General features: G+C 35.3%; 5 protein-coding genes and 1 non-coding gene across 18 annotated transcripts; 4 read left to right on the top strand and 2 right to left on the bottom strand.

The window, feature by feature from the left end:
• Window positions 1–16,565: 16,565 nt before the first annotated feature.
• TRNAP-UGG (transfer RNA proline (anticodon UGG)) lies at window positions 16,566–16,637 on the bottom strand. Its single transcript has one exon. It is a non-coding gene; the product is annotated as a tRNA-Pro (tRNA).
• An 18,554-nt stretch (window positions 16,638–35,191) lies between these two features.
• LOC143226374 (uncharacterized) lies at window positions 35,192–81,025 on the top strand. 2 transcript variants are annotated; one of them, XM_076457254.1, is made up of 3 exons: window positions 35,192–35,346; window positions 72,972–73,098; window positions 80,848–81,025. In XM_076457254.1, the coding sequence occupies exons 1-3, from the start codon at window positions 35,301–35,303 to the stop codon at window positions 81,008–81,010; spliced, it is 336 nt and encodes a 111-aa protein (XP_076313369.1). In that variant the 5' UTR covers window positions 35,192–35,300; the 3' UTR covers window positions 81,011–81,025. The 2 variants fall into 2 exon arrangements, with proteins under 2 accessions (XP_076313369.1, XP_076313370.1); XM_076457255.1 differs by lacking the exon at window positions 35,192–35,346 and adding an exon at window positions 35,431–35,907.
• Window positions 81,026–83,534: 2,509 nt separating this feature from the next.
• Window positions 83,535–96,395, top strand: LOC143226375 (uncharacterized). The gene is made up of 5 exons (XM_076457256.1): window positions 83,535–83,662; window positions 88,515–88,632; window positions 90,471–90,646; window positions 90,973–91,126; window positions 92,638–96,395. Exons 1-5 carry the CDS (start codon window positions 83,536–83,538, stop codon window positions 92,840–92,842), a joined length of 780 nt encoding a protein of 259 aa, XP_076313371.1. The 5' UTR covers window position 83,535; the 3' UTR covers window positions 92,843–96,395.
• A 4,914-nt stretch (window positions 96,396–101,309) lies between these two features.
• Window positions 101,310–139,145, top strand: LOC143226376 (uncharacterized). 12 transcript variants are annotated; one of them, XM_076457264.1, is made up of 6 exons: window positions 101,310–101,621; window positions 101,890–102,060; window positions 104,374–104,445; window positions 108,604–108,640; window positions 127,759–127,875; window positions 137,685–139,145. In XM_076457264.1, the coding sequence occupies exons 1-5, from the start codon at window positions 101,619–101,621 to the stop codon at window positions 127,776–127,778; spliced, it is 303 nt and encodes a 100-aa protein (XP_076313379.1). In that variant the 5' UTR covers window positions 101,310–101,618; the 3' UTR covers window positions 127,779–127,875; window positions 137,685–139,145. The 12 variants fall into 12 exon arrangements, 9 of the variants coding, with proteins under 9 accessions (XP_076313379.1, XP_076313381.1, XP_076313380.1 ...); XM_076457266.1 differs by having other exon boundaries at window positions 137,725–139,145; XM_076457265.1 differs by lacking the exon at window positions 137,685–139,145 and adding an exon at window positions 128,224–128,350.
• On the bottom strand, window positions 111,346–122,916 carry LOC143226377 (uncharacterized). Its single transcript, XM_076457268.1, has 2 exons — window positions 122,759–122,916; window positions 111,346–112,418 (listed from the first exon to the last, which is right to left on the bottom strand). The coding sequence occupies exons 1-2, from the start codon at window positions 122,886–122,888 to the stop codon at window positions 112,153–112,155; spliced, it is 396 nt and encodes a 131-aa protein (XP_076313383.1). The 5' UTR covers window positions 122,889–122,916; the 3' UTR covers window positions 111,346–112,152.
• On the top strand, window positions 130,387–131,534 carry LOC143227252 (sodium/potassium-transporting ATPase subunit beta-like). The gene has a single exon (XM_076458721.1). It carries the CDS (start codon window positions 130,884–130,886, stop codon window positions 131,448–131,450), a length of 567 nt encoding a protein of 188 aa, XP_076314836.1. The 5' UTR covers window positions 130,387–130,883; the 3' UTR covers window positions 131,451–131,534.
• Window positions 139,146–144,179: the final 5,034 nt, after the last annotated feature.

Genomic DNA, 144,179 nt, shown 5'->3' on the forward strand with positions numbered 1-144,179 from the left:
ATTTTAGCACCCCCCTCTGTGCTTAACTGAAGATGTGCAGTATTCTCTCCTAATTATCATCTAGTCTTCTTCCTTTTTTCTGTGTTAAATTCAGGTTTCATCATGACAAAATTTCATTTGATTATCATCACAGCTGTCCAAATAATTTTATCGGGTTTTTTACTAATATGCTATGATGACTCTCTACAACGCAGGTTCGAGTCATGCTTAAATTTGTAAATATTATTCTCAGAAAGTTTATCTTTATAGAAGAAACAAACTTGTCTAAACGTAGTTTGATCCGTTATAAAACTTCTATACACGTATATACATATGTATGTTAAAGACTTCTTTACTTTTCGCTAGAAATGAAATTGAAAAGAGAATCTGTGACGTAGAGGCCTCGTGCATCCTTTCATTGGCTGTCCTCTCTGCTGTAGCCTCCAATTTCGCTTATTCAAGGCTCATCAGCGCAGTCTGAGTCAGCAAATGTATGGTGAAGTAGAGAGGACTCAAACTCCCATGGATAAACATTTTTAATTGTTTTTTTTTCTGCTGACTTGAGTGCATGAAACTGTTTTTTATGTGTTGACCATAACTTATGGATGTCTTTCTAAATTCTTTCTTAAAACCAGTCTTCGTGACTTCTCATAAGTTGTACTGTTATACATATCAGTACGTCTTGTTTTCAAACTTCACTGAAGATAGAATAAGTGTTTTCCAAAACGTTCGTTATTTGTTTGTTTGTTTGTTTTGGAATTTCGCACAAAGCTACTCGAGGGCTATCTGTGCTAGCCGTCCCTAATTTAGGAGTGTAAGACTAGAGGGAAGGCAGCTAGTCATCACCACCCACCGCCAACTCTTGAGCTTGGCCATGCCGGGCCACGTTCGTTATTAATTGAATATATATATAGCATCTTATTGTTTTGCTTATAGTACATACATATATGAGCGGGCCCGGCATGGTAGGTGGGTTAAGGCGTTCGACTCGTAATCCGAGGGTCGCGGGTTCGAGCCCGCGTCGCGCTAAACATGCCCTCCCAGCCGTGGGGGCGTATAATGTGACGGTCAATCCCACTATTCGTTGGTAAAAGAGTAGCCCAAGAGTTGGCGGTGGGTGGTGATGACTAGCTGCCTTCCCTCTAGTCTTACACTGCTAAATTAGGGACGGCTAGCACAGATAGCCCTCGAGTAGCTTTGTGCGAAATTCCAAAAACAAACAAACAAACAAACAAACAAAGCTTATAGTACATACATATATGAGCGGGCCCGGCATGGTAGGTGGGTTAAGGCGTTCGACTCGTAATCTGAGGATTGCGGGTTCGAATCCCCGTCACACCAAACATGCTCGCCCTTTCAGCCTTGGGGCGTTATAGTATGATGGTCAATCCCACTATTCGTTGGTAAAAGAGTAGCCCAAGAGTTGGCGGTGGGTGTGCAGATAGCCCTCGAGTAGCTTTGCGCGAAATTCAAAACAAACATATATAAGTCACCCCTTCCCCCTTAAAGCTACTGAGGATATTAATTCGGTTGTATTCTTGTGAGCACCTTTATGCCACACATATTGACAAGGGCGATAGACATATTGAACATATTTGAACCTGTTTTCGTGTTAAGCCTGTAACAGTTTTCTTTGTCATCCATCAAATACGACTCTAAACTTTATTACTTGGAACATATAATCTTAGACTAGTTCAGCAATCACACAATTAGAATTTAATCACAAATAGAGAGTTATTGTAATACTTGTTTCGCTTTTCCTTGTTTGTCACACATCCCTTGTATCCTTGTATAAAGAAAATTCAAGTTATAACATAGCATCTCTTTACCTTTAAAGATGCCTTAAAAGTATGTTTGCAGACAACAAGAAAAAATAAAACGTATCGGACTCAAATAAAACAGAAACATAAAGCTAGAGTGAAACGTGATATGAATGTTTATCCTTTTCTTATAAAACACTTTCCAACAGCCTCGCCTAGTGGCTTAATTAGAAACATTTATGTTTTCCACAGACATTGTACTAAGGCATTGAACTACATTAAAGTCTTCCATTCAGTGTTCATAAAATCATAAACTGAGTGTTACTTCTGCCAAGACCATAATTGATTGGTTATTATTTATACCCGATAAACCCGCTATTTTTATATTACTGCTTCAGATCTAATCTACTATGTAATGCAGAGACTAGTGTTAATAAGATTTTGATAATTATATTAAAATATATTTTATGTTATTCTTTCCCTCTTACCTGTCATCTATATATAACAATACTAATAACCGAACATCCATTTCATTCATTACACCTTGTTTCTTTCTATAGGCTTTAATGTGTCTTTAAGGTGTCTTTCTTCAATTATCTGATCCGAGTGGCAGATTTCTGTATAGGAGAAAAGAACTGTTACACTTTGGGTTCGCCTTACAACATTTCCACCACCTTTTTACCATTATAGTGTATAAGCTTACAGTATATATCACGAGTCTGGTGAAGGTTTATCCATATTGTTTTCCATCCATTTCCAGTTTCTAAACACCTTACTGCAGGACTTGGGATCATTTTTGTAATAACTGTCCTCATATAAGGTGAACCATGTAGCCTGCCTGCACGGTGTGGTCTTTTCAGCATGTGTTTGTGTTGGTGGAATATTCTCCAAAGCTTGTGGTCTTTGGTGAAACAACTGCTGCCTAGTCGCATTGGCATTACTCAACGCATTCATTCACAATGTTTTCTATAAGTTTCATATGTATTCTGTGGAAGGATTACAACCAGTATAAGAAAGCCATCTGTAACCTCAGGAAAAACACTCCATATGTCCAAATCTGCCTTCCTGCCTTCCTTAGGTATGTCATAGCTGTGAACATTGATAAGGTCATTTGTTCCTTTAGGTCCAACTGGGCTGCAGTTTCACATGTTGCAAAGTACCTAAAGTATTTGCATACGCAAAAGGCTATTCATACACCAGAAACGGAATTTTCTTGAATGTAGAAAACTAAAATTACACCTACATCGGTGACTATTGTTCTGATCGTATTACTTTGTTTCTCGCACTTTTCCCACAGTCTAGTTGCTGATTTTGTTCCCACATGATTTATGCCATGTAGCATGTTGTTGTAACTCGTTGTAACTTCAGTTCCAGATCCTTCATCTAATTAGTCTGTATTAACTAGAGAATGTTTTTAGATACGTATTTGTATCCAGCATGTGTATTCTTCCTCTTGGACTTTGCACTACATTTGAAATAACTCTTGTATTTTATTTTAGTAAAGGATACAAGGTTTCCAATTAATAGGTGGGCGTTCAGTGTGCGTAGAGAAAACTGGTTCAGTGTTATCTGGCAACTTGTACTGCTTCGAATTATCTGCAAAATGCTTCCACCACGAATTTTACAGATGAATACTGGTACCAGTCTTCGGTATGAGTCTATTTATGTGCCCTGAAAGTCACTTTTCCAGAGAAAACTTATCGAAAAATAAACAACAGCAAGCGATTAATGGTAGCTGTGTGAAATCTAGGTTTTGTGGAGACTTATGCTTGAAAACTTTGAAATATATGTTAACGTTAATACAGAGACAATATTCCAGAGAAGGAAAAGTATTCTCATGACATTAACTATACGTCGATGAAACTTCAAGAGAGATACAGATCCAGCTTACCTCTTAAAGAGATGAAAAACAACAACAAAAGCAATCTCTTCTAAACTGATACATTTACTAGCAACTTTATCCTTTTTAAACATTGAAACAGAGTTATAAGGTATTAGCAGCTATATTCTCTGTTGGACGAAAGTAAGAATACACAGGTGTTACCAGTTTGGCCATGTATTGTAGGGACACCAAAATACTCTCTTAACTTAATTTATCTCAGGACGGCCGGTAAAGGTATTAACACTTTCACTAGTAAAGCAGGAAACAACGCTGTTCTCTGCTTTATTAGTAAAAGTGTTAATACCCAACCAGCCGTTATGAAACACATTTTTACTTCAAGTGGATTTCTCGTCTCCACGGACCCTATAACTTATCCACTATTGTACAAACCTCCATTGTCAGTACGCACCGTTTTAATTGGACAGTTTTGGTTATCAACACAATGAAAACGCTTGTTGCATCCAATTGCAAATACATTTATAACACAGGTATAACATAATTTTTTACAAATAAAATGCTTAGAAATTTCAAATTAATTCAACGAGATCTGTAACCAACGTGTAAATGTTTGATTCTGTAATACGAAAGTGAAAAATACCTTAGTTTTCCCTCAAACCAACAGCGCTCACTTTGGAGTGAGTTCCATGTTTATTTATTTGAACTTAAGCACAAAGCTACAAGATGCGCCTGTTATGCTATGCTCTCCACGAGTATCAAAACCCTGTTTATAATGCTGTAAGTCCGCAGACATGCCGCTGAGCCATCGAGGGCGTACGAGTTTCATCTCCAGAAATGTTTAGTATTACACAGTACGTATTGGGACCAAGTTTCGCACCATTAACCTAAAGTGCAATATTTTGATCTCTTTTTATTGGCATTTCCTTTCAGATATAACTGAGTTTTCTGGCCTTTCTAACTCTACTTAAACTACGTTTTACGAACAGTGTTCGCCCTCTTCAAATGTTAACATTTATTGATAGAAATTAATAACTTTTACTTTGTTCTTGGTTTGAGCTTTTGTATTTTATAAAATTCATTTCAAAATGATTTATAATCTTTAAACTAAGGTCAGATTCACACTATTAAAAAAACGTGAAGTGATAAAATATAAAAAAATGAATGAAGTTTGAGCTCGTTACGTAATCGTACAAATTAGTACTACAAGATGTACTTTACAAATTAGTGCTACTAGATGTACTTCATAAATTAGTACTACTAGATGTACTTCATAAATTAGTACTACTAGATGTACTTCACAAATTAGTACTGCTAGATGTACTTCACAAATTAGTACTACTAGATGTACTTCACAAATTAGTACAGCTAGATGTACTTCGCAAATTAGTACTGCTAGATGTACTTCACAAATTAGTACTGCTAGATGTACTTCACAAATTAGTACTACTAGATGTACTTCACAAATTAGTACTGCTAGATGTACTTCACAAATTAGTGCTACTAGATGTACTTCACAAATTAGTACTACTAGATGTACTTCACAAATTAGTACTGCTAGATGTACTTTACAAATTAGTAGTACTAGATGTACTTCACAAATTAGTAATCGTACACAAATTAGTACTGCAAGATGTACTTTACAAATTAGTGCTACTAGATGTACTTCATAAATTAGTGCTACTAGATGTACTTCATAAATTAGTACTGCTAGATGTACTTCACAAATTAGTACTGCTAGATGTACTTCACAAATTAGTACTACTAGATGTACTTCTCAAATTAGTACTGCTAGATGTACTTCACAAATTAGTACTGCTAGATGTACTTCACAAATTAGTACTACTAGATGTACTTCTCAAATTAGTACTGCTAGATGTACTTCACAAATTAGTACTGCTAGATGTACTTCACAAATTAGTACTACTAGATGTACTTCACAAATTAGTACTGCTAGATGTACTTCACAAATTAGTACTACTAGATGTACTTCACAAATTAGTACTGCTAGATGTACTTCACAAATTAGTACTGCTAGATGTACTTCACAAATTAGTACTGCTAGATGTACTTTACAAATTAGTAGTACTAGATGTACTTCACAAATTAGTACTACTAGATGTACTTCACAAATTAGTACTACTAGATGTACTTCACAAATTAGTACTACAAGATGTACTTTACAAATTAGTGCTACTAGACGTACTTCATAAATTAGTGCTACTAGATGTACTTCATAAATTAGTACTGCTAGATGTACTTCACAAATTAGTATTGCTAGATGTACTTCACAAATTAGTACTACTAGATGTACTTCACAAATTAGTACTGCTAGATGTACTTCACAAATTAGTACTGCTAGATGTACTTCACAAATTAGTACTGCTAGATGTACTTCACAAATTAGTACTACTAGATGTACTTCACAAATTAGTACTACAATATGTACTTTACAAATTAGTGCTACTAGATGTACTTCATAAATTAGTACTACTAGATGTACTTCACAAATTAGTACTGCTAGATGTACTTCACAAATTAGTACTGCTAGATGTACTTCATAAATTAGTACTGCTAGATGTACTTCACAAATTAGTACTGCTAGATGTACTTCACAAATTAGTACTGCTAGATGTACTTCGCAAATTAGTACTGCTAGATGTACTTCACAAATTAGTACTACTAGATGTACTTCCGTAGGGTCCTCCAAAATGTTCTGTTCAATAATAAATAAAACAGAAATTAAGAGCAACAAATATTTTTATCTCTTGCTTTTGAAGTTCACATGTAATGCTGTGTTGTAGCCTACAGAGTGCATAATTCTTCTCGTGATTCATGGTATGCACACATTTCTCTGACGTCGTGGTAGTACAAATTGCAACGTTAGGCGTTCTTTAGTATATACTGACTGACTGACAGACAGACAACACACTACTGTATAGTGGTGGGAGGGGTTAATACAGGAAGGGAGTCGAAGAGTGGTTAAATAGAATATAAAAGATCTGCGCTCGCGGTAAGTTTATGGACTTAAAACGCTAAAATCCGAGGTTCGATTATCGTGGTGAACAAACCACATATATCTTTTTTGTAACCTTGTGCTAAGGAAACCACAGCTGTGGAAGTATGAACACTATATTATAGTACACGATACTGCTGTACTTTTAAAAGACTTACTGTGATGAAACAAAACAACTTAATTAAAGCAGTTTGATACTTTTGTGGATGAAGAGTCGCATATCAAAAATCACAACTTGCTGTCAGCTAATCACACGTAAATTAAGAGTCGTTTTTATTTCACGGTTCTGCTTTGCTTGTGTTTGTAATCCATTTGTTCAACCTACACACTGTGCGTCACAGATTGTGTTCTTTGCAGCTTACGTGAAAAGTTTTTCGTTTTGTTTTTTCTAACCCATCCTGTAACAGTGTTTTACTTCTGCAGTGTTTTACTTCATAAGTCGTGAGACAAACAAGATTACAGACTTTGATTTTTATTTTATAAGCCCTAGCTGTGGCGCATTACTCAAAAGCCTCATAATGAAGTCAGCTGACAACAGAAAAAAACCAAAAAACATTGAGTGACGTCATTAAGCCGGACCTGTTGGTGCTGAGATCTGGGCTAACAGCAAGGTCGCCCGGTCGCTTTACGTAGATTGTATCGATCTATCATTCCTTCTTCCTTTAATGCATTTTTCCTTCGGTTTCTAGATGCTCAAAAATTAGTTTATGGTATGATGCCTTATAACGTCGTATTATTTAAGCGTTTTGATTATGCAAAATAAATGCTATCACAGTTATTCTTTAACTAAAAAAGGAGAGGTGTTTATCAAGACATACGTCTGACTACAAAATGTTTACATCCTGCTATAATCTGCTCTTAAAGTGTGCTGTTATATATTATTTTTTTTTACCTTCAAGTTTACAGAGATGTTTTAAAAATATAAGCAACATATATCGTTATTTGCTACTCCACTTTTTAAAACAAATCCAACATATTTACCATAAAAAATGATTACCTTGAAAGACCTTCTAACCTAATACTGGTTGGTGTACAATTTTGGAATGTGTTGAAACTAATATAAATAAAGTTAAAACGCTCGAAATGTTTCAATCAACAGTTTAAAAAAATATTATGCAATTTTAGGGGATATAACTGTAGTTTCTCTAAAGTAGAAAATATGGCCGTCTTTTATTTAAACACTAAAATAGGAGAAGTGTAGGTATGTGTTTACCATACCAATTGGAAATTAGTTATGCTTGTAGATAAATCTCTCGCATAGCTTTAGACACTAACATTTCAATATCACTGCACAACAATTTTTTTGAAAAGTTTTGCTGATTGTGACAGGCACCTGGTGGGTATGTACAAATATAGTTTTGGTTTTGCTTCATCACGTAGGAACTCTGAGAAATAGACAGTTAACTGTTTACCGGCAATAACGTATTTAATTGCGTTTATGTTTCTAATACGCTATTAAGTTCAACATAATTAAAAGTGTTTTGTTCCTGATTTTCGTTTGTATTCAATGTCCGGTGCACCACATTGCAGTGTCCAACAGTAGTCAGCAAGCATTGACGGATTCCAGTTGCTCTGATATCGTCTTTCCATTGTAGCAAAACTGAAGATTTCGATGAAACGGTACGTGATGGGCAAATCTGGATGTGATTTTCGTGATCAGCAGCCAAAATTCTATAAGGAACACCCAACAGTGTTCAAGAAGCAAAAACTTTATTGTGCAGTGATTTGATACTGTATTTTGTGTGAATTTAATAAGCAGGAAGGTATACAATTTTTTCTAATGCTGTTGTTTTCTGTATATATCATATACAGTATCATATGTATAAATTGTATTTACGATACGTTTATAAAATGAGCTACTACAGAAAACTAAATAACTGGTTTAAATTATTGTGATGAATTGAAATAAGCACGCATTTTAAACTAAGACGTTTACTTGAAATTCTTATCTATTTCAAAAAATTCTACCGTTACGTCCTAAACATTTTGAAATTATTACGGGTAAATACCATTTATAATAGCTATTTCTTATTAGTTTAAGCAGTTCCGTATCTATGTCCTTGTGGTGTTCAGGTACACTGATGTCATATAGGTAAGATCAAAATATATAGAAAATTCATCTAACTTTTTTTTGTCAGAAATAAACTAGACATTAATAAAACGCGAGAACAAATTTGTGCTCAGCAAAAACGAAAACCCATGTTCCATACAAACATTGTGCTGAATACTTTCTTCAACTGCCAGGCAGCTTCTAAGTAAGTACACGTCATCGAATGTCTCTAACTGGTGCAGCTGGAGGGGGGGACTGTCTTCATTATCCAAATACTGGGGTAAGAATGATGATATATCACTGTTAAACAGAACACAAACTTGTAGTATGGTATTCCGTGATCCTAGTACTATGAACGAGCTTCAGTGATTAATCTCCTTAGGTATACTTCAAAGGTAAATAAACCCTCCAACTCGTAAAAGTCCCGTCAACAGCCTTTATAATTAAATAAGATATTTGGTTTTTAATCAGTTAATCTTCTAGGTAATAAGACAACAGATGTTGTACGTAAGGAAAATCAAGTCATTGAAAAATCACACTAACAAATACGTAAGTTTGTCTTTAAGGATTACGTTTTTTCGACTGTCCTACTGCTAATGTACTGCTAGCGTCATCTAGTAAGAACAAATAGTACAATTTGGAATAGTGCAGCACTTTAGATCGTATTATGTATGCAAAAACGGCTCGTTTGGGTTGAGAAAATAATTTACGTAGAAGAGCAAACAACTTTTCGACCTTCTTCGGTCATCGTCAGGTTCACAAAGAAAGAAATAGGTAACTGACCGGAAGCTGACCACATGTTTGGAAGGAGTTGTGTGACTGAGTTATTAATACAATAAAATAAAATTATATATTCAAACATCGAATACCGCCCTCTACATTCCGACACTCAGTTACACAACCCCTTCCAAACATGTGGTCAGCTTCCGGTCAGTTACCTATTTCTTTCTTTGTGAACCTGACGATGACCGAAGAAGGTCGAAAAGTTGTTTGCTCTTCTACGTAAATTATTTTTTCAACCCAAACGAGCCGTTTTTGCATATATATTTCTCTACAAGTGGGTTTTTCTCGACATCACTGATTTAGATCGTATTGTAATGCTGAACAACACAACCGTGGAAGTGACAAATAGCAAACAACGTATTTAATGAACGTTTCATAGTATGTTTCCTTATGTGCGTTTTACATCTCCATGATTTGTTTCATTAATTATAATAATACCAGTTTTGTTGAGTAACTGTTGTATTTTTGTTAATATTGATACACAATTACAAAGTAAAAAACAAAATAACACTGTATGTTTAACTGCTACAAAATAGATTATTTGTCTTTTGTTTCGGAAACTAAAAAAGTGTGGGTTCGGATTTATTCGTTCCTTCGTTAGCCATTGTTCGTAGATATATTAAACAATGTGTTTTTTTTTAAATTATTATTTGAATGTCTATTGGTTTTATACGTTAATATGCCAACCTTTCTTATTTAACAAATAGTTTTCTTGTTTGTCATATTCTGAAATTATATATTTATATACTGTATATATATTTTGCATGATTCGAGTTTCTTCTTTCGTGGTCAATTTTGCAAACCATTTAGAATAATATCATAGTAACCTTTTTGTTAACAGAAGAAAATATATATATACATTTTATTTCTTGAAAAAACGTTGAAAAACGAATGTTTTATGAAACTTTCCATGCAGGTCAATGATCAGTGAACGTTTTATCAGTTTCATTTCAATCATACTAAAATGCATACATTGTAATTGGCATTATCTTATCTTTGAAAACCAACTTCTCTGTACCCCAGGGAAATATGAAAATATGTTTAATATCCATTAATTATTTTGGCACATTTATAGCTCGTGTAAATTGTCATCTTTTCTTCTGACGTTTATTTATCTCGAATTGTTTGTAGTAGAGGTTGTTTTTTGCTTCTAGTGCAAGGCTACGTAATAAGGCCATCTGCGCTCTGTATATCACAGGAAATCAGCTTTTGATTTTTGGCGCTGTAAGTTCGTAAACTTACCGCTGACCCACTGAGGAATCTCGAATTGCTGAAATTATTTTCATAATTGTACACATTTTTTTTTTAGAAGGTCAAGTGACTAACACTTAGAGATAGATGTTCGAACCTTTCAAGAGTTAACACAAAACTAAAATATAATCTGTGATCACAAACATTAAACTATAACTATCGATAAACCTTGTAATTTACCATCGATAAACATTTACTGTAATAATATAAGTGTGAGAAGTAGTTGTAGTAATGACGTAACATTTTCAAAATAAATATTTTCCCCTCTCAAGTTTTTTTTTTTTTTTAGTTTGAGAAAAATTAGTTTTTAGAAAGCATAACAACATACCTCATAGGCTTTACAACGCTCGATAGGGTGAAAACAGTCCAATAATGATGCAACCATAAAAACAAGAAAAAAAAGAGAAGGGGGTGAGAGGGGCGTTGATTGGCGCCATCTCGATGCTAGAGGTTAAAGGTCAGTCTAGTAAGATCTGGAGAATGGTACACGATAGTGGCAGGAATGGAATAGAGGATATTACAGGAAAAAAAAAGCGAAATAAAGATTGGTGACATTCCGTTTATACCAGCAGATACATTGATACAACAGTTTTCTGTTACTCTAGAAACATTAGTATCGAAGAGGTAGTTTAGCTAGAAGCACTTCGTTTTCTTATTATGCCTTTTCTTCGCAATTATTTAATCTGAGTTCCGTTGTTCATTATTAGTTTGTTACGTAGTTAATAGGATATTCGGACTTTGATAATCTCTAACTGCTTTGTCATTTAGTAGAGGTGATATTTTTTTCCCGTGGTTATCAATATATTATGATAATGTAAAGACTTGATATGATTTTTAGGTTCACTAACAGACCCATGATATAGCACAGTAATGATAAATTTTGGCGGTCAGCAATGTGCTTATTTTACAGTAAATATGATAAGAAGCTTTCAGTACTTACCAGAAGGATAAATATTCACTTATAAGGTAACCCTGTAAACCATTCATTATATTCCACCCCTAACTCGTAGGAATTTGAGTCGGTAGGACAGTGGTCAGGTTTTTTTTTTTTCATGTTTATTTGTTGGGTTTTATGCAAAAGTAGTCGAGAAATATCCGCAACTGCTGCTGCTAATTACGAAATGCTAGGGTAGAGGGAAGGTAGCTAGTCAACACAATCTACTACCAACTGTTTGGATACTCTTTAGGAAAAAAAACAACAACAATAATATGGTTGACCGTCACGTTATATTGCACCCAGAGCTCAAAGAGTGAGCATATTCGGTATAGGGGATTCGAACCCACGAATTGCGATTTGGGCACTTTAACCACCCTGCTACTGATAGGAGAGTGGTCAATTTCTTTACTTCTCATTTATAAAATTATGATTTAGAAGGAGAATTGTCAGTTACTTGTACCTCACTCGTGGCCAGCCTTTACTTTCATTGGTAAATATACTCCTGAGAAACACTTCATGTGATTGAAGTCTCAGATGATGCTAATTTTAAGTCTCGCTTCAAATCTTACATAACATTTCAGTAATCATCAACAGTTGAAGGGAATGATGATGGGAACATCACGAAGAGAATCTAAAAGTTGAGGTCTAAACTGATTGATTGGTCTCAATACCCTGGTGGCTCAATGAATGGGCAGTGTATGCTAGCTATGTAATTTATGGACTCAGTGTGAAAAGAAAAGAAATAAGCAAGACAACTGACACGGAAGAAAACAGCTTTAATGTTGTTGTTGTTTTTATATGTGGGTGTTCTGTGGTCGTATTAGGTGGGCTGCACGAGAGCCAGTAATAAGTTCTTGTCGGTTCCCATCATAGGCAGGGAATTAAACTGACTGGAGGAAACCCAAACAAGGAAACTAATTCACTACAGAAGGAATCAGACCCGCTAGACAATAATGTAAAGTGACTGGTCAGAACATTCCTTCTGTAGTGGACAGAGAGACTTCACCGATATTTATTTATACTTGCTACTAGAGATCCATCTGTGTCTTATTAGTTAACTTGGAACAATTATTACGAATATAATAAAAACAATGTATAAACGGTATCTCATTTCAATGTCGTAAAAAGTGTATTGGAAAAAAACAACAACAACTCCCGTTCTTATGAAATTAGACGCAGAGAACACCAAGGTTATCGAATATTATCTAATATATTTATTCTAAGAAATCACAGATTCGAATCTGGCTGTAGGATAATTTGGGACAAAATCTTTTTGCTAGATTGGACCTCAAAATAAAAAAGAAAATTACTGTGTAAAAACTATTGAATTTTTAAAAGCAGGTGATTTAGAGATTTTGTATCCGATTTCAAAAAATTGTGCTTGCAGTTCTCTATAGAAAAGTAACTTAAGTTTTGTAACTTCAAGAGTGAATTCTAAATGAAGTAGTTTAAATGTGCACATGTTGTTAATCGAAGTAGATTTATATTACGAAACCGTGTTTTACATTTTTTGAGAATAAAACTTCTCAGACATGAAAATCATCCATAATAATACTCAAGTGAAGTAGATTTTCACTTTTTTTATTACACCAACAAAGCTTGTTTAAGAGCAAAGCCACATTGCACTATCTTCTGTGTCTACCACAGGGAATCTAACCCTGAATATCACCCGTTGTAATTCAGTAAACTCACCACTGTCCTACCCGAGGACTACCAGATTGAAAAATATTTAAAAAAACTAAATACGACAAACATCTTAATTTTTAGGTTAAATGTAAGAGATCTTTAACTTGATGCTATCATACTATTGCTGATAAGGCATAAGTTATTTTTATTTAGTAGTAAAAAATGTCGACAATAAGGTATAAGTTATTTCTATTGAATATTAAAAAATAAAATTATAAACGTATAGCGAAGACGAGAAACAAGCGGCATCTGGTGGCGTTCCTAAGAAATTGTTTGTTTGAAAAAATAAAATTTAGTTGAAGTATGACACGAAAAATCTTATCTAACTGCTAATGAGATTATACAGTTTATTATTTTCTTGTTGCTGTTATTCAATTTGTTGCGATGTAAGGAAGATGTTTAGTCGAATTCGTATAAAAATAATATAAAAATGTAATAAAAGTCCCAACATAAAAAGTACGGTAAAAGTTTGTAAAGATAACCGTAATACACGATAAAAGGTAATCACGTAATATTTATGAGTTCTACTATTTTTCTAATATGGAAACTGTTTATCCGGTTTCATGTATGTGTTTCCAGTTTTCAATAGAAAATTGACTTAAGATTTAACTTGAAAACTGAGTTTTCAATAATACAGTTTAAAAGTGCACATTTTTTCTTGTCGAAGAAATGATCTGCTCACTGAATTGAATTATTTAACGACTGTAGTGCCATCTAGAGTTTTTGACCCTAATAGCATAAATGAAACTTCATTTCAAGACAATAAAACATTCAACAATAATTGCAGTCTTACTCTGTCCAAACAAAAAGCGACAAATTCCTTTAAAAAATTCGTCTGTAATAGCTTAGTCATTAGGTAACTTTAAAAATGGTGTAAAAATATTTAAAACTCATTAGTTAAGTTCAAACAAATTAGCCTGGCATGGCCTGCTAGTTAAGACGCTTGACTCGCAATTAGGCCTGGCATAGCCGGATGGTTAGGGTAATTGACTCACAGTCTGAAGGTCGCGAGCTCGAATCCCTGTTTCATTAAATATGATCGCCACTTCAGTCGTGTGGGCGTTATAATATGACGATCAATCCCACTATTCGTTGATAAAAGAGTAGCTCAAAAGTGTTGGTGGTGATGACTAGCTGCTTTCCCTCTAGTTTTACACTGCTAAATTAGGGATGGCTAGCTTCGATAGCTCTCGTGTAGCTTTGCGCGAAATTCAAAACAAAGAATCATAATTTGCAGGTAGCGGGTTCATATCCCCGTCCCCAAACATGCTTTATGGTTGTTGTCGGGGCCAGACACCGGAGCCTAACAATTCTTGACTAATATAAAATACTCTAGTAGCCAACTCCAAGCACTAGAGATAGAGGAACACAAAATGTGTACAATATCTTATGTGAATGTGGTAAGAGATATAATGAAGAAACTTCTCGTTCTTTTGAAATTAGACGCATAGAACACCATGAGTAGGTGCATAAGAGAACTTCAGAAATTTGCTACAATACGTCATGAATTCAAATCGGGTCGTAGAATACTTTGGGACGAAATGTCTCTTCTGCATCAACTCCAAAATAATAATAATAATAATAAAGAACGTTATTGTTTAGAAATTATACAGTAAGTTAATTTCACTCTAAAGCCGTGCAGTGGCCTAAGATTGGCAAATTTAGCTGGTATGTTTTCTTAGTCTTTCGTTCCCACGCTTGGCCAGCCTTGACAATTTCAAGTTAAAACCTTGCTTGTAAAATCTGAAAGCTCCCACGTGACTACATTACTTGTATTCATTCCCACAAGTTTTTGTATATAAATCTTGCATGTTGCTGTTTCTATTGTTCGGTTCTTGATACTTACTAGTATTAAAGTCAAATTAATAAACTGGACTAAAGCGGTATGATCACGGTTTAAGCAAGATAAAAATAAATATTTTTACTAAATAATCTAATGGAAAAAATCTGACCTTTTTGTATCCAATGCATTTTAATATTAGAGTTTAAAGAACAGAACGAATAACCAGACAAAAATATTAGTTTATTTGTTCATAATAATTAGAGGCACGCCGGAGTTAGTCCCGTGCAGTTATTAGAAAAAAGTCTGGAGTCACAGTACTGTCTGTCGCTGTGTGCACAGGATTGTCAACAAACTGGAGTCTTCACACAACTCTCCTAATACTGGAATACCACTATACTTATGTTTCTAAAAACATATTGAATATTGACATATTCATATGTCCCATATTCCGTGCGGTAATTAAACCTCGGGTTTTATTGTTGTAGGTTTGTAAATTTATCACTGACCCACCGGCAGGAAAATAGATAAACTAGGTTTTAAGGGTCATTGGAAAATTCAACACATTTTAAATATGTAGAAACAGAGAAGTTAGGATAAACGGGTCAGTCACATAAAGATGTGGTATATATATATATATATATGTATGTATGTGTGTGTAAAAGAGTAAGTTGTAAAGATGTAACTAAAAGTTAATCAAGAGGGAAACTGGGAAAAATTAGCCTATTTCATATTCATGTTATTGCTTGTGCCAGTTACCCAGTTATTTCCCAATTTTTATGTGTTCAGTTTACCCACTTTTGAATTATGTCTTTAGAGGGTTTGCTTATTTTTAAATATTATATATTTATCTCCTATTTTCAGCATCACATATTTATATAGGCAGCCCCATTTATTGTAACTTGGCTACTTTCCTACCTGTAAAATGTTACGATACAATATTTTTCGTTTCATTACACAGAGGAAATATTATGATAATAACTCTTATTTCCGAAGTAATTTCACATAAATGTTCAACTGACCAAATAATATATTTTTCCTTTATATCAACCCGCACAACTAATTTATAGGTTTGTCTTGATTTTACTTCAGCTTTTATTTTGCTATTTGTTTTTTATTATAAATTAAAGAAGACAAAAAGGTGTGCTGACTGCACCTAACGGTTGATAAAAACAAGTTGTTTTTTCAGATATGAATTCATCAGTTAATTAATAAAAATGTCCTTTTTTTACCGAACAGTAAATTTACTGCTGTTTTTATTTTCAAACATAACGAGATTTGTAAATTTAAAAATATCTGTATTGCTTAGAAAAAAAATAGATGTGGTGAACGGTATAAAATTTTATACTTCAAATTATATTTGTTGGCTCGTATTTAATCAGAAAGTATTACAATGGGATATTTATCTCAGTTTTCAAACATACAAGCCTCGAAATTACAGGTAAAATATTACCTGTATTTTTAGCATAAAAACAAACTCTTATCAGGGCCCGTCCGGGATTTGAACCCGGGACCTCTCGCACCCAAAGCGAGAATCATACCCCTAGACCAACGGGCCAACGATTTGAATATGTCTGTATGTTTATATATACATTATTTCTTTGATTCTTTTTTTTTTTTTTTCTTAACGATAATATTTTTGCCTTTAGATGTAGGAAGCTGATTTAAAATAGGATGCTGCACATTCTCGTAAATAAACTCGATGGTATGGTGTGATGTCTTTACTCATACTACGACCGGAGCTGAGTGTGCACGGACAAACGTGTTTGCTAGAAAGTACAAAGTTACAAGATGGGCTATCTACGTTTAACCCACCGCTAATAACGAATCTCTCGATAAGGGTGCCCTTCCAATATTCAATTTACCAACAGAAATCCCTTTTTTGTATTAATTTTGTTAACAAAACTACCGCACCTATCATCACTGGGTAAACATTTTATAGCTCAGCAGTATTTTTATAGCTGAACAATAAATAAAACAATTGGAATTTCCATAAAAAGTATATGTTTCAGATTTAACCAGTAAATATAACAAACTAGCAACAAAAACAAACTTAAAAATTATGTTTTTCTTTACTGAAAATCTCATGAGTGTTGCAACATAAATACAAGAAGATAATTTAGGTTAGATTTATTTAACATTGAGCCAAATATTCACATTTGATTTGCAAAGACTTAATGGAAAAAGTGACTACTCGTGATTAAACTTTGGGCTAAAATTTTTATTCCTGGAATAAAAAAACTGGGAAGTACAACTACGTGTTTACTAATTTATTTTTTAAATAAAAGATATAGTTTACTTATGCGTGGTTAATTATTAAAACAAAAAAGAACATGGACGATTTTTCTGTGTAATTTGTTGTATGTTATTTTTAGCAATATTTGTTTGCGATTAATAACATTGTTTATGCAGGATTCAAAATAGTTTCTCTAATGTTAAAATGTGAAATTAATTTTGGTCAGCAAAACTGACCATAATAGCCGTATTCAAAATAACTCCCAACTTTTATATTGGCCCGGCATGGCCAGGTGGTTAAGACACTCAACTCTTTATCCGAGGGTCACGGGTTCGAGTCCCCGTCATACCAAACATGCTCGTCCTTTCAGCTGTGGGGTGTTATAATGTGAACGGTCAATCCCACTAATCGTTGGTAAAGGAGTAACCCAAGAGTTGGCGGTGGGTGGTGATGACTTACTGCCGTCCCTCTAATCTCACTGCTGAATTAGGGACGGCTAGCACAGATGGCCCTCGAGTAGCTTTGTGCGAAATTCAAAAAACAAACAAACTTTTCTATTATCTGTAATTAAATGTTTAAAGTATGAAAATTATTGATGTGTGTGTGTTTTCTTATAGCAAAGCCACATTGGGCTATCTGCTGAGTCCACCCAAGCAAAATATTTGTTGAATCTGAAATATTACGAACAGTAAGTTATGCTGAACTTTATTTATTGTTAATTTGTTTTATAAATCCTTTATTGGGTTATTTACATTAAGAATATAAAAATAAATTAAATGGAAATTACCTCTCGCGTGAGGGCTTAGTACCTTGTGCTGTAAGAGGTCTCAGTATAATTACATACAAACGTAGGTATTTAATGCATACAATATAATAAACTCAATATAATTGGGCTTGCCTCTTAAATAAATACTAAACAATAAATAGGTTCTATTTAAAGTTAATTTGTATAACTGTATAACTATTTATAAAAACGCTTCTTGTTCTAAATTACTATAATATTTTAAAGTACACTCTCTACAATTTACCATAATCATTTATGCACTTACTTACAATTACATATATATATATATATATATATATACCTCTCGTTTTTAATTTAAATCAGTAATATGTTATTTGAAATTATTTTTAAAGGTTTTGATTTATGAATTACACGTATTTGTTCCGGACGTGTAATGAAAGTTTCGCACAGATAAAATGTTAGTGTATAATCTCTATTGTTGTTATTCTCCAAGGCAACTCCTACAGACACAAAGATCTAGTCGCTTTGCCGTATGTCTTTTACCATTCTATCTAATCAATGCACTTGAAATTAAAAAACAACATTTATTTAATACTGACAATCGCTCAAACAGAGGTCTAGACGATTTTATTGATTTCTTTATTAACATTACCCCAATTATATTTTTTTGCAGTATAGTTTGTTTGTAATTAAGCACAAAGCTATACAATTGGCTCTCTGTGCTCTGTCCACCACGGGTATTGAAACCCGGATTCTAGCGTTGTAAGTCCGCAGACATGCCGCTAACTACATTTGTATAGAATTAGCGGTCGCTCCCGAAACCATGATTTCATAGATCAATTAATCCACAATATAATATGTTTAACTTATCTATCGGCAAAAATCATCTGACTGTTACAAATATGTATATTCTAACTTTAAAGTTAAATCTCATACACAAGGCTTCCAATTTAAGTAGGTACCTATAGTGACTCTAAAGTATTTATATATTCTATTCTTTGAAGCAGTTATATTGTTGGTGGGTAGGATTAGGTATAGCTCTTTTCACGAATTCTGAGAACTGCAGAAGCTAGCTGGCCTGTATTATAACGTCATATAATTTGTTTATTTTTCTAACGTTAAGTGATGATGTGCTTATATATATATAACCAGCATTCAACATTGTAAACTTCTCGCTCTTTAGTACTGAAGGTTTCATCACAATTAGCGCCCGCACAAAGCAAGGCTGTATCGTCGATAAACATTTGTTTGTTTTTGAATTTCGCACAAAGCGATACGAGGGCTATCTGTGCTAGCCGTCCCTAATTTAGTAGTGTAAGACTAGAGGGAAGGCAGCTAGTCATCACCACCCACCGCCAACTCTTGGGCTACTCTTTTATCAACGAATAGTGGGATTGACCGTCACATTATAACGCCCCCCACGTCTGAAAGGGCGAGCATGTTTGGCGCGACGGGGATGCGAACCCGCGACCCTCAGATTACGAGTCGCACGCCTTAACACGCTTAATGTAGAGTAACTCGTATTATTGAACTTAACTGTCAATTTCGGGTGCGACACCTTATCTAAGGATTTGGCCAGGTCAAGTAACGCGGCCGCCAGCTTCCTATTCTTGTCCAGCTGGTCAGTAGTGTATGTAATTACTTCCAATATCTTATTTTAAGTATCCAAACCCTTTCGAAATCCATAATTTTCTATTATTCTTCAAGAATTAGACTAAATTTGTAAACAGTTTTCTCCAAGACTTTAACAAGACTTAACAGTACTGAAATTGGCCTATAGTTTGACAGTAGTTTTAGATGGTCACTTTTGTACATTGGAGTATTAATAGACGTTTTATATATATCAGGGAATACACCATTATTTATGCTTAATTCACTATATGTTTCATGGGTTTAATTATACTATCAATGTTATATTTAAGTATTTTGACAGTGATGTCGTCGTGTCCTGGGCCTGAGCTCCCCCTTAGTTCATTTATGTCCCAGTGTGTATTTCTATCTGTTACCATATATCCCTCAAGTACCAGGATAACTCCCTCCTCATTCATTCCTACCTTCTTACCTATTTTGATTTTGCCATCTGTTTTATATAGTTGTAAAACATTCCATGAATGTATTTGTTCCATGTTTTCGATTATCTGCAAACTTACTTTCACTCCTGTTTATTTTTCCTGTTTATTAATTTGGTTATTGTTTTATTGGTGCAGCAGTTCACTTGTTAATTGCTAATGTTATTATTTCCCACATTATATAAATATTGGCATTATTTTACAATGTTTCACTACCATAATATCATTTTTTTTTACTTGTTCTAATAAACTATTTAGTGTATTTGAATATTGTTAAAAAATAATTTGTAGGTGTAAGTTAAACGACCGTGCGGGCTATTTTACTTATTGTTTCCCTCCTTCTAATCAAAACCGGTAAATCATGGGTTATCCACTGCTAGCTTACTAACTTACAAGAGCGAAAGAGCTATATGTATTTCAGTCCGGATAGCAGTTTTTAGGACTCGTTCGACATGTAAAGTTGAAATTCTTTTTTCTTCTTCAATGCATTACGTTTTAACCGTTTATCAAATCTATCATCCACGCAGGATTTAGCTTGGTAACTCTGTTTAGTTCATTAATAACATTTCGGAGGAGATAGTTAATCTGTACTTTTTTGTTTTAAATTCCAGTCACATTACGCACTCTTGTGTGTAACTGTTCTAACCAGCAGCAGTATTTGCACGAGCTACATTTTCATCAATTTAATCCAGTTTGCTTTCTTATCATAATATATTAATCAGCTAAAGTTATCTCTTTTCCTATCTTTGAGCCAAATAATAACAGTGTTGCCAGGTTGGATAAAATGTATCGCAATAAAACTCCAGAATTCTCTCAGTATTTCCGGTGCATTGATATCCATCAGTCCAGTTATTCAATAATTTTCGCAACCGAATTTCCCATTCCTTGAATAACTATTTTTATTAACTATACAGGTTCCTAAATAAATGCTTCGAGGATAAGCTTCTGGATTGTTGTATCATAATTATTTTTATTTTCTTTAGACATTTTGTTGTACAGGTAACTGTGAAAACAGACTTTTAACAAATTGATCTGTTTGTTAGCATTCAGCTTCAGTCACCAATATTCCAAACATCTACACTGTTTTCAGAAACGTTTACTAATAGGGTAGCTTAGAACTTTTGTCATTAGATGGCAGCATAAAGACATTTTTGAAGTAGGCACAAACGCCATTACAGTTCTAGCATGTAAAAAATTACACAATATATGTGAATTTGTAAATTATTGCTTGAAAAACTTAGCTAAGAAGAAATATCTACTAATATTTTATAATATTAAATACAATTAATAATAAATGTTTTTCTGTTTGTTCTCTAACTCCTCCTGGGCTTTTGAATTTGAGCCTGTCAAATGTGGTTTAATTATCTAGAAATGAGTAAGAATGTGTTAAGAAGTTATGTTTCTTTTAAGATACGTAGATTTCATACTTAAATTGTAGATGAACAAGGGGAGGAAGTCACTAGTGGTACTGATGGGATTTATCCAGTTTCCTCTTTCAATGTATTAAGTCAGGTGGTCAGGGCATTCGACTCTTAATCTGATGGTTGTGGGTTCAAATCCCCGTTACCTCAAACATGCTCGCCCTTTCAGCGGTGAGAGCGTCATAATCTCACGGTTAATCCCATTATTCGTTGGTGAAAGAGTAGCTCAAGAGTTGGCGGTGATGACTAGATGCCTTCCTTCTAGACTTACACACTAAATTAAGGAAGGATAGCGCAGACAGTGAAAGACTAGGAGGAAGGCAGCTAGTCATCACCACCCACCGCCAGCTCTTGGGCTACTGTTTTCCCCTTTGGTGAGATTGACCGTCACTTATAACGCCCCCACGGCTGAAGGGGCGAGCATGTTTAGTGTGACGGAAATGTAAGACAGAGATCGTAAGTTTATGCCACAAAATCAGTTCCATCTTTAACTTTCTTTTACACTGCATGCCATTTTAAATATAACTTCATAATATCCCAGTTAACGTAATTTGTCTTATAATAATTTGGATTACCAACACCAACTAAAATGATATAGATATAAAGAGAGTTTGTGTGTTTCTTTAAAGTTAAGCACAATGTAACACGATGGACTATCTATTCTCTGCTTCCCACGAATACAGAAACCCGGTTTCAAGCGTTGTAAGTCCGCAGACAGACATGTGTCTCACTGGTGAACATATAAAGAGAGAAAGGTTAGATTAATACAATTAGAAACCAAACTTAAGATTTATATAAGTGTACTATTGATGTGAATCAAAGAATTTTGAGAAACATATTAGAATTTTTTTTCTGTCACTATTGCCTGGATTTGACATATATGATCCTATTTATCAAAATGAGCGTAGCGGACCGCACTTGTATTTTGTTGTTTTTCAGTCCTCCAGGTCCTTTGCTGTTAAAGATCTTCAAACTGCACGTTTCTTTTAGTTATTGGAAATGAATACCAGTCAGTGCAAATGAATACCAGTCAGTGCGATGTATTCTGGTAAAAAAAACCAACAACTCTGTTATGATTAGACACTTTGTTTTTTGTCTCTTAATCAGAGATATTCAAAAGCGGCATGTAGCGCAATATAAACAAAATACTGTGAAACATTTTCCAGTTCGATTGCTAAACGAGTTTTTGCTGTCATCTAGCGGCGAACATAGGATATTTGTTTCCTGGCGTATCACTTGCTTGTTGTTTTATTTTTGTCTATCATGAAAATTTAATCTTTCTATTCATCTTTTCCTGCCCCCCTCAGTGGCTCAACGGTATGTCTGAGGACTTACATCGCTAAAATCCGGGTTTCGATACCTGTGGTGGGCGAAGCTCAGATAGCCCATTGTGTAGCTTTGTGCTTAATACAAAACAACAACATCTTTTCCTGATTTATATTTTTCTAAACACTCATCTAGTCTCTTGTTCAGCCTCTATTCTTTTACTCTCACTACAAGTTGAAACTCTATCGGAAGTTTTAAAACTTCCTCATTACTAGTCTAGTTTATTAAGTCATTAATAATACCTTTCCCAATATTTAAGACAATTTCTGAGTCACTCGGGTGATATATAGTCGCATTAGCATTTGTCAAAATATTAATAGCGCCCGAAAATAAGTTCGTGATGTATTTCTTCTTTCGGAGGTACGTTCTAGTAAGGCCAACTGGTTTTATTTTTCACTCTTGCTGTAGGTTCTGTGCTAGATCTTTTTCTGGCGCGTCACATCCGTTGTGTTTATCTTAAGTCATACAGAAATTCCACTCGTCTCATTTGCCTTCTGTACCATTGCTTCCATCTCTACGACGGACGTCTCTGTGGCTTTATTTCGCTTTTTTTTTCTAGTAGCGTTCTCTTATATGTAGACTATTGCTTCTCACCCAGGCTAGATGGGTTAAGGTATTCGAGTCGTAATCCGAGGGTCGCGGGTTCGAACCCCTGTCGCACCAAACTTGCTCGCCCTTTCAGCCGTGGGGGCGTTATAAGGTGACGGTCAATACCACTATTCGTTGGTAAAAGAGTAGCTCAAGAGTTGGCGGTGGGTGGTAATGATTAGCTGCCTTTTCTCTAGTCTAACACTGCTAAACTAGGGACGGCTAGCGCAGATAGCCCTCGTGTAGGTTTGCGCGAAATGCAGAAACAAATACTTCTCACCCACGTAAGCAAAATATTCTGCTTATATACTCGCGTTGAGCAGAACATTGATAGCCTGTTATGTACCTTTGCGCTTAATAAAACAAAGAAAGAAGAATTCTTCTTAGAAACTCAGGCCCGGCATGGCCAAGCGTGTGACGGTCAATCCCACTATTCGTTGGTAAAAGAGTAGCCCAAGAGTTGGCGGTGGGTGGTGATGACTAGCTGCCTTCCCTCTAGTCTTACGCTGCTAAATTAGGGACGGCTAGCACAGATAGCCCTCGAGTAGCTTTGTGCGAAATTCAAAACAAACAAACAATCTTAGAAACTCAGTAGATCGTATGTTTAAACATATACTGTATATTATAGAAAAAAATACCGTCATCAGTTTTGATTACAACGGCAGTGATACGACCTTGGACCACACTTTGTAATAAGGAAACGGTTCGTTACTTCAAGATCCACTTTATTGTGGATAGTTAGTTGCAGTTTCGGTCTTGTCTGGTGAAGACCAGTTTTCGCTTTCAACATACGATTCTCACTTTTGTTTCTTCACAGATTGTTCAATCATCCTGACAATACTTAAAGCTCTCCATGGACACTTGTTGGAAATAGGTCGGAGCGGAAGAGCGATGAGGAGACACGATCACTTTAACCACTGCTCAGTTGTATTTTTACAACCCAGGACTTAAATAGAAGTAATAGTCTACGAGTGTCAGAGTTCACCCCACCAAAACAACAACAGCAAACAAACAAAACAAAACAGAAATAAATCAGCAAAGGGGCTAACGTAGAGAGGAGAAACATCGACAGGGTAAGGAAGAGAAGAGAAAGGGCTCGCTATACTATATGACATAGCTATGCTATGTTATGTGTTAAATTAGGGACGGTCAGGGACGCAGATAACCCTCGTGTAACTTTGCGCGAAATTCAAAACAAACAAACAAAAGCTCGGATTCTTTACTAGTATCCTTCTATGACCATGTGTAATTATTATAACCGACAATAGCGAAACGCAGCATAGCAAAAATAAACTCCATTTGCGATAAATGAATAAATATTTATTCCTGCACATTTATTTGCAATTATACATTCGTGCCTAAATATATACTGATTAGAGTGCGCAATGTACACTTACGCATCAAAACGTAAGCCTGCATACACGTTGAGTCCGTCGGTTTGATTTATCAGCAATGTTATATACACTATTACCATTGTTTTACAAAACGATTACACACTAAATAATTCAACTTGTTCATAGTTTTGGTCACATTAGGCCTTAATCTGCTGAGCTTAATTGTAACATCTACTTCTTTGGCTTATTGGTGTTGTTTTATTTACAACTAGTGATGAATCTTCGTGGATCAGTTGTTTATGTTACTGTGAGGTTTTACTGGTATGTTTTTTTACCATATGCTCATCGTAGTCACTGTTTTTTTACTGTTATTCTTTTTTTTTTTTTTACATTTACAAGAAACTTTCGTAGTATGCTGCTATTTTTAGTACTCACTTCACATTAAATCTATGCCCCCACCCACATTGGGTCAGCAGTTTTGTGGATTTATAATACTAAAAATCGGGTTTCGACACCTATAGTGGGCAGAGCACAGATAGCTCATTGCGTAGCTTTGTGTTTAACTACAAAAACACAGTCAAATCTACCTTTTTGTGTAAGATTTATCTCCTAGACCCTTGGGCCTAGCATGGTCTGGTGTTTAGGGCACTCGACCCGCAATCTACGGATTCGAATCCCCGTCATAAAATATGCTCACCATTTCAGCCATGGGAGCGTTATAATGTGACAGTCAATTCCATATTCATTGGAATATTACTAGCCAAAGACTTGGCAGTGAGTGATCTTAACTAGCTGCCTTTCCAGTAGTCAATTACTTCTAAATTAGGAGCGGCTAGTGCAGACGTAGTTAGCTCTCGAGTAGCTTTGCACAAAATCCAAAACACATCAAAAACTCCATGGATGCAACTTCTAATGTGCAAAGTTTCTTTCCTGGACTAGAAGTACATCTTATAATGTGTTAAGTTTTCTCTTAGACCAGGGATCCAACTTATAATGAATTACCAGATTATACTAAAAAGTTTAATTTCACATTCCAAATTATTCTCTTAACAACGAATTATTCCTGTTATTACCAATTACGGGTGGCTAGGCTCGAAGTTTTGGAATCTAATTATATGGAAGTTTTCACCGATAAAATAATTTTGCTAGCTGAAGATGGCATATTTCTCTATTATAAATTCTCGATTTTAGCAGTGAAACGGATAAATAGGTTTAAATTGTTTGGAAATTCTTGGTGAATGTGGCGTATTTAAGAGGTGGCTTCCATTTCGCTGATGGAATTAATAATAACACGAATCCTAACTTTTTTTTTTTTTTTAAATCCGTTTGATTAACTCATTAGCAACTTTAGACAGTGAGGAACCAATCAAACGTTAGCCATCTTGTGTAGCAGTTTTTTGCTAAATTAAATGGATTATAAACAAAGCTCAAGAAATCGAACGATGTTGCCAATAATTAGTGAGACACAGAGGTGAACATGTTGTCGTTGTCTAAAAACGCAGTTATAGCTTCCATTTTAAGAATGCTAGAAGGAGACAACATCGAAGCTGACCACATGTTTCACCATGAAATTTGGTCATAATACATTAAAAAATCTGTTGAATTATTGATGATTTATTCTAATTATTCTGCCATAGTATTTAAGATGTTTGAAAGAAATTCATCTGTATTATAAGAATAGCTGAAGAGGATGTGCTATTCTTGTGAATTTTTGAGTAGCAATAAAACTGTAAATTCGTGCAATGATGGTTGGATAAGTGTTTATGTTCGTCCGTCTTGATATCTTCTTGGAATGATGGGTGGATATAGTGTTTATGTTCGTCCATCTTGATCTCTTCTTGGAATGATGGGTGGATAAGGGTTTATGTTCGTCCATCTTGATTTCTTCTAGGAATGATGGGTAGATAAGGGTTTATGTTTGTCTTGATCTCTTGTTGGAATAATGGGTAGATAAGGGTTTATGTTCGTCCATCTTGATTTCTTCTTGGAATGATGGGTGAATAAGAGTTTATGTTCGTCCATCTTAATCTCTCGTTGGAATGGTGGACGGATAGGGGTTTATGTTTGTCCATCTTGATCTATTCTTGGAATGATGGATGGATACGTGTTCATATTCGTCTCTCTTGGTCTCTTCCTGATTCTTTGGTCCCATAACAATTTTTTGTGCGTGTTGTGTGATTTGAAAGAGTATAAAATGGTTTTACTGGGTCCATCAAATGGTCTTTGATCTGCTAATCTTATCAGTTCGTTAATACAGCGCTGTACCCATTGTTTGCTGAAAGCATCATAATGGATTTTCTTCCCACACAGTCTGGATTTCATCTTATTATTACTAGCAGTAATTCAATAATCTAAGTGCGCATGTCTGAACTGAGAGAAAAATAAAATATTAGTTTCTGAATATTTACTTTGTATTATAATAAAATTAAGTCTCACACTTAGAAATTAGTCTTGTGACGATAATTCTTACTAATACTTACTCCAGGGGACAAGAGGCGTTTGGCAAGTCCTTGAAAATAACTCACAAATGTCAGCCCCTTGAGTGGCGATTATTGTTCAGGTCATTTTTTTTTTGGTGATGCTTGGACCATATCTGTAGCAGGAAATAGCGAGCAGACAGAGATATAATAGTATCTATTAAAATAAGACTAAATACAGTGGAGAGCCATTAAGCCGCGAACCAGTAAACCGCGAAATCGCTTAAGCCGATGTAGTAAGTCTTGTGAGCGATGTGAGCGATGATTATCGCGGCTCACCGCTAATTTAAGAACGTGTAAAAACGTGGCTTACGAATTTAATTCTGGCTTTATAACTTTAAGGGGATATTTAAAAAGGAGTTGCTTTAATTTGGGAAATAAATAAAATATATTACAATAGAAATCGACCGTTAATCTACCTTATCCGCTCTCTATGTTAGCTTTATGGAGGCCGCCATTGTTACCGAATCACACCTCTCTATACATTAAAGTTAATCCGCGGTAAATCCGTGAAAAAAGTGATCAATAATTAAAGTATTATTTTTAATTCGATAATTCGATATAATGATCACGCAATGGCCCGGATGAGGCTCCTCGGCGGAGCTGTTGGCGACTTCGGCTTTTCAGTCACAAAGGTTTAAGCCGCGGTTAAGCAGGTTGACCCCCAAAATACCGTGGCTAAACGGCGGTCCACTGTGCATTGTAACTTGGTAACAATTCCTTAGCACTGTCCTCACGATTTGGTCATTGTATGAGCGAACGATTAAGAAACACAGATGCTAGTGAACGTATGAGACCACCTGAACAAGATACACATAGAATAAGCTTTATACACCAGGATTCACGGCTAACTCACAGTTAGAATAAAGTTTATACTCCAGTATTCACGGATAAACTCACAGTCAGAATAAGCTTTATACACCAGGATTCACAGATAAACTCACAGAATGAATAACTTTTATATACTAGGATTCACAGACAAACTAAGTTTCTCAAACTTGTAGTCCCTCGGTGGGACAACAGCAAGTCTATGGATTTACAACGCTAAAATAAAAGGCTCGATCCTTCTCGGTGAACACAGCAGATATCGCGATGCGGCTTTGATATAATAGAAATAAACAAACTAACTTATAGTTTTCGTGTTTAGAAGAACACGTTCAGAAGAGGTATCTTCAAAATGTCAATAGCAACGAACGATTTAATTGAAAGACAGTGTTCTATGTTAAGACAGTGTTCTACGTTAAGAGTTAAGACAATGTTCTATGTTAAGATGTGTGGTGACTGTCCCTTGAATGAATAATGTAGAGTAGTTGGACCTGTTGACTGGCACAAAAATTCACGAAAAAAAAACCCATAACAACACTTAACATCTTATATTCACTGATTGCTTTGCGCTGACATAGAACACACTGTATTTGTGATATAGTGTATTTAGGGCTATACTTTACCCTTCTCTTTATAGACTTGCCCTAAATTGTGCGACGAATGATAATAGTTTGAACACGTGGAAAAGGCCGAAACATAACCTGACAGGAGAGAAACAAACAAAAAGTTGTTATCCTAGTTTCAACCACTCAGATCGAAGTAATCACAATAAACAGTGATGTCGAGAAAACCCACTTGTAGAAAAAAATATGTATGTAAAAACGGCTCGTTTGGGTTGAGAAAAATTTTTTACGTAGAGGAGCGAACAACGTTTCAACCTTCTTCGATGACCGAAATTTTCTCAACCCAAACGAGCCTTTTTTACATACATATAAATCACAATAAAGACCATTTGTAATCCCTTGGGAACGTCAGGCAAACATCCTAATTAGGTTAACTTTCAAGTTGCAACAGCGGTCAACAGAAAAACCACACAGCGCTTAATTAAAGCGTAAATTTAAAATATAACTATTACTATTTGCAGCAGCGGAAGGACAAGGTTTTCTCGTTGTGAGTAAACTAGCGTTTCTAAACTCGTTAGGTGCTATACCTACGCCAAACCTCATAGGTTTGGTTCACCTCATAGGCAGGGAACGAGAACGAAAAATTCTCGTCAGAAGCAGCATATAACAGAAAACATGCGGTTGAAATGTGATAATTCATTATCATCACAGTAAACAGCAGGTCCGTTGAAGAATGGGTACATTATAATTATAAACAGTTCTAATGTGATATAGTATTATATATTATACCTTTTGTCCATGAGCCCTAGAATTTATCAATGTGCGAGGCAGAGGCGTATCCAGGGGGTTCACCCCCTGAAAAACTAAACATATTGATGAGATATTATTTTTCGGCCTTTATGTGTAATAAACTCATTTTGTATCGTATAATAAGTGATGATCAAAACTGTCAAGTTTGATTTGATTTAATGACAATTTTATTAGAAATTTTGATCAGTTTCAGATTTTTAACTTATTGTCCTTTACAATTTTCTGTCCCCCCACCGAGTGATAAACCTGGCTACTCCGCTGGTGCGAGGTTCCCGCTGAAGTTTTTAACATTTTTCTTTCCTAAATTAATTATGCACCACATTGATTGTAGGTTTAGGAGTTTGTTGGTTGCACAGCTTTTAATTACATACGAAAACACACAAAAATATGTATAAAAAACACCAACAATACTGCAGTTAATCCCATCAATCACTGCTTGAGTTTCGACATCAAAACTGAGTGCCTTTATTCAATGTTTTTTATCCGTTTTAACACTTATTGTTGAAATTGATATAAACATAGAATTACTCAGTGTGACGTACTATGTTAATCGCGGTGTTTATACCCAGTCCTCATATCTCTGTAACGCAAGTAAAAAATATCACATTACTCCCAACTTTTACCTTAGGCGACCGATGTTCGGTGTATATCGTGACTTGCACGTGTTATCAGCGACTCTGTAATGCAAGTTTAAATTTTTGAATTACTGGAGCGATGTTCAGTGTACATCTCAGTTTCCATATATTATCAATGACTACAATGGAAGAACGAAAACGTCACATTACTTGACAGACGCTCTGTGTAATTTATTATATCAAAGGTAACGTAGTTACTAGAGTAACGTGGGTCAGTGTCTCACTGCTCTAAAACGTGTCAAGAAGTGTTACATTATTCAATCGATGTCCAGTGTATGTATATTGTAGTTTACTCGAATCATCAGTAATTCTGTACTATAACTGGATAATGTAATCACATTACCTAACCCTATGTTTAAACCATTTGTTTTTTGGGGCACACTAAAAACAATATTCACATTTCATTGTAGTTGAATTTACCGCTAAGTTAATCCCTAAACGTTTTTTAAAACTTACCTAAGAACCCGAAACTTTTATTCTAAATATTTTTACACTATTATTCAAAACCTTAAGTATTTTAAGTTTACAGGAGCTAAACAGAAAAAAAAAATGGACTTAACTGCACACTTTAAGTTTTTTTTATAGTTCCACCAGCTAAGAAAGGTCACTCAGTTTGGTCACTTGCTCAGGATAATGAATAAATAGTTTTATCATTCAACTACGAGTTCAAATCTCTATAGTTACTAATAGAAGTAACGTCAGTTGCTTAAAACTGAAAATACCACCGAGTTTAAAGATGTACCCCATGCAAGTCTATGGAAATAATGAAAATAACAAAAATAGTAGTTTAATAAAATGCAATGTACCCACATAAAATCACGCTACTGTTATTTTCTTGTCTTTGAGCATACTATGCTAATATAATAGTCCCTCGGTGGGACTTAAAATGATAAAATCTGGAGGTTTATCCCCACACTCACCCGGTTGACAAAGGGTGTAATCCAAAGTAGCTTTGTTCTAAAATAAACTAATATAACAGTAAACTAAGAAACAACGATTTATAAGTATAATGAAGAACTTTATTTTTTGGGAACATACCACATATTAAGTAGCAAGTTTCCCACAAAATAAACCATGCCATTATGCTTATAAATCGTTGTTTTTAGTTTACTATTATTCCTTATGCTTGCTTAAATATATAACCAAAAGTGTAACTTAATTTTCATTACACGGCCTGTTACACGAGATTATTAAAAAAATCATTGCTTTCTGCGTTCGCTATTTATACCTGATGACAACAGACTGGAAACTAAAACACAACTTCAACTTAGAGAAGGCCTGTGCCATGTTCGACTGAAAACTTCTCATAAGCCAAGTGAAACTTTTTGTTGTTTCTGTAGTGGAAAATAGTATGATGTAGTTTTCAGTTGCTTATATATTTTAATACCATTTCACTATTCTACGGCCCGGCATAGCCAGGTGGTTAAGACATTCAACTCGTAATCCGAGGGTCGCGGGTTCGAATTCCCGTCATACCAAACATGCTCACCCTTTCAGCCGTAGGGACGTTATAATGTGACGGTCAATCCCACTAAATGTTGGTAAAAGCGTAGCCTAAGAGTTGGTGGTGGGTGGTGATTACTAGCTGCCTTCCGTCTGGTCTTACACCACTAAATTAGGAATGGCTAGCGCAGATGGCCCTCTCGTAGTTTTATGCGAAATTCAAAATAAACCAAACCACTATTCCAGTTCACAATACCTAGAGTTGAAGAAACCTCACCGCTAAATTTAGTTGACAGTTTGAATAGCGTAAACTCCCTTCGAAATGAGTGTAGACTAGACTTAAACGTAGTTACCTCGTTTCAAGCGCAGACAGTTTACTTGTTTTATATTAAAGGCATTGTCTCGATTTTCATGTGAATGACAGCACTGACATTAACATAAACTTAAGATTATAGACTGGAACTTACCAAAACTATGACCACAGAGTTAACCAGTTTAGCACGACTTGTGTTGCAATATTTTTATGCATTTGAACAAAAACAACAAAACCTAATTATTTGTATTGCTAATGAGTTAGATAAATTTGTGTGCCAAAAGCTCATTGAACGTTTCTTTTTTTGTACAGTTTTGTAGTATGAAATATATATATATATAATTCAAGTTTTTGGCACCGAAAGAAAAGTCAAACTTGTGCAGATTACAGTAAAATAAATTAGTAGTAAATTGTCTAATGGAAGTAAAAATAGCTCGTTAACATAATACGTGTTGATTTATTCTTGGCATAATATTAAAAATGAGTAATATCTATTGTCAAATATTAAATTCAGTTCAAAACATCAATTTTATTTTTCTATAAAACAACGAACTATCTTCCTACTTTTATTTCCACTAACGAAAAATATTTGAAATTTGTTGGATTTTGAAATGTAGAGAAATGTAAAGTATTTCATGGTCCGCTGATTCGAAAGCTAAAGGCAGAGAGGTGGGAACTGGGAAGTGAATATCCGTCCACCAAGAGTCCCAACACGTCTTTCCGGCAATTTGACTCATCTAACGCTGTTCAGGCAATATATACCAGGTCATCCGTGAAATTTATAGGGGGCGCATAAGGAATGCGTCCAGAATATCCATTACTGTGTAAAATGAGGTTATTTCACTGTCCACGTGTGATCAAAATAGAACACAATAGCTTTTACATGATTTGAACTTCATTTAAAGGTTTTTTATTTGTTTTTTTAAGCAAGAGACATTTTCAGAACTTAATTAACACTTGGCCCGGCATGGCCAAGTGTGTTAAGGCGTGCGACTCGTAATCTGAGGGTCGCGGGTTCGCATCCCGGTCGCACCAAACATGCTCGCCCTCCCAGCCGTGGGGGCGTTATAATGTTACGGTCAATCCCACAATTCGTTGGTAAAAGAGTAGCCCAAGAGTTGGCGGTGGGTGGTGATGACTAGCTGCCTTCCTTCTAGTCTTACACTGCTAAATTAAGGACGGCTAGCACAGATAGCCCTCGAGTAGCTTTGTGCAAAATTCCAAAACAAACAAAATTAACACTCACTGTAAGTTATTCTCACTACCCTCCAGGATTAACACCGGATATTTGTTTGTTTGAGAATTTTGCGAAGATCTATACAACGGCCTGTTTATGCATAACCGTGTTTAATTTTTATCTGTTATAGTGAAATGGGGGTAACTAGTCAGAAACCTCTAACTCTTTGGCTCTTTTAATGTGACCGAATAATGATATTTCACTCTCACTCTTACAATGCATCCACGATCCTAAAATGCCGAGCACATTTGTGCGGTAACGGGTCGCGAATCAGCCGCGAACTTTCGTATTCGCAATCTAAGCACATTAACTTTTGGGCCATGCCCAGACTGAAGATTTTGGTTAACGCACCTCGTTGTTCTCTGCTACACCCACGAGATGTTGGAGAAGAAACCTTTTGAAATTTACCGATGTTGGTTTTATTAAAAATGAAAATTTCTTATTTTACTTAACATTGTTGCTAAACATCACATTCGCCAGTGTTGTCTGGTAGAAAGAGAAAATGTTGCACTTTAATTCACGCTAATTATTGCTTAATGTTACATCTAACAACTGTTGCACAGTGCAACGTACATAACAAGTGTGTTTTTCTTATGGCAAAGTCATATCGGGCTATCTGCTGAGCACTTCGAGGGGAATCGAACCTCTGACTATAGCGTTGTAAATCCGTAGACTGATTGCTGTACAAGCGGAGGGCCCTACGTAACAAACTATTAAGTTAAAAATCTTACGACATAAATTTTATTTGTTTCTTCTGATTAAAATAATATAACAATATAAGAAGTTATTTCTCGTATTTTACAATTTAAAGTCATTTACAAAAGAAAAGTGAGCATGCTATTTATTTTTAAGCACAAAACTACACAAAGGCTATCTACATTTTGTCCACCACGGGAATTGAATGCCAGTTTCTAGTTGTAGAATCCCAAAGACGTACTACTGTACCACTGGAATGTTTGTTTGAGATAGAAAACAAGAAAAAAACATAATATTATGTATTATGTTGGCCTTATATTAGAGTTTAGTCTTGAGTGAAGTCTGTAAAACATAAGGTAAGAGAAGGCGTGTTTAAGATGTAAAATATGGCTGATAAAATCGAACTGACTGAACTGAATATTGTGCAGATATTTATATAACACATGTTTTTAAGAGTTACATTCTTAGTTGTAGTAAATGAGAGTCTAATATTGAGCGTAACATGAGGTAAGAGAAAAGGTGTTTTGAATTTAAAATAAGGTTGATGTTGTTTGGTATTAAGCACAAAGCTACACAATGGGCTATATGTGCTTTGCCCACCAAGGGTATCCAAACCCGGTTTTTAGCAGTATAAGTCCGCAGACCTACCGCTATGCCACTGGAAGGCATATGTTTAATAAAATCAAACTAACTAAACTCCGTATTGTACATGTATTTATACCACACACGTTTTCTTAAATTATATTCGTAGTTCTAAAATGCTGTCACAGAAAATAATATGTCAAAACATTGAAATAGATGCATTTTTATTGATGACGTAACCACTTTTCTGTATCGTAACACATTCCACTTGACTGGACTGTAAGGATGTTGGTATTGGATAAAGCTGGTTAGAGTACGTGTACACACATTATTGGTTGTCAAGAAATGGAACCAGAAACGATTCTGTTGTCAAAAGCGACAACGAATAAACGTTCTTTTTGTCAAAATTTTGAAATTCAAACAAACAAAACAGCTTTAAATTCTAATGCTTATGCTCGTTGATAGGTCTCCAGAATTTACCGTTGTAGGTGTTTATTTTAATCAGTTGTAAGTCGCTAGCATGTGTCTACGCAAGTGAAGGCGTTAGCGATTGTTTCAGAATCACAAATAAATGGCGTTTATTTTGTTTGTTTCTTGTTGTTGTTTTGACATGTGAATACCTTTTATCGTTCGTTTAGGTAGGTTCCACTTTTTTCCCATTGCGTATACAATGGTTACAATGCAATTTTCTGTGCACCTCCTGAAGGTACACTAGCACAATGTAAGCTTTGTGTGGTGATGCTATGACGTCATTATTCTTTCAGCCAATCAGAAGTTGACGGTGTGAAGCAAGTAGGGGTACATGTTGGCTGTTCACGATTTGCGTTTAAACAGGTTGGTCCACACATGCGCTCGGTGATTTTTATTCTTTAGTGAATTATATCAAAATTCATTTGCTTTCATCGAAAACAACGAAGTTCGATGAACATCATGAGGTGGATTAGTTTATCTTTCATCCTGTTTACAAGTAAGAAAATTTTGTAATGTATTTCTTTTTTATAGGGGTCCCTACCAATTTCATTTATAACGTCCTAGTTAAGGTGTTCTTGTCTTAACCACACCACGCTTGACGTTAAACGTACTGGAGTGGAAAACAAGTACGGATGAGTTAGGCTCACTTGTATAGAAGCCAAGTTGCCCATCTTCTGTGGCAGCACGGCTCGTCTTATAACTGTTGTTTTTTTTTCACAGATATTTACTGATATATCGACTTTTATCTTTTTTTTTTTTCCTCTCTTCTTCTTCAAATGTATTTGGTAGAAGCAGGGGCTTAGGTAATTTATCTTAAGTATTTTTCTCTATCTTACTTTAAATATATCAAAAGCCGTTATGAATGTGTCTTTATTTCAAATCACCAACTCCGATGGTACATTTAAACACGAGAGATCATACCAGAGAATGGACCTCTAGGGGTGATCGAAGTTTTCAAAAGGAGAAAAAAAAAAAGTGATAAAAACCGTGCGACCCCGTAGCCAGGAAGTTCGAGAAGTGCGCATGATTGCCCCCCTCGCTGAAACTACGCTTGCCTGTTAGTATTTACTTTTTTCTTTCTTCGATTATGGCCTCTTATTATATGATTATATTTGTAACACTGTATATACATGTGTATATAGTATTTTCATACTTATCAGAGGAAATCTAATAGAAATGTTTATTTGTAGTGATAATAATGAAACCATTACTTACTTTAGAAATTTTTTCTTGTCCATTGGTTAGTACCAATACTAACGTTACTCACAAAACGAGTTTCACTTCGGATCAAAAACACTTTTATACACAGCAACCTGCTTAAACCCGTGGACACTTTAGGGTTCCCTCTCTCTAAAATGTGATTTCACATTCAGATTGTTATTCAGGACTTATTCTGTATTTAAATCCGTATCGTTTCGTTTCGAACATGTCAGTGATGTATTGTAATAAGTTAACAGGTAAGCAAGGATGCCTACTCGCTAGAGGAACTATGGGGTGAAGGCTTCTTTTGAAACTTAATAACTTTTCGTTTGGAGTTTTTTTTTTAATTTGTTATTTTCACCACTTTTTATCCACGCAACCCACTGTCATTTAGCACACGGGGAAGCCTTATGATCACGTATTACGAAAAATTACAAAAAGAACCTCTGGCGAATCAAACACTTCTTCATGAACTCACCAAATAAAACAAATTCACAAGTTTAGATGCAGATGTAGTTCACACTATTCTATGGAGCTCAGCTGAAGTTTGGCACGGCATGGACAAGTGGTTAAGACACTCGACTCGTAATCTTAGGGTCGCGGATTCGAATCCCGATCACACCAAACGTGCTCGCCCTATCAGCCGTGAGGGCATAATAATGTTACGACCAATCCCACAATTCGTTGGTAAAAGAGTAGCCCAAGAGTTGGCGGTGGGTGGTGATGACTAGTTGTCCTTCCCTTTTGTCTTACACTGTTAAATTAAGGAAGGCTACCGCAGATAGCCCTCGTGTAGCTTTGCGTGAAATTCAAAACAAACCAAACAAAAGCAGCTGGAGTTTAATGATAGTTATATATTTTGCATTTCAAATATTGCAAGGGCAATTTACCCCAGTGAATGGATGCATATGTAGATCGGAAGAAAATGGATACGTTGGATATGTGCACTCGCATAAGCTGAGAAAGTAGGAAAGAGAGAAGAAGAAAAACGTTATTAATGTCTTTGTGGATTTTATAATTGAAAGATAGTTTGTTTGTTCTTTTAATTTCCCGCAAAGCTACACGAGGGCTAACTGCGCTAGCCGTCCCTAATTTAGTAGTGTAAGACTAGAGGGAAGGCAGCTAGTCATCACCACCCACCGCCTTCTCTTGGGTTACTCTTTTACCAACGAATAGTGGGATTGACTGAACATTATAACGCCCCCAGGGCTGAAAGGGCGAGCATGTTTGGTGCGACGGGGATTCGCACCCGCGACCCTCAGATTACGAGTTGAACGCCTTAACTCACCTGGCCATGCCGAGCAATTTGAAAGATAGAATGATTGAAAAATTCAAAAACTGAACTATAATATAAAGATCTATTACGTCAGTTTTGAATTTTTAATAAATAATTTTTTTAGTTATTTTAAGGGCCAGAATCGATTTTTTGTCTTTTTTTATAGATTGCGTTTTCTATTAACGCTATAATTTCGTAGGCATTATTTGGTTTCGACCCTAAGTTCTGAAGTTGTGTAATACAAGACAAATCTAAGCATGACCTCAATGAAAGTTTAGCTTGCCATCCGTCCTGCCTTTTTTTTTTTTTTGCTAATGTATGAATACGGCCTTTTATTTATCCTCAGAAAGCCAGAAAAAGTATATTAAAGATGAAAAAAAATTAAAGAGAGTTAACGGGAACAAATTTGTGTGTGTGTGTCTCGTTTTTTTCTTTTTGTCTTCTTTACTTTGGAGAGCAGTCACCTTCCCACCACTGTCTGCAGTCAGTGAAGGGTGATTTTGATGTGGGACGCTGTGGGCTTGAGCACCCACATCTCGCTCTCCTAATTTCTATTTCTGTACTTGTTGCTACTCCTTTATTTTATTTCTTTATGTGAGACTGACGAATGGAGGTTAAGACTGATAGACGGTGTATACCCACCGCAATGTGGGTCCTACTTTCTCAGTCACCTCCAAAACCTAGGGTACATTTTATATCCCACATTATACCTTGTACGCTAGGATATTTTTAATTAGTGCAGCGTTTATTGTTTATTTTAATTTATTTGTGTTTCGGCTTGTTTTTAGGTTATAACAAATTAATATAATTAGTCAGAAGTTTGGAGTTGCTGTTTTTAATGCAGTCCTTCCTTATGATTTCACTTACTTTATCAGTATTAATGTTCTCTAATAGTTATATATAAAACTGTTTCTTTGTCATTTTCACTGGTGCATTTATATTCATCACTTGTGACCTTATGTATAATAAGATTTTTTATAGTAAGAATTGTTCTTCCTATCCTGAAAGTACATATGAAACTAGTTCTATGATCTTTATATAGTTTTCTTTACAAATAGCAAATATGATGACGCCAACATCTACAGTCGTAGTGTGCACTGGCTTCTGACGTATAAACGAAACGGGCAATACCATACCTGTAAGCGTTGTTTGTTTTCAAGGCCATACTGTTAACAGAATTATATACCATGTGCTTTATACAACGTTTTTAACCTCTCTCGTGCTGCCCCACCCCAGAAAACGGTCGGATCTCCAAAATACATTCCTATATTTCATGAGAAATGACATACAAATTTTGCACTGAAGCACCTTGACTACCTGGATGACTCAACCTGCCATTGTTGAGTGTTATAGCCATGAGTTATTTATTGAGTCTATTCACTTGTCCGTTGGCCATAATAGAAAAGAGTAGAAAAACTAATAACCGGAATCTGTTCGCAAAATTCAACTGATTTTTCGGGTCCCAACCTAGATTTAAAAACTTGTCTTTCAAATATCAACTCACTTGTTTACATAACTCCGTGATTGTGTATCAGATTACGTGGGATCGACAACCAGGCGATAAAAGAACGAACCAACGAACATCTAAACTTCCGATATATAAGCCCCAGACGTGTACTGTAGCAAAACACACATTGAACATTTCGAATCTAGGGCTTTTAATTATTTCTTCCTGGAGAGCAACAAAAAGCAGTACTCGATTTCTGAAGTTTCACTACAAGTATTGGATGTTACAGTGCTTAAATAATGTGTAACTACACATTTTATGTAGATGTGATTGCACTGTTGAGTCGCCCTCGTTAGAACCGCCGAAAAAACTGATTTTTTTCAGAGTGCATTAAATTTTTTCCATGAAGTGCAACTTTCGTAATTACACCCCCGTGGGCTCCGAATAACTCTGTCCACCGGGTAATAAAGACTAGCTTAGAGATATTCGTGTCTCCAAAAGTACTTGAATTAAAGCACAAACACTAAAATACGGTATGTCACAAACTTCTGTATTATAACTAGGAAGCATTTCTTGATTTGTTGAGTAAACATGAGTTAGTGATTCGATGTACTTGTGCGTCATCATCATGTACAGGGTGGCCCGTGAGTCCCTACCCATCCATATGTTATTATGTTATATTCAATTATGATGATGATGAATTGAAGGCAGCTGTTACCGCGGCATTTGAAACAATAACCTCTGCTATGTTGAGGAAAATGTCTCACAGAACATGGCGTCGCATAATATTACGCAGCGAGAATGAGGGACAGCACACAGATACACTGGACACATAAGACATATGGATGGGTAGGGACTTATGGGCTACCCTGTAGGTCTATGGAATACAGGCTGCTAGCAAAGACTGTTATGTGTATTATTAAACGTCTGTTGTTTTGGCGTTGATTTGGTGGTGTAAGAATTGAAATGACTGTAAAACTTGCAATTTTCGTTCGATTACTTATTTATTTAAACCTGATTTCTTCCTCTTTCTTTTTGGCAGGGGGGGGGGGTAATAGACGACTGCCTCAGTTACTCTACAAAGTTTTATCACACTTCTTTCAGGTAGTTTCTCACAACAATTTGTGACGTCAGAGCACCATGAGTACATACGGACAACTGTATTTTAAATAGATAGAAGACAGGTTTAATACGCATGCGTAGCGAGAGGCAGAGTTGTTGTACATACTTTTGAACAAGTGAAGGTTTGAAGACAACTTACCGAAGTCACCTCAAACGTTGCCGCCCACATACTCTCGTATTCAGAGGATTTAGTTCTTCCAAAGCTTTGAGTACATAGTTAATATTTTCTCATCATAAAGTGTGGGTCATGCCTTAAAGACCGTTTCTTGTCATATAACTATTTAATAACTTTATCATTATTTATGGATCTGATTGCACTGTTAAATTATTCCTTCCATCTTTGATAGGACACTTGCTGGTTTGTATCATTTATTTCGGCATTTTACATTCCACGTGTTAGTTCTCTAGCAGTATCTGGATGATGACGTCACACCATCTGTTTTATTGCTGTAAGATGCCTCCTGGCTAGACTTTTTTTTTTAACCATGTGTTCCAGTTTCCCACTTGTCAAAAACTAACGTATTTCTGTTGTGAGCAACTACATATGTTTAGTGAGTAACAGCTAGTAGTCGGTCACCAGAGTCGCCATCGTAGGTCGAACAAACCACTCCCTGGACTCCAAGTAAAACGTCCTGTTTGCTGAGTGTGCCATTGATTTTCAAAAAAAATGATTATGTCAGAAAGTCCCCTTCTTCATCAGTTTACCAACAGTTAGCCGGACAGCTTATAACGTTAAATTGTAGGATTTGATACCGTAGACAGCCCGTCATGACCAGGTGGTTAAGGCACTCGACTCATAATCCGAGGGTCGCGGGTTCGAATTCCCGTCACACCAAACATGCTCGCCCTTTCAGCCGTGAGAGCATTATAATATGACATCAATCCCACTATACGTTGGTAAAAGAGTCGCCCAAAAGTTGGCGGTGGGTGGTGATGACTAGCTGCCTTCTCTCTAGCCTTACACTGCTAAATTAGGAACGGCTAGCGCAGATAGCCCCCCTGTAGCTTTGCGTTAAATTCAAAAACAAACAAACAAACATTACGGATAACCCATTGTGTAGCTATGTACTTAAGAACAAACACCCGCAAGTTCCTATAATCTGGTGATCATAACTAACCTTTGACGAGCTACAGATCCCAACTACAGTTTTATTGCTTTAATCGTCAGTGACTTCAACCCCAAAAAGGGACTACTATCACTTGCCTGCACTGTTATGACAAAATTCTGTTCCTCTGCAAGATATTTAACTGAAAGTTTCCTTCATTATATATCATCTACGTATCATCTTATCTACTTAAAAATGTAAGTTTTCCCGTAATATACTTATTAATTTCGAGAAGTAAAAATGTGTGTTGTTGTCTAAGTCATCTTTAAGACAAAGCTGTTAATGCTATCTTGTCCCTTATTTTGAACTACTGACCAGACTAAAGGCAGCCAGTCAGCATCACCCACCACCCGCGAAAATTGATTTTACTACAACTTTCATAATGAACCCAAATTTCTACAGTCTTCATTAATTATGAATAAGAAACAAAAGGAAAAGTTTGGTTCGATAAAATGATGTAGAGCTTTCGAAAAATATCAACCACTAGGTTCTCATGTGTATTCAAACGTGTTTTTGATCTGTAGAAGTGTGAAATAACCTTGGCAGCTTCCGATGTAGTGTTTCGACAGTACTCGGTAACTACGGAAAAATACACGTGTTGAAGGTACGTAGCTATGTCTATTTCATTTTGCATACAGTTGTATAAAATACGTATAATTATATAGATTATGCTTACACCAGTAAGTTATATCTGTTTGAATAACTACCATTTGCAGGATGTAGTCTCCAGATAGATTTTTCTAAGTTATTTTTATCTTTGCAGTTTTCGGGGTTTGGTCAACGAGGTGAACAAAAAGGTATTTTGATAAACAGAACTAACGAGTTAACCCCTTAGCTATTACAGACAACTGAAGCTGTAACAACACTTCAGCTACCACACTTGATGCAGGTTTTTCTGACTGAACACGGTGCCCGAATTCCCAGCCATGATTTTCACACTTTAGTAAAGATCTGGCCCGGCATGGCCAGGTGGGTTAAGGCGTTCGACTCGTAGTCTGAGGGTCGCGGATTCGAATCCCCGCCGCACCAAACATGCTTGCCCTTTCAGCCGTGGGGGCGTTATAATATGACGGTTAATCCCACTATTCGTTGGTAAAAGAGTAGCCCAAGAGTTGGCGGTGGGTGGTGATGACCTTCTCTCTAGTCTTACACTACTAAATTAGGGGCGGCTAGCGTAGATAGTTCTAGTGTAGCTTTGTGAGAAATTCAAAAACAAACAAACAAAGATCAACTATATTTTAACCACACTGACTATCCTGTTACCATAGATTTTATGTTTAATGTTACACCGAGGATTATACAAACATTAAAAACAAATTATTGTATTGTTTGAATATTCGCAAAAAGCTACTGAAAGGCTACCTGTGATAACCATTAATAATTTTGAGCTGATAGACTACAGGGAATGCAACTAGTCAAAAACAACCACCGTTATCTATTGGGTCACTTTTGTTTCACAGTTTTCTATGCCAAACGCAGATAGTGGGATTTGACTGCCATCTTTCTAACACACCCACGATCCAAAGTGTGGAGCGCTATTATGTATATATATTATATATACAGTACTGTGTAAACGTATCGGAACAAGAGAATATATTATCATTCATTCTATTTTAAGGGGATATTTTTCTCTATGCTATTACAGAATGTTGATTTCAACACTATGGTAATGTTCACTGATATCTGTTGATATTTAAATGAGCCAGGATGAAAATACTTACCATACTTTAGAATTCCCATATATTTTTTGCCAAGAATGCAATGTAAGAGATCTCACTGAATTAACATATTGATTAAATTTGGGTGTGAAATAACTGTCACGGTTCCCCTTGTAGTGTCTTAACTATATAGAATAAAGATAGCATATGGTGTCGGTATATTCCAGAAGAAATCAATTTAACAGCATTCCACAAAAATGTATTGAATTTTGTTGTTATGACACAGCCAAAAAAAAAACAAAAAAAAAAACACAACAACAACAAACAACTTAAATAATTGTCAATAGAGCAGAGAGTTCACCAAAACCTTTAGATGATGCTGGTCGGACTCTTGCAAATTGCTGCCGACTTGAAATGCTCCCCAAATATAGTCATGCACATCCTAGATCGTGGGACCGAAGATAGGTAAATTTGAAAATAGGAAAGAAAGAGGCAGAACACCTAAACACAATGATACTGATGTTAAATGTCTTATTTTATGCAGTTTTTGGAACGGAAGGAAAATCGCCACTGATCTCAAACATGAGATAAATGTCCAGATCTACAGTATAAAAAAGACTCAACGACATTGGAATATTTGGTCGTGTATCGATAAAAAAATCCTTTAATTCGATCTCCAAATATTATCAAGAGACTGAAATTTGCTAAAAAGTACAAAAACTGAAATACTGATTATTGGAAAAGGATTTTACGTACAGATTAATTAGTCCAAGTTTGAGATATTTGATTCAAAGCGTGGGTTGTACTTCCGGCGGAAGAGAGTTGAAAGATACTTCGCTGCATAACTCCTGCTAAGAAGCATGAGCGATATAATGTAATGGTTTGGGGTATTTTTATGCTGATGCGACAGAAGACATTTGCAAAACAGATGGAGTAATGGACAAGTACCATCAGATATTGATCCGTCATGGTATACATAGAGATCTGCGTATTATTGGTAAATGATTCTACTAGGAAGAAGATAATGACCTCAAACACTCACCCAAATTATGCAGAAATTATTTAGGAAAGAAAAAAAAATGCTGGAATCATTAAACTGATCCAACGACTCCCACAGAGTTCTGATCTCAACCCAGTTGAGCAGAATGACTCCCACAGAGTTCTGATCTCAACCAAATTGAGCGGAATGACTCCCAAAGAGTTCTGATTTCGATCCAATTGAGCGGAATGACTCCCACAGAGTTCTGATCTCAACCCACTTGAGCGAAATGACTACCACAGAGTTCTGATCTCAACCCAATTGAGCGGATTTGGGATTTGATAGATCGAAGAACTTTACAAATCAAAACTAACTTTCAAGAATCTTTATGGGGGTATATTAGAGACATTTGGAGTAAAATAACAAAGGATTATTTCATTAAATATGTTGCAGCGATGTCTGAAAGACAGTTTTCAGTTCATAAATAAAAATGGACACGCACACACATATTGACAGTTTTCTAAACTCAATCACTTCCACTTAGTTTCTGTTGTACAAATTTTTGATGTTTTACCTGTGATTTACTTTCCATTGTTCTTTTAAAGTACTCTGAAACTAATTTTTGTTGTGACACACTGGATCACACTCGGCAGGCACACAAAACAAGAAATACAATTACTGTTGAAGACCTGTAATGAGTTATACGTAGTAACCTTTTTAAAAGAATCTTCATTCCTAGTACTTATAGTGTTTATAGTGTTCCTAACACAAATCCAAGGGTTTACAGTTTGCTACCCATTTCAACACGTTTGAGTTGTCTGAGCACTGTGAGAATAACAGTACAATTTTAGTAATCTGTGAATCAGAAGTAGCCTGAAGAGTTGGCGGTTAGTGATATGTACGAGTTCAAAATTAGGGAGGGCTATATGAAAATAGCCCTTGAGTAGCTTTACGCACAATTCTAGAACAAACTGGGCAGCAGCAGCATATATATCAGCAGCTAGGTTAATCTCAGTTGTCAAATCAAGATTAAAAACACAACGATATAATTACCGGAAAGCAAACAAATTCATGATCTTGTGCAGAATATCCACACAAACAAATATGTGTGGATACATGTTTTACATCACACGTTTGCCTATATTACTTAAACAATTGTATTTAAATTGTGTATATTTTATGTATTACACACACACACACACACACACACACACACACACACATATATACACGTGTGGGTGTGTGTATGCTCCTCAGTGGCACAGCGGTATGTCTATGGACTCACACCGCTAGAAACTGGGTTTCGATACCAGTGGTTGGTAGAGCACAGATACCCCACTGTGTACTTTTGTGCTCAATTCTAAAACAAATGTTCCTCGCTGGGACAGCGGTAAGTCTTCGGGTTTACAACGCTAAAATCAGGGATTCGATTCCCCTCGGGGAACACAACAGATAGCTTTGCTATGAGAAAAACACATACTAAAACGGACTGACAACAACAAAGACAAAAACCGAAAATGCAAATTGGCTTCAACAAGTATCAGTAGAAGTACAGCTCGGTAAAAACAACAGATGGCGCAGATTATAAATATTCACGCCGTTCGAAAGGATTCCGGGAAATATCCATATTCGTTAGATTTGGTTTGAATTTCGCGCAAAGCTTCACGAGGGCTAACTGCGCTACCTGTCCCTAATTTAGCGGTGTAAGAAGGAAGACAACTAGTCATCACCACCAGCCGCCAACTCTTGGGCTACTCTTTTACCTACGAATAGTGGGATTGACCTTAACTTTATAACGCCTCCACGGCTGAAAGGGCGAGCATGTTTGGTGTGATGGGGATTTGAACCCGCCACCCTCGGATTACGAGTCGAGTGCCTTATTCATCTGGTCATGCCATGACGACCTATTCGCTAGGTCTTGTTGTTGCATGACAGGAGGACAGTCAAAGTCGGCGAGAAATTGTCAGGTCGTCACTTGTAGCACCGCTTCACATGGTAAACAGGCTAGACAATGCAGTTTGAGTCATCTTGTGTGTTCATTCCCAGTTTTTGTCACGATATAATCCTGTAAACCTACTGATGGAAATTTGTTCGTTTGTCTTCTAACTTCTCCTGTACGTTTGCATTTGGACTTCTCAGATATGGTATAAACTACAAGGAATGATTCGTGTCAAGAAGCTTTTTTTTTTTTTTTTTTGAAATGCGAATATATTATAGTTCCAGTGCTGACTGAATATGGATCAGTTAGTGGGGTGGTCTGTGGTACTGATGGGATTTCTCCATTTTCCTCTATTCCTACGTACTACGTCTGTGTACTTTCAGTTATTAAAAATACCCGTGTGCAGAATGATCGAAAAAGGGATCTAATTTATGAGATCAATAACCAACACATATTGTGCAAAACACACCCCCTAGAATATTTGTAGAATCTGTAAATCTGGAAGCAATTTTGCGTTAAATTTAGTTTAAAGAACTGCATAGCTGTCGTAAAAATCGCAAACATCCAATGAAAAGTCAACAAGTAATTTTGTTGTAACACTGCATTACTTAACACAGTATAAGGACCGGTATGGCCTGATGGTTAAGGCACTCAACTCGTAATCTGAGGGTCGCGGATTTGAATCCCCTTCATACCAAACATGCTCGCCCTTTCGTCTGTGGCGCGTTATATTGTGACGTTCAATCCCAATATTCGTTGGTAAAAGAGTAGCCCAAGAGTTGGCAGTGGGTGGTGATGACTAGCTGCCTTCCCTCTAGTCTTACACTACTAAATTAGGGACGGCTAGCACAGATAGCCCTCGAGTAACTTTGTGTGAAATTCAAAAACAAACAAACACATTGAGACATTTTAAATAAAAATCAAATGTTACTTACTGCTTTTCGATACACACACACACACACACACATTAAAATGGAAAATAAAATGCCATTTAAATAATGAAGCCAATATAAATTTTATTTCTATGTGCCTTTAATATTTATATTGACACTGGCATACTTCAAAGGGGGGATTAAACATATCGCTGCACGTCACATGGGTACATCAGCTAGTACAGTAAAACAACAGGTTTTGCATATCTCGTGGTTCCAAAACCAACAGAACGAACTCTTCGTGCGGTGAATAAACATGTCAAGAATCACCCACGTCAGACAGCCACGACGACAGGGTGCAAGTGTGTCTCAGTATCCTTAGTTATCTTCGTGGCTTCAGTATAAAAGTAATGATATACATTCACGATATTTTAACTAAATATTTACACTGTTTTGAGATTATTACCAAAATACTCAAGTTTTGACTTTCTGTTCCCCTAAGATGGTAAACCGGGCGTAGTTTTGTGGTCAGCATGCTAAGTTATGGATCGGAGTCACTGACCTTGCCATTTAGCCGACTTGTCTTCAGGTTAAATATACCAAAATGACACAAATAAAGGTTCTACGATATTGTGTATTATGTTTTTCTATGCTTGGAGTTATCTGTTACTTCAGTGGTTTGTTCATCTCGGATAACAAACAACTGCAGCAGTTAAAATAACTGTAAGTTGACAGTTTTTCCTTCTTGATAGCAGTTGTAATAATTTACTTACTTTCAGTTCCTCGTTGTTGTCTTTATTTTTTTTTCTTATTTTACTCCTTGACCATTGATAATACGCAGAATTACATGTGTAATTACTATTTCCACACTGATGTAAGTTTTGACATCATTATTTTTGGAGCTTTTCTTTGTTGATCATTCTGTCATATCATGCCTCGTAGATGTAAGGTATGAAAAAACATTCTTAGTTTTGAAAGAACATGGTTGACAGTCATGACTGTGATGTAACTTTATTGCGCCACTATATATTCGCAATATTCGTACAGTTGCCATTTCAAACCTCCTGTTTGTTTGCTTCAAAGAAAAATATCCAAACTCGTTTTAAGTACAAATATTGTTCTCACACGTTCGTTATGTTCGTTTAATTTGTCAAAGACAATTCGAATTATTTCTGTTTAAAACAATAACTACAAGCTAAGAATCTGTTTCATACACATACTATAAATAAGTTCTGTTTGTTGTTAAGCACAAAACTGCACACGTCAGTGCTGTGCCCACTGCATGGATTGAACTCTGAATTTTACCACTAAACTATTAAGGTGCCAATATAAAATTTAAATCAGAAAAAAGATCACATCTTTTCCTGCAATCATCTGATTCAGCCCAGAGAAATAAAATGTTTTATTTTCTGTCAATGTCTGAAGAAAGAGATGACCTTTTGATTTTATAATATTTTATGTATATTTTGAAGTAATTTTAAATACAGTGGATGAAATAAACTTTAAGGTAGTTTCAGTTAATATTTGCAGCTTAAATCTTTCATTAATTAGAAGCTGATTTTTTCTCACTATTTGTGCAATTTTTATTATTATTAAGGAATGTGAGATTCTATCATTATAAGGTGTTATCTACTTAATCAGTGTTTCTTAAACGAGTGATGTCCGAAAATTGATAAAATATTATTTATTGGATAACTAATATATTTTTTTTGTAATTTACATAAATTAAAACGTTTCATTCAGGAATATAGCTTTTAATGTACACGATTTTTTTTTTCAAAACTAAATCATTGACACACTGAGGAGTCAACAAAAAAAATTAAATAGAAAGGGATTTTCGAGTAACTAAAGTTTGAGAATTGCTATTCTAAATCGTTATTTATTAAAATGATCTGTAGTGATTGACACCAAAGCTGACATATTATTTGGGTCAACCAATAACTGATTGTTTGTTTGTTTTGAATTTCGCGCAAAGCTACTCGAGGGCTATCTGCGCTAGCCTTCCCTAATTTAGCAGTGTAAGACTAGAGGGAAGGCAACTAGTCATCACCACCCACCGCCAACTCTTGGGCTACTCTTTTAGCAACGAATAGTGGGATTGACCGTTACATTATAACGCCCCCACGGCTGAAAGGGCGAGCATGTTTGATGCGATCGGGATTCGAACCCTCGACTTTCGGATTACGAGTCGAACGCCTTAACACGCTTGGGCATGCCGGGCCATTAAGAAGTAACAAAGGGGGCGACATTCGTATCATTTCTAGAGTTAATTGTTCTGTTATGATTTTTTTGATACAAAGTTTCTAGAGACTTCAAACAGTCACATTATTCAATCTTTTTTAATATCGCATATTACGAAAAATTATCATTGTAAACTGATAAAAAACGTTGTGTACTTGTTTGCTATTAAATGCATTTAATTAATTAGCAGTTACGATCTTCTGTTTGTTTAGTATGACTGCAACGTTGTATATTGTAACAACACTGTTTTACAAAATATTCCAGGTTGTGTTGTATGTGGCTCTCGGCCCGGCATGGCCAAGCGTGTTAAGGCGTTCGACTCGTAATCCGAGGGTCGCGGGTTCGAATCCCGGTCACACCAAACATGCTCGCCCCTTTCAGCCGTGGGAGCGTTATAATGTGACGGTCAATCCCACTATTCGTTGCTAAAAGAGTAGCCCAAGAGTTGGCGATGGGTGGTGACGACTAGCTGCCTTCCCTCTGATCTTAAACTGTTAAATTAGGGACGGCTAGTAGCACAGATAGCCCTCGAGTAGCTTTGCGAGAAATTAAAAAAAAAGTGGTTCTTGGAAGTTTCGTTTCATGTTTGTATTTTAATTCTAACATTAAACTGAGGTTACGTATTATGACGTAATTATTATGAGGGAATATCACAAAAGTTATGTGTTAACTTGTATATAAAAAAAGAAAAGAAGGAAAGTGTTTTAAAACCCGTATCATTCATTTGCTGTCTGGTGCTGATGCTTGTAGTCGTGTGATCAAACATAAAAGAAAAGACTGGTTTAGATGTGTACTTTGAAGTATATGGTTACACAATACTAGTAACTGGTAACCAATAGAAGCGTGTATTTAGTGCATAGGTAACGAACGTGAGGGTCGTCATGTTTCAAATGTAACATCAGCAAATCGCCTATTACACAAACAAATTCAAATTACATTTTCACGTATCAGATATCAAATTACGAATTTTTAGTGCTAAGCAGTTGAATTTACATCATCAATTTATATCGCCATAAGTTATTAACACACACCTCCTATAATAGCAAGCTACATACTTAAAGCCAAAAACAAAACAATCTAGTAACGAGTAACTCTCATTAATATATTTTTATTAAGTGTTCTTACACATAAAGATGGGCCCGGCATGACCATGTGGGTTAAGGAGTTCAACTAATAATCTCAGGATCGCGGGTTCGAATCCCCGTCACACCAAACATGCTCGCCCTCTCGGCCGTGGGGGTGTTATAATGTCACGTTCAATTCCCCTATTCGTTGATAAAAGAGTAGCCCAAGAGTTGTCATTAGGTAGTAATGACTAGCTGCCTTCCCTCTAGTCTTACACTGCTATATTAGGGACGGCTAGAACAGATAGCCCTCGTGTAGCTTTGCGCGAAATTCCAAAACACACAAGCATATAAAGATTAGAATGTATTGTTTCATCATTTGGTGCTATTGATATTTTCGGCCGTAATCTCAATATTTCACAAGGTTCGGCCAACTTGAGAGCTATAGGCTAGTTAGATTCATATATTAAACTAACGATACAAAATCTCTCAATAAAGGAAAAAAATAATTATATAAATAAAAACTACTAAAATTAAATATTATTATAGCCATTACTGTTAATTAAATTAACAATCAAGAAATAATACGCTATATTTTGCTTGCGGTACACATAAACAGTAACTGTTGGTTTCAAGTATTGTCACTGATTTATTGTTCGTTGAACAGTAATATATTGATATTACCGTGTTAAAACAGTAGTTTCCACAATTCTTCCTAAACACGTCTTGTGACCGAACTTTATGATATGATGTCTCTCTGTAACATCCAGATTTGAGTGGTTTTTATTTTTTGTTTGTTTCTGAATTTCGCGCAAAGCAACACGAGGGCTAATTTAGCAGTGTAAGACTAAAGGGAAAGCAGCTAGTCATCACCACCCACCGCCAACTCTTGGGCTACTATTTTACCAACGAATTGTGGGATTGGTCGTACATTATTATGCCCTCACGGCTGATAGGGCGAGCACGTTTGGTGTGATTGGGATTCGAATCCGCGACCCTCAGATTACAAGTCGAACGCCTTAGCCCACCTGGCCATCTTGGATAGCGATAATTTTTGTTTGTAATTAAGTGCAAAGCTACACAATGAGCCATCTGTGGTCTGCACACCACGGGTATCAAAACCAAGTTTCTAGCTATGCAAGTCTGCAGACATACCGCTGTGTCATGGTTGGGGCACATAGCGAGAAGGATGTTTTGTCCTGTTCAGATAGAGATACAAGTTTCGCGTTTTGATTTCTGTTTTTTGGCCTCATTTAATACACTGTTTTTCTTTGCGAGTGAAAACCTGAGGATTCGGAAGATTACAAGTCGGATTATTTCATTCTTATTCTCTGCTTAGTTTTTTAAATTAAAAACTTTATATATGCCTATATGTTTGTAGTTTGAAGACAAAGTAAAAGACTATGGAGTTTATAGTAGTTCCCATAGTGAGAACTTGAAACACTAAACGTTACGTAACCTACTTTACCATAGATTTTTGTTTGATTTTATTCACACTTGCAACGAGACAACTCAAAACATATTATTGTATTAGATCGTCTGCTTTTCTTAGTTGTTATACTTGTATATATGCATTTTAAAAGTACAACGAATAAATAAAAAAACAACAACAGTGAGAGACAAATGAAAAGCTGTGAATAAAAATAGACTCACTCGTTTAATAGATCGATGCATTTGGAAGGCTTCTCAGTACAGTAGAACAGATTTCAGATGGTTCATTGGTTGGGGTATTCGTTTGGAGAGTTGAAGTTTTAGGGTTTCAAGTATCCTATACATACAAATTGAGATAACGTGCAATTGCAATGTTTCACTTAAGGCAAAATACGATAAAGTTTGGAGATTTTCGGGTTCTTTTAGACATGTCAAAACAGTTGATTTAACCTTTGAAACACGTTCGCTGCTTAACTGCATTATTATGCTAATTTTTTCACGTGCAACAAAAGATGCTGTTACTACTTTTAATTGCAATTAAATAATAATTTTCTTCTTGAAAGTATCTGGTATAAGGCCTACTAAATATTTGTTTTAGCTTTTAGATTTAATGTCATACATTTATATTTTTGTACTCTGAAAGACAGTTTGACGATAGCATGAGAACTAGACAGAACTGTCTTGTATACAAAGTCCAAATGGGTTATAAATCTGTACCATGAATTTTAGTTTGACTCGTAAGAATTGGTACTGCTCTGAATTTTACCTCTCAACTGGTAAATATTTTGTGTTTTTTTTCCCTAATGAGACATTATATAACTAAAACTTCAAACTTTTTTTTGTAGGTACAGAGCTACACAATGGGCTATCTGTGCTGTGTTCACCACAGATATTGATACCTGAATTTTAGTGTTACAACCCTTCAGATTTACCACAGAGCCATTGGGGGGCTTCAAACTTCTGTCATTTAAAATTTGTTTATCTTCAAAAAACGTCGATTCAAAGGAGTGATTGATAGTGTAGATGTTAAGAAAAATAAATACACAGAATTTTTTACGAAGGTATCATTTGTCCAGATAACTAACATATTAGATTAAACATTAGATAGAACCAGCGGATGTATATGGGAAATACAGGACTATTTGCGTTATATTAAAACGGTTTCGAATATGAAAATCAATAAGTTATGTAAAGACCATAGCCAATAAAAAAAAAAAAAGTTGCGGGAGAACGGATTGTGTTATTTTGATACTATTTGTCATTTCATGGATGATGTGATGAGCTCGGAAAGTTAATCACTTTTAGAAAGGTCATGTAACAGCCCCTTTTCAACGCAAAATATTCATACACGCAGATCATAAATGTGTATTCACACTGGGTATGTAGAATTTCCAAGATGGAGATATCTCTCGTACATTGCCACTCGTTGGTTCAGCAGTAACTCTATAGGCTCATAACACTACAAATCAACTTTCGATACCTGTGTAGTTTAAGCAACAGTACGTTCTCCATCTGAAAAGGCAATACACGTCACATGTTCACAAGCTACTTTCACAATATGTCCGGTGCACTGTTGTATACCTGAAACAGACGAAGGATAAAATTGGTATTCATTCTATTCCAGTGGAAAACATACAGGTTAAGTCACCAAACTCTTTATGGATTTTTATGCAATCGGACTGTTGAAATAGACTTTGGGAACTGCTGTCCTCTTACATTAGATGGATTATGAAAAGCCTGCAGAAAATAGGAATGTGGTTTGAACACATCAATCTGTTGTCGGAGTCTGTTACAATGGAAACAACTTGCAGAATAGAATTACTACCAAGATGCACGATCATTTTGATATAATGTATCCAACTTTTGTATTAGTCAATCTACAATATCACAGTTGTAAGTGTTGGATAAGAAAAAATGCTTTTTTCACGTATGTATATGTGCAAGAACAGTTTAAAACAAGCCTGAACGGAGTATAATTGTGATTAAACAGATATTACTCCTGGAAAAATATTATAACTACAACATATTGTGTCCTAATTTGTCCTGAAGCGGCCCAGCATGGCCAGGTGGGTTTAGGCGTGCGACTCGTAATCGCATCCCCATCGCATCAAACATGCTCACCTTTTCAGCCGTGGCGGTGTTATAATGCTACGGTCAATCCCACTATTCGTTGGTAAAAGAGTTGCCCAAGAGTTGGCAGTGGGTGGTGATGACTAGCTGCTTTCCCTCTAGTCTTACACTACTAAATTAGGGACAGCTAGCGCAGATAGCCCTCACGTAGCTTTGCGCCAAATTCAAAACAAGCAGATAATCAGAGCAGGTAGTGTAGCATTGTTAAGAATGCTACAGTATATATATGTCCTCACTATGATAGCACCTCCACCGCTCTTCCAAAGCATTCTTTTACTTGTCTATTTTAAGTAATACTGTTCAATTCTCTAATAAACCCCTGGTATGGATTCCTGTACTTGGTGAGGGGACCTCCCAGGGAAGGTTCTGTTCTTTCAGTTTACCTCCTCTTGGATCTAAACATCTACCCACATTTTTGCCATGAGTGGTGATCCGTGAAGGTCGACCTGGTGGTTGAGGGATCAAACCCTGACACACCACTTTGGCCATGAATTCTTGTAGACGGACGGCCTTGGGTGCCCCCCTAGGGTCAATCGGTTGGTCCACTTGGGCTAGGGTCAACCAAGTACCAGTGTTGGATGTTCTCAACAGGTGTTGTGGACATTGTATCTGATGCTGGTGTTTGGGTATACTGGCCACAAAACTCTGGCGTTGCTGCAGTCTCCTCGTAGGGATCTATGGTGAGTGGGGTCAGTGGGAACTGAAATGTAGCTTTTTTGTAATGGATGCCCCTCTTTCCAATAAAATAAATAAAAATGAAAGAATTGAAAAAAGCAGATCATTGGAAAATGACCACGCATGGACAACTCTGTTTTACACTCAATATTACAGCCAGATTCTACATTTCGATTTCTGATTCTTTTTTCCTCATCTGAGAACTCCATGGAGCAGATGTCTCTATTTTTCATTCAAAAAGGATCAAAGGGGCTTGCTGTTTCTTCAAAGTCAGTAAAGATGTTGTGTTCTGGAGGCATTTTGGTGGAAACTGAAAACATCTTCACCACAGCATACCAAACTCCTGTTGAAATCAAAAGCCATTGGAGATATATCCATTGAGGTTACTTTCCATGCGACTTTGAACTCTTCCAGAGGGGTTATAGTTGAGAGGGAATTAAAGAACATTCTCGAGTCGGAAATCCTCACTGGTTTTTTCAGCCAAGGCGTCACTACGATAGGCCGAATCTTCACCCGTAAAGACGGAATTATGGACCGTACCAATGTTCTGATACTAACGTTTACATCATCTCTTCTTCCTACCACAGTCAAAGCAGGTTATCTGAACTGCAAGGTACGACCTTACATTTGTAACCCTCTCAGATGTTTCCAGCGTCAGCAGTTTGGTCATTCAAAAACATCATGTCGTGGTTCTTTGGTATGTGCTCATTGTGGTGGTAAAGGTCACGACGCTTACAGGTGCAACCTGTAATAACACCGAGTTAACTGTAGTGGCCCACACCTTTCTTACCATATTTTTTGCTGTAAATGGGTAGAAGAGAAAGAGATGCAACGCTTAAAGATTGTTAATAATATCACCTACTCAGAGGCTCGGAAATTATTGTCCCTAACTCTATCTCGTACATAGGCTGCTGCACTCCATTTCATTGCCGTAGTGGGAGTGAAGACAGATCTTTCCGTGCCTCCAACAGAATCGTTTGCAAAACATCTTAAGAATCTTGTGTCCTTCATAATTAAAAAAAGTTATTGCATCTCTGTCTACTTCTATCTCTGTCCCTATAACTCCTTCCAGTGACTGCCCAGTTTCACTTCCTTCAGGTTCAAATGTTTCCTTAGGTCCATCCTCTTCTGCATCCCCGAAAAGTAAATCGACCATTCATTCACGCCCTCAGTCATTGGAATTTTTGTCCACAGACCGAGACCTGCTTACCCGACCCAGGGCAGGATCCATGGAAGTTGATAGATCTTCGTCCAATAAAGAAAATAAACGTGGTCACAAACAGAAGATCTCCTCGCCACATTTTTCTCCACATAATTAACTACAGCCACTCTGATCCAGTTGAACTGTCGAGGTTTTCGATTAAATTTAGATGACATTAAGGATTTGATTGATTCTTACCATCCCCTGTGCCTCTCCTTACAGGAAACGTTTCTGAAATCTGCTAATACAGTTACCATTCAGCAATTTTCCTTGTGTAGAAGCGACAGGTCATGTGACAGACGAGTGCATGGTGGGGTGGTATTGCCTACCCTGTCCTTGTCACTTGATACACCCTTGGAGGCTGTAACCATCCATGTTTCCTTGGATCGTACCACCACTATTTGTTCTTTCTACCTGCCTCCTGAAGAGATCTGTAATCAGTCAGTTCTTGATGCCCTCACTGAGCAGTTACTATCCCTCCTTTTACTATTGGGGGATTTTAATGGACATAATCCCCTCTGGGGTAGTACTAGTATTAATTGGAGGGGTCGTGCAATAGAGCATCTGCTCTTGGAACCACAACCTGTCTCTCTTCAATACTGGTTTTTATACTTATTTTAATGCACCTAGTAAGTCTTTTACTGTTATACATCTTTTTATCTGCTACCTTTCACTTTTTATTTACTTTTCTTGGAGGATCTACTGTAATCCACGGGGCAGTGATCATTTTGAGAGAGACTGGCTGCAGTAAATACCATTCATCTGCATGCCTCAATGGAGGTTGTACCAGACAAACTGGCCTTCTTTCACCACTCACTCAGAACGTGATCCTGCCATCACGTGTAAGCCATCAATAGATGACTATGTGGCAGCAGTAACTCATCAGGAAAGCCTTTTTCAAGCAACATCTTGTTTCTGTACTTTTTAACCTTGAGAAAGTTGACGATACATTGTGGATGTATGGCATTTTGAAAGACTTCCACTCATAAGGGTTGCATGGTAATTTACCAATTTTTATTAAACATTTTTAATGAAACGGTGATCCTAGGTCTGTATGGTTTCGACACTTTTCCACAGGAACTTGGAGTCCCTCAGAGCTGTCTTGAGTGTCACACTTTTCGTTATAAAGATTAATGCCATCAGTGGACCCCCTACAGTTGTAAATGGTTTCTTTGTCAATTACTTCCATATCTCTTGTCAGTCGTTGAACAAGAGGTTTATTGAGTGACAGCTACAGACTGCTCTCAATCATTTACTAAAGTGGACCACAGCAAATAGTTTTAACCTTTCTCTCTCCAAAACTGTTTCCATGCACTTTTGCTGTCAATGGGGTATTCACCTTGATCCTGAACTCCCTATTAGTAAAGTTTTGCTTCCTGTAGTCCTTGAATCAAAGTTTATGGGGCTCATCTTTGACCATAAGCTGATCTTTATTCCACACATCAAGCAGCTACGTGCCATGTGTACAAGGGTACTGAACATCCTTCATGTCTTGTCTTACACCACTTAGAGAGCAGATCAATATTTCATGCTAAAAAATCTTTTGTGCCCTTGTTTGATCAAAATTAGGTTATGGGTCTCTGGTCTATGGCTCTGCCAGGACCTCGGTCTTGAAAATGTTGGAGCCTGTTCACCATCAGGGACTTCGGCTCTGTATCGGGGCTTTCCATACTTGCCCAGTTCAGAGCTTATACACAGAGTCTCATGAACCTCCTCTACACCTCTGCCCTTTGCATCTGTCTTCAATTTATCCTTCCAAACTTTGATCTTTATCACAGCATCCCATGTGGGGTTGCGTTTTCCTTCCTCAGTGGACCATACTTTTTCATAGTAGATGGTCTGCATTGTTCCTTTTAGCCTTTGTATCCAGGTGTAGTTGGATGAATTGGGTCTGTTTTTGGATAATATAGCGGCATCCACCGATCAGCCCATCACATCATGGCTAATTACTATCCCCAAATGTAACCTTCCTTTGAGTCATCTGAAGAAGGCAGATACCCCTGTTTGGAAGTATCGTTTTCTATTTGCCGAACATCTTTTGAATTATCATTCCATTCTCATTTATGCAGATGGTTGTTGCACACAGAATCTCCGCTACAGTTTCTGTGTGCCGAATTGTACGCCATTTCTCTTGCCCTGGATCACATAGAAGCTATGTAGTATACGAACTATTTGTAGTGATTCACTTAACTCTCTGTTAGCCATAGAACTGCTTCACGTCAGTTCTCACCATATTCTCGCTGATATTCAAAACCGGCTGGCCCATTTTTCTTTAACATCTACTTCTGTCCAGTTCTTCTGGATACCAAGCCATGTTGGTATTCGCGGGAATGAGCTCGCCGACACCGCACCTAAGTCTTCTCCTCTGGCATTATCGCTGCTGTGCCTGTTCCACACATGGACTATGGTCCTGTATTCAAGGCTCGGCTCCATGCCAGTTGGCAGTCGACTTGGAGTGAGCAATGTGAAAACAGACTTTTCCAAATAAAAACCTTTATTGGACTTTGGGCGTCTTGTTTCCATAATAATCGGAAAGAGGAAGTTGTCCTCCCTTGACTATACATTGGTCACAGTTATTTAACTCATCGTTTTCCTTTATCTGGGACTGATGCACCAATGTGTGGTCTGTGTGACACTCAGGTCACTATAAGCCACATTTTACTGTCTTGCCGTCATTGAGAGTCGAAACCATTTTAAACATATTTTGTCCCAAGATTTATCTCTCACGTTAAACAGTGTCATTGGTGAGGGTAGTACTGTCCACCTTACAAATGTTTTCAGTTTTTTATAGTCCATTAATCATTTTAATGCTATTTAACTTTTTAATTTATAAATTAGAACTTTTTACCGTGATTCCTTTTTAAGAATTAATGAACATCTAGTTCGATTTGAAATTAGAAAACGGCCGTGACGTCACATAACTGGAAACCAGGACTGGAATGGGTAACTTCAGGTGACTAACTTACCTGTTACTCATCCTGGCGAGTTATGTCCATTCAACTTATGCTACGGAATGTCCTTTAAAACTAGTATTACTGTAGTTTCTCTTTTACTACTGTACACTAGATATAGAAATTGCATTTCATGCTGTTTAAGTTTTAATTCAAAAATCTAACTTTGTCTTGTTTTACCTTGATTCATTTGTATGAATTTTAATACTTTTATTTTCATCTTTTCACCGAATGTTTGGCGTAAATAGCCTGGTTGTTTTGTACCAAACCCACCCTCCCACTCTCTAATAGATTGTTTTCGTTGTTCTTTTGACCAGTTTTGATGCTCAAGCGATTATAGGAACCAATGCTTTGAATCCACTACTGTAAGAACCACATTAAGAACAATATTTTGTCCACGAATAACTTTCGTCCTTGGTTTGATAAACCCACTATTATTAACAGACTAGTTTAAAATTATATACAAATAATACAAGTGGTGCTGGAATCAGCGAACGCCATTTTGTTTCTAAAACTATCTTCTTAAATGAATATTTGTAATGTGTTTATTTTCTCATATTTTATAAAATAATTTTGTTTGCTGTTTCAGCGAGAGTTGTCCATGTTTTTGACTCTTTGATTCTCTTCTGTTAAAAAATATATTTTTTTATTTTACATTTAACCAGTATTTGTAAATGACCCCAGTTGAATCTGGGTGGATATATGTAAAAATATCATGACCATTCACTTTTTTTTACCTCACAGTAGAGGTTGAAAACGTGATCGGTCATGCTGATACAGAAGTGTGTACATTTCAGCACCATCTTCTTGGTAGATGTTTCAACGTTCCTGCTGTTTACTTGCATTCTCGGCGAGCCTCTGTAGCAGTGGAAATTTTGCTTGAGTCCATTGATTCTTATGTGTGTAAAATAATAAGTAAACCGTTGGATTTAAAATGCCTGAAAACAAAGAATAGCAAAACAACAACAACACAAAAACAGCAACAACTTAAAATCCTGCTGAAAAAAAACACAAACTGGTTGTTATTCTATAACAAGAAAAAACTATTTGCACTCGATCGTATTTCATACCTGATGTACATTATGCCACGTTTGGGCTCCTCACCTCCAGAGATTTTGGAAAGATACTCTTTTAATTTTGAATGTAAAACTTTAGTGACTTTGCAATTTAGGGCGCGGCCTGGTGGTTAGATCACTCGACTCGCTACTTAGGTTGCGTGTTCAAATCCCGTCACAAAACATACTCACCCTTTCAGCCATGGGATGTCATATGTAACGATGAATGCCGTTGTTCGTTTGTAAAAAATAGTTCAAGAGTTAGTGGTGGATGGCGTTAACTAGCTGCTTTACCTTTAATCTATTGCTTCTAAATTAAGAACTGCTACCACGGTTAACCATTGAGTTGCCTTGCACATAATTCAGCAAACAAGTTTTAGGAATTTTCAACTGGACACCGGTAGGTGGTACACAAGGGATAAAACTGAGCAGAAAATTAAAGGCAAAAAAAGAAAACGGTAACAATGTAAACTCAGTTTGTGGCTAATATATCGACATATATGGTAAATACAGCCACCAAGCACTTACCAACATTAAATGTGCTGTAATTATGGTGAAAATGTTTTGTCTGTGCGTTGCTCCAGAGAACTTCTTTGTTATAACACATTTCTTACGAAATTTGTTCAATATACTAACTTTACCTAACATTTATTATGTTGCTTAAAATGTGCTGAGTTAAGTTCTGACCCGCTTATACCTAACGTTTTTTCCAATCAGGGCCACTTGAAAAAAAACAACAACAAAAAACATGTATACGTAGATACATTTTTCCGAATGGTCCATAAACTTGTATTAATTGAATAATTTTGGTAACTCGATTATTTTCACATATGCTTAATCTTATTGCTCAGTGCTCTACCTTTCTAAAGGTTTTAAACATGAATATACACTTTTCATAGTTACTTCTACACCAGTCTGTTTGCTTGTTTTCGGATATTCCTGCAAGGTTATTTCAAAGGCTGTTCGTACTAACCGTTATTACATTTGAACTTCTGGACTAAAAACAACCACCTCTGTTTTGCTTCTTCTTTTCTTTTTTTTTGTTAACGGCACGCAAATGTCGGACCATAATTCTGCACTCTCGCTCACAACTGGACCACGCTCTGCCGTGTTTATATTAATCTTCTATTTAGTAATAACAAAAGATAAAACGGCCCGGCATGGCCAGGTGGTTAAGGCACTCGACTCGTAATCCGAGGGTCGTGGGTTCGAATCCCCGTCGCACTAAACACGCTCAACCTCTTAGCCGTGGGGGCGTTATAAAGTTACGGTCAATCCCACTATTCGTTGGTAAAAGAGTAGCCCAAGAGTTGGCGGTGGGTGGTGATGACTAGCTGCCTTCCCTCTAGTCTTACACTGCTAAATTAGGACGACTGATTCAGATAGCTCTCGTGTAGCTTTGCGCGAAATTAAAAAACAACAACAAAAGATAAAACATTTTATTTAAATTAATATTTTTCTCCGAGTAACACCGGTTGGATATTTTCGTCTGAATTTTTACAAAATATCCAGAAAGAAGCTATTTATGGCGAATTTGTGATGCGTTTCCACAAGAAATGAGTCGAACCGTAACATGTACGAACATGTCATAACCAGTGCTCGTTTTATAAAAATATGGTCAAACCTAAAATAGATTTCTTTATGCTTAGTTTCGGACGTAATAAGACCTATATAATTTTTTTTTTTTGAATTGCCCGGAATCTAACGCTGAAAACTGAAAGATTCGAACGTAAAAACTCGATCCGAACTCAGCTATAGTTGCTTACCTTAAATTATGTATTTTTTATCCTTGTTTATTTATTCACGGTTTCGTACTTCTATTTCGGAACATGGCCAAGTAGTAAGAACGCTCGACTCGCAGTCTGCAAGTGGGGAGGAGGGCGTTATAATCGTACGGCCAATCCCATTATTCTTTGGTAGAAGACCAGTCCAAGAATTGGCAGTGGGTGGTGATGACTAGTTGCCTTCCTTCTAGTCTTTCACTGCTGAATTAGGGACGGCTAAAGCAGGTAGCCCTCGTGTAGCATCGTGCGAACTTCCAAACAAATCAAATTAAACCGATTTGAGAAAGCTCCGATTAGTTCCTTTTTATTCAGTGTTGCTGTGACCCTTTCATTTGACCATTTAGTATGCATACAAGAAAAGATAGGAAGATTCTTTGGCCATATGGTTCTTCCATCACTTAGTGGCTATGAGGAATTACCTACAGGTTTCAAATTTCGAAATCATTTGGGGGAGTGGGTCTTTAATTGTAGTTTCGGATTTTCTAGGTCATTGTAACAGTCTTTACATCCAGAAAAAAACTATTACTTTGGACTTCGCTGCCATGAAAACCTCAGATTCTCCAACATGATTTTGCTATTATTGGTTTCGGTAGTTTTTAAACAAGCGCTTTTATTTTACAGTTTTTTTTTCAAATTTGAAAATAGAACTCGATACTCTTAATTTTTTCTTATTTTAAAACCTGTTAGCTCTCGTTACGGCATCTTAAATTCACTAAGATTTTTATATTGTTTTAATTGTAAAGTGGAAAACATTCCTATACCATGTAATAATCTTTATTAGAAGTTATATTTCTCAAGTGCTCGTATAAAAAACAGGCTTTATAAATTAAATTTTAAACTACAACAGTTTATTTTGATTTTAGTAACTAAGTTTTTCGTATTGTTATTTCTTAAATTATGAAATCATAGTTTTTCAATAAATTATCTGCGCTATAGTTTACGACAGAATTTCCTCTTATAACGTCGCTCAAATTTGTTTTATGCGTTTTATCTGAGAACGCGTTACACAGATTGGGATACGACTCACGGGATAGCCTGGTCTTTGCACCGTCGTTATGTTGTAAAATTTGTTCTTCCAACTTGACCTTCAATGAGTCCAGTTGTAATCTAGTTTCAGCAGGTTACAAGAACTTTTCAAACACGAGACATTCTCACAGGTACACGAAGCTTACATTAGCTCCATTTGTATAGCGGTAGTTCGTGATTGGTCACCAACCGAGACTCATGTTTATCTTTTCACTGTTTCAGCTAAATAAAGTTCTGTATTTTTCTTCTTCTCTATTCAGAGTTGTGAAAAGACAAATGATTTTTGTTAGAAGTAAACCAGTACTTACTTTTATCCCCATTTTATTTTATAACTATCAAACCTTTTGATTTCATGAACAGCATCAGAAATGTTTTGACTCGCAAAACTCATTGGACAGAAATCCTACATAATATCAAAAACTCGGCAGCTTACAAACGCCGATAAAGTTCCTAAGTAGTCTCAGAAATTTGGCGGCTCATAAACTTCGCAGTTGGAATCAGATATACCGTGGGGGCGTTATAATGTGACGGTCAATCCCACTATTCGTTGGTAAAAGAGTAGCCCAAGAGTTGGCGGTGGGTGGTGATGACTAGCTGCCTTCCCTCTAGTCTTACACTGCTAAATTAGGGACGGCTAGCGCAGATAGCCTTCGTGTAGCTTTGCGCGAAATTCAAAAAATAAACAAAAATAACGTCTCACAAAAATGTGTCCCCTGCCGACAATGCTTAGCAATAAAATGACTTTTAAAAACATCGTTTTATATAGCTTAGATCCATTTGTTTTTGTTGTGTACGAAATCCAGAAGTTTAATATTATAAAATGAAATTCCATATCAATCTTAACAAATTTCATATGCCTGAAGAAAACCTCAACAGATTGTTTAGAAAAATGTTCTGAAGGAAATGTAAATAACCCTTGTGATTTCCTCATTCCTTTATCTTCACGTGCCATTTGAAAACTTTTGATCAACCAACATAATTTCACAATATTGATATCCAAATGGTGCTTATTTCAACCCTGTTGCAACGCGAACTACATTTACACCAGAGAAGATTGGATTGTTTGTTTGTTTGTTTTTGGAATTTCGCACAAAGCTACTCGAGGGCTATCTGTGCTAGCCCAACTCTTGGGCTACTCTTTTACCAACGAATAGTGGAATTATTCGTCACATTATAGCGCCTCCACGGCTGAAAGGGCGAGCATGTTTGATGTGACGGGGATTCGAACTGCGACCCTCGAATTACGAGTCGAGTGCCTTAACCACCAGGCCATGCCGGGCCTATGAGACATTAACAGTCACTATTGGACAACGATTTACAAAAATATTTCCAGAACACTAAAGTGTACCTTTTCACAAAAAGCTGCAATGAAGGATACTGCACATTTAAGTGATAGAAAAATAGTAGTTATGTTGCATGTTCAGAAATATGTACAATATAAACATGAAAAGAAAGAGCGGAGTACAAGCTAATTCTGTAATTTCTTATTTGAATTAAATGCGTCTATTTTTTTGGTTTTTGTTTTAATGTCGTGAAATCTCGATGGCGAACGAAATATTTCAGGTTTGCCAAGAAAGAAAGTACGAAAAGTAAGCTAAAAGTTAAATTTGGGTGAGCGCCAGCTCATAAACGTTTGGAACAGATACTTCGGTTAAAAATCATAACTAACCATTGGAACTGTTGGTTTGATATTTTTTCGTTATTATTTTTCAATAAATCCCAGGCACAGTTTTTCAAAAACAATAGCAAAGCAGTATCACGTGATCAAATCGGGCAGAATTGGCACTTTTACAGTACTGAGGGGGTTAAAGTTTGTTTTTTTGAATTTCGCACAAAGCTACTCGAAGGCTATCTGTGCTAGCTGTTCCTAAGCAGTGTAAGATTAGAGGGAAGGCAGCTAGTCATTACCACCCACCGCCAACTCTTGGGCTACTCTTTTACCAACGAATAGTGGGATTGACCGCAAATTATAACGACCCCACGGCTGAAAGGGCGAGCATGTCTGGTGCGACCGCGATTCGAACCCGCGACCCTCGGATTACGAGTCGAACGCCTTAACATACTTGGCCATACCTGGGCTGGGGGTTAAAGAGGGAAGTCTACATGATTGATGAGTTCCGACTTCAGTTTTTGAATATGTTGATACACACAATTTTCTTTCTTAATATAGATATATTTTAATATACAAACAACAATACCATTTATAATAACGGTTATTTTAAATAGTTATTACAAATAATGATTTATATACAAAAAATTTACAAACTATACTGAGTCTTCTATCTAGTCTGGAACTGAACATTTTATTGACGGTTCAATATGTTGATATTGTTATACTTCGCCTAAAGACTAGCCTCATGCCGTTTACAAGCTGACTTTTCTCCAACGAAGGTATCTAATATCCTCGTAGAAATACTAACTCCCGAAATTAATTCAGTGAAGTTAAGCAGTTTGTAATGTTCGAAATCTATAAATGTTCCTGGTCAAATATCTGTAGTTTTCCGATTAATAAGCGTTTATCACAATTATAGCTTCCGAGGTTCATAGTATATTAATTGTAGCGAACCAATAAGATTATTGTTGTTTTGGAATTTCGCACAAAGCTACTCGAGGGCTATCTGTGCTAGCCGTCCCTAATTTAGCAGTGTAAGACTAGAGGGAAGGCAGCTAGTCATCACCACCCACCGCCAACTCTTGGGCTACTCTTTTACCAACGAATAGTGGGATTTACCTACATTATAACGCCCCCACGGCTGGGAGGGCGAGCATGTTTGGCACGACTCGGGCGCGAACCCGCGACCCTCAGATTACGAAGCGCACGCCTTAACCCGCTAGGCCATGCCAGGCCCGTTAGGATTATTAAACTGCCTTCCCGTGTGTTGCAGTAGCTACTCTTTGTACCCATTAGGCGAGATTCTCGAAAGTTCATTTGGCTTGACAATACTGGTATTTACGTACCATATATACACTGTTGATTCTTAGGCTCGAGAATTTTCTACAAAATTAGAGAACAGACGAGACTTTCGCAATACACATTTGACAATATATGTCACATTCATTTCTAAATATATGTTAATCTGAAACAAACAAACACATTGAAATAAATATATAATAGAAAAGCTGTTACATTTGACATGCACTAATTACACTACAAAATATAATTAAAACATTAAAATATATATGCAACCCCCAACACACAGGTCTTTAATTTTGTCGAGTTTGGTTGTTTTTTTCTTAATTTCTCAGAGAAAATGTATGTTTTCGAGCTTAAATTCTCTCTTTTCATGAACTTTTCTTTAAAATACACTCATTGTATTTAGACTGATTCGTTTAATTTCGAGCAGACTTTGAAAACCAAGAATGCAGAAGTTTAGTTGGATATCATGGAAAAAAGCTTGTCGACATGCAGTAAACTGCCCAATTTAGTTAGTTTAACTGAGTGACAAGTATTAATAATTACAATCAGAGTTCTATGGATTCTGTTATTCTTCTGGTGTGTCTGTCTTCTGGAGGCTGAGTGGTAAGTCTGAGAGCTTATAACACTAAAATAGCTTCCTCTATTTACTATATAGGGTCTCGTTAACTTTGGGCCCAGCACGACCCGGTGTTTAAGGTACTTAACTCGGAATATGAGAGTCGTGTTCTCAGGGTGGATTTCTGTATGTGGTGAGGGGACCTCCTCTGGGATCTAAACATCCACCTACGTGCTTGCTGTGCGTGGTGACCCGTGAAGGTAAGGAGAGAATCCTGGTGATTGAGGGGTCCAACCATAACACACCCCTTTGGCCTTGAATTCCTGTAGATGGACGGCCTTGGGGTGGTTCCCTAGCGTCAATCGGCTGATCCACTTGGGCTAGGGGTAACCAAGTACCAGTGTTGAATGTTCTCAACAGGTGTTGTGGACATTGGATCTGATGCTGGTGTTTGGGTATAGTGCTCACAAAACCCTGGGATTCCTGCAGCGTTCCCTCGTTGGGCTCCATGGTGGATGGGTTCATGTGGCGCCGAAACATTTATAATTATGAATCCCCAAATAGAAACTTAAATAAAATAGTGAAAAACAGTCCATAGGTAAACGATCATGCCTTGAAGATTCTGAACAGTAATCTTCAACATCTGTAACACCTGTACCTCATTTTCTTATATTGCATTCTCTTTCAGACAAAACTTTAGGGCACATGTCTCCCTTTTTATTCAGAAGGGACTAGAGGGTCTTTCTGGCTCTTCAAAGTCAGTCGGAAAGCTTTGCTCTGGTGACATATTGGTGGAAACATCCACATCTCAACACAGTGAACACCTCTTACATTTACAGGCGATTGGGGATATACCCATTGAGGTCACCCTATGCTACTTTGAATTATTCATAAGGAGTTATTGTTGAGATGGATTTGAAGAACATCCCCGAATCGGAGATTATCGCTTGTTTCTCCACCCAAGATATTTTTGCAGTGAAGCGTATCTCCATTTACAAAGATGGAATTATGATGTTGACCAATGTCCTAATTTTGACGTTTATAACACCACGTTCACCTGCCACCATCAAGGCAGATTACCTTAATTGCAAGGTATAGCTATGTATTCCGAATCCACGTGGATATTTCCAATGTCAGCGGTTTAGTCACTCAAAGACGGCACGTTGTAATTCCTCGACATATGGTTGTTGCTGTGGCAATGACCATGATGCCTGTGAGTGTGAACTAGACCCTCATTGCGTTAATTGCAATGGCTGTCACACATTCTACTTTTATACTTGCTCTAAGAAGTTGGAAGAAAAAGAGGTGCAGCATTTTAAGACAATTCAAAACATTACTTATAGTGGAAGTACAGATGGATATCTCTATGCCTCCAAAAGAATCATTGTCAAACCATATGAAAAGTTTTTTGACCTCCATGGTTAAAAAAACTGATGAATCAACGTCAACACCCATCTCTGTTCCTAACCTTCATTCCAAGACCACTTCCTTTGGTTCTGCGTACGGACATTTCTTTAGGTACATATTCTTCTCCTGTCCCAAGATCCAAAACAATAATTCGTTTACGTCTTTAGTCGCTTGAATCCTTTACCAACAACAAAGACTTGCCCAATCGACCCAGGGCAGGATTCATGTAGATCTACAGATCTCCCTCCTGTACCTGTTCCATACATGGAATATGGTCCTGTATTCAAGGACAGGCTTCGTGCCAGTTGGCAGTCGACTTGGAGTGAGCAACGTGAAAACAAGCTTTTCCAATTAAAACCCTCTGTTGGACTTTGGCCGTCTTGCTTCCGTAAGGATCGGAAAGTGGAACTTGTCCTCACTGGACTAAGCATTGGTCAGTTTTTTAACTCATCATTTTCTTTTATTTGGGACTGATGCACCAGTGTGTTGTCTGTGTGACACTAAGGTCATAATAAGCCACATTTTACTGTCTTGCCGTCATTACGACACTCGACGACGGCACAATTTTAAATATGTTTTGTCCCAAGGTTTATCCCTAACGTTAGATTGTGTGATTGGTGATGGTAACACTGTCCACCTTTCAAATGTTTTTAGTTTTTTTAAAGTCCATTAATCATTTTAATGCTATTTAACTTTTTAATTTATAAATTAGAACTTTTTAACGTGATTCTTTTTCAAGAAATAATGTATATCTAGTTCGATTTGAAATTAGAAAACGGCCGTGACGTCACATAACTCGAAACCAGGACTGGAGAGGCCAACTTCAGGTGTCAAACGCTGATACTTGTACTAACCCGTTAGTCATCCTGACGAGTTATAATAATTAAATTTATGCTACAGAAAGTCTTTCAAAACTTGTATAACTTTAATTTTTGAAAACGGCCGTGACATCACATAACTCAAAACCAGGACTGGAAAGTACTTCAGGTGACTAACAGTAGTTGTTTTTTTTAACTTACCTGTTAATCTTCCTGGTGAGTTATGATAATTTCAACTATGCTACAAAAAGTCCTTTACAACTAGTATTGCTGTATTTTTTCTTTTACTGCTGTAAACTAGATGTAAAAATTGGATTTAATGTTATTTATGTTTTTAATTTAAAAATTATACTTTGTTTTGTTTTACATTAATTTATTTTTATCAATTTTAATAATTTTACTTTACTTTTAACTGTTTACCGGATGTTAGGCGTAGATAGCCAAGTTGCTTTGTGCCATAAAACGCCACCTAACCAACCAACCAACTGAGGGTCACGGGTTCGAATCCCCGTCACACCAAACATGCTCGCCATTTCATCCGTGATGGCGTTATAATGTGACGGTCAATTCAACTATTCGTTAGTTACACTGCAAACTTATGGACGGATAGCGCAGACAGCTCTCGTGTAAATTTGCGCGAAAATTTAAAAACAAACATTAATTTTGGAAGGTTATTATAGATATAGATAGAATATTTATTAACAGTTATTGTTTTAATTGTGTGCATTAAGCACAGTGTTTATCGTATTTCTTAACTTCATTATATGTATTTATTAATTCCCATTATTTTGAAGCCAATAGGACCAAACTTGATAGATATACTTTTCTACTTGGCATAATTTCTCTTCCAGAAAGGACTAAAACGGGCCAGACATAGTGTGGCCTAAGTTAAGTTTTCAGGTTCGCTAATTTCAAATCTAGCGTCAAACTTATGCTTCTAAGCATCCTGATCCCCTAAGGCCGCTATGTTTTAAACTGTTCTTACCTCCCTCCTCCAAGGCCAGGTGGTTAATGCACTCGATTCGTAATCTAAGGGTCGCGGGTTCGAGTCCCCGTCACACTAAACATGCTCGTCCTCTCAGCCTCACACCAAACATGCTCGCCATTTTAGCTGTGATGGCGTTATAATGTAACGCTCAATCCCACTATTCGTTGGTAAAAGAGTAGCCAAGAGTTGGCGGTGGGTGGTGATGACTAGCTGCCTTCCTTCTTGTCTTACACTGCTAAATTAGGAATGTCTAGCGCAGATAGCCATCGTGTAGCTTTGCGCGAAATTCTAAAACAAACAAAACAAAGAAGTTTCATTCATTTTAATATACAAAGGACGTTCGCTATGTTTCACATTAACCTTTTATTCACAAGTTTTCACTATCCAACATGTCGCATGCTTTGGTTTGACGAACATTAGTGCCTTTATTTTGTTTACAGTCCTTGGTTAGCTGTGAATAGAACACGCGTTACTTTTCGTCGTGTTTATTTAATTATAGCTATAGTGTGAAACATTTATGTCCTCTAAACTACGTCGCGCTATTTCAGACTTTGGACTTTTTATAAAACTTGTTCGTGTAGTTAGATCGAGCTGTCGAGAGTGACGAAACGTGTGCTTCCTTTTATTAAAATGATAATAACTTTCAAACTGGACGACTCCCCACTGTACAAAAAAAGGGGGGAGGGAATACGAAAACTTCTATAGAAACTTATATGCTACAAGCTTTGTGCATGAAGGTAACAGCAGAGACGCGTATTACAACCGTGAGCTGGATCGTTCGCCATAATAGTAGACAATTTGTTCGACACGCCCTCTTGTGTCAATAATTAAGAAAAGTTTCAACTTAAACAATTCATAATGTCAGTAATATATTGGTTAGCACGGGTAGAAAAATCCTGAAATTGTTTTCTAATAGAAATGACCATGCATTTAGTCCTATCTAGGGATTAATGCTAGTGTGGAGAGGAGCCATTAAAATTTCACGTGGCGATAGTTGCTTTAAAGCCGCTACTCTCTCAACTTTTATCCAATTTTCTCACATGACACATACTGATTTATGAAACGAACACTTTTCTTGTCAGTTTTTCTGGAAGATTACCAACACAGCAGAGACTACAAGTTTCGGTGCAGTATTTTAACCTCTTCTGTAGTTCATGTAATCACACCACAAACTTGTAACTTTTATTACAAGAGAAAGAAAATATGGTTTTTAGATGTTAAGCCTAAAGAGTGAGGAAATTAGCATTTCTAAATTTGGTTGAAAATCTGTAATTTGTCACAAATAAACGTTGAAACACATTTTAAAGCTAAACAAAATATGGATTATATGAGAACTAAATGTGTATTTTCTTAGTCTAAAATTAATAATGCGAGTTGAATTGTTATGCATTAATTTCAAACACTTTAAAATTCTCTAACAGGTACATACATATATTTGTTTGATTGTTTAGAATCAAGCACAAAGCTACACAATGAGCTATCTGTGTTCTGCCCACCACGGGTATCAAAACTCGGTTTATATCGGTAGGGGCCACAAATATGCAATTAGTCTCAAAGAAAATGGAAGTGTGTTTCACAACTTTTAAAGTAAGTTCGGTCTATTTTAGTGAACCAAATACAGACATCTAGTTTGCCTCACATTACTGATGTGTAAAGCACATTTAAAGAAACCTTTGAACATGTTGAACATGTGGAAATGTAGTTTGTCTTTAATTAATGATGTATTTGGGTGACTTTTAAAACTTCTGAATACGTACATATAATTAGTCTCTCTTAGTATACATATAAACATATGTATACAACAACTTTGAGGACTATTTGCAACCGATATTTTGAAATATATTCCATTTTAAAATATACTCTCACAGCATAAGAACACTTAAATAAGGAAACCAAGACAAAAATCTGTAATTGAGTTTTACATACGAAGAAAACTTCTTATGAAAAAATAGCAGTTATGGTGTATTTATTTCATAACCAAAATTATGCTTAAATTAAGAGGAACTATATTTTGGCAATCTTCCTCTTGGCAGAAAACATGAGAGTTTATGTCCCTAAATATCTGTTTAGGCGCCCCCTGGTGAAATATTCAAATGCGTAGCTTTGAAGTTAAGAACAAAACAAACAAGCAGAACTACTATTTAAATGATACGTGATGATGCCGTGCTTAGTCAGCTCAGAGAAAAAGTTATATCGTACGTCAGATGTGTTAAACTTAACATCAGTAGGAACGGACTCCGGCAATTGTAATTCTTCGTATCAAGGTTTTTATTATTTTCAATGGAACTTATCACTGCAGAATGAAATTATTAATAACACCGTTTTCACACTAGGATCTTTTGGTTTCGGCTTTTGTAGTTATGAGTCATTATAGTGCTGAAATTTAAATTTTCACAGAAGTCGTGATATTCTTTGAATATGGACGTTTTTAGTTTTAGCTTTGTTAAATCTTGTCCAACTAGTTTCAAACGTGAGTTAAGCTGCTTTCTATTTTAGCGTTTTTTATCTTTTTGGAAAACTCCAAGGTTGTTCGAACGTGATTTCAATTGAAGAAACTGTAAAAATAATCGGCATGTTATAAATATGTGTTTTTCAAACTGTTTTGTTTCTTACCAAATAAGTGTTTTATTATCTAGCGGACCACAATGACAATCTATACACAAAGGCACTGTTCCATTTCTATAATTACGTATCCATTCCAAGAACCATTTCAAGGGAGAACGGTTAATAATATACTAACATGTACCAATTGTAAGGTATCTAACGCCATTTTAAAGTGTTTTTAAATGAAGCAGAAACACGTTGTGGTTTAACCTTCCATAAAACCTAAAACTAACCCTACTAGAATGAACACTTAAGTTCACTTTATGAGGGCCTGGCATGGCCAGGTGGTTAAGGCACTCAACTCGTAATCTGAGGGCCGCGGGTTCAAATCCCCGTCACATTAAATATGCTCGTCCTCTCAGCCGTGGGGGCGTTATAATATGACGGTCAATCACACTATTCGTTGGTAAGAGAGTAGCCCAAGAGTTGGCAGTGGATGGTGATGACTAGCTATCTTCCCTCTAGTCTTACACTGCTAAATTAGGGACAGCGAGCGGAGATAGCCCTAGAGTAGCTTTGCGCGAAATTCAAACCAAACCACTTTATGAGACATTTTTTGTGGTTTGCAAAAAACTCCTGGTTTTCACGTCATAAACAGTAGGAAAATGTGAAACTGTGCAAAATAAAAGGTTTTTGGAATCGGGAATTATGCAGATGACGTTGACATACAAATCACAAAGAATAGAGTTAGATGCGAGATGTATGTGTTAAAATAAAACATCAACAACAAATAGACAGCAGTGAGGACGGGAAACAAGTCTGCAACATTAGCGTCAGGGTACCTCACTTGTTTAGCCTTTGTCGATTCGATCCAACTACTATTCGTATCACTTCCCATGGATCAACTCGGGAAGTAGTTTTACAGGAAGTTATTTATGGTAGACCTCAATGAATAGCGCCACAAAAAACAAAACATAACATGAAGCGATATATGGTAATACTTTTGTTAGTATGAAGATCTGCTTCTATACAAATACCATACATGTAGATGCAAGATGAAAACAAATATATTTATGTATTCGTTTTGGTAACGAAGCAAGTTATTTGTTTCACAAAAAAGAAACGTCTCTAAATTCGTGTACATGTCCGAGAAGAATAATGGCTCAAAAACACTTTAATTTATTGCATTTATTTATTTAATTTATAATTTATATAATTATTGCAATGCATTATATAATAATTCTTTATTGAGTAAATGCGTCAGCGCACTGGTTCGATAAAAATCCCATTGTACCATTTTGAAGTTTATTCTGCCATCTTCAGTCACAACTCCAAACATTTTTTGGTCTTTTCGTTAAATGATTAAATCATCAGAATATTATACTCCCACCAGATGACGTCAGTATTAAGGTTTTGCTATTTGATAACCAAAAAATGCACCGAGACTTTAAATCATGATGTATGTGTATGTTTGTGTGTGTGTGAGAGAGTTGTCATCAAAAAACAATTCCACATTGAAAGTATATCTGGAAGTCGATTATTGTAAGTGATTGATGTCGGTCAAAATCACAAACGGATATTTACGACATACAAAAAAAAAACGTTTTCGATAATGGCAATCTACCGTTGCAGGTATTTAATGTTTTAAAAATGACAGATGCTTCTGAATTTTCACTTTAATATATAGTCTTAAAATAGATGGCGTTTTATAAATTTATGTTGTTATTTTTTTAGGTTTCTCTACCGGTTATGCCATTACGTGTTCAAATAACCAGTTACAAACATGTGAAACTACCATCGCTTATGAAAGAACAAAGGACGAAACATCTCTATCGCAACTGGACCTCATGAAGTTATGCAGGTATAGCACTGTCTCTGAAACTTTTAATGTACTAATAGCGCATGTTTTTGTTTCACATTACTGCATGATAGACCTATGCTTTGAAAGGATCTTTGAAAATTACGTAAAGAAAAACGGAACATAAGTGTGTGTGTTTTCTTACAGCAAAGCCACATCGGACTATCTGCTGAGTCCACCGAAGGGAATCGAACTCCTGATTTTAGCGTTGTAAATCCGTAGACTTACCGTTGTACTAGAGGGGAACCGGCACATAAGACTACATCACTTTTATACAGATTTTAGTATTTATTTTTAGGTTTTCTCTAGTAAAGTAATGGAATTATTAGATTAATAACATTTCATTTTCACTAATTTTACCGAGTTTCAATTATTGTTAGTACCCTGTTTTACTTATAAATACCCATTATTGTTAGTGAAGTAGATTCCTTTACAATATGGAAATATAGAAGAAATGAAGTCGAGGAATATATTACGACACCTATCAGTACATTTTATCATAAGCGTTTCACTTGAACATTTAGATTTTAAATTTGAAACTAACTGAACCGATATGCTGAAAATTGTATTTCCATGGAAGCCATATGAAAATAATCCTTTTACAATTCTTGTGCCAATTAAATAAACTTATACGTTATTTAAAAAAAAAGAAAAAATAAAGCTTAGTGGTATTGTTCTATTGTAACTCATATTGAAATATTGACTGTTAAAATTGAATTAATTCTTACCGGTTTTTAGTCGTGTATGTAAATTAACTGCTTTATGATGCAAACAGTTTTTTTTATACGAAGCTCGGGTAGCAGGTACACAGTTCTAGCTTCGTACCGTAGCGTCTTTCAAATTGGTGATCCAAAATTGACTTCTCTGGTGCTGGCTAATAGATAAACCTGGCCAGAACACTTCATTCGGTAGTATAACGGTATGCAAAGATTTTGTTTCGTCTAACCTGCCAATAAATGACATTTCTGGATTTATGGAGTTAGATTTTTATGTCTGATGGCGAGACGGTTCACAATCTTTAACGTTTACGCTCTTGTTTCTTATAGTGCAATAATGTGAAAAATTATGTTTGCTCATAGATATAAGTACGACTTTATTACTGCATTTATTGTTATAGCGCCCTCTTTTGACAGCTCGAAGGCATTTTTAGTGTTTGAATACTTCTCTCGTTACGAACGAGGTCCTCACCTTCATACATCAAGATTGGAAGAACGGATTGATGGAAATATCCTGACACATCAAGACCCAATAACACTAATAATCGAAGTGGTGATATTGTCGAAGATCTATTAATTAGAATATTATTTTCAGTTGATGGTTAATTTAAGTCTCATTTTCAGTAGTACTGAAATATGTAGGTCTGAAATACGACACTGTTACATAACTGAAGAGAATGTAACCCTAATAATAACAAATAATCCAAATGTTTTCTTGATTATTGCCAGTTATGAGCAAGTAATTTCACAATGAACTCCAATGTGTCTGTGTAAACTTTTAAATCTAACCAGGCTGTCATAGTAGTTTTAAGTTTAGAGACACTATACGCATTTTTTGCTGTAAATCGACAGTGAATCACTTATGAGTCGCAGGTTTGAATCCCCGTCACACCAAACATGCTCGCCCTTTAAGCCGTAGGAGCGTTATAATGTGACGGTCAATCCCACTATTCGTTGGTGAAAGAGTAGCCCAAGAGTTAGCGGTGGGTGGTGATGACTTGCTGCCTTCCCTCTAGTCTTACACTGCAAAATTAGGGAAGGATAGCTCAGACAGCCCTCGTGTAGCTTTGCGTGAAATTCAAAAACAAAACAAACAAATCACTTATGAGTGAATTACTGTACTTTACGCTATTGTTACGTTACTCAACATCCGCTAAAAAAAAACATAATTTAGTTCCGGCATCCTCATCTTACACGATTTTCCATAATAAAAATTTAAAATGAAGTATGTCTGAATTTCTAAGACAATGTATTTAGAATTAGACAAATTGTGCTACGATAAATGTTAACTTAGAACGTTTATAAATACACATACTCAGTTTTCAACCAACAGACTTTTTATAATTCGTAAAACATTTCACTGACCTCTATATTTTCCTTTGTTTAATATTTCAAACATGCCACAAAATTTTCCTTGAAGCGGATTTATTTATGATTTAATTATGTTTATAATATGAATATTTCTCATGCTAGTTTTTCCTACTGGAAAATATTTTATGTTTTCAGTAATATAGATACTTGCAGAATTTATTGTTATTATTTTACTTTATAATTAAGGAAATATAAGTTTGGTCCATAGACGTCAGTGCTATACTATTTTTGATGGACAAGAAAGGTGCCGCAAAACTACTCTAACAGGATATCGTTATAATCGACATCTATACTTGACCATCTATTCGAATCATATCTGTTTTTCTGGACGGTATTATGGACTCTCCCGTAACAACAGATCATACAGATATTAAATGTTTAAATATGTAAGTATTGACTTATAGCGACAGAAGAGATAGCAGGTTGTTTTAACATGGACATTTTATCTTTTTTTATTTATTAGTACCAGATATAACATACACTATAAAATATTCGTTGTACACTGGGAATGTCTCACACTTAGTAATGTCGATACCATGTAAAAGGTCATGTTTCTATATTCCTATATCCAATCATATTTTGTATGACAATCGTGAATCTTGACAACAATACTGCAACGTAGTTGCTATTTCAAAAGGTTCCATTATAGCGTTACGATGTCTAAACCACACCTTTCTCAGATACATGCTTTCCATAATCTACTTAGTGTTGGAGGATGACGTTATCCTCGGGCCTGTTTCTACAATCTGATCGTACAGACATCCTTAAGCGCTGTTGTCCGGCGACTCGATTGGAGCGAAGTTGTGTGGCATACAATGAATACCTTTTTTCATTATATAGATGTTCGAGGTATGCAACATTTAAAGGAACATGTTGCGATGGTAAATTGTATACATGGGATTTGTACCTTTTTCTAGACGGAGGTTCTATTATTATTATACAGTGTGTTTTCTGTAGGAAACATGAATGGATTTTGTCACCAATCTTTGTGTGAATAAATTGCGGTATTTTGTCGAGCTCGGTAGGGGAACGACTTAATGCAGGTCACCAATTGAGTGGTTCTAGTGCCGTAAGTTGATCCATATTTCTAGTCATTCAGTACAAAGAAGATCCCTGTCTTGAAAATTCTTAATCCACAATCTTAACACATATTTGTGATTATGAGTGCGTGAATATTTTACGACGGTAGAATCATTGAATACCTTCCCCTCCTCCCAGGCTGACCAATTTGCGATGGTATCACATTATATGACCGATTTCCAACGGTATCACACTACATGACCAATTTGCGATGGTATCACATTATATGACCGATTTCCGACGGTATCACACTACATGACCAATTTGCGATGGTATCACATTATATGACCGATTTCCGACGGTATCACACTACATGACCAATTTGCGATGGTATCACACTATATGACCGATTTCCGACGGTATCACACTATATGACCAATTTGCGATGGTATCACACTATATGACCGATTTCCGACGGTATCACACTACATGACCAATTTGCGATGGTATCACACTACATGACCAATTTGCGATGGTATCACACTACCTCCGTAACGTTGAACAATCTGAAAATGTAATTCTGACACATACTGTTCCACCGCAATATTATATGGCTATCACGTGAACTGCTTATTTGCATATTCAAAACCGTTGTAATATAAATTACTCAGCCAAATGTTTACACTAAAACCGGGTTCATTGGAGTTTAGTAACAAATCTTACTTGGCAATAAGCAGTTCAATGCAATCCTGTAAATAAAACTTCACGGTTCCTGCTTGTCCGAGCTTTAGATTGATATGAACGTCATTCGAGCGAAAATTGTCATGAAACAGAAATGCTATCCTAACAGTATATGTTTGTCCTTATTAGCTTCTAAAGCTGTCAACCGTTGTTTGTACTTTTGAACTACTAAATAGAGCGAAAGCAAAGAATAAGCAGCATCCTATCATCCATGCTAACGGATTGACTGTCACTATTATAACACACAAAGTGCGGAGAGCATTTTGGGGTATCACACGGATTCGAATTCAGTCACCAGCTCCAAAAATAAGGATCTGCCACAAACAATCAGTATTCACTACACAAACATACGACTCGATCAATATTCACTATACAAACATACGACTTGCTGGGTTAAAAGGTTGAATCAGAATAAAGACTAGGCTAGTGTGTGAATCCAGTCGGTGTCAGCGAAGTCAAAGTAAGAAAGTAGTAAATCCAAGTTTTAACGTTCAGATAACAAGTTGAAGTATGTTTTTTTGGAGCATGACTCTTAAGAGATTGTGCAGCATTCAGTTTACGTAAAGGAAGCAACAAGGGGTCCTGTAAAACTGGAACAGTTTTAGTGTACATAGCCTGTTTATAATATTTCAAAATACGAATAAATTAGCAAGTAATTTTGTACATTAATACTTCTTTTATCGACAATTAATGAGCCGCCCCTGGTGGGTTTACTTTGGATTTAAGGGCTAATAATGCTAAAATTTATAATTCGAGCCTTATATTTGGCATCAGCAGATAGCCCGATGTGGCTTTGCTCTAAGAAAACACAAACACACACGTATTCGGCACACCGCAAATACTTCACTCTAAATTTTTACGTTTAAAAAGCAAGAAGAAATTATTAACTTATCATTTCTGTTTAAGCTTGCAGAAAAACAACGAGATCAGTATAGCCCTTGTTTCAATTTTTTTTAGTCTCCCACTGGAACAGCGGTAAGTCTACGGATTTACAACACTAAAATCAGGGGTTCGATTCCTCTCGGTGAACTCAACAGAGAGCTCGATGTAGCTTTGCTTTAAGAAAACACACACGCTCAACTTTTTTATTAGTATTATTACGTTTAAAACATTTTATTAAATCTCTGCACAAGAATGGTTCGGTTTGTTTTGAATTTCGCGCAAAGCTACACAAGGGCTATGTGCGCTAGCCGTTTCTAATTTAGTAGTGTAAGAATAGAGGGAAGACAGCTAGTAATCATCACCTACAGCCAATTCTTGGGCTATTCTTTTACTAACGAATAGTGGGATTGACCATCACATTATAACTCCCCCACGACTGAAAGGGCGAGTATGTTTTGTGCGTCGGGGATTCGAACCTGCGACCCTCAGATTACAAGTCAAACGCCTTAACCAACCTGGCCATGCCGGGCCCACAGGAATGGTCATAGAATATAGTGGAAAGATATATGTATCTTTTCTTCATGAACGTAAGACGTGGCATGCTACTGCGTATGGCTCAGCGGAAAGTATGAAGGATTATAACGCTAAATTTCGGGCTCGATACTCTCGGTAACCACAGCATAGATACCCCATTGTATAGTTCTGTGCTTCACCTCAAAGAGACAATACTAACGTTAACAAACGTACTCTCGTACTAGGTATTATGGCCTACAGAATCATAGGGAATAAAATCCAACATAGCTGGTTAGATGTATCCAGGTTCTAGAGGTTAAGATGAACTTATCACTTGTTTGTTTTATTTATGGAAAAGCTGTTTATGTTGTATGCCACTGTCCATAAATTTGACTACAGAGAAGGTAAGTGACAGGCAGCGCCTACCGTCAACTCTTAGATCGTGAGTTTATAACGCCCCAATGGCTGAAAGAGTGAGCATATACGGTGACGGTATTCGAACCCTATATTGCGAGATGAGCGCCCTAACCACTAGGCCATGACAGGCTCTAGGAACTATCTACCGATGTGGTAATTATGAAGACAAGTAAGTGTTTTGTAGCCTCGATGTACGCAAGAAATAAAGCAATGTGGCTGGTAATGTGCACCATGACCCTAGCCACATGTGTGGAGTATGATAAATAATTTGTTTGTTTTGGAATTTCGCGTAAAGCTACACGAGGGCTATCTGCGTTAGCCGCCCTAATTTAACAGTGTAAGACTAGAGGGAAGGTAGCTGGTCATCACCACCTACTGCCAACTCTTGGGCTACTCTTTTTACCAACGAATAGTGAGATTGACTGTCACATTATAACGCTCGCCCTTTCAGCCGTGGGAGCATGGCCAGGTAGATTGCAAGTTTCAAGGTGACTTCCAAGCAACCTGGCGAACTGATCAACACTGACGGAGGTACGATTTACCCGCCTTTGAATGGATACAATGGATTAATCCTCTGCCCCTCCCTTCTCCCGAGATAAAATTAAAATTATGTATGGATGATTGGTACGTTTTATCCTTCACTGTCAACTAGAGAGAGTTTTACGTTACACTATATACTGGGAGATTATTTTAACCTACATAGAGTTCTCAGATGGTATAAATTACTAGAGGCTTTTTTGTCAGTAGCTGAGCACTATATCTCCAATGATAAAAATATAAAGGTTAAATCAAGTACTTGCTAAGAGGTGTCGTGTAATACGGAATTTGTTTCAGAATATCAGTTAAAAGATATATATATAAAGTTGATTTCCATGAACAAAACTATATTCAGAAGAGGGAGTTTATTTAAATACGTTTACCTGGTTCATTTCTAAGTTAAAGTAAAAATATCGTTATTCATAAAAGACCCTTGAGATAAATAGCGAGTTTAGTGTACGAAACTGAGTGTGTGACAAGAGTTTCAAGAGAGAAACAGTTTTGATGGCACAAAAATATTCGGTTACAATGACATAATGTTCCCCGTTGGTACAGCGGTAAGTCTACGGATTTACAACGCTAAAATCAGGGGTTCGATTTCCCTCGGTAGACTCAGCAGATCGCCTGATATGGCTTTGCTATAAGAAAACACACACACAAAGATACAAAGTTAATGTCTTCGCTGTAAACATATTTGAGCAAAGAAACGTATGACCAGGTGGTTAGGGCGCTCGACTCGTAATTTGAAGTTTGCTGGTTCGAATCCCTGTCGCACCAAACATACTCGCCCTTTCAGCCGTGGGAGCGTTATAATGTAACGATCAATTCCACTATTCGTTGGTAAAAGAGTATCCCAGTAGTTGGCGATAGGTGGTGATGATTAGCTGCCTTCCCTCTAGTCTTACACTGCTAAATCTGGGACAGCTAGAGCAGAAAGCCCTCGTGTAGATTTGAGGGAAATAATAACAAACTTGTACATGGTATAATCAGGTTTGGATAATTGAATCTAAATTTAGATAAGTTACCGAATTAAGTTTTTCATATATATTTTCGAATCAGTATGATTACTGTATAACCCATATCTAACATGGCCTGGTTGTTGGGGCCCTCAGCTCGTTTCTTTCTGTTAGCCAGTTCTAACCCCATCACCGGGCAGCTTAGATAGCCCTCAAATAGCTTTGCATAAAATTCAAGAGATAGAACAATCGAAATAACCGATTGTAATTCATGAAACTAAATCAAAGAAAACAGGGCAGAACAATGTACTTATTCAGTGATTTTATTATTGTGTAATGTTTTTACTCAAACATTTTTATATGTTATGCATTGTGAAATTAACGATGAACTTGTTCATCGATCGAATAATAATAAAGTGCTATTCGACACTGTTTTTATTTACAGACAAATGTAAAACTCGGAACAAATATATCTATAACATGATTAGAATAAAGCACATATCACAATCTACTTTATTATTTGTACCATTACGAAACGTACTTAATCCAAATGTTAAGACTAATGTGTATTTATGTCCTTCGTTACTACTTCCTTGCAGTAACCTCCGGAGCAGCATGAACTGTGTCATGAACTATTCTGTTAACTGTCTGAAGTCAGAAGAGAGACTTCAGACAGGAGATCTCATCCAACTAACAAGGAAACACATCTACTACGTCTGCGAAGAAGAGGATGCTATAGAGGGTAAGCTGTACTCTCAGTAAAGAATTCCCAAGCAGAATAAAAATGTAAACATCCATCTTGTCTTTACGTTTTTTTCTTGTTATTTTGCCTTTATTTATTTTCATGTTGAATATGTTCTTGAATTTGAAACTAAATGGTACGAATCCTCAGTAATAGTTCTCATTGTTACATCATTATTAAAATTTAGCTCACGTCTTTGATAAATAGTTTAATGGTATCGAATACATGTTGTTGTTTTTTCTAAAATTTCGAAGGGTAGAGTAAAACATTTATTAAATGGGTTGAGGGAAATGTTAATTATTATTTGTTCCATTCGTCTTGTTTTCTGTGTAATTCCATCATATATGATTAATAATAATAATAATAAAATAATAAGATAAATTGCATTAATTTTTATTTGATGTAGAATATATCTCTCTAATTATAACTAAATTAACCAGATTAAGTAATCTTGTGATTAGATTAATCTTTCTTTCTGACGTGTCCACCGGTGAGACAGCGGTAAGTCTACGGTTCGATTCCCCTCGGTGGACTCAACAGATAGCCTGATGTGTCTTTTCTATAAAAAAAACATTTACACTTTTAAAGTAGAAGTGAGTAAATTCGTACAACTATTGGGACAAACTGTGAGGATTGCAGATTTATATTTGTAAGTTGTGTGAAGAACTCACAAGTAACAAATATCACAACGATTTGTGATGTATACTTGCTTCCGGCTATAGACTAGCTTTTCTGAGTAAGCAGCGTTTAGGAGAATTTTAGAGAACTTCACCGAATGGTCACAGCGTCGAAACTTAGAATTATATTTATGTTGCAGTTCTACCAGTGCACCTCAGGAGGACATGTCATCCACATGAGGAAACTAGTCTGTTATCAATGTGTATGTTTGTATGTGTCTGCTATACTAAACTTTGAGAGAAAGTAATTAATGATTGACTTGTTTACTACCAAAGAGACTCGCACATTGCTTCACATATTTTTTGTCTGTTACAAGACTGATGAAATCCAATCTAATTCTCTGTGTAAAGCACATTGGAAAATGGAGCATTAATTTCTCGGATTAATTACAATATTGATGGTATTTTGATTTGTATTTTATTTTTCGTATGTGGACCAACAATGAGTTTGGTGCGTAAACTGTTTAGAGAATGGACTGAAACCTCAACGGTAATTTTAGGGTTAATGACGTCTAATTTACTGATATTTTACGGTACAAGCAACCTACACAAGCATTAACTATGGTTGGCAACCAAAGAGAAGGATAGCGGTGCTTGCGAGTAGATAACTTCCTGTTCATTTAGGACGTCAAACTAAATCTAAATAAGTTGTACTATTTTTTTAAAACAACCTGAGCACACAACCGAGTAAAGTTATGTTTGTTTCAAGAGTTGTGTTCGTAATGTTGATTTTTTTCAGATAAAAAGTTTTTTTTAAATTTTGTTTGTTTGTTTTGGAATTTCGCGCAAAGCTACACGAGGGCTATCTGCACTAGCCGTTCCTAATTTAGCAGCGTAAGACTAGAGGGAAAGCAGCTAGTCATCACCACCCACCACCAACTCTTGGGTTACTCTTTTACTACAGAATAGTGGGATTGACTGTCACGTTATAATGCCCCCAGGGCTGAAAGGGCGAACATGTTTGGTGCGACGGGGATTCGAACCCGGTACCCTCAGGTTACGAGTCGAACGCCTTAACCCACCTTGCCATACCGGACTTTTTTTGTAAAGAGATGAAAATGATACAGAAAAAAATTAAGTAATTTATTATTCGATGGATTACTTTGGCTCTATTGTTGGTATAATAGAGTTAACGAATTATTTACTGAGTGAAAATGTATCTTGATGTTTCAAATAACGTTATTTTATTTATTATCAATTATTAATTTTTAAAGCGTTTCTCATCCATTGTACATTTAGCGTTTAATATTCATTGTAATTTTGCATATTACATTATGTGAATAATAAAATAGTTTATCTTTCATTTTAGTTCTTAATTTACTTAATTAGATTCACGATAAAGTTTAAATATGGATTTTCAGCCTTTATATTTTAATGTATTTGAAAGCCTATTTACCTTTTAAAGTATATCAAAAGTCACTAGTATAGGCCTAGTAAAGAAATATGCATTTTTATTGTGATGTAATGCCACACAAATTACCGATCAATATGTATTATTCTTCGCCAGCATGCGGTTTTATAAACCTTAATAATTGGTATATATTGAATATTCTTGAATATTTGAAGATACGAACGCAAACACTGAGCTAGAAACAAACGGGAGTTGATTCCCATGTATCATGGTTGAACCCTAATTTACTAAACATTACTTTCATCTCTGTTAGTTAGGTAATATAATATGCACCACCTACAATAGCCAATGAGCTTGTTATAAGTATGCTTGGCTGTAATTGCAATTATAAGTTTAATGCACTAATCCAGGGGAATAAAGAATCTGTGAAATCAGTAGGTGATTAATTTACATTTTGTGTCAATGATATATAAAGTCGTTACATGAAAACTATAATGAAAGCCACCAGACGAGCAGCATGAACTGTGTCATGAACTATTCTGTTAACTGTCTGAAGTCAGAAGAGAGACTTCAGACAGGAGATCTCATCCAACTAACAAGGAAACACATCTACTACGTCTGCGAAGAAGAGGATGCTATAGAGGGTAAGCTGTACTCTCAGTAAAGAATTCCCAAGCAGAATAAAAATGTAAACATCCATCTTGTCTTTACGTTTTTTCTTGTTATTTTTCCTTTATTTATTTTCATGTTGAATATGTTCTTGAATTTGAAACTAAATGGTACGAATCCTCAGTAATAGTTCTCATTGTTACATCATTATTAAAATTTAGCTCACGTCTTTGATAAATAGTTTAATGGTATCGAATACATGTTGTTTTTTTTCTAAAATTTCGAAGGGTAGAGTAAAACATTTATTAAATGGGTTGAGGGAAATGTTAATTATTATTTGTTCCATTCGTCTTGTTTTCTGTGTAATTCCATCATATATGATTAATAATAATAATAATAAAATAATAAGATAAATTGCATTAATTTTTATTTGATGTAGAATATATCTCTCTAATTATAACTAAATTAACCAGATTAAGTAATCTTGTGATTAAATTAATATTTCTTTCTGACGTGTCCACCGGTGAGACAGCGGTAAGTCTACGGTTCGATTCCCCTCGGTGGACTCAGCAGATAGCCTGATGTGTCTTTTCTATAAGAAAACATTTACACTTTTAAAGTAGAAGTGAGTAAATTCGTACAACTATTGGGACAAACTGTGAGGATTGCAGATTTATATTTGTAAGTTGTGTGAAGAACTCGCAAGTAACAAATATCACAACGGTTTGTGATGTATACTTGCTTCCGGCTATAGACTAGCTTTTCTGAGTAAGCAGCGTTTAGGAGAATTTTAGAGAACTTCACCGAATGGTCACAGTGTCGAAACTTAGAATTATATTTATGTTGCAGTTCTACCAGTGCACCTCAGGAGGACATGTCATCCACATGAGGAAACTAGTCTGTTATCAATGTGTATGTTTGTATGTGTCTGCTATACTAAACTTTGAGAGAAAGTAATTGATTGATTGACTTGTTTACTACCAAAGAGACTCACACATTGCTTCACATACTTTTTGTCTGTTACAAGACTGATGAAATCCAATCTAATTCTCTGTGTAAAGCACATTGGAAAATGGAGCATTAATTTCTCGGATTAATTACAATATTGATGGTATTTTGATTTGTATTTTATTTTTCGTATGTGGACCAACAATGAGTTTGGTGCGTAAACTGTTTAGAGGATGGACTGAAACCTCAAAGGTAATTTTAGGGTTAATGACGTCTAATTTACTGATATTTTACGGTACAAGCAACCTACACAAGCATTAACTATGGTTGGCAACCAAAGAGAAGGATAGCGGTGCTTGCGAGTAGATAACTTCCTGTTCATTTAGGACGTCAAACTAAATCTAAATAAGTTGTACTATTTTTTTAAAACAACCTGAGCACACAACAGAGTAAAGTTATGTTTGTTTCAAGAGTTGTGTTTGTAATGTTGATTTTTTTCAGATAAAAGGTTTTTTTTTTAATTTTGTTTGTTTGTTTTTGAATTTCGCGCAAAGCTATACGAGGGCTATCTGCACTAGCCGTTCCTAATTTAGCAGCGTAAGACTAGAGGGAAAGCAGCTAGTCATCACCACCCACCACCAACTCTTGGGTTACTCTTTTACTAAAGAATAGTGGGATTGACTGTCACGTTATAATGCCCCCAGGGCTGAAAGGGCGAACATGTTTGGTGCGACGGGGATTCGAACCCGGTACCCTCAGGTTACGAGTCGAACGCCTTAACCCACCTTGCCATACCGGACTTTTTTTGTAAAGAGATGAAAATGATATAGAAAAAAATTATGTGATTTATTATTCGATGGATTACTTTGGCTCTATTGTTGGTATAATAGAGTTAACGAATTATTTACTGAGTGAAAATGTATCTTGATGTTTCAAATAACGTTATTTTATTTATTATCAATTATTAATTTTTAAAGCGTTTCTCATCCATTGTAAATTTAGCGTTTAATATTCATTGTAATTTTGCATATTACATTATGTGAATAATAAAATAGTTTATCTTTCATTTTAGTTCTTAATTTACTTAATTAGATTCACGATAAAGTTTAAATATGGATTTTCAGCCTTTATATTTTAATGTATTTGAAAGCCTATTTACCTTTTAAAGTATATCAAAAGTCACTAGTATAGGCCTAGTAAAGAAATATTCATTTTTATTGTGATGTAATGCCACACAAATTACCGATCAATATGTATTATTCTTCGCCAGTATGCGGCTTTATAAACCTTAATAATTGGTATATATTGAATATCCTTGAATATTTGAAGATACGAACGCAAACACTGAGCTAGAAACAAACGGGAGTTGATTCCCATGTATCATGGTTGAACCCTAATTTACTAAACATTACTTTCATCTCTGTTAGTTAGGTAATATAATATGCACCACCTACAATAGCCAATGAGCTTGTTATAAGTATGCTTGGCTGTAATTGCAATTATAAGTTTAATGCACTAATCCAGGGGAATAAAGAATCTGTAAAATCAGTAGGTGATTAAATTACATTTTGTGTCAATGATATGTAAAGTCGTTACATGAAAACTATAGTGAAAGCCACCAGACGACAAGACACCATAGAACATGTCGATTTGTATCTAGTGCACATTTCTGGAAAGGGTAACAACCTAAAGGTTTTTTTTTTTTTTTTTCCGGAGCTGTCCATGTAAGTTACAGATATAGATTATAATATATACTATATACGAGAGCGTATTTCTATAGACAAAGACAGACTTATGACAGGACCTCTATATTTTATCCTCGGTGAATGTTTTTAAAGTGTGTTTTTGCGATCAACTAGTGACATATTTGGGTTACTCTAAACGTTTAGCGATTTTAACTTAAATAAAACATTCTCCAAATTCAGACCTATGGTTAATATTTTACTTTGTTTCTCATTCAAATGCAATAAACACGGTCGATAACAAAATTAATTTTTCTTTACTCTGGGTAAATTGCTAACGCACAAAATAATTGATGTTATAATGCATTTGAATGTATGAAGTTACAGATTTTCGTGACCTGAATGAAAATAAGCGAACTTGTTTCTTTTTGCTTGCTGCTGGTTTAAAGTGGCTAATTAGGCTGCAAATGTTGGACTATATATCCCATATCTGCTGTCTGGATCAAACCACAACGATATGTTTACATCCTATAGGACTTCGATCCAACTGATATAAAATTTCTTAGAAACCATTAAATGGCAATAAGATTGAATAATAAATAAGATTTCTCTGGGTAATTTTATAAAGTTAAAATAACTGTTACGATAAAGTCGTATAACAGATGCTAATGTGGGGAATGTTTTTCAATTAATGTGTGGGCCCGGCATGGCCAGGTGGGTTAAGACGTTCGACTCGTAATCTGAGGGTCGCGGGCTCGAATCCCCGTTACACCAAACATGCTGGCCCTTTCAGCCGTGGGGACGTTATAATGTGACAGTCAATCCCACTATTCTTTAGTAAAAGAGTAACTCAAGAGTTGGTGGTGGGTGGTGATGACTAGTTGCCTTCTCTCTAGTCTTACACTGCTAAATTAGGGACGGCTAGCGCAGATAGCCCTCGTGTAGCTTTGCGTGAAATTAAAAAACAAACAAACAATCAGTTCATGTGTCTGAATACGTACTTTATTCGAAGTTTTGTTAAGTAATTTAGTTTGTTATAGATCTTTTCTACATCTATAACGATTAGCAAACCCATTCGGTAACCAAATAACTTTTCAAATAATGGTCTAAATACATAGGCAACGAGACGCAGGCTGGAACTATGGTAGAGCTCTGAAATTTGTGAGCTGGCGGACCAGTACGTTTTGTGTGTTCATCCAAAGTCCTGGTTTATCACAGTTACAGATAATCCCCTAAGGGTGAATGGTAGTGTGGTAAGATGCTGCTGACTGGTTGTCGTTATTGTGGTCAATAGTTTAAAATAAGGGAAACAGCAGATAGATAGCTTTAATAGCCTTGCCATAAATACAAAACAATACTGACAAAACCCTAGACAGTTAGGTATCAGGATTTAACCTTTTCAGGGTTTTAACTTCTCCACACACTGAGAATTCCACTAACATGAAAATGCTAATTTTATATAACGAAAGGTAGTCATACTATTTAACTAGAATATGAAAACGTACCTCCAACCAGACGAGACACGTGGAGTCGGTTTGATAATGATTATTTGAAGCCGAATCAAACCACCATGAAAAGAGAGTTTGAGCTAATTCCAGTTTGTTTGTTTTAATAATGAAGAAGTGATAGCCTATTTCACTTGTATTTAATAATGTTTAATTTCCTTCTGGGCCCGGCATGGCCAAGCGCGTTAAGGCGTGCGACTCGTAATCCGAGGGTCGCGGGTTCGCATCCCCGTCGCGCCAAACATGCTCGCCCTTTCAGCCGTGGGGGCGTTATAATGTGACGGTCAATCCCACTATTCGTTGGTAAAAGAGTAGCCCAAGAGTTGGCGGTGGGTGGTGATGACTAGCTGCCTTCCCTCTAGTCTTACAGTGCAAAATTAGGGGACAGCTAGCACAGATAACCCTCGAGTAGCTTTGTGCGAAATTAAAACAAACAAACAAACAAACAAACTCCCTTTTGATACATTATTTCTGAATCCAATATCTCTTTGCTCCCCTTTGGCTCCCCAAATGGGAGTTTCTAGAAACTTCTCTGAACGTTAGTCCATCACAAATTAACCACTAGACATTATTTAGGACTTATTTTATAGTTTGGTGAATTTAAGCAGTAGTGGTTAAAGGTTTTGATCAATGAAATAACGACTTGGCAAAGGCAAGACTGAAGTGAAGAAATTATTACAAGTGGAATCTCGGCAATGAAATTATAGAGGTACACCAAAACATCATTTATAAATATTATTGAAATTATATAGAATACTGGAAAGGCGGAGAATGTTATGGAAAAGAAGAAATTAAGAAATGTGACGATGATTTTGAAGAGCGACTGAAAGAAAGAGGCCTTACGAAAAAACCGAGTGCAATGTCTTGCCGGTAAGTAAATTGCTTAATGTCCATTCATTGAAAAATCTCCTTATTATGTGTTTCCGAAAAATACAGGCAATTCCATCGTTGTTCAACGTTTATGACGTCATAATACCAAACACGCCATCTGTAAATGTTAAATTGTTATATTTCTTACTATTTCAACCAATGATATTTTGTGTAATACTCATAAATGGAATGCATGGTAGTCTTAAGTCTCATTTTAAAAGCCGTTCTGGAGTACCTAATATGGGAGTATTTAATATTTGCCACTGAAAGAACAAGTACATTTCTACTACTTTGTCGTATGTCTGGTTCATAAGTGATAGAGTTTACCAATCTATAACTGATACTATGTAGAAATTGACCTAATAATCACTACAGTGGAGAATACGAATGTCAAAAGTAATAACTCTGTTGGCTATAGAAAACCAACTGTTCCACCATAAGTTACTTTCGTTCAAGTTAGTCAGGTAATATAATATACGCCAACTATGATAACTAGTGAGCAGTAATTAGTTTAACACACTAATCTAGAATGGTAAAGAATCTGGGAAAATTGTGGACCATTCTTTTATTTTTCTTTAACCTCCGAACCAGCACATGCACATAAATAATGCAGTTAGCTATGCCAGTTGTTGGTATAAAAGAATATAATCTTAGTAGGTCACTTTCATTAATCTGGTGATGATTATTTAATTGTATTTGATGACACTTTAGCTCAAATACAAATGGAAATTGTATTTTTTATCAAGTTGAAGGTTTTTTTTGCATTCTTCAAGTAAGCAGATCTGAAGTTTTTATGGCCCTTTACAACCAGATTACAATATCAAGTTGTGTCAGTTAAGTGCAATTACGAACGCAAATTGAAAAGTCAATGTGTCATACGCACTCGTGTACATTTAGGGAAAACTTGAAGGGAAATAAAAGTAGTAAAGAATGTAGTAACTCTGTGAATATGATACAAATGTTGCTTACAATTACATGCGTTACTCTCCGTACCATAAGATTTCAGTTACAACTGGATTTATTACTCCTTGTATCATACGAAATTACGTGTAATGGGATAGCAAGTGAAACTAGATATATTACTTTTTGTACCATGCGATATCACGTGTAACTCGATGTATTATTCCCTCTATCATAAAATATCACTTGCAACTGGGTACGTTACTCCCTTTACCATAAGATATCAGTTACAACTGGATGCATTATCCCTTGTATTATAAGAAATAGAAAAGACAAGACTTAGCAAAGAGTACAACTTATTACTTGATTCATCTTGAATGAAACTTTGTAGAATGGACGGCAACTGTTGTGGAAACGCAAGGGTAGAGAACGACGTTTTGAAAGCCTTCCGCCTTTCATCTTCAGGTTCATTCTACAAAGTTTTATCATGAATACTCTGCCTAAACAATCTGTCAAAGTGGTTAGTATGCCCTAACTGTGAATTAGAGGAGTCATTGTTCGTTTTCCACTGATGAAAAATGACGCTCCACATTTTGGGGACGTGGGTGCACTATAAGAGTGACAGTCATATCTCACCAGTTGATTAGACAAGGACAGCTCAAGAGTTGCATGATGATGGGTGCTGTTAAATAGCTGCTTATCCTATCAGTTAAAAATTAGAAACGGCTATGCGCAAGCATTTTTTGTGTCAGTGAAAAACTTGCTGTTTATTTTGAGCAGGATAGTTTAACCACATTTCTAAAAATATATGAAAGTAGCCTATAAAGTATACCTGTTTATTTCTTTTGATTAAAATAAAGAAATTCAGAAATAACAAATAAATATGTATATTTTTGTCAGTACAGTTTGTCTAGCCAAATGATTTTTTTATTCTGTAGTCATTACGTGAACTACCAGCAGTGCATCCAAACTGTGGTAGAAGAGAAATGTTCTTCCGATGATAAAGTCTACATAGGAACTTACCTGGTTGATCAAGGTGATTCGCTTTCGTGGGTTTGCACCGACGACTTTTCAAACGAATACATTTCAACCATCAGCCCAACTTCAGGACGAGGTAGAGTTGTAACCTACTTAAATGATAGTCTTTTAAAAATTTATTTTCCTTTATATATCATTTTTACTTTATTTTACGATTTGTCAGGTAAATGTGAATAGAAACTAGCAGTAATAAATTCGCCATTTTACTGCACACTTGAAGATACTTATTGTATCAATTTAATTAGAACTTGGCTTGAGGCTTATAATATTTAATCCAATCTTACCAGATGTTCGGCTAGGTAGAATATTTGTGCCGAATTATGTGTTACGATATTACGTATTTCGTGAAATATGTCGGCTAGTTTGGTTTTTTTTAAGCCACGAATTCTTGGTGTTACACAGGTTCCTTCAGAGGTTATGGTTGCCTAACGAAACTGAAAAACAAACTGGATGAATGCACTAAAGAGTTCAAGCGTGTTGAAGAAACAAGTCTAGAAGACAAGGAAGATTTCGAACAAGAACAGTCAAAGGAACCGAGTCGAAAAGAGTATTGCTGGTGAATAGTGTTAATTTTTAAAATAAAGTTTACCTCCATGTCTAGTTAAAAACAAAACTACATAGTTCAAAATTTGGCCTTGCAAAATATATGTTTTATTTATGAATAAAAAAGTTTTCTTTGTGTTTTCAAAATTGTCTATCTTAAATATTTCTTCTAAGAGATGTCACTACTAGCCACCCTGTAGAATTGTATTGTGTTTGGAGATAGCGTTTTTTAAGTCCTTCGACTATTTTCCTAGATTTTTCGTTTCTTTTTTTCATATGTTTTCTATAAAAATGGCTCAGAAGAGATTTGAATTTGAACTAAAGCTACTGATACTATTATTACTGATGGTTTTGTAACCATGATATCTGTAACTAATTTCGAGCAATAACAGTTACACTTCGTTCAACACATGATTGAAATTTAAAAGATCACCCATTCAGTTACTGTGAATACTCGTTACAAAAACAAAATTAAATGTTTTAAGATTTCACTTAAGTCTTAATATAATCCTTGAGGACAGGGTATAGCCGAGGCAGTATCCTTTGGCCAGGGAACACGTAAAGAGTCCAGAGGAATTGAAGGATCCTGCCAAAAATGAACTAAATTAAGCCTGTTACTAGCGTATAATTTTTGCTTTAGTCGTGGCAAGTATTTTGTTTTAAAAGGAAGAAAACTTTCCTTACCTGGGATGTACATATATATTAGTATCACGCCTTCATCCAGCTCGTGAAATATTTTTACGAAACCAGCGTTATAGTTATGCAAAATACAAATATATGCACGTTTATATTTAAACATACATACATGTCCATGTATTTGGTTTGGTTTACATGCCTATCGAATAAACATCGGAGGACCATTAATATTAATTAGAGATTACTTGTCGAGGCAAAGAACGCAAAGCAAACGCCAACCTTGTTAAGGAAGTCGAATTGATAGTTTATAACTAGTAGAAAGGGTCATAAAATGTCGAAGCTACGTCCCGCGTCTGTGATCTACGCCGGGGCTCAAATATATTTCTTTATTTCGAAATAGTGTTTGAGGCTCATCAGTTTGTCGTAACTGTTTCCTGAAACTCATTTTCTTGTTGTTTTCCCTATTTTAATATGAAACATATCATTTTAGGTAATCATCCCCCTTACATAAACAGTGAAATTATTATTACAATTTAACCCCTATACATGGCCTGTGCCCTGTTGCTTTGAGATCATGGGTGCGCTCCAAGATTTAAAGTCAAATCCAACTATCTGGTCAGAGTTGGAGTTGGACGTTAGTGTTCTAGTTTATTAGTTCAAAATTAAAGAGATTTGATTAATTTTTTACACTTTATTAAATAATGAATGTGTATTTTAATAGGGCGACAGGAAAGAATAATGTTTTTTACAGATTTACATGTATAATAGAAATAGCTATTTAAATAGGTTTAATTACTTAGATAAGGCGAATTTATTATAATAATCGGCTCATTTACTCATAACTCATTTTGTATTTGAATAGTATTAATTAGATCACACTTATTTCAGTGCTTACTACGACTTCATCGACTGTGTGGACTCTGCTGCTAAAGTTCAGTGTGACAGAAATGGTCAGAGATTTGTACAACATGTTTTAGATCAGACCAGAATGACATCAGGAGATTATTGTGGTACTTATGGAGGCTTGAGCTTGCAATGTTCCATTGCAGCACACCCTTTCAGCCAAGTGAATTTTGGTTTTTGGTTCTTTTAGTGTTATCTTTGTCCTGGAAATATGGATGCACAATGTTCACAGGTGAATTATCTAACTAAACGTAAAGCGTATTGATTATTTTAAGAATAAAACCGTGGAATCATCGGTAACTTTGTACTGTTAAAGTTCGTCTGCAAGCACTCAAAAGTCGCTAAAAATTATTGTGAAACGCTATGATGATGTCAAAAGAAGTTTCGGCTTATTATGACGTCACATAAAATAAAACTACAATGCTCTATTAAACCATTTCACAGGAGAAACAAGGTGATTAACTTTTGCATAGATGTAGCGTTTCTTCTGAGTGTTGCTGATTTCTTGGAATCAAGGATCATTCAATAGACCACTTGGTTTTTATTGATGTTTGGCTTAAAAGTGTATTAGATAAGGTTTAGAGATAAACCTGAAATTTCTTAATATTGTGCTGTTTAATGTAATCTGAAGCAATTAATGAAAACTTGTGAGCCAAGGGCTGCTTGCACATTTGAAGTAACTTATAAAGAAGAGACTTTTTAAAAGAAAAGAAAACTAATAATTTTGCAAAGTCTCTAAGGTTATCTCAGCAGATGCATCACGTGACTATTGAATCGATTGCTAAAGTTAAAGTAACCATATGGACTGAAGGATCATTGCACTGTTAGAAGTCAAGTCTTGTCACTAGGGTATCCCGCGTTTGTAAAATATGCTTTTTATTAAAAGCAATTCGGAAAAGAAAAAACTCGAAGTTACTGTGATAGAAAGCAAAAATAATATCTAATAATAAATAACAATAGCTGGTAAATTTACAAATCGCTTGTGTTCTCTAAGTAATATAACTTGATCCATATTAAAATTAAGAAGTAGTGTATGGATATTTGGAGAATATATTAAAACCTTCTTGGAAAAAGCATTATCATGTCATTATAAATTTGAAGATATTATCCAGTCAGCCTATTACGGGTCATTTAAATAATAATTATTAAAATATTGGAAAATTAAGACATACACCTTCCCTAGATGGAACTTAATGACATATTAAGAACTCCTTGTCGTTCGTGTAAGAAAAGAGTAATACATTTATTTATATAAACACGTAGCCGTTTCTATTGTATCAGCGTCAGTGTATGTCCCAATATTGTGAAACCTTTGAAAAGAAAAGACAAAAGAAAATTGTAAGTTTTTTTAGCGAGTTTACTGACTAGTTACTTGAGGAATTTTGTGTCCAAGAAGTAATCCCAGTAGAAAAAAGATGAAGGCAAGTAGTTTTTGCACATATACTTTGTTTCAATTTCTTTTATATTGCCTAGTGTTTTAAAAGGCTAAATAAACACATGCAGCATACGTAGACATTGTAATAGAAGATACGCTCTCACCAAATATAAAATACTTGTCGACATGCGCCAAGCTCCAGTGCGTACGTTCGATCTAGGTGTGTTTATGGGACCGATGCAAACAATATTTTTTTTAACCTATGTTATACACGTGGAACCATTTGGAGAAACACTGTAAAGCTATTTACTCCAGTTTTGCGTACATTTTAGATTAATTTTTCAATTATTTGAAAACACGAAAAGTTTTCATTTTGTTAGAACTAACTGTGACCTCGAGAGTTTTGTAGATGTTTTCTTCATTAATATTTCGTGGTTTCTAACCCTACTCTATTTTGGCGGATATCACCCCGTGCCAGCAATATCATTTTGAGTATAATGTAGGTTCTTCAAACTCTTTACTGTATCGTAGGGCTTAGAATTGTGAGAAAAAACAATTAACTGGTGTATTTAAATCATTCTTTCACTGATATGCAAATTAAAATGTATTGTTGTTTGTATGTTTTTTGTGGGTTTTGTTTTAATACGTCTAGAGGTTGAGGACTTACAATTCTTGTTGATAAAATATAAACAAAGACGGAAGCTGTTTATAATTATGTGTGGGTAGCACGTTCTATCGTGAATGTACATTAATAGTGCGTATACCTATAAGCTATACTGCAGTATAATATATTACGAAAACCTATATTGTAATCGTGAATTATAAATATAGGATCTCGTTCTGTTTTAAACTTTATAGTTTTAGCCTGGAACTAGAACTGATATTTGATGATTGTTTTGGTAACTTTCACAAAGAACTGGTACATTTTAAAATCTGTTATAATTAAAGATTATATACAAAATGAAAGCAAATTGTTTTATGGTTTTCTGCAAGTTTTCGAAAGATTTTTAATGCAACATTCCTCCTCCAGTAGTTCTATACGTTATAGAAAGTTGCGTTATTCAGGATGTGAATAGTTGTGCTTCTAATAAATTGTATTTCTGCCTTGAAATATTTTTTCAGTTATGCCTTTTTGCGTGTTTTATTCATTCATTTTCAAACGTTTTTTTTTTTTTTTTCGGAGAGAGATGCACATTAGGATTGTGAGAGTGACGGCCACATTCCATTGTTCGATCAAGCAAGTGTGCCCTATGGTGAGCCACATGGAAAATTTTGGACTTATAACGTTAAAATAGGGTTACTTTCCCCGAGATGAGTAGAAAGATATCTAATTGTGTAGTTTTGCACCACGAAAACAGTAATGCTTAGAGAAGTGCAGTTCAAGAACAAGAACTGGCGTCGGCACTGTTGAAGAGCTACAAGTATCAGTTCTAACTTACAGATAGTTACGTGCAGATGGCCCTTGGGTAGTTTTACTCGGAAATTCTGAAAAGAAATACACGAACTGTATGAATCATCATTATAAATTCAACGTCATGCGCCACAAACAGCGGTATATCTGCGGACTTACAATGCCAGAAACCGGGTTTCGATACCCGTGATGGGCAGAGCAAAGATAGCCCATTGTGTACCTTTGTGGTTAACGTCAAACAAATCAACGTCGTGCATTCACAGAAGGCAAATTTCTCAATAAATTAATGCATTTGGCGACAAAGAATTGGAGGATGATTGAACTGTGGAATAAGGTGTTGCTGCAGGCACTTGGTTATTACTAAAAAATAAAACAAACGCTTACCGATTTGTTTTTCCACCTAAATAGTAAACAGTATACAGTAAACATCTACTAAATGCACTGAAAAGCGTTCTCGTCTCTTATTTAGAAACAATATCGATAATTTTATCCATGTGTGTTTTAGGAAATTCGAATCCTAAAGACTCCAACATGACGACTGTTTGCTTGGTTGATTGAAGTCGAGCACAAAGCTACACAATGGACTGTCTGTGCTCTGCCCACCACGGGAATCAAAACCAGGTTTCTAGAGGTGTGAGCGCTGTGCCACTGGGAGGCCCAGTATGACAATAACGTTTCTGAAAACAACTTGGGGAACGTTCTAAACGTGTCATTAAATGTCATATTCTTAATTATTCTAACAACTGATAAAACTTTTTCTTGCTCTTTATTTATTTTATTAGTTAATAAACTGAACAATAAATAAATTAGGGTTATAATACAAATATTCCATAGAATTTTTTTCAAATCACATAACGTTTCCCCAAGAGTTTGTATCTTCGATCTTACATGTTCGATGTAATAAGATAACTTACCAATCTGCTGAAGATATCTGAAATAAATTGTTGTTTTAAAGAGCGTTTCATCTGTGTCTCTTGTTCTCTTTTACTCAAATTATTACAATTTTTTTTATCATAAGAAAGCTATGCATATCAGAACAATAAAAGTTTTGGAAGCGGTAAAAATATTTTAAAATATGGGGTCATGCTCCACCCACTTTAAGAATGAAACTGTGAATTATTGAGAAATTAACCAATTATTGCGTTTTTTTATTTGATCATACCGTGCTACGAGTAATTACCGTATAAAAACTATTTAACACAATTCATACAAATATAAGAAAAAAAAACATTTATCACTAAATACAAAAAGCTATACAGGGCTGATTATTGAACTTGGAAAGAAAAAGGAACCAAACAAGATAGGGATAAAAAAGAAGTGGACATATTACTTGATATGATAATGATGACATCGCAGACTAAGATGTCTCTATTTTACATGGAGAATCCCTACATTACTGTTTCCTCACTTTGTCAATCGAAAGCTTGATGTTTAAATAGAATCTCAGCTTTCATCAATATCATTTATTTTCTTACTTTATATAAGATGGCATATATAAGTTACCAAGTTATAGCGTGTATTAAAAAGCTTTAGTCCCTCAGTGGCGCCCCCAGTGGCTCAGCGGTATGTCTGCGGACTTTCAACGCTAAAATCCGGGTTTCGATACCTGTGGTGAGAAGAGCACAGGTAGCCTATTGTGTAGCTTTGTGCTTAATTCAAAACAACAACAATAACCCTCAGTGGCTCGGAAGTATGTCTGAGGGCTTACGTTGCTAGCAATTGGGGTTCGATACCGTGAAAGGCAGAGCACAGATAACCCATTGTTAAACTACGTGCTCGACTTCAAACAAACAATCGATCATAGTAAAAACTTTAAAAATGTACATAATAATAATAAAATTAAAACTGTTTCACTCTATTAAATAACTATAAAATTACAGTTACTGCTAAAACTAGGTAGGCGCTAGGTCTGTTGAAATAAGACGATAAATACGAAAGTTAGAAATTTTGGTTTTTGAATCTTCGCCGGTTTCCCATTTTGGGACGCTCCGAATAGCTAAAAAGCGACATGTATACTAGCGATAGAGCGACTGTCAGGTAGCTAGCTCTTCATATCTAGTTGCTGATGGCATGCAGAAAAGAACACCCAGATGACTTTTATATTGCTTTAACAATATAACGTGGCATCCTTACGTTGATAGTGTTAGAGCATTATTTGATACGATGAAAGCCTAGATGATAAAGTATTTATTTTTCCAAAGTATTTCTACTGTAAACATGCTTTCCTTCGGACATTGTTGTTTTGATATGCTTGGAATTTCGCGCAAAGCTACATAAGGGTTATTTGCGCTCGCCGTCCCTAATTTAGCAATGATAGTTAGAGGGAATGCAGTTAATCAGCAACACCCACCGTCAATTCTCGGGCTATTCTCGAGCAATGAATACTGAGATTAATCGTTACATTATGACGCCCCACCCCTGAATGGGCGAACATGTTTAGTGTAACGAAAATCGAACATTGCAATTTATCTTTTTAAAGCGATTATTTTTAAATATTTTATGAACTTGCTTTGGTCTCAGTTTTCTCCTACAATGCCTATTAACCACTCCTATTTTACATTTTAAAATCAAATTAATATTAACTTATTAAAGATTTTGAAGAATTTAGGAATCCCTGTGGAATATTCAGTTTAAATAAAAATACAACACGTTTTGTTGCATATTAAATTTAGATATAAATCCCATATATATTAGCTCAAAATGACAAATTTGTGTTCAGTTTTGATATATTGTTTTCATCTTTGATAATAATGATTTTATTATATACAGAAGATATTTAGATGAGTACTAAGTAAAACACGTAAGATAGTAACACGTTCCAAAAACGAAACTTATTGAAATTAAATTTATTTGTTGTCAAATAAAAATTAACAGAATAGATTATCTGTGCTATGCCAACCATGAGTATCGAAATCAAATTTTTGTGTTATAAGCCCTCAGATTTATCATTGAGTCATTGAGGGGAAGCTGAAATTAAATTTGTTTTAAACAGAAAAGGAACATTTCGTGTATTTTATAGTATGACGTAACTTTTTATAAATTAAAATATGTATATATATATATTTGCACTTAAACTGCTCTCATTCTTGTTTTGGGGAACAATTTTGGTTATGTAAGTTTCGTTTGTATTATTTCGTATAGATAGATTTTCAAAATTAACGTGACACTATGAGCACGTGCGTTGATTCACTGGGAGATAGTTTCTCAGTTAATGAAACTAGTCGAACACCCATGGTGTCAGTGCATTAGATCCGCGTTTGACGTATTCATGACGTTATATCTGCACGCTGAGAATGGATAAAAATAAAGTTCTCCGTGACAGAAAACGGAGGCGAAACAGGAAAATTGTGACCCTTATTGCAAATCTATATGCACACAGGATAGAAATTTCGCGAAATTGAGGGTTGCATATCGTGTAATAAAAAGGTTTTGTCAGTATCATATGAGCAATATTCGCCTCATTAAAAATATGGTTAATAACAAACCCATATTTATTAAAGGTGTGGTGATACATGGATGCGATTATATCGATACACCGTCCGATCAACGTGATTTATGCATCTCCGCGAAATTTTAAAAGCATTCGGTAAACATTATGAGTGTGTTGAACAAAAAATATCAGAATTTCTAATAAAGTGCTCCTGCTAAAAATTAATGATTCAATAAAGGAAGATGAGTATTGAGTAGCATGTGTTGTCTTCATTTTTTAAATAACAAACATTACATCTAAAGCAACATAATAAATTAATAATTACAAAATCTCTTCAAATAGTTACCAACTTTCTTATTTATTTTACTTCTCTTGCCAGCTGTTATTTTGTTGACCAAACCTGAGAATTTTAAAAAGCATTGTAAATCGTCAAATGCTTAAATAAGACAATGCTAGTAATATAGATAATATTTACAGACAAGACTGTAAAGTTTTGTAACAAATCGTTGATAAAACTTCCGTATCTAGATACATGTCATATCGCGATGTCAATATCTAGATACATATCGTATTGACTGCTATGCTGAGATACCCTCCCCACCCCACATAATATTTACCCTAAATATGCCATAGTCTTGTCTGTTTGTTGTTTTAATGTAAAACTACTCAATTGCTAACTACGCTCTATCTAGTGCAGAGAATCCAACTACAGATTTTAGTGTTGTAAGTCCGTAATCTTAGCTTTGAACTACCAGTGGACATACCACAGTTTAAAAGAGGAAGTTCTTACAATAAATTTTATGGGAGCTTCTGATTACACAAAATCAGTGGCATAGAAGGGCGTTTTTTAAAGACACAGATGTACTGTACATAAAAAATTCCAAATTAGAAAAAAGGTGTCATCAACATTCAGAAGTGCGATTATTCACTTATAAACAAAGAGTTTATGACCAAGAAACAATAACAAGCGTAACAGATGTATCCTATCCTTGTTTGTTTGTTTACTTTTAATTTCGCACAAAGCTACTCAAGGGTTATCTGTGCTAGCCGTCCCTAATATTGCAGTGTAAGACTAGAGGGAAGGCAGCTAGTCATCACCACCCACCGCCAACTCTTGGGATTGACCGTCACATTATAACGCCCCCACGGCTGGGAGGGCGAGCATGTTTAGCGCGACGTGGGCGCGAACCCGCGAATTACGAGTCGCACGCCTTACGCGCTTGGCCATGCCAGGCCGAGAGTTGTGATTTAAATAGTTTACAAACTTCGAATGTTAAAATTAATATTTTGAGAAGCGATAACTTATTGCAGGTTTGTTTTCATAAGTGTGTTCAAGTCGTAAATGTGTAGTTCACTTTTCTGTGATTGTTGCATCATGCTACCAGCGCGTTCTAAAATTTTCTCATTGTCTGATTGAGTATTGTTACATTAAAAAATCTCGTAGTTTGTAGAAAGTTCTAGGCCTTAGTTAGACAATATATATAGGTAACTAGGCTAGTTGAAGTAAATTAGTAAAAGTGAAACTGAAGTAAGACTACGTGTGAGTTTATCCGCAACAGTTTGTATTTAATTAAGAGAGATATAGGACACTAATTTGTCTTGTCTTGTAAGTGAAGTTGCCTTTTTGGACGAGGAAGAAAATTATTTAAAACTTTGGATAGAATTATCATAGTCATTGTAACGAATTTTTAAACATGCGTTTGACATATTTTGAATATATTATTTTAAAACAAGTTGATTGTGTGTTGTCTTTATATTGTTGAAATTTATCTCCAACAAATCACAGATACCAACTGTAAAAATCGGCACGTACAATAAAGCTGATAGTTACAGAATGCTGACAAAATTAAAATTACAGACTTTATGTGGTCTAAAATAATCTATATGGTCACTAAAGCATCTAATCATGCATATTATGTTTTGATCAGAAGAAAACAAACACTATACCGAGCTGGATAATCAAACTGTACATAATATTCTAGGTGAGGCTTAACTAGTGATTTGTAGCAAGAAGTAATGATCTCTTTTGGCTTATGTTGTGATCACTAATCCTATAATTTAAATGTTTCTATGAAACCCTATTAACCTCACTACTAGTAACATAGCACTGCCTGAACTTTTTAATGATTTATTTATTGCAATGCCAGGATCTTGTTTGTTTACTTATTTAATCATGTTATTATACAGCAGTAAGTTTAAAAGTTTATTATCTTAAAATTGGGTTATGATACTTGCAGTTGGCCCAGCACAGATTGACCATTGTTGAGCTGAGCCTCACCTACATTATATTAGGATAACCCAAATACATTATTTTCCATTCATTGCAGTCAGTTTAACATCAAATATCATTGTCCAAGAAATTCGAAAAAAAAAAGAGAATCATATTCACAGTAGGTTAAAGAATAATTTTGTTTTAAAACAGTGTTATGAAGTACTGTTCATATCCCTTCTGCTAGATGGAATGTAATAGTTTGTTTTGATTTGTTTGTTTGAATTTCGCACAAAGCTATTCGAGAGCTATCTGCGCTAGCCGTCCCTAATTTAGCAGTGTAAGACTAGAGGGAAGGCAGCTAGTCATCAACACCCACTGCCAATTCTTTTACCAACGAATAATGGAATTGACTGTAACATTATAACTCTTAATCATAATTCATGGGAATTACAATATTTCTAAGTTTTAATAGAGTTTGAAAGCCCCCAGTATCACAGCGCCATGTCTGCGGACTCACGCCGCTAAAAAGTGGATACCCATGGTAGGCAGAACACAGATAGTCCATTGTGTAGCTTTGTGCTTAATTAAAAAAAAGTTTGGAAAAATAAATTACAGAGGGAGATATCTGATAAGAAGTAACTTAAATGATGTTTTCTTTTATGGTTGTAATACTAAATTTAGAAATGAGAGGTCACCGTCATCATAGCTCTTTTCCTTTCTCTATCTGACAGAGAAGTTATCAAAACCGATTTTTAATATGACTGTCATGTTTGCCAATTATTTAGAAATTCAGGAAATTATTGTTCTAGCTTGAAGCATACAAAGCATACCATATTACAGATACAGGTACCATCCCATTGAAACATTTGAAAATAGAATGTATAACAAAACCACGGAAAATAACCTGCATCTTATTTCCACTGACCGCCTTTGGTTTAGGAATGGAGCGTCATTCTTTCTCAGAACATTTTAACTGTACGGTAAGTTTTTGTGTGTTAATTTCTTAGAAGTTCGCAATAATTTTTGTAATTATTTGTATTTCGATTGTTTATCTCGATGTATTTTTTCTCCCAGTGGGCGATTCAAAATTTCCCTTCTTACTTGGTGTACCGTTTTTATATTCTTAATAGATGTCGTGATGTTATTGTTTATAGTCCCTCATCTTCGTCTTGGTACCTACCGTTTGAATTCTCTCTCGTATAAAGTGACTATAATTTCTTCTTGGCAGTTATGTAACACATCACCTGAAACTATTTTCCATGTTATTTTGAATGTCTTAATTAGTTATTCTCTTCAGTTCTTGTTTCCATGTTTACCAACTTATGGTTTTCCCTTCTCATTATAGACTATGTGTAAAGACATCTTATTTCCATATAATTGGTTTCTTAGGGACAACATAAGACCTATTGGTCCATCTTAGTTGCTCTATACTCTAAATTACAGTAAAATAATAATAATAATAAATAAAACATCCATAAAAAACTCCTATCATTCATATCAAGATTTTTATTTAACTCGTTTAAATTTTACTGCCAGTATCTTAAAACAACTCATTATAAAGGTCAACCACCCTGGTAGAAAAATGAAATGGTCTTAGCTGTAGCTGACTCTACCATGCCAAAAACTTGTATATGTGTGCCATAGTTATACTGTTGTCACGGTTAAATATGAAAAAAGGATGATGCATCATTACTACTAATTTTATTTTACAGTCTTAAACACCTGAATAAGGTTCCCCTTAACTCTTCTTTTGTTTCAAGATAAAACAATTTGAGAGATTTCAGTCACAGCTTGTATGACAACCTATACCCCACAGGCATTGTTCCAGTAGCTCTTCTCTGAACTCTTTCAAATCATTCAACATGTTTCCTAAGTTAAGGAGCCCCAAGCTGAACACAATATTCTGTGGCATAACCAGCAACTTATACAATGAAATTTTAACATCTGTAGATTTATATTCAGTATTTATGTGGATAGAACCTAAAATTCTATTTGCTCTACCACTAGCAACAGCACACTACTTGGATGGCTTTAGAGATTGATCCACTGTTACATCAAGATTCCTTCTCTTCATAATACTGTTAAGGTTATTCCTATTGAAATTATAATTCAAATTATTATTATAATTTACTTTTTATTTGCCCAGCTCGCTAATTGATTTAAATCCTTTTGTAAATCAGCAGCATCCTCTTTACAACCAACAACAACAAAGACATTGATATCATCAGCAAATGTAAATGATTTATTGATCATTCTTTCATCTGTGTCATTAATGTAAATAAAAAAGAACAAAGGTCATGAGATTGAGTTCTGAGTTACCCCACTTGCAACACTAATCCAGTCTGAATGAGTTCCATTTATAACAACCCTCTGTTTTCTTTCATCAAGCCACTCTTCTATCCAGTTAGTCAACTCTTCCCCTATATTTTTTTACAAGTTTTTATGAGGAATCTTTTGAAATACAAAAATACAGATGCACCAAATCTATACTTTCATCTACACAAGCAGTAACCTTTCCAAAGAATGTCAAGGAAAGATCTTCCTGTAGTGAAACCATGTTGACTGTAATGTCAGCAGTGCTTGATCTTTTTAAGATAATTCCCTGATTGATTCTTTGTAATTTCTAATCTTTCTTTAATAATCTTTTAATAATTAATCATCTAATGATTTTATTGAATTATCTTTAATTAGTACTTTCATTTAACTACCATTACATCTTCCTCAGCCATATTAAGGTATTTGGTGCAAATAGCCTTATTGGTTGGTTAACATTAACAATAATCTACATTTTAATTATGTGACCAGTGATGTTTGTATTGAAGAAAAAAGTAGTCTTGGATAGAGTTAGAGGGCATTGTCTCCAAAATTATAGACTGTCTAAATCAAAATAATTGTTCAGCTGGATGAATGATCATACCAGGGGAATGTATTCTCTCCCTACAGGATTCTTTCACATTTAGAATCTTATGTTTGTTGGTTTAGATAATCTGTAACTTATATGTAGAAAAATAAGAATTTTAAAAATATTAGTATATTTATAGGTATTTATACTGCAAAAAGTATTTTTCCTAAAATGATAATCATTTTATTTAACTATATTTAATAATAGTTTTAGTTCTTAAAATATTTAAGAGTTTTTATATTTCCATATATTATGTTGCAGTAAATAAAAGTAATTGTGACTTACATTCATAATAAACAAACTATAGTAGGTAATCTTACACATGTGCTGTTGCTATTTTATAATTTATATATGTTGTACTACAAACTAAATACTTCATATTATTGTATAGCCTGAAGAATATAATGCAACTATTACCAGGGACAGTGAAGGCTCCTATCAGTTTTCTGTACACAACAGCAGTGTAAGTTTTTACGTATTATTACTGTGTTCAGTGTTAAAATAACTCAAAAGTTAAGTTAGAAAACATAATGTTGTAAAATCATATAAAACACAGGAAAAAAAAAAAGGTATTTTTGTTATCTCATTTTGGTTACTTATAGTCGATAAACTTGCAAATAAAAATGTTACAATAAATACATTTTGAAAGTATTAATTTATGTCAAGTGTATAATAAATGATATTTTAATGCTTACTGGTTAAGCTCTAAGAAAAGTAGTGAATAACAGCCAAAATATGAAAATAATGGTAAGATAATCAAAATATGCACTTGTTTATACAACTCGAGTAGATTGTGTACTTATAAAAAATATTATGATGTTGTAATCACTTACTAAAACATTCTGATTTAATTTTAAAGAAGAAATAGCACAAGTTGTACTTGTTACTTTGACAATGCTGTTACATATTAACTTTTACAATACTAGGATCAAATGTACATCATAAACAGATAAAGGAAGAGAATGGTTGTTTACGATTACTAAGCTACTGTTTTAACTGTTTTTAATTTATTTTCTGTTGTCTGTGTTATGATACTAAGCAAGCTTCACCTATATATTAACTCACTCTTTCATGTACACCTTGATTTAATCTTTAAATAGTTTTTCACAATATTCAGCAATACTTATTTAGATACAGCTGAGTTTCATAATTTTATTGGTTTGACTATTTATTATGCCTCTGTGTTATAAATTATAGTGGTCATACGTATCATTTATTTATTTTTGTTCCAGAAAGACAGAGGAAATTTTGACAATGAGTTATGTAGCTTTGATAAACATTGTAATGAAACTCCACTATACCAAAGAATACATTTCAATTTTGCTCAGAGTGGATTGTTAATTATAGCATTTATTATACAGCATGGTTTATGTGGATCAGCTTTGTGTGACCTCTTGGCTGTTTTGTCTGTATGTTTTCTTGTTTACCTACTTTTGTCTAAGCATTCATTTCACAAGAACATTAGAACTATGTTTTGTTCTCTACATTTCTTTTGTAGCAACTTTTTTGCTTATACTACAGGTGAGAAAAACTCCAAAAGTTGTGACATTGTCTTTGATGAAAAAAAAACGGAAAAACAGCCACGGAAGAAGGACAGTTTTAATATATTCCAATTCAAAATAAAGTTTTAGGACTCTTTAGAAATAAACATTTCATGAGAAGATTTGAAAAAAACTGTATGGATTGAACAGAAGAACAGATAACTACTCCAATATATGTGTGTGTGTGTGTGTATATACAGTTGAAAACTGTATAGGAATCTAGTTGATGAAGGGAAAATAACTGTATATAACATAACCTTATCCCTTAACCTTTATTTCATTGATCAAACACAAGTCTATGACCATTGTAAGTTTTAATCAATGAGTTTCCTCTTGAATATTATACCTGCTGGATTATGGGGAAATTCTAAAAACAAGAATGGATATATTTTTCAAATTTTTTGCAGAAGAAATGAAAAATTGGTCACAGAAGAGATATGTTTTACTTATCCTATAAGTGGCACACCAATAAATTGTAAAGTGTTGATGTGCTCAGCAGATACTGTGGTTAGGCCAGTTTTAAGAAACTATATTGAGATCAGTGAGGTGTACATATGACTTTAATTAGTGTTCTTAAAGGAAATAGTTATTCAAGAGTATTTTTATTTGAAGAATCTGAACCTCCTAAGAGAATAAATACAGAGTATACAAAACATGCAGTTGATGCTATGTGAAATGGATGTCCTATGGTTGAAGCAACAGGCTCTCAATTTTAATATTTATGCCATTATTTGATATTGTGGATTCTTTTTTGTCTGATTACATTGATACAGTTTTATTGGGTGTTGCACATCAGTTGTTGTTTTTTTCCTTTTTTGTTTAATTAAAGTAATCGCAAAAGAGAATATTAACTTGGCATAGTTAGGCTAAATAAAGAGTTCTTCCAAACAAGACTTCCACTGGAAGTTCCTTATTCTCCAAGGTTTTTAACATTAAGGAAGTTTTGTGAAGCTTCTTAGTGTAGGTAACTTTGTACTACTATATTCCTGTATTTAAGTAATGTTTACCTCACATTTTTTTAAAAACCCTTGTATTTACTGGTGTCATTAATTCATACATATCTTTATGAAGATGCATATTTACCTGTTCTCCTTTGAGCTAAATCGAAACTAAACAAAATTATATCAGATTTTGAAACATTGCATAGAAGAGACCAGCTGACAATAAATGTTAACCTGTTATTAAATCCAACTGATATTGTTAGAAATTGGAGCCTGGTATGGCATGTGTTGTGTGAAAACAATAATGATTTATTGTTATTCAGAAGGATTCAGTTTGTTCTAAAAACAAATGTTAATCTTATTTTCTTTAAAGCAGGATGAATACTCTTTGGGATAATTTATTATTGAGTGATAGGTTCATTGTAACAGATTTACTATTGTACATTTATTTCAGTGCCTATATTTTTTCCTTTTTTACCCGTAACGTATTTTCTTAACTGTTTATTGTGCAAATTTCACCTGTTCTTGAAATGTATAGAACATTTTTGAGTGTAAAAACCGACAATACTTGTTTTAAGAAAGCACAAAATAATTTTGTCAAAATTTCTACAAACTCAAGTGATTTTTATAAAAGGCAGCTAGCTCATAATAGCAGCTAGCAAGATAATATTTATTGAACAGCTACAGTCAGTGTGCTTTAGGCCTAGAAAACTATAATTGTGATTGATCACAAAACTACAGAATTAGACCAGGAATGTTTATAGATTTTGAACATTACAAACCATTAAACTTGAATGAATAACTTCAGACATTACTATTTTTACGTGGACATTAAATATCTTTGCTGGAAGGAGTCAGCTTGTATGTGGTGTGAGACTAGCCTTGAAAAACACATCACTAGCTTAAGTTAGGTGCAACAATATCAACTCAGAATTAATTTGTTTGTTGTGGACTTGGATCATAACATAAATTTAATACATATTAACATTTAATCAACTTAATAAGCTCAAATTAAAATTTCTGGTTATCTGAGATAGTAAGACATTATTGTACATAACATAATAAATCAGAGACTTGTCTGAAATAAATTATAATATGTAACACCAGCAAAACATTGGTTGAAGTTGATTGGTAACTTGTGATATTAGAAAACCATATGTCATCAGTAGTAATGTAATAAAGTTAGGAAAAGCAGTCAAAAAAAGATTTTATCTCAACTTAATCTGCTTAAAAAATGAAAATAATTTTGATCTTGAAATAAACAATATATTTGTTGACTTTTACAAAAGGCTTGTATCTGAAAAAGTATGCCTTCATTCACTCAAATTCAGTATACATAAGCAACAAAGAGCTTTCTGCTAGCTTAACCTTCAAAGGTTTTCTGACAGTATCATTCCAGTAGGTATCAAAACCTTCTGTAAATGTAAAGGTGATGTAATCTTGTGACTTTCATGTTTAAAGTTTACAAATTTACCTTCTTAAAGTGTGAAAGTCTCAGGTTTATAACAACGTATGTAGTTTTCTCTTAAAGGTAGTTTCTGTATAGTTACTTTTGTCAATGCATTAGGCACTAGTATAGCCAAACTAAAGAGTGTTATTGTAATTTTCAAGATTTCTTTAGTATTTATAGTTATGAATTACTCTACAGTGGAGTCAGTGTGTTAAGAGCACCACCATACATTTTACTAGAGGTCTGTATCACCTAAACATTTGCACTACATCTAGAAATACCAAAAATTTAACTATCATCAGCAAAGGTTACTAATTATGTCCCTAGTTGTCTTTGTAATTAATGTAACAGAACAGCAAAAGCTTAAGTACAGACCCATGAAACCTAACACTAGTTGTAATATCTGGTTTGACTGAATAATAAATGTTTCCATTCTCTTGCCCAGACACCATCTTAAATCCAATTAAATATAGAGCCATCACTAATATGAGTTTCTTAACTAGTCTTTGTGGCACATTATCGAAAGCATTTTAAAAATATAAGTAGAGAGGAAGTGCTGGTGTATTAGGACACTTTTAACATTTTTCTAACAGTAGCGTGTTTTATAAAAGATGTAGACTAAAGATAACACTGTCATTTGAAGTACTCTGTCACATATTCCTATTCAAAATGTTTTTGTTGACTTCCAGTTTCATGAAGTTGAAGATCCGTCCCATTGCACCACAGGTATGTTTAATTTTGTGCATAGGAAAAGACTAAACTGCTTGATGTACAAAATCATCTTTGAAGCATGTTTAGGAGCATATTTTTTTGGGCAGTACAGCTATATTAGTCAAAGTTTAACTTATCATGTGTACTCTGAGGAATTCAGGAAGTGTTATTTCTTACTTCTGGTGCAGACATCTATTGCCTCATAATCACATTATTACTATATCATTGCACATCTATTATATTAAACACACATACCTTCAATAACAAGTTTACTGCTTAAAATTTGTACAACCATCTTGTCTAAGCTGAAACTACAGTGTAGGTGTAACTCAGTTACATGTTATTGTTTGTACAAGGTATTTATTGTTGATTGGTATGTGATATAAAATAAATGACTATAAACATGTTACACTAATGTTTGCTAACCTGTGATATAAAAATATCTGTATTCAGTCTATTCATTTAGTTGGGAAACTAACTGGAAGTGGCTTTTTATTATGATATGATAATTGCAAGATAATGCTTGTGGGATATCACAGTTTGAATCATGATGATAATTGTTATTGGAATACCCTTAAGTGTTATGGAAGAAAAACATTCTTGGTGTTCTGATTCATCAGTGTCTTAACTTATCCAAGCAATGTGCTGTTGCTAGTGGAATGGCAAATATGATTTTAGACTTTTTTTTACCAAATAGTGAATACAGGTCTGTACAAGAGTTTGTACTTTTATCTTATGTGCCATTGGTTAAGCCATGTTTGAAGAATTGTGTTCAGTTTTGGATACTTTATCTTAGGAAGGACATTGATTTGTTGAAAATATGGCAGGTTGTAATTTTCAAAATTATTTTATTTTGAGAAAAGATGAGTTAATAAAGGATCTGAGTGAAGTGTTTAAGATTGTTAAGGGAATTGATAGTTTTGATGCATAATTGTTTTTGTACTTAATATTAAGAATTGTTGAAGGAGGGGACACAAACAAATTTGAAAACATACCTTACCCCCTTTTATGTTATTACTCGACCACCAGGGTTTCTTTTTGTACTCATCTGAGGATTGGTTTGAATTTTTATTGCTTGCTTCAGTCTTTTATATTCCATTTAATTGTCTTGGGTGATATTTGTCTCTTGATACCTTTCACCTACATCAATGTACCCTATATTCTGGTACTGTGTATAACTACCTCATTTAGATAATGTTATCACTTTTTCTTGATAAAGAGTCACAGGTTTCCCAGTGATCTGATCATTAGAAGAAACTTTGAGAGTTCTCTGTGTTACCAAGTTCATTCAGTTGATTTTTGTAAAAAGAAATAAAAAATTATGACTTGCAAACCAACTTATGGTACAAATTCCTTGGTTATTATTTTTGGCACAGAGGTGAATCAGGTTTCTCCTACCCCACTCCTGATATTCAGCATAACACAATAGTTGAGGGGGGAGTCACTCTAGGTTGAGACTGTCAGTGGTCTTACGCATAGTGACATGGAAATATATATTTAGTTCTGTGGAAAAACACCACAGAGCTCTCAGGCTGCTACTGGGGTAATCCTTGACATTCTGGAGAGAATTCAGATTTAGGTTTTCCTGGGCTTTCTTGTAGGCTGTTGACTTCTCAGTCATCCACTGAAACAAAGGTAGGCTAACAGACATATAACGCTGGAACCTGGGTTTCAATTCCCTACAGTGGATACAAAGTTGATTTGCTCTAAAGAAACAAATTTATATGACAAAATCTTGTTCCAGTCAATGGTAAGAAACAGTCTTTAAATGATATTAAAAACAAGAAGGAAGTTATTTGGGATAAGTTGCTTTTAATTTGTTTTCATCAGTTGGTTCATCAAGAGTGTGATGTTTTGGGTCTTTCTGCAGTGGCTTCTGAGTCTGCACCTTACTTGATGGCTAAATGGTCTGGGAGTGAATATTTCATTTTCTTTCCATCCACGGACATTGTTGTTCATACGGGGAAGTTTGATTCTTAGGAATGTGAAGTAACAGTTATGCCTTATTTAATGCAATTGTCAAAATTTGGGATTTTGCCCACCACTGCTGGATGGAAGCATATTCTAACTCTCAGTTAATGTATCTGCTTCTTGAAATCATGGGTTTTAAGGCAGAGTTTGTAGTTAACCTGAATAGATCAATCTCTCTTTGTTGAACAGAGTAATAAGTCTACGGACTTACAACTCTAAGATCCAATATTTTATTTTCCTTGCACTAAACTTTACTGGAAAGATTTTCAGAACCACCAACTTCATTAATGATGAGCTGGAACCCTTGTTAGCATACACATTGGTTCATTTGTTGGCTTCTACATTCATACTTGTTGTCATTGGTGTTTCAAATTTCAATGGCTCCAACAGGGGTCATAGTTCTACCTCTCTTTGAGGGTCCCTGCCATCGGACTTTCAGTACATTGGTACTGTGACAATCATGGGCTGACTTGCAGGCAAGCCAAGTGGGTTGTTTTGGCTTAGCCATTGGAATTTTGACTAATACTACCTGCTGTTACATGAAATATTTATTTTAAATGAGGATGCAGTGGGTGAATGGAGCACACAGGTACTAACTTGAGGGTTTACAGTGAAAACAAAGAGACTCAAGACTAAGACTTCCAATAACACTTTCATTGATCACATAGTGACAAGTTTCTCAGCATGTTTCCTTGAACTGTCATTGTTCTATAAACATCATTGCTTCCTAAACATATTTTCTGTGGGGGTTTTGGCTCTGAGAATTTCTGGATGTGTGGTAACCTTAACTATGAATCCATGAGTGCTATAGGTTCTTGAGTCAGAATTAGTTGTTCAGTTAACGTCTTCACCCACTCAACCTGTAGTCCATCTCTAACAGATCATCAGGAGTTGGAATTTAGCTGCAGGGCTATCAACATTTGGCTGGTTTGGGGATAGTAGGAAAGTCAAGATTTTATTTTCATCAGTTGTTAATCTAAGAAGAAAGGAGACTAATGCTCAGTTATCAATCTTTCTTGTCTATATCAATGCCTAGATTCTCCAAGGCTCACAAGTTACTCATTCCTGAATTGGCATTCTTTACTTGGACTGTGATGTCCATGTTTATTGTAGTAGACTCCTATCTACACCTTGCCTTAGGGTGGCATTCCTCTACTATCAGCAAGGGTTAGGTACTGCATGAAGTAAATTTAATGGAGTTTAAGGGAAGGCTTGATATATATTTGAATGAAAAGGACCAGCTATGATGTTCTTAACTTTTATAACCCTATGTACTAAGAACTACTGGTAATTAGTATTTTTTAATAGTTTGCCATTAGTTACTGATTTTTCTTGTGGTGTGTACATTCAGTAACAACTAAAACCTAATGTTTAAAAAACTTTTGTTGATAATTTTGATATATGTGAATTCCAATATCTGCATTCACAAACACATTAGTACTGTTTTATTTTATATTAATTATCAGCTGCTTAAATTATTTTGAAATGTCTATTTTTTCACTTATGTGTTTCTATCGTTTTCTAAATCTCTGTTCAATTTCTGGCTAGGTTACACCTTATTCTAGCAGCCAGGGTCCATGTCCACCAGAAAAATTCTGGATCCTAGTGCTACCCCAGCCCCTTCCCACCCACCTGCCTCCAAATCTAATCCAACTGTTTTTACCTATATTCCTTTCTCTCCTCATTTTCATCACTGTCTCACCATTACTATCAGCATCACTACTACCACCACCATCACTAATTTCATCCTCAATCCTTTTTATCATTACCAACCTATCTGTCATCCTTCTTTCTTCTTTTTCTTTGGACTTTCCATTCAGCACTGTAAATATAAAACAAGTTTTAACAAGAAACTTTATTCAAAGAAAGAGAAAATGAAGCAAGAAAAAGAATCATTTTATGGTAAATTACATGAAACATGTATATGAGCTTTCTTTGCAGCAAGGGAGTCAGTGGTATCATGAAAATCAACTTGTTTTATAGCTAAAATATCAGTAAGTTTTAGAACATGACATTTAAAAAGTTTGTATGTTAATCAGTTCATTAGACCCCATGAGTTTTATATACTACCTTCACTTGCCTTCCTGAGGCCCCTTGTGGCCCATGGTGCTTTAACATTGAAGTACCCCACCCTTTACAGGCCCTGCTAATAACCATCTGCAAAAGCATCCTGAATAAAATTAATTCCAGTAATTTTTACATAAATTTTTACTCCAGATAAGTACTTGATAAAATGAATATTTTATGCCTTGAAATAAACTCAGTGCTGAAAATTTGCATATTTTTCTGCTTTAATAACTTGTGTTTAAACACATGAGATTTTACTAGTTTTATTCTGTTTACTAGATGCTTGTATCTCTTATTTCAGAATTAATATCCTTTTAAAGCATCAATACAGTGAGCACTTTGTTGATGTCGACTGATAAAATTACACTACACTTGAAAGGCATTGTTAATGAACTGCATGTATGTCTAGTAAGTTTTGGACAAGACTTCGAGCTGTTGACCAAAACTTCCGAGACATACAGTCTATTAATAATTCTTTTCAAGTATGCTCTACTCTTTGTAAACCTTCTGTCAGGTTTATAGGATTAACTTGTTTACTTGGCCTTAGTGTCATTAGTTTAAATTCAGCTTAAGTTATACATAGGTTATAAAATCAGGCAAAATTATTATTAGTAGTAAAATACCCTGTACTCTTAGTATTACATAAAGAAAGTAAAGACAAGCTTAGCAGTTATTTCTCATTTCTGTTAAAATTAAAGATAAGCTTAGTTACTTTACTGTGAACATACAGTAATGCTAAAAATCTATTTTATTATCAAATGTTAGGCTTAACTTGTTGGCAGTAGGCTACTGGTATTTCCAGGCTCCAAATACAATGGTTAAGCCAAGTGTAGGAGTTGAGCATTCACAGTGTGATGGGTACAATGAGTTTATTTTACTTTGGAACAGGTATGTACTTTTAAGGAAGCTTGAGGTATAGATGTGTAATTTTTATGTAGAGTTTGTAGACAGGAAGAGGAATTGGAGGCTTTTCCTAATTAAAGAAAAGGCAAGAGACAAAGAGAAGTGTAGACTGTGGAAAATGGCAGCAAGATTTCAAGAAGAGCTAAAGTTTTTTTACATGCAGGGAATACGTCAGCTAACAATGATATTCAGGAAGTTAGAAATAATACTATTAGGGCTCAAAGTAGTGAATGTATTTGTAATGAGCTTATTCTATTAACAGATTTCAGCCCTTGGCTTGTGAAGTGTAGGAGCTACTGGAAGGATGAAAAGCATAAGAGTGAGAGAAGGATGTGAATGATGAATTATACAGGATGTTTGGAAAGTCACTGTGCAGTTTTGTAATCATTTTATTTAGTTATTTCAAGCCAGCAACTGATAGCAGTGTTTAGAAACAAAATAAGAAGGATCCAGGCCTGTATTGATGCCAACGGGGGTCACTTTCAACATTGTTTATAATTGTCATTTAGATTTACCTCCTGTATTCTATATTGAAACATGTCGGTTAATAAATATATAAGTGCACAGTGACTTTCCGAACACCCTGTAGTATGAAGTCTGTGGGGTAAATAGGGAGCTAGCTATCCAGGAGTACAAGTGGAGGATATAACTGAAAGAGCAAGAGATATAATAATGGGGCTACCAATGATGTAGTTTTTGTTGTGCACATAGAGGCACATGATGTAGAGAAGAGTAGATCAGAGGATCTAATTAATAAGTACAAAGGGCCGATAAAGGCATTTAAAGAAAAAGGCTGTAACTTAATTGTGTCAGAAATAGAGCCAAGAATTAATTGTGGGGATAAAACTGAGTAGGTCATTAGAACTAAACACTAGGCTTAGGATAATATGTAAGGATTAACAGATTAACTGGTTGGACTTGTAGGGTCAGTTCAGTTGGGGAAGGAAGTTTTTTGAATGGATTGTTCAGTTTAATAGAGTAATTTCTGGTTTATTTACAAGGACTATTAACTCAGCCATAAGGGAAGGTTTAAACTGTTAAAGATGGTTTTCTTCAATAAGTCATTGAGGAAACTACTAGAAACATTGCTATTTTAGATGTGTAGTTAACTTTTAGAAATTTTTGAGAGGGCAAAAATTGAGGAACATGTGAGTAAAATGATCATTGTCCTATTAGGTTTGACATTTCTGATATGGTATTTTCTTCCCCTCACATGTTAGCTATTCTTCTTGTCCAGTGCTGCCCTCTATATGTAACTTTTTTCTTTGTTTATGCTGCAAGCCTTCTGTTCCCCTTATTGGAATCAAATGATTTCAACATCTCTTTCATTTAAATCATCATACATCACTTCTCCACCAATAGGAATGTAACATATTCGTTTAACACTACTGAACTATCACTTTTCCTTTGGCAACGCTTGTGCTCAGATGTGTTTCTTTTTTGTTTGTTTAAAGTCTCATGTTAAATCTTTAGTATACTCATGACGTGGTCTTCATTTATTCCACTTCTACTTTCTATTAAGATTGTTTCTTAATTTTATTTTAATCCCAGTTTATAACAGTCATATTGTTATATATGCTTTCAATTATTGGTTGACTCTTCCTTATTATGACTGAAGTTCATGTTATCATTTAAGGAATTGCACCTGCAACTAGTGCTATGTCTCAGGCCTCAGGTGCAGACAATCTGACTGGGTATTTATCTACATTTATTCACTGGTAGATTGAATGTTATATAGGTCAACCTCTGTCTCCATATCTTGCTCCACTTCCTTTCAAACAAGCTGAGCTTTTTCAGGTGGATGATGGCTTGGGTCACCTATTTTCACTTCCTAATTTTGCCATGTTTTCCCATGCTCTGCTTGAGGAGTCACTTAGGTCTAATACTGTTTTTTTATTTTGTTTCTCAGGTATGTGAAGTTTTATCCCTCTTCCCTATTTTATATGATGTTAATGTACTCCTTCTGGATTTGTTGTCCTCCCAAGACAGCCTCCTCATTTGGACTGGTATATTAATGTGGTCCTCCACTCCTTCACTTTACTTCCATTTGAATAACTTTTCTCATGTTCCATGTTTCACATTTCCCTTAAAATGTATTTCCTTCTCCTCTTAGTCTGTGGATGTGAAGGCCTGATTTATTTTCTTTTGACATTTCTTGTACACTTTACCAATCATCTCCTTTATTTGGATCATTCCTTCCTTCCAAAGTAAGGGAGGGCAACTCCTATATATATTTGAGATCTTTCTGTTTCTCATCTCTGCCCTCATCCCAATCCAAATAGACTTCTTTGTTGGTCCATACTCTTTGTTGTTATATTGCCTGCATGGCTTCTTTTCATGGTACCTGTTCCCTACTTTTTACCTTTGGCAGTCTTCCTCTGTTTGGGTTTTTACCCTTCTGCTAATACTAATTGGGTTTGAGTTCTGATTGGCTTATTCCTCCTTGTCTTCGTCCTCCCAGGTGTCTTCTCCCCAGATTTGGCACCTCACCTTTTTCCTTGCATCTTGTCTTGACTGGCCATTGGAGAAAATCCTACAATCATGTATGTTGACCATGCTTAAAATGTTTTGTCTCCCATTATTTAATGCAGTTTCTTCTTCTTGGGTTTTTGTCTTCCACCTGTGGCTGTTCTTCAGGTTTCAGTGTGACATTGACTGGGTATGTTTCTATTCATACTTTTTTTTTTTTCCTTTTAAGAGCCTTTGGCTTCATTTACTCATTATATGAATCCTGCTGTGTGGTGAATGGTTCCTGACCAGATATTTGTCCACTCAGAATCTGTGCTATACAGCCATGTTGACTAATGCTTTAACCTCCATGGCATCATAATGCTTACTATTGAGATGAGATGTTACACAAGATTACTTGTAGGTGAATAACCACACAAAATAATTTCTTCATAAACTTACCCATTCCAAACTGTATCACCCATGGATTACATGGGTAAAGCAGAAAGAGATGACTTCCTATTCCTGCCATTCCTTGTATTGAATAAATCAGTATGGGCTGCTCTTCAATGTAGAGTTTCATGGTCATCCATTCCACTGTCTCGTGATGACATTCCTCTAGACTTTCCAGTATGTTCTCATTCTTTGTAAGCTTCTACCACTTTGTAGTTCCAAGCTGCTGGGTAGCCAACTGTGGAGACACATTCCTGAATAGGTTCCATGTGAAGATGACCATATCCATTCAGTGCAGAGTAAAGTGTTGGTGTTCTATGGATATTGATGACATGCTCTCCCCCAATATACAATATACTTTCACAAAGGAGTGAGATGTCAAATTCAGTTCACCCCTTTGATTGGAAGCTCTCATCCTAACCCCATGTGGATGTGGGTACCCTATAGCTGGGGGTTTAGATTTAGAGTAGAAACTACCAACACAAGTCCTCACACATGTTTATGATTGTCTGTATTCTTCCATTCATTACACACCTTCTCTGTTGTGGGTCCCAGTGGGTTGTTTTGGTTCTGTTCTTTTTACTATCCCTCATTGTACCTTATTCTGATGATTTTATTGCTTTTCAGTCTCACTATTGAGTAAGTTGATTCATATTATATAGATATTCTTTTGATACTGGATCAGTAGACCAAAGCTAATGCACATCATGCTCAGGAGCTGGAGTGGTTCTAGATTCCTGTAGGGCTCTTGAACTTAAGATAAAGATGGCATGATCTTTATCCTATCCCCACGTGGATGTTGGTTCCAAATCGCATGGGTTAGGGATGTAGTTGACTTACCAAGTATGGTCAATCATGCCCTAGCCTCTCTACAACTAGAGAGGCATATCCATTGTTTTACCCCCTTTTATATTTGTGAGATTAAGTTACATATATATATATATATACATGGTTAGAATCACTATCCTGCCACAATTCTCTCCCACTTGAATGTGCTCCTCTCTTTTTTCACCCTTATTTGCTACACATTTCATGGATGGGTAAAGAGTATTCTTAGTTCACAAGTGGTATGGTTCCCATTATCAAATCTTTCTATCTGACACTCAGTTCCAGGAATGTCCTTCAGATTTTTTTATTTATTTTTTCCTTTTGGGTGGGGGTAATTATTTTACTACTATCCTTCCCTCACAATGGTTCTGCTACCTAACTAATGTGGGATTCTAGCTAATATTGTTAGCAGAGGGAAGTACCATATCAGAAGTTATAATTTTCCAATACTGAAATTGAATTTCTGATAGGCACTTCCTACCTTTCACATTTCCCACCCTTTCTACCCACTTTCCTCTGGTGCTTATATCTTGTGCCAAACCTTGAAGTGATATTTTGGTAGAGGCATATAGAGGGAGTACATGTGTTATGTGGGCATGTCTTGCTCCTGTTTGTGGAGAAGTGAAACATGATGGTTTACATGTGAGACATGTTTAATCATTTAATTCCAGTAGGGGGAAGCAGAAGGCTTGTAGCATGCATAAAGAAAAAATTGCACATATAGGGCAGCAATGGATAAGAATAGTTAATAGGGAGTATTTATTGAAAATACATTTTCAGTATAGGAAAATTATAACTTTACTGTTTGTGGAGATCAGGAATAATGCTATTTTGGTTATAAATTTAAAATAAGTAAAGTATAAAGGGATATTACATAAATTATCTGTTGTGAATTGGGTAGATGAGTTATTTTGAGACACTGGTCAAATGTAGTAATTTTTAAAGATAAATTTTTAAATATTCAAGATAAACATATTCTTTATAGAAAGAAAATGGTGGCTACAAGTAAAAATCCAGATTGGCTCACAAAGGGTTTAAGTTAAGATTAAAGAAAAGCATTTCAGATTTGAGAAATTTAAATTGATGGGATGATGGGAGATTTAGAAGATTACAGAGGAGCAAGAAAGTTGCTCGAATAAGGAATTAGAACATCAGAAATGACATAAGGAAAAAAAGTTGGCTGAAAATGTAAAATTATCAGTATGAATTTCTTTAAATATGTGAAAGGTAAATAAAATGTTAGGATGGGGTAGGGCCCTTCAAGAATGATAAAGGAAGTATTGTATGTGATTATTATAGATAGGCTGAGTTATTAAATTCTGCTTTTTTCAGTTTTTGCTGACAAATGTTTAAGTAGTATTCATCTGCAACAGTTCATACATGGGAAGAAGCTAATTATATTAATTTTGAGCTTGTTCAGAAACAGTTGGGAAATTGAAAGAATGATAAGACTTCTGGGCCAGATAATATTTCCCTAAGGGTTTTGAAGGAGGTTAAGGATTGGATATGTGATTCACTTGCTACTATGTTTGTTTTGTAAGCCAGGTGCCAAAGGATTGGAAGTTAGCTAATATCACTCCTCTTTATTCAAGAGAGGTAGTAAAAATTGTTCCAGTTATTATAAGCCTATTAGTCTCACACAAACTGTGTGGAAAGTTTCAGAAAGTTTGATTAAAGATGCATTGCTAAGTCATTTAACAAAGTCTAGAAGTTTACTGGATAGGCAACATGATTTGACAAAGGGAAAATCTTGCCTTACAAATCTTTTAACATTCTTTGAAAAGGTTACTGTTTATATAGACAAGAATAAGAGTGTTGATTTAGTGTATCTGGATTTTCAGAAATCATTTGAGAGGATTCGACATGAAAGGCTTCTAAAAAATATTATCTCTATAGGTGGGGGGGATAAGTTAGCAAATTGGATGGAAGAAAGTAGTGAGTTTTTACAATTGGAGTTCTGTCAAACTAGATTAATGTGACAATTAGGATACATCAGGGCTCAGTCTTAGGACCTTTGCTCTTTGTGATTTACATTATTGACATAGATGAAGGAATGGTTAATAAATTACTTACATTTGTAGATGATAATTAATTTATTGGGTGTTGCTAACTGTGAGGAGGATACTGCTAATTTACAAAATGATTTAGATCATTTAATGAGTTGGGGCATAAATGACAGATGGGTTTTAATTATAATAAATGTAAGATAATATATCTTAATTTGAATTATAATTTAGATAGGAATAACCTTAACTGTGTTATGAAATAACTCCATCTTGATGTGATGGTTGATTGGTCTCTTGGGCTGTCCAAGCAATGTGCTGTCATTAGTGGTATAGCAAATAAGATTTTAGGTTGCATCTTTTGGAATATTGAATACAAGGTTCTGAAGAGGTTTGATTTCATTTTATAGGTCACTAGCTAGGTCACATTTAGAATACTGTGTCTGATCTGGGTTCCTTACTTCAGGAAGAATACTGAATTGTTGGAAAGGGTTCAAATGAGGATTACCTGAGTGTGTTTGGAATGGAGGGATTTTCATATGATGAGAGATTAAGATCTCTTTTCTTTTGAAAAAATAAGAGTTACAGAGTTCTTAATTGAGTTGCTTAAGATTGTAAAGGAAATTGATAGTGTTGAAGCATCATCTTTTTTCATATTCAACACTTAGAACAATAGGACTAGGGACACAAATATAAATAATGGGAATGAAAGAGTCATCTTGGGCTAAGACAGTTTTATTTTTCTAACTAGGTGGTTGACCTCTGGAATGGGTTGCCTTTGGATGTTGTGGAGGCAGTAAATTTAAGTGAGTTTAAGAGAAAGCTTGATAGTTATATGAATGATAAGAGCTGGCTTAATATTTTTAGTTTACTTTAGAGGAATGACAACTGAGATGGAACAATAGCTTCTTTGACGTCCATAAATGTTAAGTTCAACATGTTAGGTAAGCTTATGTAAGACTAAGTAAATGCAAAGTTCAGTTGAAATTTATGAAGCTCTAACTAAATAATCTGCCACTTTAAAATAAGCCCTTTCATTTGAGTCTGTTTTTAATTTTAGGCCTAATGTCACATGTGGTAATTTCAGTTTCATACTAGTAGTGCGATTACTGTTGATATTATTCAGTAATATGCTATAAATATTTGCAAGATTAGTATTTTTTTTTGCTTTTTGAAGAAAAATATTTCATATGACATAGTAGCTTCTCAGATGTCACGAGATATTTTTTTATAGGCATACATTTGTAACTTGTCAGCTTAAACCAAGTTTAAAGTTTAGTATAAACTATTATAAACAAGAAAACACACCTATTTTTAATTAATACAAAGGTAATATGGCTGCAATATTTTGATTAGCACAATCTTATATAGAAAGTGAAAAACTGATGAAAAACATTATTTAAACATGTTTATTAATTTTCATTTAATAAAGAATTTCTTGGTTCAAAGCAAGTTCAGTTATTTTTCTCTACTGTCTGTGTTTCATTTTATTCCACACTTAACACTCCTACGAAAAGTGGGGCTTAATAAGCCATAACCTTTCAAGTTGCTCTGGGGCCTATTAGGCCCCACTTTTCGTAGGAGTGTTAACAGACCTAAAGCTGCATTTTGCTGAAACTGTTGCTTTTTAGTCATACATCAGTAAACTACAGTAACAAAGCATTCCAACTATTTCTTTCCCTGGTCTTTTGTGTAACCCTAAGCTGCTCTTGATCTATCAACTAATTTTCAAAAATGTATTAAACATAAATGTTTTAAACTGGGATTGCCATTATAAAAAATTAACATTGCTAGATATAACAGTCCAAAAATTATAAAGAAAAAGTTATAGTGTACAAAAATCATCTTTCTTAAAGAAATTAGTGAAGTAGAATTCTTGTGGGTTATCCAAATCTGAGAAAATCGTGTAATTCTGAAACCTAATTTTCCAGACCTTGAAATCTGTAGCATTTATATACATATTAATGAAATATTATGAAAGTTGAAAAAATATTTATTATGTAAATTACTTGTGGTACACAAATTCACCTTGGACATTATTTTCAAGTCTTTTGGTTTCAATTTTATAAAAGTTGTTTACATCATTTTAGATGATGTAATTGTAATCAATTATTACAGCAACATTACTGTGTTGATTAACTGCAGTTTACATGCTGTGTATAAATAGCCTAAATGATGCAATGGACTAATCAGAAATAACAATTCATTTGAGACTTACTTTTTCATTTTGTATGTTATTCCATGCATAAAAAGTATCAAGACTTGACACAATGTTTGTAACAAACAATCCAGGAAGTAAATATACAATTTCATAAATTATAGAATATTGACAATTATAACTGAAATTATATTAATTTTGGACTAATTGAACATGCTCTTTTGATGGTTTATTGAGCATAAATTATATTCAGTTTTAATGAAGACAACTGGCCAAGCATCTAACAGTCAGATACTTAGGTATAGAATTAGTGTTTGTAATACATTAAACATTTAATTGCACAACTATTTGAACAGCGTCACATCGTGGTATGTAAATATACCATACATTTTCTGCATCTGCATTATAATAGTGTTTTTCAGAATTAGTTATTTATTCTTTTATGTTTCATTTTTACACAATATGTGGTCAAGAAAGTCATTAAACTGCTTTAATTCTTTGATATTCTTGTGAAGTAACACCTGGTCTGCTAATGGACAGTGTGGCTGTATTGTGGTACATTGTGCAAGGATATCAACAATAATGCTCTTTAATGGTAAGTCTTGAGGTTACAGGTTTTCTTAAGTTTGAATGAGAATGGACAGTCACATGATTATTTCTAATTGCTCTGGGTAAATCTGAACTAACTTAAATAAGGTGCGATATTTATTGAGTCTGGTATATAAAAAATCCACTTTCTAACTTCTAACAAGTTTAGTAAACTGGATCAAACTTTATACAGAGCCATATCATAAACATTTTCTCTTACTTTTATACAGCACTTTAGACAATGCTTATTGTAATAAATAGGTTACAAAGAAGCTGATAAACCCTACCCTGCTGTATTTTTGAAGTTGGAACAATTCTGGGAATTTGCTTGCCTGAGTTTATTTGCTATTGACAGTGTCAGAGTACAGTTTCACATAAATAGTAATGATGCTAATTGTGGTGATTCACTGTTTTATTTTTTAAAAGGTTCTTACTTCAGCTTCTGACACTAAAATAAATAGAGGAAACAGGTGTGAAAAGATTAGAAGTAGAAATTCTCAGGAGATTTACATTGGAATTTCATGGTTCATAATGAAAAGTTATGATAGTATTATTATGCTAAAAATATAGTAACTATAGAAAATGGGTGTTAAAAGGTGAGCAGTATAAATCTTGGTTGTAAGTTGTTCAAAACTTTGTGATCAATACTAACAGAACCACCAATTTTATTTTGCACATTGCAGTCTTTCCTTTCGTTATGCTTTGATTACTTACCTACAACCTGGATGAAAGGGTTAATGATCATTTTTCTTCTTTCTTCTAGGAATGAGCAAAACTTCACAAAGTTAGAGATTTGTAAACTCAGATTTGTTCTGGTTAAAAAATTAAGGTAAGGGAACACCATTCCCACACATTCCCATGACACTATACCAATGTTCACTACTACCGTGTTTCTCTGAAAATAAGACAGGGCTTATATTAATTTTCACTCCAAAATATGACACTAGGGCTTATTTTCGGGGATGTCTTATTTTGATATATTAAAAAAATGAAGTTACAAAGTAAAACTATTAAACTAACCATTTAAAATAAACTATTATTAAACTATTAAACTAACTGATTAATACTTAAACAAACTAATTAACTAACTATTAAACTAATTAATAAATTAATTTTTTTTATTTCTTTCCTCTTCCTGCCACTCTTAACTAGGGCTTATTTTAAGGGTAGGGCTTATATTAAAACTATCCCCAAAAATCACACTAGGTCTTATTTTATGGGTAGGTCTTATTATCGGAGAAACACGGTATTATCCACCCAGCTTATAGTGTTTTCACCTGCTCCAGCTACTCAGGTTTGGGAACTTTGTTTTAGGGCTGTTAAGAGTTTTATTAGTTTGTTGTGCCTCATAAGACAGGATGTTGGCATCTAGTCATCAATCTTTCTTGTCTATGCCAATTCCTATATCCTCCAAGGTTTATATTGGAGTCATTTCTCATTCTGCATTGCCATTTTTTGCAAGGAATGTAGATGTCCAAGTTTAATGATACCTAATCCAATCTGCATGTTTCCATAGTGGCAATGTCCTACCACTCTGCCTTTTTTGCACAAAGGTGGGATGCTGCAGTTCAGGGCTTTGTCTTTTAGACTAGCAGTAGCACCATATGTTTTGTGTCAAATTGTACAATTTTTTTCTCATTAATCTTTTCCATAGGTTTGTACACACACTATTCCATTAAATGACTAGTTACTGCTAGCTCCATATCATCAGTTGGTGGATCACCACACCCAATTTTACTTTCAGCAGCAACCAAGACAGGCTTCATTATTAGAGCTTAGACATCTGTTCTCACTCCCAACACAAAATATTGTCAGTCTGGGTATCTTTTTCAACACGTATTGCAGTCAAGCTCAATCAATTCTTATTTGATTTCAAGCTATGGAACAGGTAGTCCAACTCTTACTTGCTCTTCCTTCTCCTAGTGTACAGATTGTTTGGAAATATGGACTTCACTCTAATCCCTTATTCTTTTGAGATGAGTGCACAAGAGATTTTTTTAGTGGTTTTTCTCAATCAGTGGATCATGAAAAGTAATTAGTGTCTTACATTTCTAGCAAAGGGAGCACTTGGTCTAAGGCTCTCTGTTTTCAAATCTTGGATCTTCTTTCTTGGGACCACTCCTATCATTTCATCCTATTAGCTTGTTTTGTTCCAGAGGTGATAAATGTAGTAGCAGATTAATTGTCTCAGCCTGAACAGATTCTCCTGCTATGCAAGGTTTTCTGATGAATTGACTCTCATTTTGAAATATTGATGATTGATGTGTGGCCACTCATTAAAATATTGAACTACCACCCTTTTATTCATGGTACCTCACTCTTGGGCAATGAAAATAGATGTATTCCACTATGATGGGATTATACCTCTAAGCCTTCTCATTGAATCTTATGTTACCAGGTTACTAACTATGATTCATTACAATCTGTTGTTTGGTGCTGTTGATAGCACCAGATTGGCAGATAAGACCTGGTTTCCACTTCTGCAATACCTTTATACCATGTCTTCCACTTCTTCTTTGACAATCTTTGTTGAGACAGCCATAATCTGACATTTTACACTCAACAATTCTTAAGCTCAAGCTTTGGGCATGAAAGTAATGTGGTCATTTGCATAGTATTGGAGTTTAATTTATAAGGTTGCTAGGTATCTCTCTCACCCTTTGCTCAGTCCCACAATGGATATTAATCAATAAAAATGACACACATATTGACATTAGTGTATTGCAACATTGTTAAACCCACATTAACTAGAAATGCTAACTGTAACTTATTTTTTGGCCTGGCTTTTGACAGAGTTTTTGCATCTTCCACAATCATCCTGTATTGGTGATATTATTGACAACCTTTAGATACTCGAGACAAATTATTTGAGTCTCCAGTATTGTCTCCATGTTGTTTTGGATCCTTCATCCTAAACAACTGTTTCAATTACATAACTGGTATATTAAGTTGGTATAATTTACCTTTTCTCTATGTCCATTTGAGACCTTAGCCTCACATACCATATATCACCTTTTCCTGAAGGTTTAATTTTTGTTGATGCCAGTTGAAGTTTTTTGCAATGATTTTGCAGAGAATGCTTTGTCTTTTATGTATCTCCTCAGGCAAGTTCTTCCTGCATAGATTCTGGCAGTTGGGGAAAGAGTTACATCCAATCAGTTATGGAAGTGATAATTTGTCCACACTAATGCCTTTAGAGGGGTTCAACATAGTTTTTTTTATTCATTGGGATCCTTCAGTTTCTCGGGGCTTCTCCATGGTTATCTTGTCAAGGTTGGTTTTGAAATTGATCCCATATCTCTTATTCTGGGATATTTTTGGAGGTGAAGAATTTTTTTGCTAGTCACATCTGTTCAGATTTGTAATATTTCATTGTCCTTAGCAGCTCAGTCAAACTGCTTGCTGGAGGACATTACTCAGACTTGTATATGGAGCATAGGACAAAGGCTGAGTATATATAGTTCATGTATAGCAGATGTAAAGGGATTATATTGCTGTGTCATGAAAGGATTTCAAATTTAACATCTACATATCACACAAGTTTTCTGAGGTATATTCTCTTGAAATATGTTACCAAGATACATGAAATATTCTTAAATATAATTTTAACATAAGGAATTTAACTGTGCAAAAGTTACTTTTTGGTTATCTGTTTTTAGTTTTTTTTAATAAGTCTTTGTACTTATACATTTATACACAAACGTATAAATGTTGATTTTACTAAATTAAAAAAATATAAATTCCTATGAATATAGTAATATTTAAAAAAGAATAAAATTATTTCAAAGGAATTTGTTTCATCTTTTTTAACTTCTTTACTGTCTGCTAGTGGAATTCATTTTATATTTTTCTTTTTAGTTTGTATCATATTTTTATGGAAAGCTGTAGACGGATTATCTGTGCATAGCTGTTTCTAATTTTAAACTGATAGAGTAGAGGGTAAGCAGCTAGCTAACAATATCCATCACAAACTTTTCAGTTTCTTTTGTGTGACTAAGTGTAAGTCTTGATGGCCACTTATATAACAAACCTATGACTTCAAAATATAGAGCACGTTTTTATGCCAGTGGAATGTATACTACAAATCTTCTGATTCATGTTCAGGCCAAGCATATTAACTACCAGGCCAAGTCTAGTATTACATTTTAGTATTGTTTTAAAGGTATAGAATAATTGAAAATCAACTGTATTATTGTTCTTTTAGTTACCTGACAAATGGAGGTCTTAAATGTTCACACTCACAAAATAGGGTTTCAGGCTAAAAAAGTTTGAGAACCCTTAACATAGCCCATAAACAGTGGTATAATGAATAAATTAAACTCCACACTGAATTAAATAGAAACTGATGTTGGCTAAGACAATTTACAGTGGATTACATCTTAGGTGGACACCGCAGAGAACTCCCACTATTGTAGAATAAGATGATACACATTGGAATATACATCATAGATTGTATAGAATGAACCAAATCACGAACTGATATAAACTTAGCACAGACTGATAAAGACAAAAATAGTAAAAAAGTAAAGACTTGAACACCAAACTGAGATGGAGTTATTTTTACTGTTTTATTACCCAAGTGAAGAAGCTCCGACATGTAAGCCAAGAATAAAATGTGAGAAAGGTTTCTTTTCAACAATGGCGTATCAAGAAAAGCTAAAACTCGTTGTACTTTCTGATATGTGCATTGGAAAAGGAAAGTAAATCTAAACAAACATTTTATTCGTTGTTGTTTGTATGTGTACTTTTCACAGTTTATTGTGAAACCGGTTTATTCCTCTGTTTCACTAAATTATCGTTCATTTGACTTTTTTTTTTCCCAACAGAAAATTTGAATTTTACACACAATAAGTATGTATATTTTTTCTTAGTGATTGGAATGTTGTTTGTCGAGGACTATCTGTATTAGTTGCCCCAAATTATAAAGGGATAAGATTAGAAGGAAGATTTTTTTTTTTTTTGCACCAGTGCATTGTTTCTTGATTATTTTTGTTGTTAAGCATAAAGCTGTTTCCACCGTGAGTATCGAAACCCGGATTTTAGAGGTGTGGGACCTCAGACTTGCCCCTGTTGGCATTAATTCTTAATTTCTTCTCTGATGTAACATTTCCATACCTTAAACTAATTTAACATCAAGAGTGAAATTCTTTAAAAAAAATAACTTATGAGGTACTCAGCTTGGTGAAGTGGAGCTCTTTTGAAAATCTACGTGTAAGCATAAAAAAAGGGCAGTTTGAGTGTCATCGAATACACGCTTTCTGGCGGAACAAAAGAATACACGAACATACGAAAAAAACAGCTCAAATAAGTTCTGGACTAGCTATAGTACCGTCTTGGAAAATATGTTCTGTTCTTCGGTACCAGTGAGTACCGGCAGAATTTCATTCCTGTAAATTAATATATATATAGAATATTTGTTTGTTTGTTTGCTATCTGTGCTCTGCCCACTACGAGTATAAACTCAGTTTTTAGTGTTGTAGATCAGTAGACATACGGCTATGGCACTGTGGGGACATATAATTATTGAAAAATTCAAACCAGAATTGCAAAAGCTCTAGAAAAGGAATTATATACCAACTTATCTTTTTTTAATATGCAAATCATCAACGAAACATTTAAGTATTAAACTTAGAGCTGTACACTTTGAACTTCAACATCTAAAGTATTGCGTTTTGGGTGACTATTTACTACGTCTCTGTTTCTCATGTTTTTAGATGTACGTTACGCCTTATAAAAACATAGCGATACTCACCTTGTTTTTCTGTTCTTACTGAGTTTGCGCAACACCATCCAAGTCACGAGTTGCTAAAGGTTCTCCGTGGGATATACAAGTAGGTTCTATCTCTGTTTTAGTGAATTGTATGTACTGTTTATTTTGTAATCAATTTTTGTATATGATAAACAATAATAATAATAGTCTGAAGATAATATTGGTAATAGCAGTAATGCATTACGGTTCGATTATTTACGTTTGCAAAGAATACTGGGTAAAACGAAAACATTAGTTCAAGGCTTACACGGGGCATCAAGAGAATCTAAACCTGAAGAACCGGGGTTGAGTGTTTGTTTTGTTTCCACTTTTTATAGTTGTTAACTGTTTCAATAATGAATAATAGTGTCAGCATAGTCTCATTGTTGTTTAACTACTCAGTATTAAAAAATAATTACTGTTGTTTCAGCAATAAAAATACGAACTAATATAGACTGGTCTGTCAGAGAATAACGAACAATGCATCACCGAAGTAAACAGTAAAACACTTCAAAGACGTCTTGTGAATTCTCAGTGTGAAACTTTTAACTGTTTTTCTGTAATATAGGACTACGCAATAAAAATTGTGGTCGTAGGATGTTGTGATAAACCATCAACACCAACTAATATAGTCCTAGCATGACCAAGTGGGTTAAGGCGTTCGACTCGTAATCTAAGGATCGCGGGTTCGAATCCCCGTCGCACCAAACATGCTCGCCCTTTCAGCCATGGGGCGTTATAATGTTAGGTCAGTCTTACTATTCGTTGGTAAAAGACTAGCCCAAGAGTTGGCGGTGGGTGGTGGTCCCTAATTTAGCTGTGTGAGACTAGAGACATTATCACGTCCCCACAGGAATACCTACTACTTTTATTCTTACCTCTTTTCACTGTACGTTGTCATGACTACTGACAATTGAATCTTTTAAACTGTTGATGTGTGGACGTTACGTACAGGTGGTTATTTCTGATCCTCAAAACGTTTAGTACCAATGTAGTTTATGTAGCGATGACTTGGTTGTGTTGGTCTTTTGTAACTCAGTAGATATATATGAAAATAGGGAAGTAAAAGCCACATCTTGCAGTATATGCCAGAAGCCAACAGTGGACCGGTTTTTACAATGATATTTCTATCGTTTTTGTGAGAAGATTTGTTTTTATACACGTGGAATTAATAAGTTTTACTCCAAAGCCCTAATCTTCCAGGTTATGATAAAAACGTAACCCAAGAGTTTGCAGTGGGTGATGTTTATACCAGACTGTCTTTATTTCTGAATTATTACGGGTAGCCCTAGAGTAGCCTTAAACAAATTTTAACGAACAAGAAATGATCCAGATAACGTGATCAATAATTTTTCATAACAGTTGCTAGATGTTTTCTTTGATTGCTTATCACCATTCTTGGTGGCAAAATTTGAACCACGTAGTTTTCAACGAATCTCACGAAATTTTCAAATCTCTCCGTTATATGTTTTAACCTTGAAAAGTATGATATGAACCACAAAATTTGAAGCCCCCAGTGGCTCAGCGGTATGTCTACTGACTTACAACGCTAAAACCGGGTTTCGATACCCGTGGTGGGCCGAGCACAGATAGCCCATTGAGTAGCTTTGTGCTTAATTCAAAACAACAACAAAAAAATGTGAAATTTTCTACCACCATAGAAAAAGATTTCCATTTAAACTTCTAAACTTTTACCCTTTCAAGTTTCAGGTAAATAATGAAATATTAGAACGAATATTTTTTTTATAGCGTATTTGAAAATAAACCTTACACTGGGAGAGTTCTTCATTCACAAACGTGTCAGTGAAAGTGTTAAATATCTTTTATAAGTTGTTTATGTACCAAATTACTTGTAAGTTCAAGATCTTTCTTGGTTACAGAAGCAATAATATGTGAATCTCGTAAACACCAAACAAAAATAGCTCCAGTCAGATTTTTACATATTTTACTAAGAAAATTCACGATTCACACAGTCTTTGTGTCTAGTTCCTCATTGTGAGTGTCGTGACAGATAAGAAAAAAAATGTTTCAATACGATGCAATATGTGGATCCGACTGGACAGTGTATAAATTATGTAATAACTTCTGTCAGAGGATCTGTTGTAATTCTACATTGATAAATACAATTTTAAGTAACAGACAAACTACAAAGAAACTTCTACGTTCACGCTGTTCTAGGTCGTCGAGTGTTTTCGACTATTATGTTAATAATTAAAGGTTAACTGATTTTCTAAATTTACAAATAATTACGAAGTACCACTAGGTGAAGAGTTTTATAAATTCGTGATGTTCATTTTATCACAAGATCATGTGCAGCAATTACTAATTAAAAACAAACAAACAGTGAATGGAACACACTATCAGAAAGCTTGAAATTAAAGAAACGAGTTTGAACATATTCCCAAATTGTTCAGAACAGTAATTGAAGAGGAGGCGCGATTATATCGAAGATCTTGAATTTACAGAAACTACCTTCGATAGTTTGTTTCATTTACTCTGGTTTTCAATAATTTAAAAAAAAATTGTAAAATAAACTTAGTACGGTACTGATTTCTTAAATTGAATGTTGTAAATAAAAATTAACGATATTAGTTTACACTCACAGGATCCTTACTGAAAATTAATAAGCTGCGAAAAAGACAAAAGAGAAAATAACCATTTATTTCCTGTTCTCATCAAGTGATTGTTGCTGGAATTAAAAGGGGAGCTGAGCAGGAGGAAAGCTACTAGGCCTAAAAAATAACGTGGGGCATAAAGATAAAAACGGGGAAAATAAGATGTCTAACAATGCTTTTGTGCGAGGAATTAACTGCACATCGACCTTCGGAGCATCAAAAAAGGAAACCAAAACTAAAAGCTCACATTCTCGACGTGGTAAAAAGTGTCAAATTTCATTAATGGGCGTACTTATGCTAACATCAATAATTGTAACCATTCCTCAATGCTACGGAGACATTATTTATTGCAACAAAAACACAATGAACGCTATTCCTCGTTTGATGAAGGGTTTTTCCGACACCTGAAGGCAGTTTGAATTTGATACATTTTGGGCCTGGTAGACTTCATTTCGGGGGTAGAAACTGGACGAAGATGAGCCAAGAATTATCACAGTTATTATCTGGCTATAACACAGAAATGATTGATAATCAAAACTTTACCGAGTGTTCTAGAGAAAGTCCTCCAGCGGGACATTCGTGCTTCTTCAACATCCAATTAATTTCACCTAAATGCATTGAAACCGAAACATTTGGATACAGATATGGTAAACCATGTATTTTTCTCCAATTCTCAAACATCAGCAACTGGGAGCCTGTTCCCTACAACACCAGAGATCTCCACACTGCAGTTGAACTACCTGAAAGATTACGTTCTACCTACGACCCACATTATGCCTATATAGACTGTGAGGGAGACACTGCTTTTGACAAGGAGAACCTTGGTTTCATACACTACTCTCCATACCAAGGATTTCCAGTAAACTTCTTCCCCTATACAGATCAACCCGACTTCATGCCTCCTCTAGTGTCTGTACACTTTTCTAGCCCGAGAATTGGAATTGCTATAAATGTAGGATGTAAACTGTGGGCGAAGAATGTGAATCATGCAGAAGACGCTGTTCCCAACGGGACTGTTCGTTTTACTCTTCCTATTGATTAGAGTCAGTATAAAACTTTACACACAACAACGTTTTTTACTATACACTTCACTGTTAATAGTAGTTAGAGAATATAGTCTTTAACATACTCGAGTATAACCAGATTAAAGTTATTATTGGAACGAAATAAAAATATTTCCTATATTTTTAATTTTAATCCAATATTTGCAAAATTATCTTCCTAAAAGTAATTTTTTTTCCAGTTATTATTTACCTCTTAAACGCTTCAAAATACTTGTTATTGTATAGCTGGGATTTTTTCTTTCTTTTTAGCGCAAAGCTGTATGATGTATTATTTGTACCCTGGGGAATCGGAACCCGAATTCTAGTGTTGTAAGTGGGAGATTAGTATATTGCAGTGAAGCAATTATACGGAGTAAAAGTCTGTTCGTAACAACGTTTTTAGGTGGAACTCATTCTTATTCATTTTTATCCCGGTTGCACCAAACATGCTCACCCTCCCAGCCGTGGGGGCGTTATAATGTGACGGTCAATCCCACTATTCGTTGGTAAAAAGTAGCCCAAGAGTTGGCGGTGGGTGGTGATGACTAGCTGCCCTCCCTCTAGTTTTACGCTGCTAAATTAGGGACGACTAGCGCAGATAGCCCTCGAGTAGCTTTGCGCTAAATTCAAAAACAAAACAAAACATTATTATTTTTTAATATTTTCTGAACTGATGGGTTTTAATTCATCTAGTTACACGAACGTTACTGAGCTGACATGTTTTTAATTTGTTCCAGCACAAATCCATTTTATTATTTCATTCAACTGATAGAACGCGTTAGAACTACGTAGTTATAGTTTGCGTCAGGGTCTTTAACGAAAACTATAGACAAGTCATTTTGCGTGAAAACGTTAGACTTTTAAATCATAATTTTAACTTGGTTATAATCTATTTCAACAAGTCAATTTTGTTATTTTTACCAATTCGAAATAGATTAGCCTTTTGTTGACGTCGAAAATTAGGGAGCGTGAACAAAATGGTTAGTGTGCCGAGCTGTTAATCCATTTGTCCCTAATTCGCATCCTGTTACTGAGAAAAAAATTGCGACTGCAGTGTGAGGCTGAGGGCGCTTTTTAAGATTAATGGAAAATACATTTGTTTGATCAAAATTCTGAAGTTTAAAATTCGCAATATTCGGTTATAAAAAAAGTGGCCCTATAGATGATGGTAGATACTGCATGACAAATGCCTAATCTCTGTTTGGAAATTCAAAATTAGGAATCATAGAAGATACTCTTCGTAACTTTGCCATTGAAAAAGCACTTTTTGTGTTTATTCAGTTATACTGTTTTATATTTTTCAGGTGCATGAAATGATTTATTATTCCTCTACAACTACGACAATTAATAATTTATTTTTCTTGTGTAATATATACTCGGCTGTTATTCTCTGAACAGTATGTTTTGAATTTCGCGCAAAGCCGTCCCTAATTTAGCAGTGTAAGACTAGAGGGAAGGCAGTTAGTCATCATCACCCACCGCCAACTCTTGGGCTACTCTTTTACCGTCACATTATATTGCCCCCGCGGCATGTTTGGTGTTACAAGGATTTGAACTCGCGACCCTCAGATTATGGGTCGAATGCCTTAACCACTTGGTCACGGCGGGCCTCTCTGAACAGCAATTGATATTACTTGTATTTTTACTAATCTCTAATACGAGGATAAAGTTATGGTGTTTTTACTCGTGTGTTACATATTTGTGAATGTAACTGAATGAAGTTTATTATCTGTCTATGTTTATACTGCAAGAGTTCTTATATTTAACTTTACAGAAGTAAAGTGCTAAGTAAGGATTCAGGACCTGTTACTTGTAGTGTTTAAGTAGAGCTTCCATGTTTACAAAATGAATTATCAGAAAGGACTTGAAAATCCATTACTGGTAATATTGGAATTGGTTTTCCATTTACTATAATGAAATACGAAACTATAGCTTAGAATATATCGAGAATTACTCAACCAAGAGGAACTTTCAACATGAAGTAATGATGCATTCCAAAAATATAATACATTTTTATTTATTTTTAAAAAAGTGGTTGTGTTAAGAATCATAACGAAAAATCACATTAGTTCAATGTAAAAAAAAAAGCTATGTATTAATCCAAAGTAAACAAAGACATATTATCCTTTTTTCCTTTTTATAACTTTGATAGTGAAATAGAGTATGTATATTCTGTTTGTGTTGGAGACTTTTGCTGATACCACTGCACAGTCTTTTACGTTTACATGAAACTGTACACTGGGTCTTGATCCCAGGACCAAGGACCATATACAGGACAAGCTCGGCTGTGACAGCACCAGAGCAGACGGACTTGGATGTATTGTCAGCATGCTCGTTTCTTAGAATACCACCATGGCCAATTATTCAGAAAAACTGATTTGAGATGGATGACAGAAAAAATTTAGCCAGTTGTTTCTTAATGTCTAAGAAAACAGGGTGAGAACTCACATTAAATGATTCCAGGATCAGTAGATAGCAAAGAGAATTGGTGTAAGTAGTGTACTGCTTATCTTCTGTGTGATCCAAGGCAAGTGAAATGGCATACAACTCGGCAATGAACATAAAACTCTAGAGGGGATTCTGTGAACAACCAGCGAGCTACAACAAACTGTGGGAAAGCCCACATAGACATCTGATTTTGAACCATTTGTGACAGCGGAAACGAGTTGGAAAGATGTTTGGCAAAGAGAAGACAGTGCTTACAATCGGAAGTATCTGTTTTCCTCAGATGACTCGAAGAAAGGTCACAGGTGAACGTAGTAACAAGTCGTGGATGAATGGGTTGGTCATTAGATTCGGTAGCATCATCCAATGACAGAACCAACTGTGTCAGAATATGAAGGCTAAATGGTGGAATGGCTGACTAGCAATTCTGAAATAGCAAAGCCCAATGAGGAAAGAAGACAACCCCTACTTGGATGCTGTGGTAAAGATTGAAACTTGGGATCCTATTACAATGAAAGTTGGAAACGTCAGAGGTGAAAAACAGATTCTGGATGGACTAAGTACGGAGAGCTCTTGTGTAGAACCGAATCCCCTGATGGTACATGAGTCCAACATCTTCAAGGCAGAGGCCTTGGCAGTACTATAGACTAAAGACTCATAGTTCAGCTTGGATTGTATGAGGTCATGATAGATCTTGAGCATGAAACATATATCCTGTCGCCAAGAGATGGAAGAAAAATGACGTAGAGAATGTTCAGTGCATTTGTACACTTGGCATGAAGCTGCTTAATATAAGAAACGAAAGAAAGCTTATGGTAAAAAATACATCCCAAAACAAAGTTCTGGGAACCACAAAACGAGCAACACAATTGAGACAGAGCTTAGGGTCTGGATGTAAACCCTGTTGATGGCAAAAATGAATGCAAATGGTTTTATAAAAAAGAAGGTGAAACAGTTTGCTGTGGCCAATCCCAACACGTCTTAAAGACTAAATGTAGTCATGAGTAAATAATTGTTGCTATATACAACTTCGCGAATTGGGCCAATGTTTACCTGTTGGTTAATATTTTGATACAATCCATAACTGATTTGTTGAAGGATCTCTATATAGTACAGTTTGGTCCACATGGAACAATTTGTTTGTTTTTTGAATTTCTTGGAAAGCTTCACGAGGGTTAATCATGAAAAAATAAAAATAAAGATGAAAATTGCAACTACAATTGTAAATTACAATTGAGTTGTAAAGTTTTTTTTTGTTTTTGAATTTCGCGCATAGCTATACGACGGCTATCTGCGCTAGCTATCCCTAATTTAGCAGTGTAAGACAAGAAGGAAGGCAACTAGTCATCACCACCCACTGCCACTATTAAGCTACTCTATTACCAATGAATAGTGGGATTGACTGTAACATTGTAACGCCTCCACGGCTGAAAGAGCTAGCATGTTTGGTGTGGCGGGGATTCGAACCTTCGATCCTCAGATTGAGAGTCAAGTGCCTAACCACCTGGCCATGCTGGGTTACCACAAGAATCAAGAGCTAATTTCAGGAGACAGTTCTTCTCAAAATTATGTAAAGGTTTACTTGTGGTGAAGACATGCACTTTACTTTGTCACCCCAATCTTACGGTTTGGCAGAATGGATAATACAAAATACTTGCCAACTTTAACCTTCACCAAATCATTTGGAGTGAATATTTACTGTATCCCCCTGATGGGATATATGGTTACAGAATATTTATCTACAGGTTGTGTGAATAATTTCCTTTTCTCCGAATATGATGTAATGGTCCTCCATCTAGAGCATATGTTTGATAGTACCCTCAAGAATGTGTGGAATGTTTAAAGTCTACATTAGATGATGTGCACAAGTTTGCACTTCAACAGCTAGAAAAGGCTGCCGTTTTTCAAAAGAAGTGCTATGACAATATTCTAAATAACAGGATGTACAACCTTCGATACTGGACCCGAAGGTACCTCGTACTCTGACATTGACATATGAGTTAAGTAGATACAAACTGCATGAATTTCGTTGATTAGTTGCATCTGTATGTTACAGATGAAGTTCCTGTACACTAGCTCAACCAGGAGTCAGACTGAAATTGACAATTCAGTATAAAATGAGAATGCCATTTACTGTTGAGTTGGTTCATCCAACGAGGATGAAAGAACAGACATTAATGATGTGACTGACTACAACAAGCAAGATGAAGAAACTTAAGAGTTAGGAGCAAAAGACAGGTCCAGCAGTTAGCCAAGCCATCGCAAATGGCTTATTGATGGATGTGGCTGAGGTTGACTATTAGGAAATTAGGATGGTTTGTCGATCGTAAAATTAACGGGACCTAAAGGGCTTAAGAGTCCTTACTTTTTAAGATAATGAGTAGAATTTCACTATAGGCAATATCTACTGGATATCAGATGATAGCTGCTCGATTATTACGACTACGATGACTTGTGTTAATAGATATAGTGTCTAGTATATCATCAGTTTATAAAGAAAGCTCAACTGAAATGATGTTACAATTCTTGTCTTATGAATGAAGCTTTGGGATCATAGAGGCAAGTGAGGAAACCTCTATGGATCACGCCACCTAGTGCATGCCAAATCCTCCTCTTACAAACCTGAAGAATGTATGATGTTTTCCTACGTGCAACGAGGGTCTTGTGTGTTTTCTCTGAATGTATATTAATATACTATAGTAACAGTATGAGTATTAATTCTAGCTGATGAGAATTTGAGTTGAAATATTTTAATTTGGCTTAATTCTGGCAGTGATTATTTATTTTATGATGCCTGAAATGGTTCCGAGATGGCAGCACATCAGAGAACTGCACCAACTGAGTGTTAGGTGTAAAAGTAACCCAAGAAGGTTATTAGATTCAAGAAGCAGTAGCTTATAACTACTAGAGTATATAACAATGAGTATATAAAGGTGATATATGTGTATTACATCATATGTGTGTGTGATGGAGGGGCCTTAAACACATGTATGGAAACTATATAAAATCATGAGTGAGAGTTGTGTGACCTGTGTGATATTATTTGAAGATACAATGCATCTGGTATTTTCATTAATATCAGATTTTAACATTGAAATATTTGGCAGATAATGAAGTTTCATGAAAACATAATAGTAGTAACAAGGAATTTTACATTATGTGTAAGGTTCCTCTATAAGAGTATTCCAGGACATTAAAATATTCATAATCGGGTGAAATTATCAGTATTAAATGAAACGTACAAACATCAGCTTAGATATACCTAATGTAAACTTGATGTACTCAGTGGCTTATTTGATTGTGATGTAACGTTTCGGTTATAAAAATCGAATTGTTTTGTAAACACACAGTTTTCTGAATGTTTTCTTAGTATCATTTCAGTACAAAGTGTATTTATAATATATGAAAATGCAGTCTGTGGGTATAGTTGTAGAGGGACAGGATGTAAAACCCACGTGGCGAAACTCGGTAAGTCAACCCAAGCTGCTCCCCAGTGACACAGCGGCATGTCTATGGACTTGCAACGGTAGAAACCGGGTTTTGACACTCGTGGTGGGCAGAGCACTGATAGCCTATGGTGTAGTTGTGTGCTTAATTACAAATAAACTCACTCAAGTTAGTAGTAAAGATATAACTGGGAAGAGGTTCCTATGAGAAACCAATGTAAATATTAGTGCAAAATAATAACAGTAAAAAATAAGGACTGTTGTAGTCTAATGTGAATTAGCTCATGTATGTACGAACCATTTTCACATACTTAATCCCATTCCTTTTTACTGCATCCCCAGACTTAGAAAAAATCTTCTGAAGCTTGAATCCTCTTGGCAGGTAATCAGGTTCTGTGAGGGTTACAGCAGAATGGGTTGTGAGGGTTACAGCAGAATGGGTCTCTGGATGATGTCTGTTGTTAGAGATCATACCACCAAGCTCAAAGTCATCAGTGCAATAACAACAAATAAAGTAGTTCAGATAAGCCAACTGGTAAAGATTACAACAAAACCGCATCTAAGTTTTCTATCACTGAGAAGATGTTGACGTTTGTCACTAAACCAACCACCATTCAGCTAATCAAGATGAAGTGAGGGACTTTATCCTGAGCAATGGTTGAAGCACCATCAATGAAATGTCCCCCAAGAATAGCCATAGAAACTGCTAGAGCAGATTACTTTCTGTTTCGTCAACTTATATAAAACATGAATACGATGTTTCACTTTGATTATTATTTGCTGTTGAAATCATACATAAATAGTTATATCAGTGAACCTTACTTGGTTTTTATCTGAATAAGCTTTCTATTTAAAGTGTTTAAATGGCTTATTTTATTTTCCCATACAAATTGTAATTTACTGTTGCTTTTTATTTCATTTTGCTGTATGTGAATTTTGTATGTCTTTGTAAGTTTGATTTTGTGCGGAGAATATTGTGTACTTTGAAATGTGTGTTGCACAGTATTTTATATTCAGAAATGGTGTAATTTTGTTTTATAATTGAACTGATTATGTCTAAATTATGTATTTTCTTCCTTAACAGCGCTTTGATTTATAACATGAAAAATTTATATTGTCTGTCAAGTTAAAGTATTAAATGTGTAATGTTTGAATTGTGTTTTTTTATGAAAGGATTGTGTTAACCTGTGTTGATGTGTGTTCAGATATGAGAAAATGTTACAGTTCTTCTTGACCAATGTATGCTCGTAAATTTTATTAGTTTTAATTGATATCAGCTTGAGGGAAAATCTGAAACAAATATATCAAGTATTTTTTACCTCCTTCCTTAAATATAGTAATTTTGCAAGACAGTTTGTTTATACTAGATACTTGCAGTTTTTAAATAGCACGTGATCTAGAAAGCGAAGAAGCTGATTTTATTCTAGCTACACTTATTCTATGTCATTCTCTTGAAGATAAATCTTGTTTGCCCATGGGAGGTATAGCTGTAAAGTTACACTTTGTGCATGAAGGTTTTCAGCAGTTTTCTCCAATGGTAGAACGGGTGATATCTTTAGGTTGCAACTTCCCTTGTTTTTGAATAGAAAGAACGCGTAAACAGCACAAGATACTCTAGTTAAGCTAGCGTCACTAAGTCATATGAAATTTTGACAGTACATTATCGTCTTGGGTGAGTTTATAATTTGGAAGTAAACCCTAAGGAATTAGATCCAGCCTAAACACAGTTCCAGAAAAAGTGACTGACCAGCGCCCTATGCAAGTAAAAAAATGTGTTTGAATAAAGATTGTTTTCATTGCATATCACACTTTAGATTCACTCCATTTAAGTTTTAGCATAAAATCAGTAAGTTTTAGTAACATTCATAACTATTTCACAATTTATCATGCCGATATCCTATTCATCCTATTATATAGCGAACCTACTTAATTACTCTTTCAGGAAATAGATTTACCCCAAAATACCGCAAATATTTGACCCGAATTTCTCTTTTCAGTTTCAAATATTTTATAATTTTAGGTACAGATATGTCGAAAAAGTGACTTACAGTTTGATAAATATATGAAACTTTAACTGCTGCTTCAAACAGAACAAAAAACGCCTTTATTACAATCATGATAGGTTGCAAATTGTATATAAAAGAAGAAAAATTATATTTTGAAACAAGAAATACTAGATGTTTTCTCATAAATTCAATTATTCGCAATCATAATTTATAAGTCATTATAACAATATTAAAATGAATTAATTTCAAATCAGTCATATTAAGTAAATCAGCTTGCTGAAACAAAAAGATAAAACTGCTACTTGACTGATAATAAGCTTTAGATCAACACTTAATATATCAAAAGATGCGGAAACATAAATTTTTAAATTCTCAATTGCAATGGAAAATAACTTCGTAGTGGAGAATAATTAAAGAACCTAGTAGAGTTCTGCTTTGATTAGACCACCACACGAACCTAGTAGAGTTCTGCTTTGATTAGACCACTACACGAACCTAGTAGTTCTCCTTTGATTAGACCACTACACGAACCTAGTAGAGTTCTGCTTTGATTAGACCACTACACGAACCTAGTAGAGTTCTGCTTTGATTAGACCACTACACGAACCTAGTAGAGTTCGGCTTTGATTAGACCACTACACGAACTTAGTAGAGTTCTGCTTTGATTAGACCACTACACGAACCTAGTAGAGTTCTGCTTTGATTAGACCACTACACGAACCTAGTAGAGTTCTGCTTTGATTAGACCACTACACGAACCTAGTAGAGTTCTGCTTTGATTAGACCACTACACGAACCTAGTAGTTCTCCTTTGATTAGACCACTACACGAACCTAGTAGAGTTCTGCTTTGATTAGACCACTACACGAACCTAGTAGAGTTCTGCTTTGATTAGACCACTACACGAACCTAGTAGAGTTCGGCTTTGATTAGACCACTACACGAACTTAGTAGAGTTCTGCTTTGATTAGACCACTACACGAACCTAGTAGAGTTCTGCTTTGATTAGACCACTACACGAACCTAGTAGAGTTCGGCTTTGATTAGACCACTACACGAACTTAGTAGAGTTCTGCTTTGATTAGACCACTACACGAACCTAGTAGAGTTCTGCTTTGATTAGACCACTACACGAACCTAGTAGAGTTTTGCTTTGATTAGACCATTACACGAACCTAGTAGAGTTCTGCTTTGATTAGACCACTACTACGTGTTTCTACAGAAGAACAACAGTATAAATCTCTCTACCGTGTTTATACTGCTTAAAATAACTTTGAAATAATATTTAATGTATCTCATAAACACCATCGGGTCCCATATTATGACCCATTACTTTAGTTAAATGATTTAGCAGTTTTAGAATCTGAGTTAATATAGATAGCATAATTACATCTTATGATTATATAAGTAACATCGTCTCTTTGTGAATATTGTTACTTATCATTTTGATATTGCTAACTGAAAAGACACATGAATGTAAGACACAGCGAGAATAATTAGAAACTCTAAGATCTAGCTGGCAGTGAGTAACTGTGAAAAATCAGATTGATTATTAAATAAAAGGGAAAAAGGATCTGTACGCAATAAAACAGTTGAAAACAACAACTTCTATTTGATTGTTTTTTTTTAAGTGTCAGATAACATTACAGAACTGCACAAAACCAAAAGTAGAAACGATAGACTTCACTGAACAAAAATTCCGGATGAGACTGTTCTTCACCTAACCTGAATTGTACCACAGCCAAGAGAAGCTAGTAAATAGTCTTACCCAGGATGCTATACCCCAAAACAGACAACAGAAAAGTCTCAGCAGTATAAAGAGGGAAACAGTGATGACAAGAATGAGGTATGGAATACACTTGTGTGTATCAGTGGAAAGTCAGTGATGACAAGAATGAAGTATGGAATACACTTGTGTGTATCAGTGGAAAGTCAGTGATGACAAGAATGAAGTATGTAATACATTTGTGTGTATCAGTGGAAAGTCAGTGATGACAAGAATGAAGTATGTAATACATTTGTGTGTATCAGTGGAAAGTCAGTGATGACAAGAATGAAGTATAAAATACACTTGTGTGCATCAGTGGAAAGTCAGTGATGACAAGAATGAAGCATGGGATAGACTTGTGTGCATCAGTGGAAAGTCAGTGATGACAAGAATGAAGTATGGAACACACTTGTGTGTATTAGTGGAAAGTCAGTGATGACTAAACTGCATAGCTTGCAGAATGCAACCATACTACCATGGAGAGCAGCGAAATCATCTCTTTGTGACATCCTGTGCTCTTTTACTAATCATTCAAGTATTACTAGAATAACTACAACATCTCATTCGCCATATCAGCACTGCAGAGAGTTGGCATACGAAACAATAACACAAACTTCAAGTAACACGAAAAATACGCCACTGCTGCAATGCTTGTCAACGAAACAACATGTAAACTGAGAAAACATGAAAAGGTTGAACACTGCCAGAGGCAACATTGGTCAATTGGATAAAAGACGGTGGAAGTGAAGCAACTACTACAGTATATAGGAAGTACAGATGTTACTTGGTTATAATTAAATTGGACATTATTACCAGAAGAACCTTGAGGAAATTATTTGGGTTAGGAGAGCCTGTGACAAGGTTAGTGCCAAACTCCTCGAGCGTAAAGTAATTGTACATGTGACAGTATTAAAACCATGTTGTCTACATGGGATACCTGGTATTAAAAATAAAAGTAATAATAATGTAAAATAAAAGCTATACACAATGATTAATAATAATTGGTTATAAAGTAGAAGTGATCGCCGTTGGCAACTTGATTCCCTGTGGTTGATGGTTCGGGATGGTGCAATGCTGTCTGAATGGACACTGACAAATGTGCTGCAAGAGGATCTCATAAATGTGGAAAAGAGGCTTAATGCCAAACTTTAAACTTTTCTACTTTCTAAATAAGTAAATAGTTTTAACGTGAATATACTTTACCTAAGTGAACCACGATCTTAAGACGCTTCCCCTCGGTGTACTCAGCAGATATCCGATGTGGCTTTGCTATAAGAAAACACACACACACTCTAAAGACACACTGAAAACTAAAAGATGATAACAAAAAACCCTCGAAATTACCAATACATAGCATAGTCATACTAAATATTGTGTAATATAATGACATTATTATAGGCAGTATGCTAAAATAAAATAAATCATAAATTCATATCAAAGTAAATTCGACAGTACTGCCTCGATAGTTTCAATGTCACGTCCGTCACTAAGCCAAAATTATTTTCTTAAGTCACAATGCTGAGTGGGTTCCCATCTATATTAAGCTTATGATAAGTCAAATACGTTATCTTTTATTACTGTAATTAAAGGTAACTCACGAAGCATTTGTCCAATTTAACAATTGATCTAACTCATTCTATGGCATCTTAACATTCTCAATACAGCTAGAAATATCCAAATGCTTAACGTTGTCATCAAACTACTAGTTTACTAATTGTATCTCAGAACGGCTGGTATGATTATTAACACTTTTATTGATATCCATACCAGCCGTTCTGAGATACATTTTTATTTCAAGTGGGTTTCTTGTCATCAAGAATTAGTTTACTAATTATTAATACCATTTGTACAAATAAAAGCATCAAAGTTCCTTATCATTAGTGTGATTAAAAATACAAAAGTTCCAAACACTGACAACTGAAGTACTAATTAGCAATAATAATCCACTTTGTTAACTGGACTCTATTCATAACAACTTCTTTAGTTTCTTATCATCCAAATACCCTACAATCTAATGGACTAGTTTTTTTAAGAGGAACAATAAAAAACGATGTGTTTTATTAAGATAAAAGATAAACTGTTTGTTAGTTATTTTGGTTACACAAACACTGACCTTGATGATTGTAGCTGTGTTATCAAAACTAGTCTGCTAAAATATGTAATAAGGATTATATCTTTCATTGTGCTAAAAATTGTTTTGTGTTTTTTAACTGTTAGTATAGCAGCACAATGTGCCTAAAAGTACATTATGTCTAGTCTTTCCTTAACCACAACTGATGCGATTTTCTTAGTTAATCTTTAGTTAATATTTCAGCTTTATTCCTGATATCAGATCGATCTGGATTTCACTCTGGTAGAGGAATTAGTGGAAATAATGTAGTTTAACACTCCTACCAAAAGTGGGGCCTATTATGTCTGACTCATATCAGTAATACAGCAGAGCACGCTCTTGGTAGCAAAGAGGTTAGCCTGAGAGCTCATATTGCTAAAAATAGGGTTTCAATACATACGGTGGGCAAATACAGCCAATAGTGTTGTTTTACATTTAACAACAGACAAGCAAAATAGTTAAGTATTTATTAACATTTCTACCAAGAGTGGACTTATAATTCTGGACTGTGAACATCAATTGACTAAAGTTATTCTGAAATATACTTCGCAGTATCGATCATAGCAAGCAACTGAATAAGCTTTTTTATGAAACTTTCTTCCTAGTGTGGATCTTAAACATCAACAGAATAAATCATTTTGGAATATGCTTTCCGGTCTGGATCATGTGGTTTCTTTATACCAACAATAAGTTGTAGCACTTAATAGTTTGACAGTATTATTTCTTCACATTTTTCAGTACGCTGCATTGCCAAAACTTAAGAATGGCGTTCTTTTGTTTTTCTAAACCTGTATCTTCTTCTGCTATAGCGAGCGCCAGAAAGACGGTACCTACCACCGACCATATTCATCTTAATTCTAAGAGCCTACGAGTGGAAATAGAATAGAATATGTTATAATATATCAACCATACTATATCTGTCGTACACAGTAACTATGAAGCCTTTCTCCAAG

Source organism: Tachypleus tridentatus, chromosome 9 (genome assembly GCF_004210375.1).
Source record: "Tachypleus tridentatus isolate NWPU-2018 chromosome 9, ASM421037v1, whole genome shotgun sequence".
NCBI classification, from domain to species: domain Eukaryota; kingdom Metazoa; phylum Arthropoda; class Merostomata; order Xiphosura; family Limulidae; genus Tachypleus; species Tachypleus tridentatus.

Coding starts and splice junctions, on each gene's coding strand:
- LOC143226374 (XM_076457254.1), top strand. CDS start 35,301: ATGAACATCATGAGGTGGATTAGTTTATCTTTCATCCTGTTTACAA. Junction 35,347..72,971: donor ATCTTTCATCCTGTTTACAA/GTAAGAAAATTT, acceptor TTATTTTTTTAG/GTTTCTCTACCGGTTATGCC. Junction 73,099..80,847: donor GACCTCATGAAGTTATGCAG/GTATAGCACTGT, acceptor ACTTCCTTGCAG/TAACCTCCGGAGCAGCATGA.
- LOC143226375 (XM_076457256.1), top strand. CDS start 83,536: ATGAACTGTGTCATGAACTATTCTGTTAACTGTCTGAAGTCAGAAGAG. Junction 83,663..88,514: donor AGAAGAGGATGCTATAGAGG/GTAAGCTGTACT, acceptor GAAATTATATAG/AATACTGGAAAGGCGGAGAA. Junction 91,127..92,637: donor AGTCGAAAAGAGTATTGCTG/GTGAATAGTGTT, acceptor CACTTATTTCAG/TGCTTACTACGACTTCATCG.
- LOC143226376 (XM_076457258.1), top strand. Junction 102,061..104,373: donor CAGAACATTTTAACTGTACG/GTAAGTTTTTGT, acceptor ATTATTGTATAG/CCTGAAGAATATAATGCAAC. Junction 104,446..108,603: donor TTTCTGTACACAACAGCAGT/GTAAGTTTTTAC, acceptor GTTGACTTCCAG/TTTCATGAAGTTGAAGATCC.
- LOC143227252 (XM_076458721.1), top strand. CDS start 130,884: ATGAGCCAAGAATTATCACAGTTATTATCTGGCTATAACACAGAAATG.
- LOC143226377 (XM_076457268.1), bottom strand. CDS start 122,888: ATGGTGTTCCCTTACCTTAATTTTTTAACCAGAACAAATCTGAGTTTA. Junction 112,419..122,758: donor CCCTTTCATCCAGGTTGTAG/GTAAGTAATCAA, acceptor TTATATTTACAG/TGCTGAATGGAAAGTCCAAA.